The 144,179-nt window shown below is 38.3% G+C and overlaps 3 protein-coding genes, 2 long non-coding RNA genes and 3 other non-coding genes across 11 annotated transcripts; 3 read left to right on the top strand and 5 right to left on the bottom strand.

Annotated features, from left to right (window-relative positions):
• The first annotated feature begins 337 nt into the window (after window positions 1-337).
• Window positions 338-62,113, top strand: fbf1 (Fas binding factor 1). 4 transcript variants are annotated; one of them, XM_028454404.1, is made up of 32 exons: window positions 339-357; window positions 885-1,035; window positions 5,246-5,418; window positions 12,281-12,369; window positions 42,977-43,007; window positions 44,638-44,683; window positions 46,079-46,148; window positions 46,231-46,281; window positions 46,357-46,498; window positions 46,626-46,706; window positions 48,470-48,604; window positions 48,692-48,767; window positions 48,967-49,100; window positions 49,177-49,270; window positions 50,159-50,611; window positions 50,686-50,751; window positions 50,845-50,912; window positions 51,519-51,556; window positions 51,634-51,684; window positions 51,759-51,890; window positions 51,973-52,073; window positions 52,163-52,369; window positions 53,863-53,970; window positions 54,071-54,210; window positions 54,323-54,441; window positions 57,991-58,113; window positions 58,194-58,370; window positions 59,999-60,175; window positions 60,255-60,392; window positions 60,463-60,571; window positions 61,720-61,838; window positions 61,980-62,113. In XM_028454404.1, the coding sequence occupies exons 4-32, from the start codon at window positions 12,325-12,327 to the stop codon at window positions 62,061-62,063; spliced, it is 3,315 nt and encodes a 1,104-aa protein (XP_028310205.1). In that variant the 5' UTR covers window positions 339-357; window positions 885-1,035; window positions 5,246-5,418; window positions 12,281-12,324; the 3' UTR covers window positions 62,064-62,113. The 4 variants fall into 4 exon arrangements, with proteins under 4 accessions (XP_028310208.1, XP_028310205.1, XP_028310206.1 ...); XM_028454405.1 differs by lacking the exons at window positions 339-357; window positions 885-1,035; window positions 5,246-5,418 and adding an exon at window positions 10,002-10,864; XM_028454406.1 differs by lacking the exons at window positions 339-357; window positions 885-1,035; window positions 5,246-5,418; window positions 12,281-12,369 and adding an exon at window positions 40,043-40,455.
• LOC114467895 (uncharacterized) lies at window positions 35,454-37,252 on the top strand. Its single transcript, XR_003674590.1, has 2 exons — window positions 35,454-35,825; window positions 36,767-37,252. It is a non-coding gene; the product is annotated as an uncharacterized LOC114467895 (long non-coding RNA).
• On the bottom strand, window positions 61,916-64,345 carry LOC114467894 (uncharacterized). The gene is made up of 5 exons (XR_003674589.1): window positions 64,225-64,345; window positions 63,969-64,019; window positions 63,704-63,767; window positions 62,376-62,434; window positions 61,916-62,204 (listed from the first exon to the last, which is right to left on the bottom strand). It is a non-coding gene; the product is annotated as an uncharacterized LOC114467894 (long non-coding RNA).
• On the bottom strand, window positions 62,274-62,343 carry LOC114469088 (small nucleolar RNA R38). The gene has a single exon (XR_003674715.1). It is a non-coding gene; the product is annotated as a small nucleolar RNA R38 (small nucleolar RNA).
• Window positions 62,512-62,588, bottom strand: LOC114469090 (small nucleolar RNA SNORD49). Its single transcript, XR_003674717.1, has one exon. It is a non-coding gene; the product is annotated as a small nucleolar RNA SNORD49 (small nucleolar RNA).
• Window positions 63,857-63,929, bottom strand: LOC114469089 (small nucleolar RNA R38). Its single transcript, XR_003674716.1, has one exon. It is a non-coding gene; the product is annotated as a small nucleolar RNA R38 (small nucleolar RNA).
• Window positions 64,346-65,346: 1,001 nt separating the features above from the next.
• Window positions 65,347-91,777, top strand: LOC114468336 (sphingosine kinase 1-like). The gene is made up of 5 exons (XM_028455174.1): window positions 65,347-65,859; window positions 79,227-79,376; window positions 83,638-83,732; window positions 86,450-86,565; window positions 88,783-91,777. The coding sequence occupies exons 1-5, from the start codon at window positions 65,424-65,426 to the stop codon at window positions 89,690-89,692; spliced, it is 1,707 nt and encodes a 568-aa protein (XP_028310975.1). The 5' UTR covers window positions 65,347-65,423; the 3' UTR covers window positions 89,693-91,777.
• Window positions 91,778-110,910: 19,133 nt separating this feature from the next.
• On the bottom strand, window positions 110,911-133,099 carry LOC114468673 (uncharacterized). Its single transcript, XM_028455699.1, has 5 exons — window positions 132,365-133,099; window positions 127,976-128,143; window positions 117,936-118,060; window positions 114,283-117,244; window positions 110,911-113,657 (listed from the first exon to the last, which is right to left on the bottom strand). The coding sequence occupies exons 1-5, from the start codon at window positions 132,815-132,817 to the stop codon at window positions 113,079-113,081; spliced, it is 4,287 nt and encodes a 1,428-aa protein (XP_028311500.1). The 5' UTR covers window positions 132,818-133,099; the 3' UTR covers window positions 110,911-113,078.
• Between the last annotated feature and the right edge of the window lie 11,080 nt (window positions 133,100-144,179).

Below are 144,179 nucleotides of genomic sequence, written 5' to 3' on the forward strand. Positions count from 1 at the left end.
GTCTGCTCTAGCGATTAGATTATGTTATGATTCAGTCCTGAATGTATCGTACATCGCGATTTAGCCTGAAAATATCAAGATATTGGTTGTAAGCTATATCGTGCAGGCCTAGTAGGATATTTCAGTACTCTTTACACCTCTGGTGAAAGGTCTGATCCTGTGTGAATGAGTCAGGAATCCTGCCATTCAGCAAAGGCTCCAATTATAGCCTGTGCTCTGAGGACTTGAGTAAGGAGATGAACAAGTAGAACCTGTTGATCCTTATTTGTGGGTGTGCGAAACACAAGAAAAAGCCAATCTTAATCTATGACTGACACGGACTGTAAACAATGAATACATTATTGGACCTGGTGTGAGGTGATTTCTCATCTCTTTTCTTAATATTGCCAGTATGACCTCGTGTGGAACAAACAGGTTGGAAAATTAATGTTTAAATGTCAGCTCATTCAAACAGCACTGACCACTCACAGGTTATTACCAGTTGCATGTCAGCTTTCAGAAAGTGTGAAGGCTTGGTTAACATTAGTAAAAATATGCTTATTCATCAGGAAGGAAGGTTTGGAAAAACTGACTTTGTTATTTTCTTGGCCAGCTCCGTGCATGCTGCTAATGAGTTAACAGAGAAGACACGGTAACCACTTTTAGGGACATTCATTCTGCTCTTCTGTTAGTTATATAACACAGACACTTGACCCTAAAGGAGACTTATTTTATTCACAGAGACAATGCGTAGCAGCCTAGTTAGCTAGCTAGCACACGCAGTACCAGTCTGCTGCTCGAGCGGTTCTATATTAATTTAATTATCTGAAAAGCTTGGCTCAAACATTGCTACAAAACACAGTGACTTTCTGTGTGCGTCTAATACACCACACAACTCTCTACAGGTGAACCAAAGACTTCCTGTGTGTCTGTGACCCATAGACATAATATAAGTAGACGTCACATCGACTGTGGAGGGATGTACCTACAGCGATGCCATCTTGGAACGGTGCTGGTGGAGGCAGCGGTGCATGGACATATCTACGACGGAGAAAGGTACTCCTCAATCTCTAAGTCGAATTATTGGTTGCATTTTTAACCAATTTCCAAACTGTTTGATTTTTTAAAAACATCACATAGCTACGATACAAGGTGCTTGGACATATTTAAAATGCTGGTTTTTACCACTTAACACTTGATCACACATAGCACTACAGGAGCCCGACTGGGTCCATTTAAGAGGCAGCATCAGCACATGTCACATAACACCACTTTCATAATTAATTGTTTTTTTTTTAACCCATTCCCATAAACTTTAAATACAAAATTCTTGAGTACCGCAAGATGGCCGCATCTACAAACACATCTACAGACGGTGGAGACGCTGCTCCTCACCTGCCGCCAGAGAAAGACATTTTGCTACTAAACGCCAACAAAAAAATTACCCAACTACAAGAAGAGATTTGACGCCTTTCTAACGAGCTAAAAAAGAAAAATGAATTACTCACCAAGTATATGGACATGGTTGTACAGCGTTACTGACTGCTGTCAGTTTATCTTATCTCTATTTATTACAATACTATTCATCTACACTTGTGTATCCATCATCCATCTATCCTTTCTCTCCAGAGACAAGACTAATCATTGTGTCGACATCTCTAAAGTCCCTCTTTGTTGTTGAAATTTGTCATATTTTTGCCATTGAAGTTATAGACCACAACTCTCTCTTCCCACAATAAAGTTACAGTACACAGTATATTGCCTTAAGTATAGTGAAATATCCCTAAATGCTGCACTACCCTGGTTGTCCACTAGATGTCTGCACTCATTTGACCTCCATCAACAACCACAAGCTTGAGTTCCAGTATGTGTGAACGATAATATAACTCACCCACCCTTGACATTTGTGTGTTTGTTTCCTCAAATGCATGGTTTCCTAACACATGACCCATAGAATTTAGGGTGTGGACACCAACAGATAAAAGTAAAAACATTTCAGATCACCACAAGGAATGTGGTGTTTTGATTCTAGTCTTTTAATTTAGGGCCTGACCTGAAATAACCTGAAGTGATCACTCTGCCGTGAACTAAACCACTGTCTGCCTCTACTGATGATAACTAATCATCAAATTAATATAAACCCACCAATCATGCAAAAATAAAAAAAACGGCATAATAAAACATGTAGTAATGGGTGGGGGGGGGGGGGGGGGGGGGTCATTGTCCTTAGTGAAATATTTCAGGACATATGATACACTACATTCCTTTCAGCATGTGAGGGCCTTTAAAGTGTTTTTTTTTTTTTTTGTCAACTTGACCATAAGCAGCGTACTATCATAAACTCTGTCAATGTTTAACATCGGGTTCGTACATTGTACCTGCCTAGGGTGTTATTATATTCCCATTATTCTGAACTTTTGTCATTTCAACTGAGATATTTTCATCTGATTCCATGTTTACTCAGATCTCACACCACAGGCCATGCCTATCCAATCTAGCAACAAAAAAAACATTTATGTTTTTCTTTTCTTTCTTTATACCATTTAGGCTTATCTATGAATCCTGCTTCAACAACTCAATATAAGTGTTGCACGTGGGTGTCTTGTGGGGGCATACGCACATGCACATGTTATGATAAACTAATGGAAAGACTGAAAAAAGGAACATGCACAGGATTTAAATATGAGGATGTTTATTCATCTCAAAATAGAGACTTGCAGATACAAGGCAAGGCAAATTTATTTGTATAGCGCATTTCATACACAAGGCAACTCAATGTGCTTTACATGATAAAACATTCAACAGTTTAAAATCAATAAGAACATTAAAAATCATCAGTAAAATCAGTTAAAATCATCAACAAACACATGACAACAACATGACCAAAAATCTCTCTCTCAATCATATGCAGTACAGAAAAAAAGTGCCTTTAACTTTGATTTCAAAATGTTCACATTAGATGCTGATTTCAGCTCTGCTGGCAGTTTGTTCCACTTCTTTGCAGCATAACGACTAAACGCAGCATCGCCATGTTTACTGTGAGCTCTGGGCTCCACTATCTGACCTGTGTCCATAGATCTGAGAGACCTGCTGGGTTCATACCTGACTAACATGTCACTGATGTATTCTGGACCAAACCCATTCACAGATTTATACACCAGCAGCAGAACTTTAAAGTCTATTCTGAGGCTGACTGGGAGCCAGTGTAAAGACTTTAAAACTGGAGTAATGTGTTCTGACCTCTTTGTTCTGGTTAAGACCCAAGCTGCAGCGTTCTGAACCAGCTGTAGCTGTTTGATGCTCTTTTGGGGAATTCCTGTCAGAAGACCATTACAATAGTCCAGTCTGCTGGAGATAAAAGCATGGACCAGTTTCTCCTGATCTTTCTGAGCCATTAAACCTTTCACTCTGGAGATGTTCTTTAGGTGGTAGAAGCTGTTTTTGTGATAGATTTGATCTGACTGCTGAATGTAAGATCTGAGTCAATCAGAACACCAAAGTTTTTGACTTGGTCTTTAGCTTTTAAAGATCGAGATTCAAGATACTTGCTGATTGCAGTCCTCTTTTCCTTGTTACCAAAGACAATCACCTCCATCTTGTCATGGTTTAGTTGAAGGAAGTTTTCACTCATTCAGCAGTTTACTTTTTCTAAGCAGTCACACAACACCTCAATGGGACCACAGTCATCTGGGTTCAGTGATAGATAAAGTTGTGTGTCATCTGCGTAGCTCTGATAATCAACCTTACAGTTCTGTCAAATTTGTCCCAAAGGAAGCATATAAAGGCTAAACAGAAGGGGTCCAAGAACAGAGCCCTGAGGAACCCCACAGGACATTGGTAATCTGTCAGATTCAAAGTTTCCAATGCTTACAAAATAACTTCGCTCCTCCAAGTAGGACTTAAACCATTGCATTACTTTTTCATTTAGTCCAACCCATGTTTGCAATCTGTGCAACAAAATTGTATGATCTACAGTGTCAAATGCAGCACTTAAATCCAATAGAATGAGAACAGATACTTTTCCTGAATCAGTGTTCAACCTTATGTCATTGATCACTTTGATAAGAGCAGTTTCTGTGCTGTGATGAAAACAAACACCTGGCTGAATTTGATCAAATATTTTGTTGAATGTTAAGAATTGACTCAGTTGGTTGAAGACCACCTTCTCAATGATCTTGGCCATGAATGGAAGGTTGCTGATTGGTCTATAGTTAGCCAGTATAGAGGCATCCAATGTTCTCTTTTTTAGCAGAGGTTTCACAGCAGCTACTTTCAGGGATTTTGGTACGGTGCCTGATTGGAATGAGCAGTTAATTATCTGACACAAATCAGTGACAATTGACTTTACAACAGTTTTAAAGAATTTTGAGGGTATTGTGTCAAGGCAACACGTTGATGGATTCAGCTGCTGAACAGTTTCCTCTATTGTTTTTGGGTTCACTGTAATAAACTCTAACATTATAGTTGACTCATCCCTCAGTGGTTGAAGCTATTCAAGCTTTTTGTTATTTTGCTGGTTTGTTCTGATGTTTGACCTTATTGATTGTATTTTTTCATTGAAATATACAGCAAATTCAATGTATTTTCCAGCTGACAGTAATTCAGGGGCTATCTGATCTGGGGGGGTTGTGAGCTTTTCAATTACCGAAAACAACATGCGACAGTTGTTGACATTTTTGGCAATAATTTCAGAAAAGTATTGCTGCCTTGCTTTGAACAAGGCATCATTGAATTTTAACAGACTTATTTTGTATAGTTCCAGATGAATTTGGAGTTTTGTTGATCTCCATTTACGCTCAGCTCTTCTACACTCAGATTTCAAATTCTGCATTATCTCAGTCCTCCTCCAAGGTGTTTTCTGTTTGTTTGGTTTTCTCTTAGTTTTGATTGGAGCCACCACATCTACGACATTACAGACTTTTGTATTAAACTCATCCAAAAGATTATCAACTGTCTCAGCACTCAATGTTGGTGCCATTGCTATGGCTTCCATAAACTGTGCACGTGTTGTCATTTATGTACCTTTTCTTTAAACACACAGAAGCTGTCAAATTTTGACAGCTCAGTAATCCTATTGATCACATCTTGAAATGACACCAGTTTACGAACTGCATTGATTCGAACAGTTTGCATGAGCATTTTACCAAAGAGCAACAACTTAAAACAAACACTCAAAGGGAAAACACACAGGCATCTCATGTGTGTGTGCAAGTGTTCACTGGTTTCATCAATCTCATATAATTATTTTATCTTTCCTTTCTTGCAGACTGTTTGTGACTGACCCTCTTACTGTAACAAGCAGTACTTCAGCAAATTCAAGGACATTGAGGACCTCAAAGAACTGGAGAAAAATGCCCTTTTGAAGAATGTAGCTCGTAAGGTCATGGATGCCATCAACACAATGGTGGAGAACACAATGTGGATCCTAAGTACTTCAAGGTAAAGTGTGTGTGCAAAAGGGTTTCAAATGACAAAGACACAAAAGGCATAAAAAAAATCAGCCCCAACTTAATGACAGGTCATACACAGATATGTATGTAAACTAGTCGTGTGCCAAAATATCAATAGTACAATATGTCGTGTAGGAGAACAAAGGATGATTAATATTCAAAAATATTAATTATTAATTTTTAATATGTTCGTCGCCAGAGGTGCCATCTAGAATTGAGTTTTAAGTGTCCTAGATCACTTTATTTTAATTAATTGTTACAGTTCCTTGTTTTTGTAGTGGGTTCTTGACGTCAGAATAGAGGTTTAATAAAGGTTTAAATGTCAATAAAAACACAGCGTTTACAATATGTACATGTTTATTTTACAGGCTATTACCACGATGATAAATTAGGCAGTTTCACAATTATTCACAGTTATTTTGACTCATTGGTATCACACAAAATGTACATTTTAACACAGCTGTATGGTATCTACACATTCTGAGTGTTTTAGATGTTTGCGTGAATTTGGGATTTATAGGGATTTCCTAACGCTCTGAGGAAGAGGAAGAAGGAAAATGGAAAGTTAAAGTAATGAAATTAATAAAACTTTACCAAAATGAAAAATATGGACTATGAATCTAGAATTTTCGATTGAGAGAATTTGTTAAGTTATAAGCCACCTTTTTGCCAGAATTGTGTGTGCGTGCAGTTTTACCCTCCTTCGAACAGGCGTGATGATGACAGCTCCTTCTGCGTAACCAGCAGTGTGTGGGGAAAAAGCTTTTCCTGTGTTTTTCCGAAGACGTTTTCCGCTCATTCACTGTACAGGCCCGCGGGATACTGTCGGCCTGGCTGTGGTTCTGGTTCTCCTACACGGCACCACTCCTGGACGTCGATGGGTAGTTTAACTAACATGTTCTCAAATCAAAGATGCTAGAGTTCGTTAAAGCTTACTCATGGGAGGCTATAAAAATTGATTTGCTCCAAAATTAAAAACTGCTTGGTTAATTTCAAAAATGGAGATAAAACTTAAAGTTAGTCATTGTGGAAGTGGCTGGTAGCCACTTCCTGACTGGAGAGAAGTTCAATCAATATCTCAAAAATTCAGCATCACTAAACTGAATAACATCTAACTGTTAAGTCAGATGCAAAGAGGAGGACTAGACAGACGTAAGAGCGAGACGTAAGAGTGAGACGTAAGAGAGAGCGAGGCCTTTTATAAACATGTCAAGAGGTTATCTGATTGGTCAAAACACATCTGCAGTGTGGGAATGAGTGAAACCTGATTGGCTGGCAGAAAGAAGCGGGAGGCTTAACTTTCCTGTAAAGAAGACAAGATGGTGGGGCTATCCCCCATGTGCTTCTTAAACAAAGAGTCATAAAACTAGATAGGGTGTTACCATGTTAGGTCTAAAATGGAGCATGGGTGTGTGCCAATTGCATGAACCCTTGAAACATGACTTTCAATTGATTATCCCTTAAATGACTGATTTGAATTATTTCTAGCTTTAAGCATAACAAAGGAGGACAAATACACTTTTGATCAATGATCATGGAATATGAAGTTATAAACATTTCCCTTGAAATGTGATTGCATTAGTGCTTAAATATGTCAGATGGAGGCACACGATGAGTCTCTTTCCTGTAGACAAATAGTTAAAATTGAGGTCCCATGTCTGAAATTCGTTTAAATCACAGTTCTGCCCTTAAAGAATCAGATGGTGTATAGGTTTTATTTTTATTTCTTCCTTTTTAATCTTCATGTTGAAAAGGATGTCTCTGGTGTAGGGTGTCAGGTTCCATCCCTGTTATCTCTGTGGGGTGTCTGTTCTTTGGGGAGGATGGGTGTCAGCAAAGAGTCTGCAGGAAGAAGGGCTGGGATTTGAAGAAATGTTCCTTGGTCCATTTTTCCATTGTCTGTTTTTGAGTCATAAAAGTGTAATAAAATTCCAAATGTGCGACAGTGTTTTTACCGCCTTTTGACCATCGACCAGGGTTCCTACAGTCGCAAGACATAACTTGTATGTTATCGATACACTGGTGCCAAATATCGATTAAAAAAATGTATATTGCAACATACAAGACATGACTAAAACAATATACAGTGTATATATATATATATATATATATATATATATATATATATACATGATACACAGAGATAATGCAGTACATACACAGTACAATGAGAGAATAGGTGAGGAGTGGATATTTACAATTTTACACTGTGTGTGTGTGTGTGTCAGTATACACTTTGTTTTACTTGGCTGTCATTCATGTGATTGACAGTGTTTTGTAATTCCTGTGAAATGGATTCAGTACAGTCAGTAAATTCTGAATTTCTTCAGTGACACAGATATCGTAATGTATCGTAGATTAAATTTCTTGCAATATATCGATTACCGCAGAATCGCTGTATCTTGATATTATCATTATCGTGGGCAAAAATATTGCGATGGTATTGTATCGTGAGGTACCTGGTGATACCCAGCCCTAATGTAAACTTATATACAGTATACGTATGTCAATGAACATGCATCCTCATTAATTAAAGTTTAATGTTCTAAACCAGTGGTTCTCAAATTTGTTTTGCTCAAGTACCCCCGTTCTCATATTTCTGAATCAAAGTACCCCCTTTATCTGGCTACAACATTTTGCTGTACTCTTCCTCAATTACAATTGAACCTAACCCTGGTAGTTGGTAGTGGGCTGTGACTTATTATGAAGTACCCTTGGTAAAAATGTACACCATTGACCTAAAGATGTGGTATCGTAAATATTTTCCTAATTTGGAGTAGATTTGTGCCAGCGGCATCAACATTGCTAGAAAAGAAAATTATCGTTGTTTTTTTCATGTCAGTAGGTGGCAGTATCTAGCGCAATAATGCATAGATCACTTTAAAAAAGAAAAACGTAAATCAAAACACTTCGAACAATACAGGGAGAAAATATCTGCAATATACAATAAAACAAACCAGAAAGCATGAGGAACATTAATAAGGGAAATCAGGGTTATTCAGTGTCCATTTGATGCAATGATTCCAAACAGCAAACAGAAATAATAGCGAATATTTTTCCCTTTATAGTAACTCGATTATTTAGATACTTAGGTAATACTTTGAATCAGAGGTGAGTGGACACTGTTTCGTGTGTTTTTAGGAGTTTTAGTCCGAATCCACTGAGCCACTTTTTGGTCCCTAGACCACAAGTTACAAAATGAAGCTTTTACAACATCTACAATACAAAAAATTTACCAAAATGTCTCCAAATCAAACTACGCAATGTGTGTTCCACTGTGCTTCTTAAACACGCAATTTGCTTAAGTTGTATCGGATGTAGAACTCTGTTTTCCTTGGAAACCAAATAACAAATGATTCCTCAACCAGTACAAAGCATGTCAGTCAGGATCACTTTAGTCAAATTGTTTTATTTAGCATGATGTTTAGATTTGGTGGTAAGGCTCTGTTCTGGAACCTCTCTGACCTTTCAGCAGCTGCGTGGAAAACCTGAAGCGAAGGGAGCTCCTTTTCGCTTTTCCATCAGCTACATGGGGAAGCATAAGCAGAGAGAGCGGTCAGCAGGGCCTCCTGGAACAGAAGCACAGACGTTTGATGGCAACAGAAGAAACTGTTTAATTATACAGAAGTTGGTTGCGAGGGGTTTGCGGATGACGTGTGCAGAAGTAGGCGTGGTTTGAATACAGCACTGAGACTAATCATTGGGAAGCATGTCACATGATCAGCTGGTTGATTAAATGAATTAGGGAATGAATGCTGTTAGTTGTTAAAAGCTACTGACAGATGAAGGGGCTGGGCTAGCTTGACTTCCGTGCTTGCCTGAACTAACGCAATGCTCAAGTTTTACATCTGAGAATTTTAAACCATTTTAGAGAAAAGTACATGGAACATCATCAAACTTTTAAAGCTGCAATGTGTACTAATGAGATTTTCTTAAAGGTTGGGTCCGTGATTTTCAAAAACTAGCATGATTTTGAATGTAACTTCCCCGACGGCTCTGCCTTTTCTACGTTCCTTTTTCAGAGCACATAAGATCATAATTTCTGTCAGGACATAAAGAAAGTGTATCTAAAGAAAATCACCTACCCTACCTTTAAAGCATAGGGCGTGCCATTACTCACATATGGTTAGAAAATAATTTTTTTAACTAACTTTAGGAGAGAAGCTGTGGGCCTATGTTTCTACGGTCCAGAGTGTAATGTATCTTAAGTTCTGATATAATCCCCACTGCCCTGAACAGGATAAGAGGTATAGAGGGTGAATAAATAGATGATACTGCCTTGTGTTGTTCTCTTGTATGACTGTAAGATGGCCATCTGACAGGTAGAGAGCAAAGAAAAAGAGGTCACATTGCACTCAGATGTGCCTTCTATAGTGAATGTCTATATCCACATACTGAAAATGAAACAGTTAAACAAATAGTAATGATTTTCAGATGTTTACACCAGTCTATATTCATTCATTGTCTATATATACTATAACAGATACCTTCCTGGGACATTTATTTTATATTCTTTTGAAAATTAAATGAGAATTTTTTTTTTTTTTTCATTTGAACTTTGTATCTTAGTATTTTTCCAAGTAAAAAAGAAACACACCTCTGATGTTGGGAATTTGTTCACATTCACAGTTCATCTGCATCGCTGCTCTTTGGCACATGGGTAAAATTACACCTTTCTTTTTTTTCTCTCCCTTGGCCTACTGCTCCCTTATTCTCTGCTTGAGTCAGCAATGCTAAGTATAAGTGGCTTAGCTGCTGACAGTCGCTATTTATGCCCCCATTTATCCCACTATGCTCTCTCTCTTTCCATAATATATTGCTGGAGCACTGCACTTCATGGCCTGCAGGGATGTCATTAGAGGATCTTGGTATATTTAGAACAAGCTCCATGATATCAAACTGAGATTCAACATTTCCTCAAGCAGTTCAGGCACAATAATAGTGAATTGATGTTCTCTGTTTTTGCTCTTAAAAAAAAAAAAAAAAAAAACTTGCAGGAAACTGATGATGCTTTCAATATGTGTCTCTTTCTTTACAAAAAAAATCCCGTTTGGGGTTGGTTTTCCTCGTTCTGCTGACACTATGATGGTGAGGGTTGCTATCAGAATAGCAACACACAGCATGCAATGTTTACTCCCCAGTCCTGCCAGTGAGATCTAACCCCCCTCCTTGATCCTGGCTAATCCTCTGTGCTAATCTCTCAGTCATAAGTAAGAACCAAAGCGGAAAAGACAGGAATAGTCAATTTATTACACATCAAAGTCTGCCTTTCACCATTCAAGCCTTTCAATGGAGGAAGAAGGTTCAAACCTCTGAAGAGACCACAAGTCCCAAAGCGGGGAGACCATTTGGGCCAGAAGCATGTGTACGACAATGATGGTCCTCACCACCATCGCCCTCATCCTGCGGCACAAGTTCTCCAACAAAATATGGCCGTGAGTACATCTGATCACACGGAACTAACCCTGCACTTGGGTTTCATGTGTGGGAGAGAACATGAATAGAATTGTAAACCCATCTGCATCATTGATTTGAAATGCTCCTTATGAATCTTTCAGTTTGTCTTGAGTGAAAGAACATGTCCTATCCAACTGCTCCCCGGGTGCCTGCAATTGGCAGCCCACTGCTACCACTCAAGGAAAAATTGTACAATGCCTAGAAGAATTTCACTCTGGTGATGAATATAGGTTACATTATTATTATATGGAAAGCTTTCAACAACAATCGATTACAGGTTTTTGTTTTTAATGAAAAAAGAAAGAATGTCTCAAATCTATGGCTGCAATTAGAATATTGTGCGATTTTATCAGAACCAAATGGTGTGCTTACCGTAAACCCCTTAACCCTATATAACCAGTGTTGGGAGTAACGCATTACAAAAGTAACGAGTTACAGTAATATACTGTATTCCTGTTTTCAGTAACACAGTAATATAAAGCATTACTGAAACAAAAATCAGCAATATATTACTCATTAAAATAACAGTAAAGCAAGTTATATGGAGACTTTAATGAATTCCACTGATATTCCAATGAAAACAAAAAAAAAGAGTCAAAAAAGTGTTGAAGACACCACCTTAAATTCTACCTCTTTCTCTGGCTTAAAAGAAGAAACACTGCATTGTGATATAATATCAATTTGGCTATGCTCAGGTCCTAAGTTATTCTATTATTTAGACAAAAGGTTTTCTATTCAATTCAATTTAACTTTATTTGTATAGCTCAATTTACAACAAAGTCATCTCAATTCGCTTATACAAACATAAAATTCATAGGGTTACGTCATTTTTTTCCAGGACTCACAATTTTACCATGATTATATCACATGATGACAGTCATTTTAAACTTCAAATTGTTGTCTCAATTTTTCCAAAATCCTACAATTTTCCTCAAATTATTTCTCAAAATTACGCCAAATTAAATAAAAAAAAAATGTCATGAACTCAAGGAAAGAGCCTGTAGGGACTGATAACTGTCACTTATTACTCTGGTTTTGTCGGTGCCTTACAGTACATACTTTAAATAGGTGGATTAAACTGGTCTTTATCTTGCCTCTGAATTAAAATAATGATCCACGTGTGTGTGGGACATGTCTCTCGAAGTTTTCCCATCACCTTCTCGGTCTACCTTCCAACTTCCAGCTGTGACTGTGTGAATTTGACCACCCAAAGTAGGGTCCAGAATACTCCAAATGATGTAAAACATGCTCAAGACCAGTAGGTTCAGAGACCTTAAATTGGGGGGTATGGGGCCTATATAGTGTTTTTCTATTATTCTAAATTATAATTATCCCTCATAGGAGGATGTCAAGAAATCAATGTGTTTATGGGTCAATGTGTTTACTTGATGCAGGCAAAAGGAGGACAGTGAGAAAGATGTGCCATACATGAGGAGCAATGGAGCAACACCAATGCAAAGCTGACAATGCTGAAGATGACAAGGTAAGGTTACGCAAACTAAAAGCAATGATATAATATAGACATTAGAGACGTAAAAAGGGTTCGAGAAATGTGCAAAGGACATTTCATGTTGTGAAATTGATGGATAGATGGATGGAAACAACTTGCCTACATGTGTTTGTTACGGCAGAATTTACGGTTGACCTCATTTAGTGACATGATTCATTGCTCTGGTTGAATGATGGAATCCAGGAGAAGCATTGATGATTTTATATAAAAAATGTTTATTCTAAACTAAGAAAAAAGGTACAAAATGGAACAAAGTGAAACAAAATTAGCGTCCGTCCAGGCGGACGTCCGAAGGAAGTGCCGCGCCCCGCTCCAACAGTTTCAAAGCTTAAGCTTTTTATACAGATAAGAAAAGGTCCCAACAGTGAGAGACAAAAGGGAGGGAGTCAGATGCCCATAGTGGCAATGTTGGAGGATGATGAAGATGTTATGAGAAGGTTTGGCTCCAGTCTTTATCTGTCTTGATAAGTGTGTACGTCAGTGTATGTCTGCAGAGATTCTGGCCTTGGCAGAGACTGTGCTGCACTGAGAATAATACGATCTGTACTGTTTAATCATGATTCAGCTGTTCAAAAGTGTAAAGATTAATGGAGTCGTCATGTATTAAAACATGACAAATTGTACACATGAACATACATTTGAGGATATGATGATGAATATAAAATTTGCCATAACATTCCCCACTTTTGGTCGCCTCAACGACCAAATCAAGAAACAAAATTATTATATTCCACCTTTGCTGTCTGTCAGGGTTAACCATTAGCATCGTTATTGTCATACATTGGATATATTCTTCTTTTGTGAGGCACAGATTGTCACGGTTGGGTGTTGGTGTGGACCCAAATGCAGGGAAAGAAGGAGGCAGGATGCAGGAATAGCGTTCTCGGAACCAGTCCATGTTTAATTCAAAAAATCCAAAATCCAAAATCAAAACTCAAATCCAACTTAGGGGAGTTGGAACAGGGAGCAAGACCAGACACGAGGAAGCAGATAACAACCCTGACATCACACAGACACACAAACAATGATCCAGCAGTCATACTGTGTCCAAACACTCAGCTAAATAGTGGAGGAGGCCTGATTGGGAATGGGCCACACCTGGGTGAAAACACGAGGGAGCTACTCAATCACCCACCAAGCACACAGACATCACTGGGAGGTGGAGCCACAAACAGGAACACCTGAAACACAGACAAGACTCAGAATAAAACAAAGACACAGAATAACTAAACTAAACAGAACATGACAGAACCCCCCCTTTAAGGAGCGGGTTCCAAACGCTCAAAACAAAAATCTATCCACCCAAACACCAAACCAGGGTGGGTGGACGGGGGCCCGGAGGAGGGACGAAACCAAGTTAGGCAGCCTCCCATGAGGCGGAGCCGGCGAAGCAGGGGACCAGGAGTCCGGCGGCCTCCCATGAGGCGGAGCCGGCGCAGCAGGGGACCAAGAGTCCGGCGGCCTCCCATGAGGCGGAGCCGGCGAAGCAGGGGACCAAGAGTCCGGCGGCCTCCCATGAGGCGGAGCCGACGAGGCAGGCGGGGAGACCTCCGGCGGGCCGGGCGAAGAGGGCTCAGACGAGGCAGGCGGGGAGACCTCCGGCGGGCCGGGCGAAGAGGGCTCAGACGAGGCAGGCGGGGAGACCTCCGGCGGGCCGGGCGAAGAGGGCTCAGACGGGACAGGCGGGGAGACCTCCGGCGGGCCGGGCGAAGAGGGCTCAGACGGGACAGGCGGGGAGACCTCCGGCGGGCCGGGCGAAGAGGGCTCAGACGGGACAGGCGGGGAGACCTCCGGCGGGCCGGGCGAAGAGGGCTCAGACGGGACAGGCGGGGAGACCTCCGGCGGGCCGGGCGAAGAGGGCTCAGACGGGACAGGCGGGGAGACCTCCGGCGGGCCGGGCTCAGACGGGAAGACCTCCGGCGGGCCGGGCTCAGACGGGAAGACCTCCGGCGGGCCGGGCTCAGACGGGAAGACCTCCGGCGGGCCGGGCTCAGACGGGAAGACCTCCGGCGGGCCGGGCTCAGACGGGAAGACCTCCGGCGGGCCGGGCTCAGACGGGAAGACCTCCGGCGGGCCGGGCTCAGACGGGAAGACCTCCGGCGGGCCGGGCTCAGACGGGAAGACCTCCGGCGGGCCGGGCTCAGACGGGAAGACCTCCGGCGGGCCGGGCTCAGACGGGACAGGCGGGAAGACCTCCGGCGGGCCGGGCTCAGATGGGACAGGGGTGCGGGGAGCCGGCACTGGCGGCGACGTTGGCGGCCTGGTGCGGGGAGCCGGCACTGGCGGCGACGTTGGCGGCCTGGTGCGGGCAGGCGGCGGCCGGGTGCGTGGAGCCGGGACTGGCGGCAGGGCAGGCGGCGGCCGGGTGCGTGGAGCCGGGACTGGCGGCAGGGCAGGCGGCGGCCGGGTGCGTGGAGCCGGGACTGGCGGCAGGGCAGGCGGCGGCCGGGTGCGTGGAGCCGGGACTGGCGGCAGGGCAGGCGGCGGCCGGGTGCGTGGAGCCGGGACTGGCGGCAGGGCAGGCGGCGGCCGGGTGCGTGGAGCCGGGACTGGCGGCAGGGCGCGGGGAGCCGGCACTGGCGGCCTGGTGCGGGGAGCCGGCACTGGGCCGCTAGCCTGACAGCTAGGGGACACAGGAACGCTAGCCTGACAGCTAGGAGACACAGGAACGCTAGCCTGACAGCTAGGAGACACAGGAACGCTAGCCTGGGAGCTAGGAGACACAGGAACGCTAGCCTGGGAGCTAGGAGACACAGGAACGCTAGCCTGGGAGCTAGGAGAAACAGGAACGCTAGCCTGGGAGCTAGGAGAAACAGGAACGCTAGCCTGGGAGCTAGGAGAAACAGGAACGCTAGCCTGGGAGCTAGGAGAAACAGGAACGCTAGCCTGGGAGCTAGGAGAAACAGGAACGCTAGCCTGGGAGCTAGGTTAAACAGGGACGCTAGCCTGAGAGTTACGAGAAACAGGGACGCTAGCCTGAGAGCTACGAGAAACAGGGACGCTAGCCTGAGAGCTAGGAGAAACAGGGACGCTAGCCTGAGAGCTAGGAGAAACAGGGACGCTAGCCTGAGAGCTAGGAGAAACAGGGACGCTAGCCTGAGAGCTAGGAGAAACAGGGACGCTAACCTGAGAGCTAGGAGAAACAGGGACGCTAGCCTGAGAGCTAGGAGAAACAGGGACGCTAGCATGAGAGCTAGGAGAAACAGGGACGCTAGCATGAGAGCTAGGAGAAACAGGGACGCTAGCATGAGAGCTAGGAGAAACAGGGACGCTAGCCTGAGAGCTAGGAGAAACAGGGACGCTAGCCTGAGAGCTAGGAGAAACAGGGACGCTAGCCTGAGAGCTAGGTGAAACAGGGACGCTAGCCTGAGAGCTAGGTGAAACAGGGACGCTAGCCTGAGAGCTAGGTGAAACAGGGACGCTAGCCTGAGAGCTAGGTAAAACAGGGACGCTAGCCTGGGAGCTAGGTAAGACAGGGACGCTAGCCTGGGAGCTAGGAGACTGGCGGGGCTGACCCTTCCTTCTCGACCGACCTTTACCTCGTTGTAGGCTCCGGGGTCCTCCCAAAGCCAGTCGAGTTCCCCTGTAGGGATCCCTAACAGGCTCGTTCTCCCATCCATACCACAGATCTTCCCTGGCCTCCAGTAGGTAGCTCTGCCAGTAGGCAGTCCTTTCAGCCAGGTCCATCTCTGCCAAATCTATCTCCGCTGGATCCACTTGGGGCTGGATCATTCTGTCACGGTTGGGTGTTGGTGTGGACCCAAATGCAGGGAAAGAAGGAGGCAGGATGCAGGAATAGCGTTCTCGGAACCAGTCCATGTTTAATTCAAAAAATCCAAAATCCAAAATCAAAACTCAAATCCAACTTAGGGGAGTTGGAACAGGGAGCAAGACCAGACACGAGGAAGCAGATAACAACCCTGACATCACACAGACACACAAACAATGATCCAGCAGTCATACTGTGTCCAAACACTCAGCTAAATAGTGGAGGAGGCCTGATTGGGAATGGGCCACACCTGGGTGAAAACACGAGGGAGCTACTCAATCACCCACCAAGCACACAGACATCACTGGGAGGTGGAGCCACAAACAGGAACACCTGAAACACAGACAAGACTCAGAATAAAACAAAGACACAGAATAACTAAACTAAACAGAACATGACACAGATATATCAAGAAAAATGTGGAAATAAACCTTAAAAAAAACTTCATCATTATTATCAATGGCATGAATCATCAAAAATCATCCTTTATTACATCTAGATAAGCAAAAATCATCATTTGCATCAAGGACATCACTCGTCTTCATCGGCTGAGTTCAGTGGTAACTGGGGTAACCAATAGCTCCCTCAACCTAGCTATGAGCATTTGGTGTGGCTTATAAACAAAGCTAGGCCCTTGTTCTAGAGAGTTTTCTTGTGTGTGTGTGTCTCAGTGGCCTTGTCGGTTCCCCCTTCATTGTTCGGTCAGCCTCCGTCTCAGCATCAGCTGGTCTCGGCAATCATCTTGGATCCATGTCGCCCGCTGTGCGACCTTCACTGCCGTGTGGGTCGTTCATTTCGGTCGGCGTTGTAGATGATTGGTTGTTGTCTGAGGAAGGGTAGTCTCCACACACCTGGCAACCTCTCTTGGGATCGGAAGGTACCTGAACAGAAGAGGGGGAAAAACACCGAAACAGAACTCTTGGGATTGGCTGGTACCTGAACACAGGCGCGATCCCACTACTGAGGCTTTAGCTGGTACCTGGTACCTGGTAGGCTTTTAGCTGGTACCTGGACAGAAAAAAAGGGGGGGGGAAAAACAAAACAGAACAAAACAAAACAAAATAAAATAAAACGAAATGAAATAAAATAAAATAAAATAAAATAAAATAAAATAAAATAAAATAGAATAAAATAGAATAGAATAGAATAGAATAGAATAGAAGTTTAGGGGTGTTAGGTTTAGTTAACTAACTAAATGAATAGTTAGTATGGCCAGGAAGGCAGAGACAGGTCAGAGGTCAGGATCTGAGAGCTTTTCAGATCCTAAAAGGTGCTGCTGCACAATCACACAATGGTTAGGTGTGGGTTAGTGAGCTTTTAGCCATGCTAGCTCTGTAGCCCATTCGCACGCGAGTGGGAAAATATGAGGCTTGAAAGAAAAGCAGGAAGTATTAATTCAATTTTCTTTTCCTGGAGTAAGAAGAAGCATAACTGGAGTTGCAGTGATTATCTGTGGTACATCTACTTACCTGGTGAGAAGCAATTTGAGATGTAATTTACTTAATTTTGAAGGTCAATTGGTGGCAAAAGTGTCTCCTATTCTGTGTCTGAACCAGAGTTTAGCAAGATTATTGGCCCTTTAAGGTTAGACAGAATTAAAGTTAAGTTGAGTCGAACAATCATATTGTCTTTTGCTCTCTGTATTTATCCCATTCGTAGGGGTGACGAGCCCCAGCACGGTTTGGAGAGCTTCCTTAAATGCTTGGAAGTTACTCAACTTTAAACTTATTTCAATCAATTATCAAGAATTTCAGGAGGACCCTTTTTTAAATCTCAGGCGACCCAGATTGGGCCACCAACCCAATGTTGAGAACACTTAATTTTTCCCTTAAAAGTGTCTAAACCCAGTGAAGGTGTTTTATGGTCTTGCACGCTAAGTGCTGGTGGAACAAGAAGAAAATAGTTGGAGGGTTTGATGTATATTTTCCTATGATAAAATATAAATAAAAAACCAGAGGGACGTTGGCCCGCTCCCTTCCCTTTTTTACATAAGAATACATTTGGATTCTTAAAACCATATGATAAATATCATTGGAAAATCACTTATCTGATCATTTTGGATGTGTCTCCGTTTTCCTCTCTCTTGTGTCCGCCTGCCTTTGTGCCCTCCAACCTCCTCGACCTCCCTCTCCTCAGCCATAAAGGTCAAAGCCAGGGTCAACTGTACGCTCCTTTTGGAAATTTGAAGATCTGTCCCCAATTTTGCAGTTGGATTGGAAGTCGCTGTAGTCTCTGGAATAGATATTATGTTAGAACATCCACAATATGTCATATTGTCACGTGTCTATTTCAATCTATTTCCCCTTTGCTTCCCAGTTACAGTTATGGACAATACTTCCCTTTAATTCTCATCCTTCATCATAACAAGCAGTGACCAGGCATGGCGGCTGGAGGAAGGATCGGAGTCGAGAAGGCGGTGGCATTCTGTTAGGAAACACTCAGAAACAGAAAGAGAGGAAACTATTAAGACTTAACTGGATAATTTAAAATATCTCTTTTCTTTAGTTGGATCTGATTCGTCTCCTTACAGCGACCTGTATTTTGGAAAAAGCTACATAATAACAACAACTAAGACGAAGACATAGACAAGTGCACACCACAACGAGTATACACATATAACAACAAAAAAACATGGACACTGAACATGTAAGGTCAGTCAAGGTCAAAGCCAGTCATTCCACTGAAAGTGGTATCATATATAAAAAATGTCGTTTGGTGTTTTTAAACACCCAGAAAAAACCTTTAAAACCTGGTAAACTTTTTAGAAGGCCCAAGGCCTAAAACCATAGTTCTTTTAACAAGCAGCAGTGTTTTCTGAACACCCCACTACATAATTGGCAAAAACAGGGAGAAGATCAAGTGCATCAAAACCCAGGAGGAAAGGAAGGTGAAACAGAGGAACATGTGTAGTCAAACAGCCATTCATCGGTCAATCACTCAATGACACGTCCACGGCACATTCGCACTCACAACGCGGTTCTCTCAGGCATACGTAACGTGTCATCATTCAGTCATTCATGCACCGCACACGTTCATGCCTCAATTTTCACGTCCATGCATTCACAAGGTTTTGCTGCAGTGTCTAAGTGGAATATAGGTCTCATCTAACCCACCAATGGCGATAGCCAGTCCACCTCGTCTCTCGGGGTCAATGAGCTCTTATTGCCCCCCCATGCTTGGCAACCTTTTAGTGTTAATTAATTGCTTTTTACTGGTATCGTCTGATTACTAAGAGGTACGCTCCTTTTTACTTCCGCCTTGGCGGAGTCTTAGATTATCGCCCGTGGTACTGACAGTCTGCTCATCTGCTGATCAGGCAGGAATCGCATGGCCATGCCTAACAACAAACTCAACCGCGGTACCAAACCGCGGGAAACTCTCAACAGCTGCAAATTCCAGAAACTTAAAACAAATATCTGAATTAGCCGGAGACCCTCTCAACCTGGCCTTATGAAAATATAAAGTAGGGAGAATTTCCAGGGAACCTTCCAACTTCTGACTTTAAGAAAAATATAAAGTTGGGAGGAGTATGGGGGAAGGGTAACCTCTCGACCTGTGTCTTTATGCAAATATAAAGCTAGGGAGAATTTCCAGGGAACCTTCCAACTTCTGACTTTATGAAAAATATAAAGTTGGGAGGAGTATGGGGGAAGGGTAACCTCTCAACCTGTGACTTTATTTAAAATATAAAGCTAGGGAGAATTTCAAACTCGACCACTCGTTACTCCGGAGATTAAAAAAAAAACCCTCCGAATTAGCAGGAGAATAATAAACCAACGCAGACTGTCAGGACTTTTATTGGGCACTTCTTAAGATTGAACGGAGCACGCAACCTCTAATAACCCTCACTCTAAGGGAACGTAGAAATTTGTTCAGAACGGTCTTCGGTTACCAAGCATGTATCAAATCAGGTGGACCGCTATCCCCCAAAGAGCGCTTTCCCTAGCAAGGTTTATCCTTTTTCTGCACATTAAACCAGGACTTCTTGTTTGAAAAGTAATTGCCTACGTACTCATAGCAACTAATGGGACATTTTTTCTCAGGAAAAATTTGGTACCCCCCCCATGCTGTCGAGTGGCTTTGGGCCGGCCAGACAGTCCGACGCGGTAAGGGGAGGCGCACAAAATGAAAACAATGAATGTTGAACTAGGCTGTCTGTCGCAAGCAGCTTCAAAAAGGGTAAGGTACAGATTGTTTACGAGGGTATCGGTCAAAAAATGTCAAAATTTAAACTTGTTGAGGCTGCAGTCCTCAATCTCTGTCTCAATTTTCCTGAAATTGAGTAAAAACAAAAGAGAAAAAGAAGAATCGTTCAGAAATAACAAAGGAGAAAAACGTATGAGCTCAAAAAAATCATGGCCAATAAAATAATAAAAAATTAAAACTTCAGCTCCAAAAGCTGAGGTAACAGAGGGCTCTGTCTTCAGCGGATGTAACCATATCTTGCATTGTGGGGGGCCTCCCCTCAATCAAGAGAATAAATGAAAGAAAAGCAAACAAAAACAACCTTATCAGTAACACTATTTTCTTCCCCTTTGTTTGTTGTTTTCTCATAAAGGCCAAAGCAGTGTAAATAAATGAGCAACATAATGAATAAAAGCAAAGATAAATGATGGGCACACTTGATCTCATGTGGCAAACAGAAGGGTTCTGTGTGAAGTTCTGTGTTTCTCATAGTTATGAATGTGGGTGTGTGACTGTATGCCTGGTCTGTCTGCGTGTGAGAGAATAAATGAAAACAAAATAATCTAGTGCACAGTCAGAAGATAGAGGGGTTAGTATTGTGCGAAGGAGAAGCTTGTTGGCTATTTGCTAGTTGTCCCCCTCCATGCCAAAGTTCAAGGCTAAAGTGATTTAGCACTACCACCAAAGGCTGTGGTGGACTTCTTGTTGCTTGGTATCCTTGTGGCTTTTGAAACAGTGTCTTTTTGGTGAAGATTTCCAGCAGACGTGTGACCAGTCTGCAGTTGCTGCCCATCATTCAGGCAGTAGTCGTGGCGTTTAACTCGCAACTCATTGGTGGGGGGAGTGTCCACTCCGACGCCCACAGGTTCTCAGTCTTTGATGATGGGGCATTGGCATGCGGCCCATTCATAGACGATGAAGAGTTGACTTGGGACTGAGCGAGTTATTTCAGCATTGCTTTGCTGAATGGGAGTTGAGTCCTTGAGTCCTGAAAGGTCACACACCTTTGATTGTCCATTTCCTTCTGATGCTTGGTCCTTTGAATGATGTTGACATTCCATTAGCGTAAGAGTTGAAGGTGATTTCATTCTTTCATTGAAGATGTCGTTTCTTCAGGGGACAACCACAAAGCCAACAGAAACTAACAATTTAAATAATAAAAAATGATAATGATGGTAACAGTAATATTAAAATAAAATAAAATGAAATACTGTATTCATCTGTGTGTGTGTGTTTGAGTGTGTGTTGCCCATCAAACATGAAATCAAAATAAAATTTAAAATAAAAATAAAAATAGTGTCTGTGTGTAATGGCACTATTCTATCGGCAGGGGGCAAGGTGAGAAATCACAATGTTGTGTCACAAGTGTGTAGTGCACTAAACTGGCCAGTGAGGGGCGCCACCTCTCTCTCTTGGGATGGGTGTGGCTGTGCGTGTGCGTGCGCCCGTGCGCGTGCCTGTGTGTGTGCTCTCTCTCTCTCCCTTTCTCTCTCTGTACGTGTGTGTGTGTGTGGGTGTGTGTGTGTGTGTGTGTGTGTGTGTGTGTGTTCACACGTCTGTTCTGAGAGAAAAAAAAAACAAAAAAAACCCAGAGCCACAGCAGCTCACTGCGAGAGAACAACAAAACAAAAAAACCCAAAGCCGGCTCTCTGTCTCTCTCTCCCTTTCTCAAAAGCTGACACTCGTCCAAATGAAAGCATTAAAGCCAAGCCAAAGGGAGAAATCTGATTCCACGTTTAAAAAAAAATAAAAACAAAGATAAAAAAAAAGTAAAACTCGCCTGAAAGCATGATCTGAGTTCACATCATACCAAGATTGTATATGCGTATGCATATATTATTTGTTTATTGGGTTGTTCATCTGTTTGATTCACAGAAACACAATTTAGGTTAGATTCGGGGTTTTAATCTATTTTGCTTTCGGTACAGAGGTGAACTCAGATCATGGCACCGCTGGGATGTTTTGGAAACTTTGGTTGCCCGTCTATCTATGGTCAGGACCTCACAGGCTGTCTGTGGGTGTCCGAACAAAACCAAAGTAAATAATGACCAGCCGTATTTTATGCCTAAACAAAATATCCGAGCCCGAAGAAAACCAGAGAGAACCTACAGCATTAAAAAGCACAGAACCTCAACCATTTGAGCCCTTCTCATGGCTATTCACTGCGTCAAAACACAGAACAGCTGAGGATCAAAATCAAAGCTCAAAGCTGAAAATCAATACAATGCTTGACTGGTTCCAAAAAAAATCAACACAGAGCGAATATATATATATGTAAATGAAAATTTATACATATATGTTTATAAAGGCAGCTTTACCTTAGTCCGAATTGGTGTTTGAGGTTCAACCGATGGTTAGTGCTCCAGTCTCTGTCCGAGGGCGGACCACCGCGGGCCAGCCCCGGGGCTTCAAATGTGTCGACCCAGTGCTGGTCCACGATCGACGCCCCACAGAGCAGAAGATGGATTCAGTTCGTCGACGCCAATTGTTACGGCAGAATTTACGGTTGACCTCATTTAGTGACATGATTCATTGCTCTGGTTGAATGATGGAATCCAGGAGAAGCATTGATGATTTTATATAAAAAATGTTTATTCTAAACTAAGAAAAAAGGTACAAAATGGAACAAAGTGAAACAAAATTAGCGTCCGTCCAGGCGGACGTCCGAAGGAAGTGCCGCGCCCCGCTCCAACAGTTTCAAAGCTTAAGCTTTTTATACAGATAAGAAAAGGTCCCAACAGTGAGAGACAAAAGGGAGGGAGTCAGATGCCCATAGTGGCAATGTTGGAGGATGATGAAGATGTTATGAGAAGGTTTGGCTCCAGTCTTTATCTGTCTTGATAAGTGTGTACGTCAGTGTATGTCTGCAGAGATTCTGGCCTTGGCAGAGACTGTGCTGCACTGAGAATAATACGATCTGTACTGTTTAATCATGATTCAGCTGTTCAAAAGTGTAAAGATTAATGGAGTCGTCATGTATTAAAACATGACAAATTGTACACATGAACATACATTTGAGGATATGATGATGAATATAAAATTTGCCATAACATGTTCTAAGTATAAAGCTAAGATAAGATTACCAGCTCATGCAAAATGAAGTGAAAAAGAACATGATATAATTCAATTCAATTGAACTTTATTTATATAGCGCAAAATACAACAAAGTCATCTCAAAGCGCTGAACAAAATCCATAGTAAAAAAGAAAGAACCCAACAAGATCCACATGAACAAGCATTTAGCGACAGTGGGAAGAAAAAGCTCCCTCTTTTGTATAGGAAGAAATCTCCAGCGGAACCAGGTTCAGAGGTGGCAGCCATCTGCTTCGACTGGTGAAATGATGAGTTTCATCTGATTTCATTGACAAATAGAGCTGTGTATCATCTGCATAGCAATGGAAATTTATATTATATTTTCTCATAAGGGTGGAAGCATATGTAATGTAAAGAGTATTGGTCCCAAAACTGAACCTTGTGGAACTCCATGATTAACTCTGGCGTGCACTGAGGAGAGATTAACATGAACAAAGTAAGTTCTGTCTGATAGGTAGGATTTAAACCAACCCAGCGGTGTTTCTTTAATCCCAAAAACACTTTCCAGTCTCTGCAGCAGTAGATGATGATCCACTGTATCAAAGGCTGCACTGAGATCTAAGAGCACCAGAACCGAGATCAACCCTCTATCTGAGGCTAAGAGGGGTTAATTTTACTAAGACATTCTCTGTGTTGTGATGGGCTATAAAGCCAGATTGAAAGCTTTGTATAAATTGTTCCTAAGTATGTGATCACATACTTGACCTGCAATGACTGCAATTGACTTTTTCAAGAATTTTGGAAACAAAAGGGAGATTGGATGTTGGCCTATAATTGGCCACTTGAATCGAGGGTAGGTTTTTTAAGGAGAGATTTGATTACTAGAGATGTGTTAATCCAGTTCACCATATTAGTGCTAATTAGTGGAAAAACATCTTCAAATAATGGAGTTGTAATTGGATCTAAAAGACAGGTCGTTGGTTAAGAAGCACTAACTATTGAGGTCAGTTCAGATAGATCAAGTGGAGTGAAACTATGTAAATAAAAGCTGCATGTTGGGGATACCTCAGGAGCTGTTTTGTTTAAGAAATTATTGAGCACTCCTGCAGGGGGGGCGTTAGCTTTTTTTCTAATTGTTAGAATGTTATCTGTAAAGAAGATGAAGTCATCACTGTTCAGGTTAACAGGAATAGAGGGTTCGACAGAGCTGTGGCATTTGGTGAGCCTGGCTACAGTGTTGAATAGAAACCGAGGATTATTTTTGTTTTCCTCTATTAGAGTTGAGTAATAGGAAGTCCTAGCTTTGCGAAGAGCTTTTTTTTATAAGTTAACAAACTCTTTCTCCAGGATATATGAACTTCTACCATGTTTGAAGAGAGCCACTTCGTTTCCAATTTCCGCGATGCCTGTTTTAAAAGACGTCCGGGAGTGACCTTTTTATGACATATCGTCTTTTTTTTAAGTGGAGCAACAGCATTCAGAGCTGTGTGCAGTGACAACATTGCACTGTTGACAAGATCATCTCTTTTCTCTGTCATTAGACATTGATAGCTACTCTCTGTTACGATATCATATGGATCAGAGGTAAGCAATGATGGAACTAAATATTTAAATCGAGCTACAGCTTTTTCAGACAGTAATCTACTATAGTGTACTTTTCTCTCAGAATTTAAGCAGGCTGATATTTTGAATTCAAAGGATAACAGGAAGTGATCTGAAAGAATAGGTTTTTGAGGATATATTGTCAGGTGGCCAATATCTAAACCATATGTTAGAACAAGGTCCAGGGCATGATTAAGATAATGAATTGGTTTGTTTACATTTTGTGCAAAGCTGATATAATCTATTAGTGAGGTAAATAATTTATTTAGGTTGTTGTTTTCATCATCAACATAAATGTAAAAATTACCTACTATGATAGCTTTATCAGTGATCAGCACCAGATCAGTGAGAAAGTCAGAGAATTCAGAGAGAAACCAAATATGGACCACGAGGACGGTAAACTAACCAGTAAAGTGGGTTTTTCTATCTTGTTTTTGGGATTACAAATTTCAAAGGAGAGGCTTTCGAATGAATTTTGGTTAAATTTGGTTTTTGGGGTAACTGATAAGTTTGAGTGAAAAACTGCTGCCACTTCTCCTTCCTCCTCCCCGACCACTCTCACGGGGAATATGGTGATTACCATAATTGGGAGGGCTGGCTTCATTAAGAGCAATAAAATCTTCATTTTTGAGCCAAGTCTCTGTCTGGTCAGTTGTAAGATCACTCACTAAGAGGGATTTAGATGAAAGTGATCTGATATTTAATAGTACACATTTAAAGGTTTTTTTCATTGTTTTGTGTTCTGTTTGTAGTTTTAATTTTGATGAGATTTTTATGATTAACTCCTCTTTTGTGGGTTTTAATTTGTGTTGTTCTGTACTGCTCAGCACAATGTTTATGGGGTTTAATTGCTTAATGTTTTGAGTAAGGGACTTATCTATGGAAGTGTTTATTGTAACTGCCGTTTTATTCTCAGCTAGTCATGCGCTTGTGGAGTTGTGAATCACAGACTGTAGATTTAATTTTAGCATTTGTGCTCCATTTGTCACAACATTTAAAGGAAAGTAAATAAAAAAATGTCAAATTGCAACATTATCTGTGAATGCCATAAAGTGCATATTCTTCTATGCCAGGGGTCTACAACCTGTGGCTCTGGAGCCTCATGTGGCTCTTTGACTCTTTTGCAATGGCTCCCTATAGCTTTAAAAAAATATTGAAATAAATAATTGTTATTTTTTCACAGAGGGTGTTAATGATTAATTACATTGACACCAAATAAAATCACAATCTAACAATTTGTCAACCTAGAAATAAATCACATTGCGCAGTAACTCATGCCTGAAGTTTTAAATCCCTGGTAAGATCACTAAATCAATTAAAAGACTATTCTGGAAGAAAATAGAGAGCATGTGTTGACCAACATGATCATGTGTTATCAAATTCAAGTTACTCATCATTATGTTAAACAGTTTTAACTGTATAGAAATATATACACTATATTGTTTCCATTGAGAAGGTATTTTTTTCAGCTCCGGGAAGACTTTAGTCCAGGTTAGTTGAGGCAAAATGGCTCTTTTGAGAGTAAAGGTTGCAGACCCCTGTGCTAGGCGGTTCTGTGTGAAATACCAACATAATGTATGTGTTTAAGTACTGTTGGAGAGAACCTACAGTTCTTCCGGAGAACATGCAAACTCCTTTGAAAAAGGCCTGCGCTTGAAAAAACTGTATGACTCAAATTTAGAGACAATAATGATCACCAAATTTGTGATACATTTTGAGAATTTCAAGCAATTTTTTTGAGGAACTATGCCAATCTTTTGTCCATCAATACAAATCTCAGCCTTCCCCTCAACAATCCTGTTTCTGTTTCTAACAACAACATAAAAACAGCAATTGAATGTGAACTCATATTACCCCAGAGTGATCCGAATGCCAAATGCTGAAATAGCAAAAGTTGATTGTATATCTGTGAGGGGGCACTAAGTATGGACTGCATGTCCATCCACCTCCTCAACTTCACACATTCAGCAGGAATTCATGCTGAAACTGAGCTTGTGTTAAAACAACACTCCAGCAGCTATTCTAACACTTATCCTAAAGGTTTAGCATCATGTGTATTTGACTGTTTGACTCAGTCTTATTTGATAAAGACTGTGGAGAGCTCATGATTAAGCTACATTGAAATACATTTACAGTGACCAGTGTTACAAGTATAATATATATATATATATATAAGGAAAAAGGCACAGCAGAGGATGTACTTCCTGCGTCAGCTGAGGAAGTTCAACCTGCCCCAGGAGCTGCTGATCATGTTCTGTGCACCTCCATCATTCAGTCTGTTCTGTGCACCTCCATCATTGTCTGGTTTGGATCTACAACCAAACTAGACAGACACAGACTACAACGGATAATCAGGACTGCAGAAAAGATTATTGGTGTTGATCTGCCCTCCATCTAAGACTTATACCTGTCCAGGGTCAGGAAACGGGCAGGTAGCATCACTGCAGACCCCTCACACCCTGCACAGAATCTGTTTAAACTCCTCCCCTCCGGCAGACGCTACAGATCACTGTACGCCAAAACTACCCGCCATAAAAACAGTTTTTTTTCCCCAGGCTGTCACTCTGATCAACACTAAACAGTCAGAGTTTCAGACCTGTTTCTGTTACTGTGAAATAACCATGGAACTAAACATAACAACCCTGGATCAACCTGTCACTGAGAATGTTCATGGACATAATATTTTCATTTAAATGTTCACATGCACTACTCATCTATGCACTACTGCACTATTATCTTATTATTATTATTATTGTATTTTTATTTCATTTCATTATTATTATTATTACTATTATTATTATTATCTTGTTATTTTATTTAGTTTGCACATATTAGTCTAACTACTCTTTATATTTTTTTATACTTCTTTTTTTAATTTATTTTTCTTTTTTCTAGCTGATTGTTATTATTAGTCTAACTACTCTTTTTATTTATGTTATACTTCTTTTTTCTTTATTTTTCTTTATTCTAGTTGATTGTTATTATTTAATGTTTACACTATCAGCGAGAGCACAGTTCACCAAGACAAATTCCTCGTGTGTATTCAATACATTACTTGGTCAATAAAGTTGATTCTGATTCTGATTCTGAGACATTAGGGGTGCAACAATACACAAAAATCACGGTTCGATAAGTACCTCGGTTTTGAGGGCACGGTTTGGTTCATTTTTGGTACAGTATGGAACAAAATGCAAAACATAAATTTGCTTGTCGTTTATTCGAAACTTTAGCAAACCAACAACGTATTTTTTATTATACAGAATATGAAAAAAAAGTTTAAAAAAATGCAATACTTGTAAAGTGCTGCCTGGTAATAATATTCTCAAACAAAAAATACATTAAATATTATAGAAATAAGCTCACAGCTTGTCAACAAACAAAAAGTACAGCACAGTTCCAGCATGTAGCCCTTAGTTTAGACCTTCATATTTTTGGCCAGAAAAATGTACTTGTCCACATTGTCTGCAGAAAGTGCAGATCTGCTGGCAGCTACAAATGCAAAACATAAATGTGCTTGTTCATTCAAAACTTTAGTAAACCAACAATGTATTTAACGTTCTGAAAATAAAGTTTAGAAAAATACTTTACTGTTGTAAAGTGCTGCCTAGTAATAATAATATTCTCAAACAAAAAATACATGAAATATAAAAAAAAAAATAAGATCCTCACAGCTTGTTATCAGTTATTATCCGCTGCTATAAAGACTCCGATGGCAGTTGTTATAGCTTTGGCCAGATCTGAATTGCTAGGCAGAGGCTGCTTGAATGCCGAAGTCAGCTGCGTTTGCACTAAGGACGTTTTCTTTCTTGTCGCAGTGATATTTGCACTCGGGCGGTGCAGTTTCAAGTGAGTTAGCATGTTCGTCGTGTTCCCGGAAACATACCCGATTTCAGCTGAACAATGTTGGCACACTGCCCTCGTTTTTTTCACTTGTCTTTCTCCGTTGCAATATTTCACCCGGACACCAAAGTGTACCCAAGCAGGAGACTTTAGTGCCAGGGGAGGGTCCTCCAGCTCTTCCGTTCTGTTCCGCATTTAACTGTTTGAACTATGATAACTACCCAAAAGTTGAAGCAGGAAGGCCCAGTTCATTAGATAGTGTTGCTAAAAAGAACCTCAAGTAAAATTTTAAGCTACAGTATTCTCGCTCGGTTTCTCCTTTAAGCTGCAGTATGTAGGTTTCTTTTATGGTGTCATTTGGTCAAAAATCCATAATAATCTTTCAGCATATTATAATTCAAAGTGAGAGGACACTGGACCTCAGCGAATTCTCTTGGCTCTGTATTCAACCTTTAGAAATCAAGGATCGAGATGCTCTTCTTCAGCCAATGACAGATTTTTTTACAGACCAAGTGTTCCATGAGCTCTTTCTGCCATTACTAGCTGCTCGACAAAGGTCAATGCACGATCATTTTCTATTGGTTGTAAAGGTGCAATGGCAAGCGTTCTGGCAGGAAAACAAGAATAAGGCACAACGGCTAACACATCAAAGCAAGTGAAAAAAAAGAAGACAAATGTGGAGAAGCGAGAGTCTAACTCTGCAGTCCATCAATCACCACCTTGATGCGTATCTGTTGCAGCAAGGACTTAGGAGATTTAATGTAATCGTGCGATACAGTGAGTTGTAGTCAATACAAAGACAACCACCAAATTATACAATGCAGTTCATCGAGAGGACCAGAAGAAAATCGAATCAGTCCTGCCCTGTAGATTTTCCGCTTTTATGGAGATTATTGTGATTCAACCATGGATAAGATCAATATTTATATATATATATATAGACACCGTATTTTCCATATGTATGTATATATACTGTATATATATATATATATATATATATATATATATATATATACATATGGAAAATACGATCAACTGCCAGCGTAATCTAGGGTGTACCCCTGATAAGCGCATAAGGAACGCTGGAGATAGGCACGCGGGTCAGAAAATGGATGGAAATATGATCCGCCTTGAACATGGACTAATTCATTTTGGGTTTTATTCTTCCATGTGCGTAATTCTCCCCCGGTACTTGAGTTTGTCACTGCACACCTTGATCCCAGTTACTCACTCTGGGTGGAGCGGCCCTGAAATGTGGGCATTCCCATTAAAATCTGGACTTACACGTTTTCTATCATCTGCTTGAGTTCTTTTCCTCTTGCGTGCTTCTGAACCTGGAATAAGTGCTGCGCCCCGAGAAGGTGAAACATTATATTGCACTAGAAGTTTGGACTTAGTTACAATTTACAACAGGGACTCATAGTATTGCAAAAGAATCTATCCAAAGTGACACTGTCACAGGGGCAGAAGAGTAACACAAGCACGCCAAAGGATTGACCATCAGCATTTCTAATAAGTTCATATTTACCAGTTCTAGACGGGACAAAATGTGTTATATTTATATTTTGTCTGGCAGGATCCAGCACAAACTAAGCTCTGGAGTCCGTAAAACATCAGAAAACTCTCTTATAACACAAAAATCTGCTTGATTTGTCACTAGTTGCTTTTGAGAAAAAGTCATTGAGATTAGCTGGAAAGTCGCCATATTTAGCAACCAAGTCTTTAAGTTGCAAACACTGCAAATCCACAGTCGTGTGCGTTCACTAAGATGCTGGTGATTCCAAACAGGGACAGTAGGGGGTGGCATAGTTGTTTCCATTCCAGTCTCACAGATTCTACATACTACAGCTTTACCTGTTGATTTAAATTCCAATCAAGACAAATAAATTCCTATATACAGTAGCAAAAACTAAACTAAGAACAGGTTGGCAGACATCACACTGTGTGCAGGGAACTTATAGACAAGCAGACAATGTAGCAAAGTGGAGCATATGATAGAGGCACAGATGCATAAAGAGTGAAGATGCCTGCTCCACATTTTACTTTTATGTACTCGCCTCAACGGTGCCAATAATAAATGATTCAGCAGCATAACAATCTATCATCTCTTCAAAAGGGTTGACAAATACATTACCTGGTATTTCCCTCTATAGACATGTATAAAATCATGCTTATAACAGTCCCACCATCAGAAATTGGATTTCATAGAAGGCAACAATGTACACAGCAAATTATTTTCTTTAGTAACTATGTAAGTAATTTATTTATAAAGCGCTTTTTGCAGATCACATCACAAAGTGCTGTATAGAGCTGTGTTGAAAATACAAGTGCAACATCAAAATAGAATAATAAAACATGGGTGCATATACTGTACATCATAAAAGCAGCAACATAAATGGATAATAAAAGTTTAAAATCCAGTTAACTAAAAGCGTTCCTGAAAAGTGAAGTCTTAAACAGTTTTTTAAAAGTGTTCACACAGTTAAGCTCCCGGAGAGACTGGTGCAGGTTATTCCAGAGTCTGGGGGCCATAGCCTGGAACGTCAGGTCTCCTCGGGTTTTAAATTTAGTTTTTGGGATCTTTAGGAGACCCTGGCCGAGGGAAGCAGGAATAAAAAGCAGTTCAGGCAATATGTAATATAAAGCACTTTAAACACATGCTTGTGGCAGTCGACATGTTTGAGAAACTGTGACTTAGTGATTACTCAAGGAAGTGCTCCATTCATAGAATTCCATCTGGTTTCATGAGGTTAAAGACATGCAATCATAGCGTAGACTTACCTGTTTTAAGGTGTGTTCCTCATTCAGCTGGAAGGCAATGTGTAGATCTGTAGTAAAATGGCTGATAGTGGTATCCAAACGCTGCAACAACTGCCATTTTCAAAGTCTTATTTATCGTTTTCTGGTAAGTGCAACATCAAAATCCATCCACCGTAATGATCCTGGTCTTTTTTGGAATAACGTCATAACATCCAGAGAATTGGATGACACCTATCTCAGTGCTAAAACATCACAATTAATTGCTTTTTAACTATAGGCTCTCTATGCGAGAGCATAAACAAAAAGCAATCGTGACGTGTCAAGAACTTGGTTTGCGAACGCCGAAATCTCAAAAATGGCATTGCCAACATATAAAGGGATATTTCCTGTGTATGAAGGCTTACAGGTGACATAGATGCCTTATAAATGTAAAAACTACTGGCTTAACATTATAACAACTACAAGAATGCAGAATACCTAATCTGGCAGCATTCTTAATGACCTGAAAGTTGTAAATGATTATATTGAAATCTTTCTTTTTTCCATCATTTCTTTTAGCATTTACATAACAATAGTAGCATCTATTTCTCTCCCAAAATTCTCAGTAATTTAACGTCCAATTTTATGAAGCAGTAATGGCAAATTGGAAATCAAACAGTCCTAATTGCTTTCTCTGAGTTTTGCAGTTGATTCTGTGGATTGGTGGCTGCCTGGTGATTCTTTTCAAATTAAGTTTCCTTATCAAATACAATTTTACTTTTGTCATATTGGATGATTCAAGCAAAAAAAAAACAGAAAAAAGGTTAATAATGGTAATTTACAAGAAACATGACATCCATCCAATTTCTGACACTCCAGCTCTCACTGGGCATTAGACAGGGGTACACCCTGGATAGGGCACCAGTCAATCACAGGGCAACACACAGACAGACAAACAACCACTCACATTCACACCTATGGGCGATTTCTACACTCCAATCAACCCAACAGCATATTTTTGGATTGTGGGAGGAAGCCAGAGTACCGGAGGAAACCCATGCAGCATGCGGAGAACATGCAAACTCCACACAGAAACGACCCAAGTGTCCACCCCAGGGCTTGAACCCAGGACCTTCTTGCTGTGAGGGAGACGTGCTAACCACTAAGCCACTGTGCATCCAACTGGGTGTATCTCAGAATTTAATTGGTGAGAAACTGGCATTAGACAGAGCACAGATGTAAACAGATAGGATGAACAATAAAGTTTGTGTGTCATCAGTTTGAATAATTGGCATGAAACAAGATGCCAATAAATTCTTCTTGTAATAGAGTTGAGACATAATAACTAAACATGTCAACACATGACTGAGCTGATTGTGGGAGCAGAGGTTGTTTTTCTTTTGGATCAAGACGATTACGCTTTGTCACACTTCAGCTATGTTGTATGACATAAACAGGAAACAAATTCATGCTGTATTCATGTCAAAAGCCAAGGTAGAAGCTTAAAGTAGATTTTTTTTCTGTGACAATTTAAAACAGTGAAACATCTAAAAAAGAGTGTAACCTTTTAGACCTGAGACTTTTTAATTGCTTGCACATAGCCCACACACACACACACACACACACACAAGATAAGCACCCCGTACTAAGTAATATTGAATGCTAAATAAATAGTTTTATTTGTACGGATTTATGTGTCTTTGCATGTGCGATTTCCCTGGTTTAATTATATGGGACATGAACATGATAAATTGATACATAAAGTTTGCACCAATGCGCGAAGACATGAATTTGTACAAATAAAACTAACTTTAATCCCATAGAGACTGAACAAGTTTGTGCCAGTCTTGGTTTGTCAGACATTACGTCAAACACTAAACTGTTCCTGCTGTGCCCCCTTTCAAGAATGAAAAACGAACAAAGCTGTTATTAATAACTGTTTCCTTTTTAATGCTCAAGGCAATTCATGTGCAAGGGCATTCTAGGACACACACACACACACACACACACACACACACACTGTAATGACGTCAAGCCCCCTGGGAAACACTGCACTAAACGATTCAGTGACAGGAACAAAAAAAAGCCTCTTTCATTATTTCCCCTCCTGTATTTGCATAAGTAGGTCCAAAGTGAGAATAATTAAAAGCAATGTAAATGTAAAAGGTGGTTGCCTGGTTGTTCATATTAAAAGTAGCTTTACCATTAAATATTATATAATTTTTTTGTCATATTGGATGTTTCAAGTAAATGAAAAGAAGGTTAGAAATGTAAATCTAAAAGAAATGTTTGATCATGACAACAAAATCATCAAGGTTACCAGTTTGAATAATAATATGCTCAAAAGAAGAATATACAAAATGCTTATGATAAAACCTTTTACTTGAGATTTTATTTTTTATTTTATTTATTCAGTTTATTTCCGACATGGTGGCATTCACAGAAGTTTTGTTATTCCTTTTTTTTTTTTTTTTTTTGTTTTGTCCATGCCGAAAAAGGAGACGAGAGAAGCAGTTTGCTAATCCAAGTCCCGTCCCCTGTTTTGAACACAGAAAATTTACATCAAAGATTTAATATCTAAGCATGTCAATACATTACTGAGCTGATTGGGTGGAACAGAGGTTGAATGTGCTGTTGAGGTTTTGTGCAACCCATCAAAACTGTGAAAAAAGCATTGCATGTATCAATGTTCAATATTAGCTTTTTTTGCTAATATGCCAATATTGTCGAACACTAAATTTTACAAAATTTTAGATCTCCAATTCTTACCGATACCAACGTATACAGAGATCCTCTCCCCACTAACCTCATTTTAAGTCACATATCTCTCCATGAACATAACAGGTTAAGGCTACTTTTAATGTGATGCCCCATTGGTTGTAATATACAACTAATAGTAGTTTCGATATGTTGTTTCAAAAAACGACACATTGATTTTTCTATATCGGTGGAAAAGCTAATACCGATGTCAACCAATATTACATTTTATGCCTAATATTAGCTGATAATATCGGTAGGCCGATAATAACGTCCATGACCAATTGTTTGTGAAAATAAAATAAAGCAGCCATTTTCTTAAAATGCTTTTTAATCCCCATGAAGACTGAACAGAACAAAAGCTTGTGCTATAGACTTGGTGTTTCACATGTTATGGTAAACACTAAATAATTCAGTGACTAACTGAAACTAACTAAATTCTAATTTATTGATGGTTATATAGTACATTTATTGCTTTCCTGTGTTCGCACGAGTAGGTCCAAGTTTAGAACAGCTGTTCCAGTTTTGATCAGCCTTAACTCAAGATGTATTCACACCAGTTTAATCCCCAACTCAGTCCAAATGGGCAGAGGACAGGTGGTCGTTTCATCACCTTGGTTTGACTCGGTTTGCGTTTAAGGCTCAGCTTCTGATCTGTTCCAAACTTTACTGGATTAGAGACTTTATAGGCAGAGAAAGAGAAACCTGAAGAAGAGGCTCTCATCTATGGGCCAAAGCGAGCGCTTAAGAGTGCACAGAAACTTTTGTCTCCTCCGTTCAACAATGGAGCAGCAACTAGTTGCAAAAAGTTGCCGTGCTTTAGGTGGTTTTAAACATAAACTGTAAAAAGAATGGACAGGACAATCTCCCCGGTGGAGTGAAGCTTTTATTTTTAGAGCTTCCCCTACTGACTGGCTCCAGTATAGGTCATAAACCCTACCTCCTCAATGATAACAGATGGGATGTGGGTCAAACTGTAAAGTTAAAATACTCGTCACATCATTTTTTTCCAAACCTAAACTCTGCTGTGATCATTAGTTATTATCACCCTACATTGTGTTCAAGTGCTTATTTTGTTTTAGTTTGTTTTTAATAAGTTATTTGAGGTTGAAAAACAGGATTTTATGTCATATATGACGATGATTGACAGTCATGGATCTTGCACAGCTCTCTTTGTGAATAGCAGTTATGTTGTGAAGGAAAGCCAAGACGCCATTCAACTTTTCTGTTCAGTGTTTTTGTCTTTTTTGAGCTGTCAAAATCAGTTGTTCTGCAGTAAACTGTTCTAACCAACCTGTGGAATCTAAGGGATCTTATTTCAGATACTTATGTTCTTGGCTTGACTGGGCTGCATAATGCTGCGTTCACGCCAAATGCGTCTTCTGTGGCACCGGACTCGTCTGCCGCACGAAGCGTTCCACAGGTTTTGCAGGATCAAAAAATGTCCCCATTTGCTTCATATGATTGAAGCAAAGCACCGCTCATCAGCGACACATCCAACTTGGTGAGTTTCACTGCCTGCTGAAGCGAGAAGCTGCGCTCCTTTTTCTCCTCTCATAAACATAAACCACCAGTGAAAAAAGCTGATGTGATTAGCAGCTAATGCTATCCTAGCTCAGTGCCGACTTTCAAAGATGAAAACTACAGAGAGAACTTTTACCTGCTACTACCACCTCCTCGCTGATTCTCCTCCACGTCAAATCCTTCCTAGTCTGGTCCCGGTTATAAAGTCTGTGTCATACAGCTCCAGGTGGTCACACACAGCTTCTACTCCATGGTTGAATGGGTGAACAGACCAGTGTCTGTGTTGACGGTCAACAAAGACTCTGATTGGCTTTCGTCATGCAAAACAGTCGCAGGAGTTCAATATATTCAACTCTTGCTTATTTTGGCTTCAAGATCGTTGAGTGGGAACAGCTACTGGTTTTGAAGTCCTGTCGCCGGCTCTTCCACAATCCCGTGTGCTCTATGTCATTGCCTATATTTCCTTTGTTCTGCTCTGAGAGTGTTCATGGCGCTCCTAATCGCTCTAGGCTGCGATTAGAAATGCTCTGAGACCAACAAACACAATCGCTTTAGAATTTGCCTGTTTGATTTGCTCCAAACTTTGTTTGCATGTTCACACCGACCATTGAGGAGGACTCTCCGAGCAAACGAAGAGCGTTTTTAACGCTTTAGGATCCATCGGTGTGAATGCACCCAAACCTTTACATTATAAATCTTACCCAGATTTGACCAGCAAACACACAGAATCAGTAAAAGCATGATATTTATTTGTTATTGTTCTTTGTTAATGGCGTGTTGCAACCAACTTGAATAGGTGCATATCATCACCTACTATACTGGAGTGTGTAAATTGTTGATGTTGTTGTTCTTGGTTGTTCATTGGATTTTCATGATGATATTTATTTGTTTCATATTTTCTTTTTTCTTTTTTTTTTATAGGACTATGATGTCCCGAACACTTCCAGGAAGGACTTCATGCTTTCAATATCTTGATGTGGATTCCTATTCATTTGAAAGCTCGCGCACAATCATACAAGTAGAAAAACGAACATAACTTACAAAAAGTGGGAAACTTTACTATGCTTTTTTGAAGTTGATGTGCCTCAAGTGGTTTTATTCAAAGACAGCCTTTATGAACACATGCACAAGAGGAAGGAGTGCTGCGACTGATCTTTGTCAACACATTTCTTAGTGGCCTGATTTATTGTAAATAAATGATTCTCTAAGCCATGTTCAAATTCATGATGTGGGTTTCCTGATTTATTGTAAAATAAGGAAATTAACATCATGGATTTGGAGATGGCTGAGAGAATCATTGATGTTACGATCTGTGTTGAATCATGCTCCCTGTCTTTGATGAAGTTTATTGCCTAATCACACACTTGTATTATGTGATTGAATAAACATGTTTTTTGTTGTTCAATATACCAACATTCTATCCGTACGCTAACCCTGACCCTAACCCTCAATCTAACCCAGTCAACATGAACCTCTACCCTAAACCCAGATCCTAACCCTAACCGCTACCGCTCACACTTCATGGCCCTAACCACAACCGCTACCACCTCCACCCAATGGCCCTAACCTTAATCGCTACCTCCTCCACTTAATGACTAAATTTAGGGAATTGTGCAACACTTACCTTCCACGTTTACTTACTACACCCAGACATGAACCCTAACCCTAACCGCTACTGCCTCCTCTCAATGGCCAAATTCAGGGACCTTAACTTACACCAAAACCTAAGATAAATTCAACACCTAAAATCAAACACCCTAAAATGAATCCAGAAGAAACAAGCAGAAATCCACCAAAACAGTTCCACCTCCAACCCATTCCTTATAACAGGTAATGGGGCGGAGGCTGCAAGCTGGGTCCAAACAGGCTTCCACTCCTGTCCCTCGGCTAACAGCTCTGTAAAGCCTCATACCATACCACACAACACATGAATTTACGACAGGGTGTCCAGACAGACACAGAATGGAGAGGGTGCATTCATCCCCCCCGCTTTGTTCTTTGTCCCACATTTACAACACTGCACTCACACCGCACTATACTGATACAACTTCACTAAACCTTTTGATGAGTGACACAAGGAAGGGAGGAACACAAATGAGAAGCATCGGCCCGTGCCTGCCTTTGATTCTCTATCTAACTGGGAGAGTCCCTGAACTCCCCCGGGGGGTCTCATCGAGAAAACACATTCCTTTACCTAACCCTAACCCTTCACCTATCCCTAACCCTAACCCTAAGACACTATGTACTGTATGTGTACTTCGGTAAACGTACCAATAGCACCGGAGGATGTCCGTAAGGCAACCATACGAATAGACACTTTCTTAAATTAAAGTGTGGGAGGATAACCATCTCTTACACAGTCAATCTACCTTATGTCTTGTTACTGTTTTGTGTCTTTACTTGATCCTGTAACATCAAATTGTCATCCATAACTTCAACTTGAAATAAATGTTAAAGTCGTTCAGTTTTGACATATATTTAAAATTGGTGTTGATTCACACCTGTTGGTTTCACTGGTTCATCATGAAATAGATTATAATAGCCTACTGCTACAAAAAATAACTTGAATTTGATAACATGATCATGTGATGTCACATGCTAATTGCTAATTTCTTGCAACATATAAAGCATGCATATTAAACTGGCATGTTGGCAATTAAATCAATCTTTCCCCACACAAATAAAGTCACTATTTTCATCCAGAATAGTGTTTTTGTTAGTTTAGTTATCTTACCTGGGATTTAAAACTTAATATAAGCCACAGGTGCAGGGAAAGTTGATGGTCTGTAGAGGTTGCAGGAGGTGAAGTAGGAAAGTGGCCGAGTTATTGCACAATGTGATTTATTTTCAGGTTTACCAATTGTTTTATCAGAATTTTATTTGAAGTTAATAGCATTAATCATCAATACCCTCTGTAAGAAATAACAATTAATTTAATATATTTTAAGGCTACAGGGAGCCATTGCAAAAGAGTCAAAGAACCACATGAGGCTCCAGAGCCGCATGTTGCGGACCCTGCTCGAGAGGTACGCAATGGCACTACAGGGGTCCTTGAGAGAGAGAGAGAGAGAGAGAGAGAGGAAAATCAACAAATAAATTGTCAGTTTCTTGGTGATATGACCAGTATTTCTATACGTTCACTTAGTGAAATTAGTTCAACTAAAATGCAGTAAATGTGCACTCAAAGATGATCAAAAAATATTTTTTGGAAAAAATTACTTTGGAGTCATTTGGAAAAATTCTTGATATCAAATTTTTGCCATGTCAATATATTGATACGGCAACCGTACGGATAGCCTCAGAAAAATAGAAAAAAATTACTCCAAAAAAAACAGAAAAAAATTACAAAAAAAAAAATCCAGAAAAAAAAAAAATTGTTTGAAAAACGGGGGAAAAAAAATTCTGAAAATCAGATGAATAAAAAATTTGTCCTAAAAACTGAAAACAAAAATTTGCCCAAAAAACAAAACAAAAAAGAATAAATTATTAAGAAAAAAATGTTTTTTATTTATTTATTTTTTTCCAAGTGAATGCAATACACTTCCATAGGACTGTGATTCGATTATTAATCGATGATCTCGATGGGGCCACGATTAAAAAAAAAAAAAAAAGGTGGGAACCATGCAGTACATACTGTTACTTTCCAATTATTGACAAAATGAATGTGTTGTCACTCATTCATTCCATCATTATGCTCTATAGTTGTTATGAAATAGTTTTCTTAGCAAAATCATGTAGCCAGACAAAGGGGTACTTGAGCTAAAAATATTTGAGAACCACTGTTTTACTGCTTAAAACAATAACTTATCATAGTCTTTGTATAGCATACACGTGAAAATGTACTCAACATAATAAAACATCGGTAGGTGAGTACCTAGTGTAGTCTTTCACTGACTTAATTACACGTTACATGAGACATGAGAAACTTTTTTTTTTAATGTTTTATGTCTGATTGTTCAGCACTGACGCCACCTGGTGGTAAACCGGTTCGGTTAATTACATACCTGTTCAGTAAGTTCAAGCGAAAAAAAAAAAATATAATAATAATATATATTGAACACGATTATCTTTAAAACACCTTTAAAAAAACCAAAAAAAAAAAAATCTTTGTTTTTTTAAAGTATTTAATTATATTTTCAAAGTACTTTAAAACAACATTACCCACAATGCACTGCAGTAAACAGGAAGCGTGTTACCGGTAGTGGAGCAGCAGCTGCTGCTTCTTCTTCTTCTGTTTTCATATCTCAGAGAAACTGTTTTTTATTTATTTCATACTTAGCTACGGCTAATGCTACATATTAACGCTTTGTGATTATCTGTTTAAATAACTTCAAATAGAAACTTGGCAAGTGTGGAGATGCGCATTATGTCGAAGTTGTGATTCATTTTATTGTTCAATGATTGCAAGCTAAATATAGATGCTCGGCTATACTAAATCACTAAAGTTTGATCTGTTATTGATTTAAATATGTGGTTAATCATGTGTGCAGTGTGTATTGTAATGGTAAATGCTGAGTGTGTTTAGTTACCATTGGAAACGACAGACGCCCATTCAGATTTAGTTAACTATAAGCTTCCTATGGTTACCTTACCAGCGAGGATTAAACATGGTGAGTACAACTTAAAAATACAACATTTTCAACTAATTATCTTTTTTTTTTTTTTTTTTTTTAAATCGTCCTATAATTTATTATTGTCTATTCTGGAAGCTTGTGGAAATAAATAGAATAAACTGGGATATGTGAAGAATTGTTTACATGGATTAATGTACAACAAGTAGAGGTGGGTATACTATCGTTAGGCACCTCATGATTCGATTCGATTATTATTACTATTTGGGAACTGTATGGAAGCATATTACATTCACTTAAGAAAAAAATCAGGTTTTACCTGAATAATTTATTTTTTTTTGGTTTGTTTTTCGGGCAAATTTTTTTCTTTTTTTCGTGCTACTTTTTCTGTTATTCAGTCTAATTTTTTGTTTTGTTTTTTGGACAGAAATGTTTCTGTTTTTTATGCTAATATTTTCCCTGTTTTCCCGACTATTTTTCTCTGAGCTTGGAGGGCATTTGAAACAACAGATCAATTTATTTCTGTATTGAGAGCAAAGAGCCGGCGAGTTTAATTTGATAAAAAAAATGTACTTTCAACATGGTTTAAGACACTGGGAGATAGTTCTATCTTTAAGCCATTATATTGATGGCATTACAATTAGACATATCGACTTTACGTAGGCACCGAAGGACTTTGCGATTGTTCAGACGGAAAACTCTTTCAGATCTGTGGGACAATGTGATGTTTCTCCAGAATCAGTTGGTCAGATATGGCATGTTCCATGGATACTAAATGAGGAATTTGAAGTGCATTGAGACTGGCTATGTGGTCACTCATGACACGATCATGAGACTGCTGAAAATACTGAATATGCGCGGTGTGCAGTGAAGAAAATTAGCACGAAAAACAATAAAAAAAAGAAAGTGTCTATTTGTACGGTTGCCGTACGGACAACCCCCGGTGCAATTGGTACGGTTACCGAAGTATACGTACGTATCGTCTTAGGTTTAGTCTTAGTCACGTGACTTAAACTGGCCAAATAGGGGCGCTGCGTATGGATAGACTGTCAATATATTGATACGGCAACCGTACGGATAGCCTCAGAAAAATAGAAAAAAATTACTCCAAAAAAAACAGAAAAAAATTACTAAAAAAAAATCCAGAAAAAAAAAATTGTTTGAAAAACGGGGGAAAAAAAATGTCTGAAAATCAGATGAATAAAAAATTTGTCCTAAAAACTGAAAACAAAAATTTTCCCAAAAATCAAAACAAAAAAGAATAAATTATTAAGAAAAAAATGTTTTTTTTTATTTATTTTTTTTCCAAGTGAATGCAATACACTTCCATAGGACTGTGATTCGCTTATTAATCGATGATCTCGATGCACTTTTTTGCAGCATTTCATAGTTTCTTTCTGTGACTATTTATGAATTGCTGTTAAAAAAAGCAAACATAGCAATTGCGTTTCAGACAATAGATACATTTAGATTTCACCTTTTATTAAACCAGCAGAGGACATTTATAAAGTACCAAAGTAGTAACATGCTGGCTTGTAACACGTACAATAAACAAAAAAGGCTGTTCTAAATAGTAGATTATATATATATGTACCGGTACAAAATTATATTTTAAAATGTCACAATATTGATTCTTTAATGTTAGGGTAAAAAAAGTGTCATAATAAAAACACAATTGTTTCATATCATGTCTGGGGGAACAGCTACAGGTAGAAATGTTGTATTGATTTTTTTGAAGCAGAACCTTCTTGCTAAGATTTCTCAAATGTCTTTTTGAATAAAATAGAATTAAACATGAGGTGAGATTAGATGTGGTCTTATGTATTTGTGCTTTTTCAAAATATGTGGAATATGAAAATCTTGTTTATAACTAAGGATGTCCCAATACAACTTTTTCACTCCCGATACAATACTGACATTGCAGCCTTGAGTATTTGCCCACACCGATATCGATCCGATACGATATCAGCACAAATCATCCATACTTTTATTACTGTTTTTGTAGTGTGGAATGTTAGAAAAGGCTTGATCAAGTGATGTTACTCAGAGAACAATAGTAGGGATGAGAAAAACTGACCCATTTATTATTAACCAATTGGTTACATAAAATCTACAGTATTCTACAAGTTAATAAATACAATCTGATATGTATCGGAGATTTTAGATGCAGTCCGATGAAATCCGATATTTGTTTTCTGGCTGATATCAGATATCTGATATCAATATCGGATCGGGACACCTTGATTTATAAAAGCAGGAGGTCAGAGTTCAGGCCGTAGCTTCACTTTTCACAGATTCTATTTACATGTGTATGTCTAAAAATAAGCCTTATTTATTAGTCGGAAGGTTTAAAATATTTAAAATATATAATGTCCTCATGATTTTGCATATTTTTGAAACAAGCACTGGGAGAACTGGGGAGCTTTACGTGCACAATATAATATTTTTAATTCCATTGTTGATTTAAGAGGAAGATTAATAAGTAAATTAGAATCTGGGAAACACGATTTCTTGTAGTTATTTTGAGACTAAAGACATTTTTTTTTGTTCCCTATACTAGGCCTCAAAGCAGAAGACGAGAACTTCTAAAGGTACGTTTCACGGTTCTCTCCTCCACTCTTATTACAGAAATCACTTTCTGAAGATCAAATGTAATAGAAGACATCACAGATCTCGCGCCATGGACAGACGGACAAGTTGAGGATTGAAGATACAGTTAAACTCAGTGCAGCAGATGAAAAATAGAACAAATCAAGAGCTGAACACCAGTAATAATGAGTCACTGCAGGCAAGTGTTCTGAATACTCCAGGTTCCTTTCTTAATTATGTCACACAGGCAGGAGCTTTCTAGCATCATTACCATCCTTCGCTTTCATTATGAAGCAGAATTCTCTAATCAGTGGATTGTTTAGACGCTAACAGGGAACGTGAGTCGTGGAGAAGCAGGAAACTTCTAACGTACTGGCCCCAACTTTGTTTTAAAGTATGAAAACAGTCTCAACTAATGTTTTTAAGAGCATTAGGAAGAACTTACCAAGTAAAAACAAATGTTTGTTTTGTCATGTTTGTTTTTTGAGTATTTATTTATTTACTTAATGACTTTTCAACCAAACAAATACTTCTTTCTCCTCCACGTTGAGAAAAAGAAGGAAAAACATGAAAGAAAAGGAGCAGAAAGGCATGTATTACAAACAAAAAAAGTATGAGATGCGTGAAAGCAGCAACTGTTTTATAAATACATAAATAATAAATGTAATTTAATTTGCTAATTTGTCAAACTGTATCTGATAATCATATTACTTCACTTATGCATTAATACCGTATTTAGGTTGACACTGGGGCCGACCTCTGCATACTCAAAGTACTTGACGTTTTTTTTTTTTTTCTTTGCATCGACCTTGTGACGGCAAAATAAAATGGTAGATAAATAGATTGTTACTGTACATGAGGTTTAGAAATGAATGTCTCTCTTATAACAAAGGCTTAAAAAGACAACTGAAGTTAATCACCGTTATCATGCATTATAACAATCTGTGTTTGACCGATTTCATATAAATTCTCTTAACATTTCTGAATCATTGAAACAATGAGAAACATCTCCTCCCAGAAAAAAAACAAAACTCAAGGCTTACAGAACAGTAAATAATCATTAAATATACAGTTCAATAACATTCTGTCTGTTGTCTTTGGAGACGGGAGGTGATGAGGTGTAGAGCAGATGATGGAAAGAGTATCTCAGTGGCTCCTCTCTGAGCCTCCATGGTGGTTTTATCAACCAGGACAATCTTCCTGCTGATATTTTTATTTTATTAAATCCACCACTATTTGGTTGCTTTCAATCCATCTTGGACTTTAGTCTCTCTTCTCTTTTCCTCGTGTGTGACGATTTTGTCAAAACAAAAGGAACGTCTTTAAGGATTCCGTCACTTGTGAGTAAACTTATCGTAATGATGTGATAACTGGCTGTGAAAAACAACTCCTTAGCTTTAAGCAGTGGCTGAAATGTCTCTGATAGAGCAATTATTAGCAGAGTTAGAGTCATTTAAATTTACGAGTTCCCCTAGATGCTTTCATGGACATTTTGGTGAGTTTGTAAAATCCGGCCGGACGGTACGGCCAAGACGTGAAAAGAGGACATGTCCGGGTATATCTGGACATTTGGTCACCCTATTGTTATAGTGTTAAGTGTATTAAACTTTTGTGGAACAATCTCTCTTCCAGAACACCCGTTACGAGGTAACGGGGGTCGAGGCTCACTATCATATCGGTAAGTCAAGAGAACTCAAGAAACACATTTTAAAGGGGGCATATCATGCTAAATCCACTTTTTTAGCCCTTAAATGCATTTTGTTGTATATTTAGAGTGCTTAGAAGTACAGAAAAAATCAAATTAGTTTCTTCAGGTGCTCCGTTGATATCTTTATATTCTGTTTTGCTCATATTTTTCAATCTGTTTCGATTTTTCTATTCTCTATTACGTTTTTTGAACTATTACATCACAGTATTTGCAGCGGAACTGCCAAATTAGTACATCAACTCCAGGTCCAACACTTTGAGCAATCCGCCATTTTTATTTCTTGCTTTTATTTTGTAGTCCAAGCTCAAGGATGACGAAGTTACGAGAGGATAAGTCAAAATGTTTGGTTGTTGGATGTAGTAACCCACACGCTTCATTACACCATCTCCCAGCATCAGAACCTTTTCAAAGTGCCTGGTTGAGTTTTATTTTTTACAGAAATGTACCCACATCTGTGGGTAAGATCATTTTTGTGTGCGCGAAGCACTTCAAGGATGACTGCTTCAGCAACCTCCGCCAGTATAAAGAAGGATTTGCCGAAAGACTTTGTCTGATTGAGGGTTCAATTCCTTCTATCTTTGGAGACAATTAACAGAGCACTTTGGTAAGCTGTAAATAACGCTAAAAAGTGTGATGATAAGACGTCCCTGTCATTGTTTTGTTAGCATTAGCAGTTGCACCGTCTTCATATGTTAGCGCTTTGTGCTCGTTTTAGATCCTTAATGATATGGCCTACGTGATTTAATTTAAGTCTAAAGTTTTCATTAGTCATTTCATTTTGCCGTTTTTGTCTTTTAAAAGACTGTATTAAAATGCATTTCGTGACGTTAGCTTGGCGCTAGCGTTAGCTCGGTGCTTGTGTTAGCTCACTTGTTAGGGTTCTGCAGGTTCATCATCTTCATTTTCATCTCGCTCTGCCGGGTCAGACTCTGGGTCAAACATGTAAGGCTGGATGGACAAGTCTTCTGTTGTTGACATTTTGTAAATAACCTCTGAATAAAAAGTTTATGCGCCGCTACATAGCCGTATCTCTTCTATCAAACTACAAAAATGGTCGAGCAGGGTGGAGTTGAACCGTGTCACCTGAAGAGGGGGCGGGGTATGGAGTGTCTCATTTGCATTTAAAGAGACCGCACCAAAACGAGTTGCTCTCAGAAGCACATCAGAAAAGGGGTAGAAAAGGGGCCTGTAGAGCTATAATAATGAGGATTTCAGACCCAAGCAGTGCAGTTCCGCTTTATATAGACCACAACTGTATGATTTATATGTAAAAAGGAAGGATTTAAAACCATGATATGTCCCCTTTGAGCAACATCTATCAATTAGTTCTGCAATGTAATGTGAACTATATACATATGTTTTCAGCTCATCTGGTCCAGATAATATATTCAGTAAGATAGCAGAGGAGCTAAAGGAGGATGGCTTTGACTCTGAGGTACGTCAGACAAGAAAATAAGAAGTTCATTGTTTTTGCAAACTGTATCTTTGATTATTTTATTTATTTATTTATTTTTAAGTCGTCGGATGATTCAGCTGCTGATCCCAACGACGTAATCAAGACCATAAAGGTATAGGTGGAACTGGAAACATTAAATTCTCGTTTCTTTTAGTGTGACGTGATGTTTTTTTTGACCTTCCAACAGGACATGGATGATATGGATGCTGACCTCTTTGCATCGGTGAAGTCTGATGCAGCTCCAACACAAATGAAGCCCTTTGGTAATGACGGACCAAAGAAAGACTCCTCTGTGGGAGGAAGTAATGTTGCAAAGCCAGCGGTAGCAGGTAATTTAGTGCAGCGTTGGTGAATACATTACTTTCTCAATCATGGCTTTGCGTGCGTTATTACGAGCTTTTGAAGTTCAGCCTAATAGCAGCAGTCAAAGAACGCTTTGTCCTCTTCTCCTCTCAGATGAAGCCACGAGAGGACGAACAAAGGCAAACTCTGCACCTTTGTCTGCAGCGCGCAGCCAGAAGAAATCCCCCCTTTCTGGTGAGGTGATAGAATACAAACCCACAATTAAGCCTTCAGGAAAATTAGCTTCACAGATTTGAACCATTATTTCTTTCTTTCTTTCTTTCTTTCTTTCTTTCTTTCTTTCTTTCTTTCTTTCTTTCTTTCTTTCTTTCGTCTTTTCATTTGTTTTCTTCAAATTGTCAAGTCTGATTCTGATTATTTTCAGAATATAACTAGTACCACTCCATTGGTTGAAATATAGTTTAGTAAGATAAACACGTTTATTTAATGAGTACAGGGCAGTGACATGCATCATGGCATGTAAAATACTAACTATGATTAGATGAAAAAAAATGATCTCTCCACTGTTTTCTGTATGATATCAACACTTTATGGTCAAATTTGCTGAGTTTTCACATTTCCGGTTCAAATCCATTGAAAAAGAGCGAGACACACACTAATGGAGCAGCCAGTCAGCGCATGCTAATTGTTTTCTCTCTTTATATCGCTAATATACAGTCATGGATGAAAGTATTGGGCACCCCTGGAATGTTTCCAGAAACATTGGATGTCTCCAAGAAATCGTTGCAATTACAAATGTTTTTTTTTTCTGTGTTGATTTCCTTTATGTGAATTGAAAAAACACACAAAAAACCCCAAATTTACAGAATTTTACACAAAACTCAAAAAATGGGCCAGACAAAATTGTTGCAAGTAGGCGCCCTTCAAATCTAAGAAACCTGGAGCAGTTTGCACAAAAAAGCGTGTGCAAAGTTCCAGTTGAGAGGTGTAAGTAATGTGTTGATGGTTATAGGTGTGCAACTAAATATTGAGCTGAGGGTGGCAACAATTTTGTCCGGCCAATTTGAGTTTTATGGAAATTTTTTGGAAATTTTGGCTTTTTTGCGTTTTTTCAATGCACATTAAGGAAATAAACACATGTATACTAAAATAATTTGTAATTGTAATCATTTCTGGGAGAAATTATATATTTTCTAGAAACATTCCAGGGGTGTCGATACGTTTGTCCATGACTGTACATGTTTGATTACTCATGTACTGCATATGTTGACGTTCCACAGTCTGTCTAATGTATTTAATGAATGTGTGGGTGACATATTTAGTCTTTCTGGTCGTCTGCATCGTCTTTAAATGCACAGTGAAATTGTACACTGGGAGGCAGATGGTACCTGGCCTCACAGACAAGGGGGCAGTGTTTAACACTAAGGAATGGTCCGAAGTGAGCTTCAGTACTGGAGGTAGTTCAGTCAGCCTTCCTCACCATTAGTCCCTAAACAAGACCCTTAACCCCCAAACTTTATTTATAGATAAGATCATTCATGGTTTTTATTCTTATTTGATAAAAGAGAGACTAGCCCAGAAGAGAAACAATATACATTTCACCTTATAATAAAAATTCCTTCTTTCTTGCTATTGTATTGTTGAAACTTGTAGAATGGATTAAAGCATAATCAAAATAAAAAAAAAAAACAAATAAATGTTTCAATTGAGGTCAAAATTCTAAATGCAAGAACATACAATACATGCAAGAATATGTTCTGGCAATAGCAGGATAGAATAGAATAAAAGTACAAGTACAAATACAAATAAATACCTGATCCCTGTTTACAAACATAAAATGACATTAAAAATGAAATGTTGCACATTTAGGTTTCTTTTGAGTCAGTGTGTGTCATGCATCTCACCGCACGTCACTGGTACAGGATATTATGTGTAGTTAGGTTTTCAGTGCTTTTGTTTTCACTTTAAATCATGAACTTCTCTCATGTCCTCCGCAGAAATGGACGACCTCCTGAATGATTCGCTGGATGATCTCCCAGATGAAACCAAACCTGAATCAAAACCAAGACCAACCAGCTCTGAAAAATCAGCAGATCGTCTTTCAGCATCTCCTATTTTAAAGAGAGATACATGTAATGGTTTTCCACCTGTTCATTTTTATTTATTTATTCATTTTTGTAGAAATCTTTAAGTGACATAACCTATTGTTTACTTTCAAGTGAAGGAAACAAAGAAAAGTGAGCTTGATGACAATAACGATGACGTAATGGCATCGCTTTGGTCGACTAAAGAACGGTAACAACTCTCTCTCCTGCTCGCTGTCATTGTCGTCCTATTTCTGGAGCTCCAAATAATAAATAATTACTGTGTTTTAGTCGTGGGCTTTTGCGTGCCACTACAACAAAGCCAAACTTTCCCAAACATACATTTTTCATTGGATTTTGTTTGCCTTCAGTGCGTTTGCATCTCACGTGTCGTTTTGTTTTCCTCTCAGGAGTGATCTGCCACCCAGAACTCGCACAAGAATCGACGACATCCTGGAACGTTCCACGCCATCTCGCCTTCTGGAGCGACCAGCCACAGGTGAGAGGAAGGACCAGCCTCAGGAGAAGCAGCAGAATGGGAAAGGTGAGTGTGTGGTGCTCTGTATAATGGAAGCTGGTATATTTGTAAAACAATCTTCACATTCACTATCATTTATCAGAGACGCCTTTAGCCACAGATGTAACGTTTGGGTCCTATCAGCCTACCATTGCTTCCACTCCTGAAGGGCGCCAGTCCCGCCGGCAATCTGTCAGGTATGTCCAAATGATTTATTACATTTTAGGACATCCTCAGGTCTGTCATCATGGGATACTTAGTGCTTGCAGAATCTTCTGGTGATGCTCTGAGAAAATAACCTCCATTCAATGCTGTTTTGGCGCCGCGCATTACGTTTAATCTGATTGGTCGGCTATGATGTGATGCATTTATTTATTTTTTTTATTTTATTTATTCAGTTTATTTCCGACATGGTTGCATTCACAGAAGTTTTGTTATTCTTTTTTTTTTTTGTACATGCCGAAAAAGGAGACGAGAGAAGAAGCAGTTTGCTCATCCAAGTCCCGTCCTCTGTTTTGTACACAGAAAATTTACATCAAAGCTTGTTGATTGTTGTCTGGTTATTTAATTTTTTGTGTTTTTCCCTGTGTCCTTTAATCATTTTAAAAGAAAAAAAAATCCTAATTTACTTAGTTATGGTTGGGTGTAGAAATGTAACAAATTACTTTACTAAAAATCACTGATTTAGAAATACATGTATAAAAAGTTAAAAAGTACATGTACCCATAAAAGCAACTCAATTACAGTAACGTGAGTACTTGTTATCTGTTACTTTCATTCTCTGCAATAAAGGTAGAGAGGCAGAAAACCAATAATCGTCTTGTACAGTAGATAAAATCAAGCCGAATGTGTTTGCGTAAAGGTAGAGCCGACAATCCAGTGCGTGTGTGATTTGACAAGTGAGACCGTTTCATCTGATGGCGTTTGGTTTGATAAATGACAGAGGTTTTCCTGATACCTGATACCTTGCTGTATGACCTGAGGATGTCCTAAAATCTACACGTACTGTTGCGTTTCTGTGTCCGACCTGAAAAAATATTGATACTTTTTTTTTTTTTTATAACCTTTTTTACTTCTTCCTTCAGATTTTCCACAGAAGACATAAAACCCTCCACACCGGAAAATAAATTATCAAACCCCACCACCCCAACCTCTGCTCGGCGCAGCACTTCAGCGGACTGGCTGGGACTCAAACCAAACAAGGATGTTTATCCCCAGGAAGACGAAGCCAAGCAGCCCAAACTACCATTAGAGTTTCCTCCTGAGTTAAAGAGAAAACTGTCTCTCACCGATCTTGCAAAAACAGCAACGAGTGATGTCGCCACTGATCCAACCACAGCGGAGAGCTCCAAAAGTCAGCAGAAAGATGAAGAAGAAGAAGAAGAAGAAGAAGAGGAAGAAGAGGAGGAGGAGGAGGATTGGTTGGCTGGAGCTCTAAGCAGGAAGAAGGCTCTGTTTGGGTCAAACATAGAGGCAAAAATTATTAAGCAGGAGGACTCAACAAATGTGGAAAAGGTGGATCTTAACTCGACAGTTGGGTAAGGTGCAAACAAAACAAATAATTAAAAAAATATGTCACTGAGCGACATTTAATATCTAATTTGTTTTCAAGTACAAAAGTCAGACCGCATGATCGTAGAATCAAGACGGATGCTGTTTCATCTTCCCAGGGAACAAGGTAATATTTTTAATCTTTATTAATTAAACAAAAATGACATTGCACTGATATACTTGTATTTTAAAAAGTACTTTTTAACTTTGTTATACACAGTCATGCTTCTTTTGGACGCTCCAGTTCAGCTGCTCCTTCCACTCCTTTCAGAGAAACAGACAAACAAGGTCGGTGACTCTTTTATTTATGGAAGTTCATGTATTTGAACATAGACAAAATAAATCCCCCCAAGTTTTCCTCCACAGCAGGGGTGTCCAACTCATTTTAGTTCAGGGGCCAAATACGGAGCAGTTTGATCTCAAGAGGGCCACATATTTTATGTGGGAAAATAAGTAATTTCAACATTATTGTGCCCTAGTTTGCACTTGTACGTTTACATAAAATACACAATATGTAAAAAACTAACAATAACCAAGCAATAAGTGACACAGCAGTCCCAGTAGGATTTTCACTTTGAATTTCCTAGATTTGAGACCAATTTCTATTTAATTTAGGAAAATGTTATTTAAAAATTTGAGGAAAATTAAAAGATTTTGTAAGAATTTTTGTTTTTTTCAACAGTTTATCATTAAAAATGACTGCCACCATGTGATAAAAGCACCAGGAAAACTGTGAGCCCCTGCAAATATTGTTAAGGGCCAAATTGGATGCTCCAAAAGGCTGGATTTAGCCCTTGGGCCTTGAGGTTGACACGTGCTCTCCAGGGTGTATGGGTTATTTTTTGAGGCTCAGTGAAATTGTTGAATAATTATTTTGTATTGTTTTCCTTTCAGTTCCACCACAGAGTTCAGCATCTACTGCTCAACAACAGGTATTGGAAACTTCCCGCAACATATTATATAGTAAACTCATAATAAACTCTAACAAAACGTTTTTTGTTGAAAACAGGCACCTTTTTCTGTAGAGAGTATGCAGCAACTGTTGCTACAGCAGCAGCAGGTAAGGATATTGTTCAACAAACATGTTAATTAACAGCCAAATTCATTTTTATTTGGTGTTTTTTCTCTTTGAAGATGATGCAGACACAGTTGCTCGCTCAAGGCGGGGCTTTAGATGTATCCGCTTTGCCGAAATTCAAGAATATCGAAGCACAAAGTGGAGATTATCAAGTTTTACAGGCCAGAATCATCCAACTGGAGGGCCAGGTGTGTCCTGATGCTGACGAGAGAATAATACAGCTGCTGCCTATTACACGACACACTAAAGCAGCTTTGTCTTCAACTGCAGGTGAAGATGCTGCAATTGGAACGAGCCCAAAACCAAATGACGTTGGACAATATCCAGCAGCGCCACAAACAGGACATGGAACTCCTAGAAAACACGCACAAGTAGTGTATTTATTAATATGATCAATAATAGCTCTGTGCTTGCTCACATGACTTGATGTATACCATTATGTCTCCCTGTGCACTACCAGTGCCCGTGTGAAGATGTTGGAAGATTCAGCTTCTCAGAGAGAGACGAGAGCACTGCGCGAGTGTGAAGATCTGAGGGAACGCCTGGACACAGTAACTCGATCAGCTGAGCAGGAACGCACTGAGCTGCAGGCTCAGTACCAGCGCAAACTGGGCCAAGTGCAGCAGGACAGGGACCGGGAGGTGGAGAGACTCCGAGATCTGCAGAGGTAAAAATGGAGTCCGTAGCAAAGTTTGTGCAGTTATGTAGTGTGGTTTGTTTCACAGTAATCTGACTTAATGTTCAAAGACAATCAAATAAAATCCCATCTTTTTTGATCAGTTAGTAAAGTTTACAATAAAGTATAATTTTGCTTATTTAACGCTGCTGGAGATGATGAATATTTATCAGATAAAGACCTCATAGATCAATAAATGGAAGATCATTTGTTCGGGAAAAAAGGTTGAAATTGCCGCTCAATCATTTTTTTTGATCTCCACTGTAAATACTCAGTTTATTGACATTGTCGGAACTGTTTTGTGCATTGCATTGTGGGATGTGGAGTCCTAAACACGGACGCATAGAAGTGTTTTTACTTACTCCAAGACTGTACGATGTAAAGTAATGGGCAGAGTTGGGGTCAGTTATAATTGTAATTGCGTAGTTGGTAATTAATTACAATTGTGGCATAATTATTATTATTATTGTAATTAAATTGAAACTAAGTTCAGATAATTGACTTTTTAATTGTAATTGTCATGAAAATTATTTTAAAAAAACTGTCAATTACAATTTAATTCAACACAAAACTGTGGAACCATGTCACAGTTCCATGGCTTCCACAATTATTAAAACATGTTTCATATCAGGTTTTCCCACCACCTGTCAGTTCTCTTTAGGATCATTGTACCATTAAAAACACTGACGCGAAAAAGGCTCAGACACCCAAATGAAAATGATTTAAACTGATGTTTTCCTGGATAATGAAGCCTAACAAGGTAAGAAACAGATGAAATGATAGATAATATTTTTTAGTGTCAAAACTGCCCCGTTATCATAAGCGATGCTAACAGAAAGCTAACACAAGAGGAAGGTTATGTTTTATGGGGTTATTCATTAACGGCTCAGTAATTGTGGTTAATTAATAAGTAATTAAGCAATTGAGAGCGTAATGTAATTGACTTTCAAGGGGAAATAATAATTGTAATTTTAATTGTAAATAGAAAAAAAATGCCTCGTAATCTTAATTGAGTTGTAAATGAACATGGATATTTGAAGACGGATTTGTAACAGAATTTTTTTATTTTCTCAAAGAAACAATGCAGATATGGTTATGAATATGGTTCACAGCTCAACTAGTCTGGGACACTCTGATGTTCTATCACTCTATCCTATTCTGTTGGTCCTTCTGTCCACTAACCCCAACCAGTCAAAGCAGATGGCTGCCACCTCTGAACCTGGTTCTGCTGGAGATTTCTTCCTATAAAAAAAGAGTTTTTTCTTCCCACTGTCGCTAAATGCTTGTTCCTGTGGATCTTGTTGGGTTTTTTCTTTTTTACTATGGATATATTTTGTTAAGCGCTTTGAACTGACTTTGTTGTAATTTGCGCTATATAAATAAAGTTGAATTGAATATGTTAAAAGTTCTAGTACAGAAAATCTAAGAGTGAATTTAACAGTTCACTTTATTCTATTTAACCTATGCTAGTGTTGTGTGTGCAGGAAATCTGTTTTAGAAATGAAAAAAGACCATGAAGACCAGGTCCAAAGACTGAAGAAACTAAAAGAGGAGGAAATTGATGCTGTCACAAGTGCAACAACTCAGACAAGGCAAGTCGTTATTAATCTTATTCTTATTGTTATTATTATTGAGTATTAAAAGGCAGAGCAGCTCATCCTCTTCTTTTCTGTTCCATCTGTTGTACTCCAGGTCTCTCGTGGGGGTAATTGAGCAGATGGAGCAGTTTTCCTCTCGACTTGGAGAGCTTTCTTCACGGGTGGAGAGCACGCATGAACACACCGCTCAGGGCCTGGAGCAAGGAGCGCGACACAGAGACGAACAGCTCAGAAGTACAACAAACGCACACAAATGTGGTTTTTTTTTTTTTTTTTGAAAATGGGGCCGAGGCTCAAGACCCAGTTCATGCTTACTAATGTGGTTTGTGTACAACGTGTGCTGCAGCCATGCAGAAGCGTCTGGCTGAGCAGCAGAAAGCCATGACGGAGGAGAAGGCGTATCTCAAGGAGATCATTTCCAGGATGGACTCGCAGCTCAACGAGCAGCAGAGACAGCTGGAGAAGGTCAGGCTCTCAACACAAACACATGCACTATTTATAGTGCATGCTAGAAACTGGGATTGTTTGAAAAATAGGAGGAATTTGGAAAGGTCATGTGATTAACAATAAAAAAAAATGTACGCTAGATAAATATATTATGACTGTAAATGGTAAATGGACTTGATTTTATATAGCGCTTTATCACCACACTGAAGCAGTCTCAAAGCGCTTTACATATCAGCTCATTCACCCATTCACTCTCACATTCACACACCAGTGGGACAGGACTGCCATGCAAGGCGCTAGTCAACCACTGGGAGCAACTTAGGGTTCAGTGTCTTGCCCAAGGACATTTCGACACATGGTCAGGTACTGGGATTGAACCCCCAACCTCTCGATCAGAAGACGACCCACTACCACCTGAGCCACGATCGCCCTGTACGGTGCGTTCATGTCAGGATTTTAAGACATTTCTAATAGACAGATCAGTAACTGATGAATATTTTGTTATGCTGACTAAGCCAAACCAATACAGATATGTAAGGAAGGATGGAGAAATTTTTTTTTGTGCAAATCAAGAATAAAAAAAATTTCGAGAACAAAAAGTTGAAATATAATGTCGCGAATAAAGTCGAAATTTTGAGATTGAACTCAAAATACAATATCGTGATAAAAGTCAATGGTTTGCTCATCAAGTCAAATCTACGGAAGCTGAAGAGGGCCAATTCACCAAATGACAACAAACATCAGATTGTGGCCATCTACAAAATGCTGTGTATCGATGAATGCGTTAAACCAGGGGTTCCCAGACTTTTTGTGCCCAAGGTACACCAAAGGACAAGTAAAAATCTGAAGGCACACCTGTTGTGCAAAATAGCCTTTATAACACGTGTTATCACTTTTCTCTGTTTTAATGTTGTCCTACAGTCTTGTAATTCCTGCCTGCGCAACCACGGGAACAGCGAAATATTGCGTTCTCTTTTTTTTTTTTAAGAATTGTTTTTAGGTATAGAGTTTGCCTCTGTATTATGAAATTAGTGCATACAAAGTAGTTAATGAAAATGTAATATTTTTGTGTAGTTATACATTGCAATAATAACGTATGTGTGAAGTGTCTTTTTTAACGTCATGGCTTCCCACACTTGAAAAAGGAAGGACTCGACCAGACTGCAGGATTTCACTCGTTCTTACTTTTATTCTTTCCAGTGACAAGAAAGGTGAAAAACCTTTGAACACAAAATAGGTTAATAATTTTTCATCAAACATTTAATTTGGTAAAAAATATATTTTACACTTTTTTTACTAAATCAATGCAGGTAATCTGTAAAATTAGGCATTAACCAAACAGAAAACTAGGCCTACTTTTATAACCTGAAACCATTTTCCTTAAGTTTATATCAATTATAGATATTACAAATTCAATTTTAATTTAACAATTTCTTAACAGAAATGCTTTTATATTGTACTATTTTCATACATGAATTAAAAATTTTCACTCTGAATTTTGTTAAAGAGAAATGTGCTATATTTTAAATACTAACTTATTTTAGCCCTTAAATACTGTACATTAACAAGGTTTTAAGCTAATTTTAAACAATTTTCGTCTTCTCATATAAGCAACTTAATTAAGTCAGCAAATTCATTGAGCATATTAATTATACAATGATGACTTCACATTTTAACAGTCCAGTCCTTATTAGCTCACCAGTAGCCCTTTTGGTTTCAGTCCTTTTCCCATGCGTGTTGTGCAGTGCACGTTTTTGGTGTTTTCAGCTTCGTTGCGCACAGCCAAAGGCTGGCGCGTTGCTTTTTCCCTCCGTTTATAGGGTGACTTTTTCATCAGTGCGATTGCGCTCACCTGTTGAGGTGCGCCGCGGAGAATCATGCGCACACAGAGCAGTATGAGCATGCACCGGCATGCGCTTGGAGCGGCACATGCACCTAGCGTTACGCGCTCGGAGCACTCGGGCAGATTGCCGCAACAGTATGGTTGTCATAAAATCCCACAGCACTCTGGGACTTGCCTCATGGCACACCGTTTGGGAACCACTGCGTTAAATTATACTTCAAAGTTTGGTTTAATAACAAAGAGATTCTTTCTGTTTTTGCTCATAAACACAGCATTGAAATCTCTTTAATTACTTTGAGTTTTTACACGATCTCTTCAATGTGTTCAGAAGGAAAAACCAATCTGTGGCTATTGAGGAGCTGTACGGAAACAGATTAGGGCCAGTTTTGATGGCGACGTTGTCATATGGTGAATTGGCCATTTACAGGCATATACCGGTAGTCAGCTTCCATAGATTTTATCACGACATTGTATTTTGAGTTTATTTTCTAAACTTTAATCTCTTCTTTTCTACTTAAATCTCTACATTATATTTCAACTTTATTCTTGAAATTTCTACGTCAATCTTCACATTTCAACTTTATTCTTGATTTGCCCAAAACTATTTTCTCCATCAAAATTGGCTCTAATCCGCTTCCGTAGATATGGTTCTAGATAAAAGAACTCAAAAGGATTTGCATAAGGTAAGATACCATAGAGACAATATCATTCACCAATTTCAAATTCGTTTAGAAATAATTTAGGGTGAAAAAGAAATGGGCGGCTTTAGAAACTAAAATCACAAAGGATGGAGGAATGTTAGAATAATGTCTGGCTTGCTTTCATCATCCTAAAAACAGTATTTTGGTTTTTAAAGTGACGTTTTTGCAGACCGTAATTTCAGGATCGTTATGGGAATAGTAGTGAAGTCTTTGTTTGGAGTCGCTAACAGTGTTTTTATCAGTGTGTGGTAGCCTTTTAAAATTAATTTTAATAAAGTTCAAGAAACTATGCAAAATATCACAAGTACGCCACAGAGACGTACATCTTGATCACGTACACCTTGATCACGTATACCTTCTACATTTACAAATGCGCTTCAGTATTTAATCAGTAATGTGATGAATTAGAAACATTTAGTCATTTTAAGGGTATTTTAAGGGTTCATTTTCTTTTAATGTGATATTTATTGCCTAAAGCGTGCAGACGGAGGTCGATATTAATGATACATTTCCCTGTGTCTCTTCTCAGGATCTCTGTTGTGAAGTTGTCGTCAACGCACACAGGGGGGCAGACGTCACCTGTTCAGTAGCTGATCATCTTCTGCAGGGCGTTTAAATGCACTCATTTAAGTCCAGTTCAAAAAGCACATATTTGTTTTGCAACACCTCAGATGTGAGGACGATGATTTTCATCTTGGAAAAGCTTATTTTCTTGTTTGACCTCAGTGGGCGGGGCCCCCGAAACAGCAGGGCGTAACAAGTTATTGACTATCAAATTCAGCCACCGCATTTATCAACACTCGATCATTTGTACGCTGGGATTGGTCAGATATGAACGTTTCATGAATCACAAGCTGGTCCTGTCCTATTGCCAAATATGAACTCAGATTTGCACCCGTTTTCACGCAAAGTTGATAAATGAGGGCCTAGAACTTTACAGAGTTTTGGATGATCTCAAAAACCTAAACAAAACACTGGAAACTAAAACATATTCCTATTAAAAGATGACAATTTATTGTTCAGGAGCGCTGGAAGATGGCAGCAGAGCAGGCCAAGGCAGAGTCTGCCCAAAGAGGGCTGGAAGAAGAGCGACGCACCCTCAGCATGCAGATCAGCATGGAGCGTGAAGAGCTAGAAAGAGCCAAGGTGAGAGGCTGACCGTGCACAGCTTCACACTGGTTCAGCTCACACTCTCACCTTTATCATTGTTTGTTTATCTCTGTCAGAGCATTTTGCTGGAGGAGCAGAAGTCAGTGATGCAGCACTGTGCAGATGAGAGGAGAAAACTAGCAGCCGAGTGGGCCCAGTTCCACGCCCAGGAGAAGCAAAGGCATGAGAGGGTGGAGCGTGAGGTCAGCAGCCTCATTGAGAAGAGAGAGGGCTCCATCATCAGTCTGGCTCAGGTGGGTCTCCATGCCATTGTAGTCTATCTCTGTCTTTTCTTACAGTATGTGAAGACCTTTCTGATGCATGTTTATCTCGGGGTCTCTGTCAGCATTGTTGAGCGTAGGGGCCCCCTACGGTGTCATTTTGATCCCCTACGGCAGGGGTGTAAAACTCATTTTAGTTCAGGGGCCAAATGTGGAGCAGTTTATCTCAAGTGGGCCAAATATTTTAGGTTGGTTTGCACTTCCACATATAAATTATATGTAAAGGCACTGACAATATCCAAGCAGGCAATTACAGATATCAGTACATGCAGGATCTTCACTTCAAAACTGTGATTTTGTGACACATTTATGTACAGGATTTTGGTAGGAAATTTGCAAGATTGCAGGAAAAAGTGTCTATTCTTTCCACAATTTACGATAAAATATGACTCCAGTTGTGTGATATAGGCATGGGAAAAACGTGAGTCCCTGCAAATGTGTGGTTTCATCAAATCTGTGTTTTCAGATGAGTTGAGAAATCTAAAACTGAATTATTTGGTAGTTTTTATTGTTTTCTTTGTTGTTTTTACTTTCTCCAGGAGGGCCACATTTGGCCCCCGGGCTTTGAGTTTGACACATGTCCATTACAGTGTGATGTCACCCCCTACGGTGTGTTTCGACCAGTGTAGGAGGTGCTTTTCTAATGTTTTTTCTTTCCTTTTTTAATAAGTATTGTCGTAATAATTGTTGCACATTTGGACTTCCAGGCTTGCCTGTGTTGTTTAAACTCTCTTTCTAATCTGCATAACCAAGAAACGCATACATCGGATGCTCCCGTCTTCACCGACCCCCAAAGTTACCTGTGTGCATCCTCCTTTTAGTAACCGTATTCACTGTCCAATATAAACGGTGTGCTTGAACCGCTAGCATGTAGCGGCACATGAAACCGCCGGACCCGCCTATAACACTCGCTCCAGGCTCGCTCGCGCACGCACCTCGTGATTTCCCTAAGCTAGGGGTGTCACACTCATTTTAGTTCAGGGGCCAAATGCAAAGTAGTTTTATCTTAAGTGGGCTGGATATTTTAGGGTGGAAAAATGAGCAATTTCAACACTAATGTTAAGGTTTAAGGAAGCAGGCTTGTAATCGGAGGGTCACTGGTTCTAATCCAACCTGCGTCAACACTGTGGGATGTTGAGCCAGTCCCTTAACTCTAGCTGCTCGTGTTGTACGACACTTTAGATATCAGTCCCTGCAGGATTTTCTCTCTTCAATTTTATTGATTTTTGTGACTAATTTTTATTTATTTGTGGAAATTATGTGAAATATTTTTACGAAAATTTAGTTCTTTGAACAATTTCAGATTAAAAGTTACTACACTTGTGATAAAATCATGGAGAAAATTGCGATCCTCCAAATATTGTTGAGTTTCATTGAAATTGTGTATTTAAAAGGGCTGAGATATCTACAACTACAACTAATTTATGTTTTTTCTGTTTTTTTAAATTTCTCCTGCGGGCCTAATTGGATGGTCTAAAGGGCCAGAATTGGCCCTCGGGCCTTGAGTTTAACAAATATGTCCTAAGCTGTGAAAAATTCCTGCTGAGAACCCTTTATCTTATCACCTTAACGCACACAAAGCATGAAATGTACTTTTGAAGGAACAAGCTGACCTGAAGCTCCGCACAGCTGAGCTAAAGCAGCTGGAACGCACAGTAACACAGGAGCGAGACACTTTGGAGAGACTCAGAGAGGAGCTGGACAGAGAGAAGGAGAGAATAGGCAGCACAGCTCTGAAACTGAAAACACGAGCCCAGGAGGTGGAGGCCTTCAGCAAGGTAACTTTATACTAGCTTGAGCCGTACAGGAAGTGAATTCGTGTGTGTGTTTCTAATGTTTTGTCACTGTATTTTCCAGCTTGCTGCAGACAAGTATGAAGAGGGGGAACGAGCGTTACAGGAGGCCAAACGCATTGAAGCGGAACACGAGGCACGACTTAGAAACATTCACACTCAAACAGAACACCTGAGGAAACAAGAACAAAGAGTACTGAAGGTATGAAAAGCATCCGAACATGACAGATACTTTTTATAATCAATGACCCGCTAACAAAACCTCATTTTAGGAGCGAATGCGGTTAAATCATCTGCAAGAGGACACAAACAGACCAACACATAACCCTGTTGTTCCACTATTACCACCACCACTGATCAATAGTCCATCTTTTCCATCAGGTGAGGCAACATTTGTTTACTAAATCTTTGGGAACAGGACATTCATTGTTTTCTTGGAGGACATTTGACAAATTAGATCAAATGTTCTTGCTTTTTAAATATAGTTTGTTATCTCAAAGTGATACATTCACTTGGGCCCAGATGGCATATACATTAGAACTTACCTGGAAGTACTGCATATTAGCGTAGCACTGGTGTCAGCAGGTTGAAAGGTGATCGACAGAGTCACGGCTTTCCACAGTTTAGTCTTAACTTTTCTTGAATTACACCTAGGCCTTTACGTTAGCTTGTTGTGAGGGTTGTTTTTTAGGTGTAGTTAAAAATGTTTTTATTCAAAGCATATAAACAGTAAAATGAACATGAACCCCAGGAGAACGGTGCCACTACAGCCATTATTTTACCAGTGGCTAACTGCACTAAGGGTGTAAGAAAGAAATTGATTCAGCGGTATTTCACCACACAATTATCATATGGATCCAAAAAATGTCTTAATCAATTTTGTTTTTACAAAATTAACATTTAATGACAAACACCTGGTTGCTTGGTGTCAGTGGACCACATCAGACCTTGTTAAACTACCGCTCCTCAATGCACGTTAGCTTGGAAGTTAATACATACCGGCTACTTTTATAGATTTGTGGTTACTTTAAAAGCAAGTTTGACGAACATACAACTTGTTTATGTTGGTATATAAATTAGTCATTTACTTGTTATTGCAAGTTTAATTAAGAAAAAGAAACTAATTGTATTTTATTAAATCTGTAATTATTGATAGCAATTTTCATGGGAATGCACATAGCAGCCAGCTTCTCCCCATGTACATATTCAGGACAATTGTCTTTTTTTTTTTTTTACACTAACAGGCTTAAGTTTTGCTATCACCAAATTGCTCTGTTCAGTAATCAGATTGCTGAATATATTGCCCTTTTTAAAAAAAATATATATATTTATGGTCTTTAGCTTGAGAATAGCATACTTTTCATTGGCAGTTTTTATTTAAATAACTTCATAAAACATGCTTGGCCTTGCTAAATTCTTTATCGTGCTATAACGACCTTTTTTCCTTAAAATTAATTTGTAATGGTCTGTAATAAACAAGAATCTTATCTACTAATATATATATATATATTTTTTTTTATAATTCTCAGATCCAAAACCTAGTGCATCTGTTTATGGGAACATTCTTCCACCTCCTCCTACAGTCTTAAACTCCCAGTCGACGACACTTCAGGCCAGTTTGGCTTTATGGAGGTACACTGCAGAGAAGGTAAGTCATGTTTTTATCATCAAACCCTTATTAGCTTTAATTGCACACTGAGTTGTAATAAGGGTCCACACTACCACTGCTGATATGAGAAATGCTTTTATTGCACAAAACTGAAAATTGCACAATTTCTCTCCCCTACAGGATCGTGAATATCTCCATGAAGAGCAGATGTTCCTTGAAAACTTAAAGAAGAAATCTAACAGATCGTTCTTACACACAGATTAATGTTCTTATTTTACATAACAATATTAATAAATGGTGTATTTTGTAAAATAGTACATGGTTTCTCACTTTTAAGCATGAAAATGCAGAATGTACAACTTAAGTTATCCCTCACTGGGCTGAATTTTCTTCAACAACTCCAACCTGTTAAAAAAACAAAACAAATGCTTTATAAAATGACATCAAATGGAGAACAAGTGATTATGCATTTGTTCAAGCCTCAGGTTACCATGACTCCACACTTTAGTTCAGACAGGGATAACTTGTATCATCACTGGCTTGTCTTCACATTCACGTAAAACTCTAAATAATTACCTGCTGATATTCATCAGAACTTCCACCCTCCAAACAGTCCTCATCTCCTTCATCGCCTCCTATAAAAACACAATTCATCCATTTTACAAAGTGTTTTAAGGAGAAGGAACGAAAAAGCCAAGAACATTTAGGCATTTCTCAGAAGAACAGCTTTTGCCATCGTCAGTTGTCGCATCAGACGGCACTTCCTATATAGCAGTTTTCATCAGTGAAATGAGAAAGGGCTAGGACTGGGCGATGTCACGAAATTCAAAATATATACTTATCCATTTTGACGATATGGAAAACACCGCCTATATAAATATTTTTTATAGTTCATTTTGTATTAAAATACTCATTTTAGTTGTCACTGCTTCTGCTACTTCTCAGAACAGCATGAAAAGCACAGTTTGGATGGATTTCCAAGTGCATTCTAACCCAGATCTTGCCCTATAGAAGCCGCACTACAGAACTCACTCACATGTGCTGTCTCTTAGAATTATGCAAGTGTCTAAGCATTGAATTTGGCATACTTGTAGTTTTTAAACCTGCTGAATTTAAATGTCAAGTGAGCCGGTAGACAGTGGGCATACGCATTCGTCATTTTGAAAAAACAAAGGGAATAATCTTAACTTTAATTTTTAGGGTTCAGGTTCGGGTTTATCTAGTAGGAAAAATTAAGGTAGCAAAATGTTGTATGTATACTTGTAAATATCTATTACGCTATTAGTGCCAATTCAAAATGGCGGCCACCCAAAAGTCACAATTAAAATGTTTCTAAGGTTCTAGACTTCAGGGATTCGAAATATGATGCCTATCTGACAGGCAACCTGTGAATATTTAATATTTATGACCAAAATGGTTTATTTTACAACATCCCAGATTAAAGTATCCTTATTTGAGCAACCAAATAAACTGTTAATAAATGCATCTTTGAGGAACTCTGCGTCAGCAAGTTTAACCCTGAATAGTCTTTCTGCCAAGGCTTTCTTTGAATTAAAATTATTGATTTATATTTTACGTCGCCATTTTGAAAAAAATAAAATAAATAAAAATATCGAGATATGGGTTAATACAGGGGTGTCCAATTCCGGTCCTCGAGGGCCACTATCCAGCATGTTTTAGATGTTTCCCTCTTCCAACACACCTGATTCAAATGATTAGGACCATTATCAGGCTTCTGCAGAGCTGAATGAGGAGTTGATCATTTGAATCAGGTGTGTTGGAGGAGGGAAACATCTTAAACATGCTGGATAGTGGCCCTCGAGGACCGGAATCGGACACCACTGGGTTAATACATATCGCCCAGCCCTAGAAAGAGCAATTAAAAATATTCTGCATGAACAAACCTTGTGTGAAGCAGTCACATTGTGGCACTCAAATGGTGTTATTTGATGATCATGAGTCACATGTCTGCAATTTAAAAAAAAAAAAAAAAAAAAAAAAAAACCTTTTAGTAATGGATCTACCACCAGCAGCAGGAATAAAACAGCTTTGAAATGTAGTAAGTCAGATACCTTTGGTTTCCACACAGATTATATTCAGACAGGGATAACAAACTCATCATTACTACTGCACATTCATTAAAATTAAACACTTTAACAGCATATTTACCTTCGTAAGAAGACCTTTATATTCCATCAAGCCATCTTCTCCAAATGGTACCTGAAAATATATATTAAAAATAAAATGTAACATTCTACATAAAGTGGGATCAATGCACACAGTAATGATTACTTTGTGAGCTAGCAGCTGCACATTTTTCTCACACACGGCGTGTGTAAACACGTGCTGGCCGGCTAAAAGGAAGCTAACAGCTACAAAGGTTAAAACGCCTCCAGATAAAGCTTAATATAACCCAAACATTTACCTTCTTACGGGGGTTCGTTCTTCAAACGCGTTAACTTGGAGTTTATATTCATTTTAGGAGCAAATAGTCACGCCTGAGTTCAGACTTATGTGTTAATCATGAATACCAGAAGGAAAAGGACGCAAGTCTCGCGTGAACTCGTTTATAAGGCAATCATACGTCACATGTCACGTGATTTTGTCGGTGGGCGCGGTTTTAAACTCAAGCTTTTTTTTTGTCGCAAGCAGATGTTGACATATTTATGCAGATGTTTCTAAGCGAAAACTCTTTGTTCAGCTAACATTAGAGGGTACACCATACGGTTAGCAAAACACTATCACAGTTCAAGGGAATCCAGGTGATCTCTCTTCTTATTTATTTATTTATTTATTTATTTACATTAAGTCGTTTAAAAAAGGAAGCAAAGATAAATTCAAAATACATGTTTTCTTAGCTATTTATACTTTTGAGAGATTTTTCAACAGCTTTTAAAATGGAGTCGATACATTAACTTAAACTATTTTAGCAAAAAATAAATAAATAAATAAATAAATAAATAGCCTACCAGTACCATGTAAGAATGTATAATCTAAGAAAGAACGTGTTGGGGAAATTTTAAAGACAAAAATACTGTATATATATATATATATATATATATATATATATATATATATATATATATATATATATATATATATATATATAACAATGCATTTATTTACTTTATCCCAGTAGACCAACACTTGACATTTGTTTTATTTATTTAACAACGATCCAAAATTATGAAGGTAGATTTGTGTTTTTATTATTCAATCAAAAACAATATTTTCAATCAGAAAATAAATCACTTCAATAAAATTATCTTTTCAATAAAAAAAAACCTCTTTTATAAAAAAGTTTACTTTAAAAAAAGAAACCTTTTCATTTATATATATTATTATTTTTAATAAATAATAAAGACACATATCTACCTCCATACAAAATAAGAATGTGAAGTGTCTGTAATGTATGTGTTTCACTAGTCTTTATTATAAGAGCAGGTGGTCCATCACTGCCATTCCTCTTCCAGTCACTAGAGAGAGACTCCGGACTGATGAAGCTCTTCCTCATCCTCATCCTCTCCCTCAAAGTGTCCCACCTCAGCTCGGCAGTGCTCGGTCTGCTCCTCACCACCATCCTCCCACCGGCCTACTGGAACCAGCAGCTCTCCGCTCCCCGGGATGGAGCCCGGAGCCTCGGACCAGGACCAGGACCAGGACCGGGACCCGTCCTGTCAGAGGAGCGGCTATCTGTACGGAGAGTTCAGCGACCCGCTCAACGACAGTGTCCGCTGCTCGGTGAGCCTAACGCAGAGCTCTCTGACCATCCAGAGGATCTGTTCGGTACCCGGTCGGACGAGGACCGTGTTCAACTTGAGCGACTGCATCGGATGCCGCGCGCACCGAGGCTCGGAGCGCGCGGACGTGGGAGCCTACTTCACAGCCTATTTCTACCCGTTCAAGAGGCGGTGGATGAGCGCCGGGCTGACCCGACTGAGGGTGGAGCAGTGCTTTCGGGTGGCGCTGGTTCAGGACCCGCTCACTAACCTCCGGGAGGCGGAGAGGTGGGCTCAAGCCATCAGAGAAGGTTCTCAGCTGCAGGCACCGAGGAGAGAGGGTGAGCTCAACTTTATTATCATCATCATCATCATCATCATCATCATCACTGATAGCAGAGAACCTCTATCATTTATACATGTCTTGATCCTTAGAATGATAACAATCAGTGCAAGGTGGAAACTCATTAGTTTATAGCTGAACTTAAAACTCTTATAATTAATAGGGGTGTCCCGTTCCGATATTGATATCGGATATCGGCCCGATATCAGCCAGAAAGTGAATATCGGATTTTATCAGACCGCATCTAAAATCTCCGGTATAATATATATTGTTTTTTTGGGAATTTTTAAAAAAATTTTATATCTTCTATTTTATTTTTTTTATTTTATTTTATTCAATCATATAGTTTTTTTATTCTAAAAGGTTAAATATATGTAATCCATTGGTTTGTAATGAATGGGCCTGTTTTTTTTTTATTTTTTATAATCAAGCCTTTTCTAACATTCCGCACTACAAAATAAGTAATAAAAGTATGTATGATTAATGCTGATATCACATCAGATCGATATCGGTTATTACTCAAGGCTGCAATATCGGCATCGTTATGGAAGTGAAAAAGTTGTATCAGCAGGACATCCCTAAGAATTAGTCCATCACAGTATTGTTTCACAATAATTGTTTTGAATGAGAAAGATTATTAGGGGTGGGTGGATATATGAAGTTCACCATACAAAAGAAGATACTGGGTTTACGATACAACACAATATTTTTTGGCAAGGGGAAAATAGACCCCACCCAAAAAAATTGCAGTTAAATAAATAGCAATGCCTTTTTTCAGGCTTTAGCATACTTAATATGTAATATTTACATATTTACTCTGGGTATGACCTTTTAAACTCAATAGGAATATAAAAAATGCAAATGGAACACAAAAACAGACTGTGACAATTCATGCCGGTAAATTTAGAAGTTTAAATTATCAATATTATACAATATAAAACAAAACACAATCTCAAACAACTGTATTCTATGCCTTAACTTTTTCAAATAAAAATCCAGTTATTATTATTATTATTATTATTATTATTATTATTATTATTATTATTATTATTATTATTATAAAATGCTTAAAATAAAATATTTGAGCTGGCACAACTTGTCACTAATGCTGACAACTCTGTATTTGTTATACAATATAACAAAGTTGATCAAAAACAAATTCAAGAAAAATAATGTCTTTAGGGTCGCCAGAAATTCTTGATATCAAAATGGGGTCACGATCCCAAAATAGGTTGGGAACCACTGCTTTACATACTGCACTTACATACTTACTCTGGGTATGACATTTTAAACTCAACACAAATATAAAAAATAACAAGAAAATAAAGAAGAAAACAAATAAGACAATTTTTTTTCTATTAAAAGTGCGAAAAGTGCCACTCTGCAAATAGAACGCAAGAACCTAGGGTGACAATTCATGCCAGTCTATTTAGACCAATACATGTCATCATCGTGGCATTCTTCAAAACAATATTCCCTATATGTACATGAACTTTGCATAATTTTAAAAACATCAAACTAGAACATTCTAGACATGCAGCGCTGATTTCAGACAAGTTCTTTTCCAATAATATCAGCATGACAACATTCATGGACTTCCTTCCCCAGTGTATAGTATGTATCTGCCATTGTAATGTTTTAGTATCGCAATATCTTGTTGCACAATATATTGTCCCACCATTAGACAATACCTCAGTCTATAGGCCATCCATTGCAATAGTGGATCATAGTCAAGCTTTGGAAGTATTTGAACAGATCAATGCTTACTTTACCATCAATGAAGCAACACTTATAAGATGGTCAATTAGTGATGTTGTAAATCAGAGGTGAGCAACTTTTATCTCAACAGGGCCTCAAAATCAGAGGTCCACATTATCAACATTCATGTCAGCATTTAGAATATTAACTGATTATTGATACAGGAAAGAAGAAAAGTTTTTGTATATTCTTGTTGTCGTGTTTGTTTTTATCGTAATTTTTGTATATTTTTTATGCACTCTGTGTGTTTTTGGTGTCATTTTGTATATTTTTTCATTTGTTGTTGCTTTATGTATCTGTGGAGTCGTATTTATTGTTGTAGTCATTTTGTGTGTGATAAATTTGTTTTTGTTTTTTTGTTGATGTTTTGTAATTTTTCTGATTTTGGTTTTTTTTGGTTTTTTGTCTTGTCATAGTCATCTTGTGTGTTTTTGGTGCAATTTTGTTAATTTGCATTGACAATTTGTATAATAATCTTTCATTTTCTGTGTTTTTGATGTTGTTTTGTGTATTTTTGGAGTCATATTGTTTTTTTTTTGCTGTCATTTTGTGTGTGATAAATTTGTTTGTGTGTTTTCGTTAAAATTTTGTTATTTTTCTGATATTTTTTTGTCTTGTCATAGTCATCTTGTGTGTTTTTGGTGCAGTTTTGTTAATTTGTGTTGACATTTTGTATATTAATCTTTCATTTTCTGTGTTATTGTTGTCGTTTTGTGTATTTTTGGAGTCATATTGTCTTTTTTTTGCTGTCATTTTGTGTGTGATAAATCTGTTTTTGTGTTTTCGTTAAAGTTTTGTTATTTTTCTGATATTTTTTTTGTCTTGTCATTGTCATCTTGTGTCATTTTGTGTATTTTATTTTTGTTCTGTAACATTGTGTGTTTTGGGAGCAATATATTAAATAAATAGGGTTGCGTTTGGTCCCCTGGCCACAAGTTGCCTGTGTCAGTGATCATTTTCTGTTACATGTATAACAAAAGAGCACCACAAAAAAGCAGACAACTGACAAAACAAGGAGATTTTTTCTCAAAAGTCAAAGGCCTTTGCAGTCCAGATAACAGTTTTAATGAAATAGCAAAATGTCAAGTTGAGTTTTTAACGTCCTTAGCTGAACAAAGGTCAGTGGGTCACCTTACAAAGACCATTATTCAGTGTGTCATGTTTAAAACTGGTTAGACGGTCAGGAAACCCATTCCTCCCCATCTGCTCAGTACAACCTGCTCTACTTGTATGAAAGGTGAGCCACCTGCCAGCAGCACATATCTGCTGCCTCATTCATACACATTCATGCCATTCAGCTGCTGTTTGTGTATCTGGAGCTCACTTTGCACGCACATGAAAAAACGATCACACATACGTGGTTAGGGTTTAAAAAAACGAATCCTCTGTCAACTCAACTGAAGTTGCAGTATATTGTTTCTTGCTGGTAAATTTCCCCCTGGGGAGATTACTGTTAATGGTTGAAAAAGCACGTGTATCAAAACAAGGCGTTTTGGGGTCCATCTTTGCAGCAGCCTCCACTAATTAGCTCCCATCATGCCTCGCTCTGTTCACCACGCAGACAGTCCCCGAATCCCTTTGTCTCCCCATCTTATTCACTTTTCAGTGCTCCAGCTTGGTGTACAATGACAAAGTCATTAACATAAAAAGTATCACTGTTGCTTGGTTTGAGACAAAATGATTACAGAATCTACTGTGAAATCAGCTTCGAACATTTTCTCCCACATGGGGATGGATGGCTAGTTGGATTGAAGTGTAATCTATTGGAATAAACTCTACAAAACCCTCCTACTTGTTTGCTGCCCTGAAGTCAACTTTGTGAGTGAAATGATGACGCCAAGCAGGAACATACATAGGGCTGAACGATTCTAGAAAACAATCAAATTTTAATTTTTTTCCCTCAATATTGAGATTGCGATTTAATTTGCGATTATTTTTTCAAGGTCCTCTTCTCATTTATTTTTCAACAAACATAATCAATAAATCAGTGTCATGTGTTCTAATGAACAATATTAGATGTAGTATACATATATTGATCTTTCTTATAGGCTAGGCTCATGTCAAGATGAATGAAATTGAATAACTAATTAATATTAAAGACAGTTTATTTATCTACTTCAAGTACAGTTGTAAACTTAATACATACTTTGACATGCGGTCTTGTAAGCAATCACCACAACAACGTAACAAAATTCTGCCAAACAGAATTAAAAAATAAAGTGCAGGGTACCCGAGGCGGCGTCGAACAGGGCGACTGCCAGGGCGAGACCGTCGCTGTGTTGGAAATGTCATACTAGCGTACTACTCATACCAAGTCTGACGTCAAAATGAGTATGTAGTGCGTTCACATTAGATAGTATGCAAAGATTGAGTAGGCAAGAAATACCCAGATGTATACTATATCGAGACATTTCTTAAGTATGCACAGTGGGCACACTAGACATACTTATCTGCCCCATGATGCATTGGGAGCAGAATGTTAAATCCTCTTGTGACCGTCTTCAAGCTAAAAATCAAACATCCCCTTTTCAAAATAAAAGCATCTCTTCTTGTCTTCCATTAGTTTTTAACGCTTTTGTAAAGAGGGCTCTTATTTTGAAGTTATCCAGTAGCACAGTGGAGAGTCTCTGAAAATCTGCAAAATGTCGGCATGAAATGTGTTTCCGTGAGTTTAATGGATGAAATGACCACATGTTGATATTCTACTTGGTCACTTTCTCACTTAAAATGTCTTCAGGACTTTCAAAGGTGAAGAATCAACAGATATATTTAGCCTCAGTATGCTTCAAGTGTTTGTCATTGAAGGTATGAAATGCATCTTGGGAAAGTTGAAAGTAATACTTCAGTGGAAACGCTCATCATCCTAATCATCCTAATAGTAAATAGTAGACGGTATATAATCATTGAGTGTGTAGTACGTATATGCGATTTCAAACACAGCCTAAGTCAATTGGGTTCAACTCTGCTATGCTTAGGTTTTGCCAGTAGGTGGCATGTTTCTGAAGGTTGAAGATTGGCTTGATAGTGAAGAACACAACTGAAATCAAATAACACCCAATCATTTTAAGAAAGTGTCTATTTGTACGGTTGGCGTACAAACAACCCCCGGTGCTATTTGTCCAGTTACCGAAGTACACGTACGTAGTGTTTTACGGTTAGGGATAGGATTAGGTTTAGGGTTAGGGTTAGGTTATAACCCTTTATCACTACAATTTTTAGGGTTAGGGTAACGTTATTGTAAGGTTAGAGTAAGGTTTAGTCTTAGTCACGTGACCTAAACTGGGCAAATAGGGGCGCTGCGTACGGATAGAATGACGGTATATTGATACGGCAACCGTGCGGCTAGCCACTGCCTTTATTTTAATGACTCTCTGTACTCAATTAATTTAGGTGAAAGATTTATTTAAAAGGAGAATTCAACTTTACATGTATGTAAGCTTTAACCTCACTCACTTCTCAGATCTACTAATGGTCTGACGCACTGGTTAATTTAAAAAAACAAACGAATACGAGCCAAAATCTTCCCCTTCCGTAACTTAAAATATATATGAATCTCTAGAGTTTCAGTTTAGAGTTTCAGTTGTTTACTTCCTTTCCCTCAGCCCTCATAAGGACTTTCTTCACAAGGTCTGCTTTGTACTCATATTGGTCAACCTCAAAGCCCATTGGACGAATCCGATGCACGGCAAATAATTTGCAAAGTATAAGTATAAGTATGAGTGAGGGAAGACATTCAAGGTTACAAAACACATTATTATTCAGTTTAGGAACGCTATTGGTATCATTTTTCTAACCTTGCCCATTTGAGAGTAGATTCATATATGCAAACCCTGGACTGAAAATAACTTTGACACTCCTGCAGTTTTTCCTTCACGGATATTTAGCTTTTCAACGTAGCAGCATATGTTTGACTGGCAGTGACTCATTAGTTCAGCCAAAGATAGAGGCTAGGTTGAGGACAGGGTGAGGACTGAGGTTGGGCTCCTGGAAGCAGTCCTGTAGGTGTGGCTTACACTGCAGTGTTGATGAACACGCCTCTGTGTACAGTGTGGGAGGCTGGTACGTCTATGCCAGGCTAACAGATGGTAACCGTAGAGGTAACTGGGCAGCCCCCTGTTGCTGTCCTCCAGCTGGGCTCATCAAAGGACTCCAGCATGGGAGCAGTTTAATCACACATTAATGAAGTCATTCATACATCTGAGGACTTTCATATTCCAGATTCTTCTTTTGAAGCCAGCAGTGATGCCATCACATAATTAATTCACACACTTGATTTTACATCTCAGGTTCAGACTCATCGATAAGACACTTGTTAATGGAATATATTATGTGCGTTAAATGAGTAATGCTGTGCTAATAGATGCTGCTGAACTAGAGCTGTAATGCCTAGTCATAGACAGAGGGTGTATGAAAGTCAGTGTGATTCACTAATCCTTCATACTGTTTATCTCCTTTGGTAATTGCGTATCATCTCATTGGATTGCAGATGGAAAGGTTGGATTAAAAGTGCAATGCCTGCGTTAGATTAGGATTGAGAGGAGGTTTTAGCCATGAGGCTTTTTCAACAATTTCGAATTCGAAAGCTGTTAGACCATGTGGCCTTAAGATTTTCTGCAGGTATCTCAAAATCTTCAACGGACTGTAATGAAATGCAAAGTCTAGCTAGGTTCCAGTCTCGATGCTCAGAGGATGCGGAGTTCAGATCCATCGAGATGAGAGTGTGTGATGGTTTCTCCAATTGACTTTTCTTCGCTGTGCTGTCTCTATTTTATTACCTCTGGACTGTTTGCTCTTTGCTCATAAAGTTGCTGACAGCTGAATATGGATTTTTCCAAGACATATTTAACTCACAGAGTTGTGTCTGTACTGTAGAACAGTGTTTACCAACCAGGGATCCTTGAACACACTACAGTGCGTACGTACAACACAGTACGTATGTGGAAAGATTTATCAATTAATTTCATTCATAATAGGACACATTTCCAAATACAATATTTTATTTATTCATTTTTATATTCACAACTCCTTAACAATACATCAAATGGTAAAGTTCAAAATCTCAAAATCAAAACCAAGAACCTCCACCAAGTGCAAAATCTCTTCTTTGCCAGATATTTGTAGTTATCTGGATCAGTGTTGTTGACTGTCACAACATGATAATTTACACTTTAAAGGCTTGTAAAAAAAAAGTTCTATGCCCATTAATAAGGATACAGTAGTCCTAACATATGGTCAACCCGAAAAATTGCGATTCATAATCCGGATCCGATCTAGATGAAACCCGGTGGAATAACTGAAGAACCAACCCAACATAACTGAGCTAAATTTCATGAAGATCAGTCAATTATGAACCGAGATGGATTTCGGAAAATTTACCAATGACGAGAGATGGGGATTTATCAATTTTTGAAACTGATTTAGAATCAGTATATTGATTTTTTTTTTTAAATTTATTTTATATTTTGATAGCGCTTTGAGATGACTATTGTTGTAATTTGTGCTTTTTAAAAAAAGTTGAATTGAATTGAATTCTGGTCCCCTCCAAAATGTAATGGAATCTTCCATAGCGTAAGGTCAATGTTTCCTTAAAATGTTGTCAAAATCTGTACTTTTGACATAATCTGCTCACAGATAAATAAATATAACCGCACCTCCTTGGTAGAGGTTTTTTTTTTTTTAAACTCATACTATTGCACTAGCAGTAGCCCCAGAAAAGTGTTAAAATGAGTCCAGATGAGCTTCCTGACAAAAGAACACAATAAAACTAAGCAGTACTCAATATTACATGTCAAAATATCTCAGGGGCACACGAGACAAATAGGTTGGGAATCACTGTTCTAGAAAATTGACAGCGATGTGTTCTCAAAAAATTATTCATCCATGCACGACTGGTGTAACAACTGAATTTAAGTGCAAAGAAAAGGGGAAAAGTGATGCTTCAGAGACTGTTTCTCACCAGCCTTAGGGTCAGGCGTGTCTGTCGGTGTTGGGTCTCCTGAGGCTGTTGGGGAGGGGCTGGGTCCAACCTGTCCTGTCCTCCTCAGTAAAGCCGTCCAAACCCTAAATGCACCACAGAATGACCTTTCACCTCCCTGTGAGGGACTTGTTCCCCGCGGAGGTTTCGTCTCATGCTTGGTGACGTATGGCCGTGATGGGTTGTCACTGCCACGGTTCGTGCCCTAACCTCTGTCTGCTGTCGCCTCAGTAGACAGTGGTATTTGCTCCTCCCCCTTCTCCTCACCAGCAAACACTCCTTACTGCTTCGGAATGCAGTTTGTTTGCACATTGGGTTTCGCAAGTCTCAATATAGAGCTAGAGCTGCCCCAGAAGCAATAACATCACACATATTTGTTTCTACTCATGAGGGTTCCTTCCATTGTTCAAAAAGGCCTAATCTTTATTCTTTCTTTATTTACAATTCTTCTGCATAGTGACAGTGTTGAGGCACTGAAGCGGTGACTATCCTCTCCGTTCGGTACTTGTTAGCACTGACACTTTGTCACATTCAGTCTGCCTGTTGCCTCACTGAATTTGTGTGCGTTTGCCCACTCATAACTACCAAATACACTCTGCAGCTGCAAGTGTGATAGGGAGAATGAGCCTGCAGGTATCACACTTCACTTCAAGAGCGTTTCTGCAGACCTTGCATACAAATACACTGAACAAAAATGTAAATGCACTCAAAAATCTAACACATTTTCTATAAATTCTAAAGTCCTATATCTCACAAATACTGTTCACAAATGTGTCTAAATCTGTGTTAGTGAGCACTTTTCCTTTGCAGAGATAATCCATCCCACCTCACAGGTGTGGTATATCAAGATGCTGATTAGACTGCATGATTATTGCACAGGTGTCTTTCAGGGTGGCCACAATGGCATAGGGTTGATCAAGTTTGGCCTGTGAAATGTTGGTCCACTCCCCTTCAATGGCTTTGCAAAGTTGCTGGATATTGGCAGGAACTGCAACACGCTGACGATCCAGAGCATCCCACACATGCTCAATGGGTGACATGTCCGGTAAGTATGCTGGCCGTTCAAGAACTGGGATGTTTTCAGCTTCCAGTAATTGTGTAGAGATGATTGCAACATGGAGCTGTGCATTATCATGCTGCAACATGAGGTGATGGCACAACAGTGGGCCTTAGGATCTCGTCACGGTATCTCTGTGCATTCAAAATGCCATCAATTAAAATGCACATGTGTTCATCATCTGCCCATACCATAACCCCACCTCCACAATGGACCACTCCATCCATCAGCAAACTGCTCACCCACACGACGCCACACACACTGTCTACCATCTGTTCTAAACAGTGAAAACTGGAATTCATCTGTGAAAAGAACACCTCTCCAACGTACCAGACACCATCGAATGTGAGCATTTGTCCACTCAACACGGTTACGACAACGAACTGCTGTCAGGTGGAGACCCCTATGAGGACGACGAGTATGCAGATGAGCTTCCCTGAGACGGTTTCTGACAGTTTGCACAGAAATTCTTTGGTTACGCAAAGCAGCAGCTGTCCAGGTGGCTGGTCTCAGACGATCATGGAGGTGACCGTGCTGGATGTGGAGGTCCTGGGCTGATGTCGTTACACGTGGTCTACGGTTGTGAGGCCGGTTGGATGTACTGTCAAATGATCTGAAACGCCTTTGGAGACGGCTTATGGTAGAAAAATGAACATTCAATTCATGGACAACAGCTCTGGTGGACATTCCTGCAGTCCGCATGACAGTTACACACTCCCTCAGAACTTGTGACATCTGTGGCTGTGTGATGAACATTTTTCGAGTGGCCTTTTATTGTGGCCAGCCTAAGGCACACCTGTGCAATAATCATGCTGTCTAATCAGCATCTTGATATGCCACACCTGTGAGGTGGGATGGATCATCTCTGCACAGGAGAAGTGACTAACACAAATTTAGACACATTTCTGAACAACATTTGTGAGATACAGGCCTTTAGTGTTTATAGAAAATGTTTTAGATCTTTGAGGGCAGCTCATGAAAAATGGGAGCAAAAACAAAAGTGGTGCGTTTATATTTTTGTTCAGTGTACATACTGACACTGATATTAGACTCCTAGGGATTTCTAGGGCTGATACAGATAATTGGGTTTTTAAAAAATGCCAATATATGACGTATCTGCCAATAACAGATATATCACTTGTTGGTTGAAATAAGAACATTGATATACAGAGCATATATATTGTGCATGAATCCAAATTGTTATAGATAAATTTAATGTGTGGAAAGTTTTTAATAGTTCCTACTAACGTCAGGCAGACTTCTTTCCGTCAGGGATTCCATTCATGTATGAAATTCCCAGGTAGGCTAGAAGCTATGATTCATCTACTGTTTGTCATCACAGTTGTGTTTGAACTTTTTCACGTGTATGTGAATTTATAATGGGCATGCTATTCAGCTCATCTTACTCGAAATCTCCTTACTTTGTACTCTGATAAAACACAATAAGGTTAACCGCGTTGAGTGTATTTCTGCTTTTTGCACTGTTGTATATTGCCTATAAAAGTTTGGCCTGTCTCTGCTGAGTCTGGATAGTGTGTGAGATGTAATTACAGAACTCTCTTCTGGTCAGACTGCCCTAAGCAGGCTGATACCATCGTACACTGATGGCATTCACCAAGGCCTCTGCCTGAGGAACCTCCGCTATGTTATGACCTTGGAAAAATATGTTGCTGTTGTAATCCTAATGGAATTGTAACTGAGTTCAGATAATTGACTTTGTAATCATAATTGTAATTGGCAAAAATATTCTATAAAAGCTGTTAGTTATAATTTCATTAAATGCAAAACCGGGGAACCATGTTAGAATTCTATGACTTACACATATGTAGTTAACAGCTGTTCAAATATGTTTGATATCAAGTTTAGCTGTCAGTTCTCTTGAGGATCATGATCATCTCGGGTAATTGTGATTAATTGCAATTGAACTTTAGTAATTGAGAACGCAATTGTAAAAAATGCTGGTCAATGTAATTGATTTTGAGTTGTAATTGAATCACCCAGGTTTTGACTACCGCTATCAGCAACATACATTGAACAGCAGCAGATCCACTGAGGAACACACGCTGAATGCTGGTAAACCTCCGAACCCCAGAACGGTCTGTTCCCCAAAACGCTTTGAACCTGTGTCTGCATCTGACCAGCAACCCTAAAGCTTGACCCCGTTTCATTCATCCAAACTGCCACAACAGTTGAGGGTGTGACATTTTGTGTGTATCTGTGTTAGTCACTTTGCTTACGTATACATTTAAGGCATTTCTTTATGAGCAATCCCTCAAGAGTAATAGCAACAGGAGAATTTCCTCATAAGCAAAATGACAGAAGAAATGGCTGTTAAAGAGCAACTAAACCTCTGCTTTCTCCTGACCTGCCACTAGGAGGGCAATTGATAAAATGTCTTGATAATGGGTGTTACTGCAATAGCGTAGTAAGTATGCATTCACGTGGGAGCTTAAGTAGAGTTGTCAATTATGGCTAAATGAGTATGTGTTTGAAGGTTGGATGTACAAAGAGGTGTATATACTCTGTACTCTGTAGTGTTATAAAGAGGTTCATGTGCGGGTGCAAAGTAAAATAATGTGTTCGTTATCCCTGGTTTAATTCTTTGGGACATGTGCATGATAAATGTGTCTGTTTTTTCCTCATTTTTACATATTTTTTGTCTGGTATATTTTTCTGTAATGTACGTTTTTTGGAGTCATTGCGTATTTCTGTATCTTTTTGTGTATTTTTTTTAATTATTGTTTTTTGTTGCCATTGTAGTGTGATTCTGGAGTCATTTTGTGTATTTTGAGTCATTTTCATATTTTTGTTGTTTGGTGTATTTTTCTGTAATTTTTTTTTGTCATTTTGTGTGATTTTGGAGCCTTTCATATATATATATATATATATATATAGCACAATATATATATATATATATATATATATATTGTGCATTTCTGTTGTCATTTTGTGTAAATATTGTTTAGTATTTTGTTTAATTTTATTCATTTAGTATATTTTTAATATGAGCACCTTATGTGTGGTGAGGGCATGTTTTGAGATGTGTGTATTAAAATGAACATTTTGCAACACCAAATATACTCCAAAATAACGGATGCACACATTTAGGGTATGTGGAAACCGTTGACAAAGTTTCAGGTCAAACAGACACTGCGTCAGGGAGATATTAGCTCCACAAACACACACACACAGGAAAATACAGAAAACAACAGAAATACAGAAAATGAGCATAAAAACGCACAAATTGACAACTAAAATGCAGAAAATGACACAAATTTACAACAAGAGCACAAAAATACACATAATTACTCCAAAACCACACACAATGACTAAAAACTGACAAGACAAGAAAACCCCAGACAAAAACAAAGGATAAAACCCTTTTATCCCCCTGTAATAAAGGTCCCATATCATGCTATTTTTCACCATCTCCATTTTTTCTAAGAACCCCAAAAACATAGTATTTGAGGTTTATTTTCCCAAACTCTCCTGTTTTCCAGAGTTTTAGCCTCTGAAAAGTCACTTTCTGACCAACTCTTCACAAACAGGCTGATTTGTGGCCTACTTATGCATATTCATGAGTGGGCGTATCTATAGACGGGACACTGACTTCCTCCTCTCTGCACGGTGACGTAGGGCGGGAGGACGACCCGCCCTCCTCCCACCCACTCCGTAGCCGAGCTCATGCTGCTTTATAAACACGAGACAGAGCGTGGGGGGGCGGGGCATTAGCTGGTACATACATAGACTGTTGAAAATACATACATAGCACTGCACGAAGGAAGCTGAAATGCTCGCCTTTGTGGGTGTGTCTGTTTACATGTCAATCACGGCAGAGAGCTTCCTGGAGGCGTGTCAAAATTGTCATCAAAGTGGGAATGCGTCATCAAATTGGTGTGAGGTGTTTGTGCTCACCCTGCAGTAAGAAAGGAGAAAATCACCCTCTGACTAACGATTGAGGGAATCAATGAAAAAACACTTTGGACGTGTATGAAGCCCTAATAGCACCTTTATCATGTTTAAAGCACAGAAAAGTCCATGTAGCTTAACATGGGCCCTTAATGCTCAGATCAATCATTATTTTAAATCCTGATGTAAATGTTGATAAAGTGGCCCTCGAATCAGATACAATCACATTTTTGTGTCCCCTACTGTGATAGAGTTGCCCATCTCTGCCATAGAGGACAGTCACTCTCATTTTACAACAAAATATGCCAAAATGAAATACTTTGACTAAAATGTTCAGAGTTGGACCAGGATCAATCAACTTCATCCTCAAATACATTTGTATTCAGCAAAAATTAGTTTTGGGGTTTAGTTCCTCTTTAAGTATTGGTAAAAATATCTTAAGTGAGCATTATCAACATGCCTTCCATCTTTGAAGAAAGCAGCATGTCACATTAAAATGAAGTGTTTTCAGTTTGAATGCTTTCACAGCCGATGACTTCACTGTTTCATGCGTTTTTTTTTTTCTTCTTCTTCCGCAGCCACAGAGACCTCGAGAGATGCGTCTCTATTCTCCAAGCCTCATCTCTGTCCTCGCCTTTCTCACTTGCCGCTCTCTTTTGTGCCTCAGGCGTTGCGTATGCGACAGTGCGCAGACCTTGCCGTACCATGATACTGGTGAACCCCCACAGCGGGCGAGGACAGGCTCTTCAGCTCTTCTCTGGCCACATCCAAGCCATGCTCACAGAGGCCTCTGTTCCATACACGCTGGTCATCACAGGTCAGTACATCACAAATGTACTCCTGAATTTATCCGCTACTTTCCTTCAAGGTCATCCTCAAACCAAGAGATTAAACCTCTGACCCCCGTCGTGGGATGATCATGTCGAACAAGATCATCCTGCCAATTGCATGCGCGCACACACACAAGTTGGCATCACTCCAGGCTGAGCCAACTTAAAACCTCCACGAGAATTGTGCATTGTTTTTGTGATTCCAAACTCTCAGACCCACGTGTTCACAGCTAATACTCCTATACGCGTCTACTGGCACATTCATTTAACATTTCAGTTGCTACAGTTGCTCCATATTTTCTGTAAGATGTCGATGCTTCTTTGTGCCTCAACTTTCAAGTGATTTATTGTCATCAGAGTCTTTAAACCAGTGGTTTCCATCCTTTTTCGGGTCGTGACACCATTTTTATGTCACATATTTCTGACTTTTTTCCCTCTAAAATTAGTTTTTTGATCAAAATTGTTATGCTGTGTTACAAATACAGAGTAGTAAGAATTAGTGCACAAAGTAACAAGATGCGCCAGCTTAGATATTTTTATTCAGCATTTTATTTCAACTAGATTTATATAGTATTATATATTTGTTTATATATAAAAAAAAAAACAATGATAAGCACTACAATATGACAATTGTTGTAATTGGAGCTATATACAGTATATATAAGATTGAATTGTTTGAGATTGTGTGTGGTGTTTTAATTTGTAAAAGAATAATCATTATTTCTGTGATATTATATATTGTTTTTTAAATTGCGCAAAATTGATAAATACAAATAATTAAATAAATAAATAAATAAATGCAACACAAATTGACATTCAAAAATAAAAAAAAAATATAATTTTAATCAGTATTGTATTATTACTGAACATTTCAGGCGACCCCATTTTATTTCCAGGCGACCCCATATTGGGTCACAACCCCAAGGTTTAAAACCCTGCTTTAAACTCTACATGACCTATAAAGGAGCAGGTTGGAAAACATTGGAAATAAACCTGAAATTTTATTGCAACTCTTATTTTCTATACAACTCTGAAATAGCTTGTTTTATCCTGTCAAAATCCCCATTACCATTATGAGATGTGGTACAGCTCCAAATAAAATAAACAGTGATGATCACAATGGCTTTAGAAAAAGAAACAACTTGGGTTTTTGAGTGTTGTTAATTCAGTAAAAAAAATATGTGTGCATCATTTCTGTGCAGACTCCCAGCACTTAAAAGCCACTTCAGCAAATGGATGATAATTAAAACGACTAATAATGACATGGCCTGTTGATATGGTTCAATGAGAGCCTTCAGTTTGTCTGATCAGCAGCCTGGCAGGTGTGACTGAGCCTAATGAGGCAGGACGGGGCTCCTCCATGACTCTATCACTGTGGTTTTGCCTGAGGAAGGACAAGTAGCACTTGATGAAGGCCCTTCTGGTGTCAGCGTGTACCTTTTACATACTGTATGAAGCCTCTAATGTGCCCAGTGTGAGGGTTACCTAAGATGACCTCAGGAGAAGGAAATAGGAAGTGACATGAGGAAGTAAGCGCTGCTTAATATTTCACTATATTTTATTATTTATTATATTTTGATTTTAATATAACATTGTTAATGTGATTATAATGTGTCTAAAATGCATAAAAAATGGAAAAGTGTTAATACATTAAACAATAATATTTCACAAACGACAAACATTGTTCCAATGTCTGTTAAAACGCAATGTCATTTAATGTAATAAATCAATATCTGGGTTTCTCAGCTGGAGTTTTGGCTCTCTCATTAATAAATCACAAATAACGTCTGTTAAAAATGTATTTTATTTAATTAGATCTAATAAATCTATTTCTTGAGAGATTTCTACACAATTTTAAAAGAAAAGTAAAGAAACTTAATTATGTATTTTATTTAATTATATATATTTGATTTTATTTATTTATTTTTTACACCTAAAAAAAAAATTCTAAATATCTATATAATTGTAATTTCCAAATTTTCCTGGTGTTATGAAATAATACTGAAGTTTGTGGAAATAGTGGCTGTGAGAATGCTAACTCTCAGCTGGAGTTTTGGCTCTCTCATTAATATTTCACAAACAACAAACATTTTTCCAATGTCTGTTTAAAAAAAAAATATATATATTCATTTAATCTAATGAATCATGATATACAATTGAATTTAATTTGATTAACGTTTTTTTTTTTTTTTTTTTTTAACCTAAAAAAATAAATAGAATAAAAAAAAAATATATATATATATATATATATACAGTATATGGGTCTCTGTACATTGCATTTTCCAGGTGTTGTGAAATAATAATGGAACTAATCATAATGTTGTTATGGAAAATGTTGCTATGCGAATGCTAACTCTCAGCTCAAGTTTTGACTCTCTCGTGGTGACTTTTGTGAAGACCTTGAGCTGTCCTATCTTCAGGTTCACATGCTGTTCATAACCAGCTGAGACATAACATGGCCAGCAGGTTTAGAATGCGGAGTCAGCTGGTTTTGTACTTCCTCCGTCAACAAGACACTGCGTCAAGTCCTTCAGTCTCCTCCATCATCACGTAAAGCTAGATCAACAGTATATAGAGCAACATCAGTGAAAGGAGCTTTGGAGGGTGCTGAAGTTTGTGAAGGTTAAATAAACTCAAAGGTAAATGACGATGATGATTTTGATTCTCCTGTGTGGGACGTTTCTCACAGTGCATTAGTCCTTCTACCATCCTCTTCCTCTCCTTGAAGTGGCCTGTTAGCCTTTTCCACACACACTAGTGCACTGGGGACTTTCTGCTGGCTGGCCTGTCACAATGTAATGCAGGTAGGGTGAGTCCACAGAGACCCCCCCCCCCCACAGACCCGGACCCTCTCAAGGACGAGGACAATAAAACTAGGCTAAACAAACTCTCATCCACCAGCACATTAACCACACACAAGGGTGGACTGGGACTAAACTTCAGCCATGGCCTTTTCTGTCCAGACCAGTCCACTATATTATCAGCCACACCACGTAGAAGCTGTTATTAAAGCAGAACTAAGTAACTTTTTCACCTTAATAAATCATTCTCATTGTCCCTGTGAGGGTAATACAAGTGCTTATGGGGTGATTTGGGGGTCCCCCCCTGCTGTCTCTGACCAGAAAACAGCACTTGCAACTTTCCTGCCTCCGACGCGGTGGCAACACGTACTGCTTTACGGCAGCCCAATACAAACTAATGCTAGATTATGACCAGCCCAGTGGCTGCACACGGTTGTCTACAAATTCACTTTTCTCAAACTTACAGTATATCATGGCGGAATCAGCAAAAAAAAGGCAGAGAAGACCTTTGTCCGAGGAACGTAGCAACTCTATGCAGTGACAGCTCAGCAGCAACACACACACACACTGTCGTCACAGCAACAGACACGCACACACACTCGCAACCCAGCACTCCATCCTATGTCTCTGAAATGTTTCCGGATGGTTCCGGTTTTTAGTATCTCTCTGTTTTTTGTTCATTTTTGGAAGTTCATTTGACACTTTTATCCAATTTTTGTCCTTTCTCAAATTTTTTTTGGCCACTTATCATCCAAATAGACCAACTTTTGCCAAATAAATACCACTTTTTTCCTTTGTTCACCACATTTTGCCTCTTTTTGTTCCACATTTTGCCCTTTTTCATGATTGTTTGCCACATTTTGCCCTTTTTTTTTTTTTACTATTGTTTGCCTCAATTAAAGCTACTCTTTTCCATTACATACCAGTTGGTTCCTCTTTATTTGACTGTTTTTGGTCACTTTTCACTTTTTTTCTTGCCATGTTTTTGCCACTTCTGGACCATTTTTGGCCTCCTGTTACCATGTCTGCCTTCAGTCACTCTTCCAAAAAAAAAAAAAAAAAAACACAGCAGACCGAATTGGCCCTCTTTAGTTCAAAGGCCCCACCGGGACAATTTCTGGTATGCCAGATGGCCAGTTCACTCCTGACCCCCCCCCCCCCCCCACACACACACACACACACACGCACGTCCTCGACAGTGAATCCACAGATGCAGATATGTGTGTGTCACAGATGTTTGCAGCTTGGCTAAGATGCCTTGGAGCTGTTGAGTAGCCAGTGAATGGGTTAATGTTGTCTTTCCTGATAAGAGGAAATTGAATCTCTGTTCTTCCTAATCTCCAATAATCCGAGGCTGGTGACGAAGGGATCTCATCACCTTCACTGTCCTTGTCCTTTTGCACTGATATTTTTATTCTTTTCTCTGGCTTCTCTCTCGTTGTTTCAGAGCACCAGAACCATGCACGCGAGTTGGTGAGGAAGGCAGACCTGTCAAAGTGGGATGCTCTGGTTATTATGTCTGGAGATGGACTTCTGTTTGAGGTAACTCTACTTTATAATGAAAAATGCATTATTGCATATGTTTATATTGTGTTTCTATATGGCACTGCTGTTAAAAGCTTAGTTAAAAGTGCATATGTATGGGGTGACGAATGTAAAAACTCGGTCACTCTTTCATATTTTGAACATTTTGCTCATTTTACTTTCATTTGAGACCAATTCATGTAAAACAGCATGTGTTTTTCAACCTAGGGGTTGTGACCCCATGTGGGATCACAACCCCTGGAATTCAAATGGACTCACCTAAAAGGTCTAAATTGATAATAATAAAAAATACTGATTTAAAGTACATTTTTGATTTTAATTATTTATCACATTAAAACACTTTACACACAATCTTAAACAACTGTATTCTATACTTTCACAACTAAAAATCTAGTTCACATAAAATTCACTGTAAAAATATCTGCGCTCATTTTGTGTTCTAGTCCTGGCTACTCTGTGTTTGTAATGCAGTATAAATAACATAATAAAAAAGTTATTTTAGAAGAAGAAAAAAGTGTTTCTGGGGTTGGCAAAAGTTTGTGACATCAAAATGGGGTCACGACCCAAAAAAGGTTGGGAACCACTGTTCTTTATCATTGTTAAAAATTTGTAAACTTAAAAAATAAATGTAAATGTTAAATCTAAATGTAGAAGTTAAATCGAAATGTTTAAAATCAAAATATTACATTTAAATCTAAATGTTAACCGTAAATCTAAATGTTAGCCGTAAATCTAAATGTTAATCTAAATCTAAATGTTAAATATAAATATAGATGTTAAATTGGTCGGCAGGTGTAATGCTAAATGTTACAAAGTGGGCTAGTCAGCGCCTGTCGATCACCTGGTCCTGCCCACACCCCCCACCCTCCAAGGTCTTCTGCATCTTTGTTGTTTTCATCACTGGTAAAATTAAGTTGACATACAGCATTCCGGTACTATCAGCAAATCTGTTAAACTGTCTAAGGGCAGTTGTCAACACATTCCCTTGGCTGATATGCAGCCTGTACACTGGTCATTAACGCTTATTCAAGTTCGTCAGATTGGAGCGATCTACCATGTCTGCTTCTTCCCCTCTTCTCACTCACTGAGCCACAGTCGGTGGTGTGGGCGGGACCTCGTGATCAACAGGTGCTGACCTGCCCACTTTGCATAATTTCTAAACATTTAACTTTACACTTGGTGACCGATTTAACATTTATATTTAGATTCATCATTTTCATTTAGATTTAACATTTAGATTTAGATTTAACATTTATTTTTAGATGTAAATTGAACAATTAGGTTGATATTTAACATTTATATTCAACATTTATATTTATTTTCATGTGTACACATTTGAAACAATGATGTAAAGCATGCTGTTTTATATGCTGAAAGAAAAATGAGCTAAATGTTTAAAATATGTTGGCTATGAAAAAGTGCCATACATATGCTACAGTATAGTAAATTCATGACAAGCATTTTCTGTCAACAGGAGTCACCAGGTTTTGTTGATCATTTGTACAAAAAAAAAAGATAAGTTTATAACACTGGCAGATAAAGTGATCAACCCTTTGTTTATCTTTATATGGCATCAGTTCATTTGTTGGAGCTTTGACAGTAAGTGGATATTTTCATCTCAAAGTACAGTAAATGTGATACAAGCAGAAAAATCTAAGCGCTTTGAAGTGTTTTCATGAGATCTCTGAAATGTGATGACTGCAACTCTCCCATAGTGCAGAGATCACATCTACTAAAAGTAAAGCAAAGAAGGTAAATGCGGAGAACAGGCAACACAATCATAGGCAGCCACGGATAAGTGAAGAATAGTTTTAATGTGGCTCAAACTGTGAAGCAGACATGTGGCCCCCCCGGCCTAATTTTGTGCGGCCCCCGAAACAAATCCCCAAAAATTGTATTTCAAGAACTTGGAAGGACCTTACAACCCGACATAATACACAAAATAACTCACAAAACACACAAATCGACAGCAAGATGCACAAATTACACAAAAACACACACAAAAAAATAGAAAAATACACAAAAAAACTCATTAAACAGAAAATGACAACAAAGACAGACACAACAACCACTTAAGCAAACAAAATGGCTCCAAAAACACAAAAAGCACATTAGAGAATAGCTCCAAAGACACACAAACTGTCAACAAAATTGTACAAATACAGAAGGTGACCTGAAAAAGGCCCAAATCGACAACAAAAATGACAGAAATACACATAATTACAACACATCAAATACCACAAACACACATAATGACTCCAATAACACACAAAATGACGAAAAACGAACAAAACAACAAAAACAAAAAAGACAAAATCCTTTCCCCCCTTTACTATAGCTAAGATTGGTCATTAATCTAAATGCTGAAATGAATGTTGATAATGTGGCCCTCGTAACAGATATAATCATATTTTTGTGGCCCCTGCTGTGATAGAGTCCCCATCCCTGCTGTAAAGAGTCAGAATGGGCAAGCATTGGTAGACAAATTAACTTCAGACTATGGAGCAATAGAATAAGTAGTACTCTTTCATAAACATTTCATTCCTCCACCTTGGTGCCACCAGGTTCTTTGGCTGTGCAGTAGTAAACAGAATAGTTGTAGATATCTAAACAATATTATCACAGTCTGAAATCATTAACCTGGCTTTTTATCTCTTTTCTTTTTGGGGGATGTGATCAGATTCCGTTTTTTATGTGTGATCTTGGACACTTAGGTGATAAATGGTTTGATGGAGCGGGAGGACTGGCAGGAGGCCATGCAGACCCCTCTGGGTATTCTACCAGGTGGCTCCGGTAATGCCCTGTCTGCCTCCGTCCACCACTACTCACAGTGAGTTTGTCCATTAATGGGTTTTTTTTAAATGCAAAGGTAATAAGAAACTTCCTCAGCCCAAATAAGACAAATTATCTTATTTCTATGTAATTATGCCAAAGGCTGACGAGGCTTATCAGTTCTCTGGAGAGACACGAGAGTGGATCTGGTTTACTCATACAGTGAAAGGTCATTTCGGGAAGCTAAACTCCCAAAGGAATGATGTAACGGGTTTAGAAACACAGGCATAATAAATGATTTGATCCCATATTGCAACTTTCTAACACATTACCCAACACACATCTAAAGTATCATCTCTATCTGCTGGTTCCTTGTTGGCACAACATAAAAAGCGCATTCCTTAATATGCACTACTCATCCAAAACACTATTAACCATTCCTCCCCAAAAGGCATTTGAGTCTCGGCGTGCAGCTAAAAAACTCTTCACTGAAAGTTCAACTCAGTTTCAAAGCTGCGTAGAGTTCATTAGCACAAACTGATGATCAGGTTTTTGGTCTATTTTTACATCATTGACCTACAGCGATTGGTGCTAAATGGCTTTCTAAGGAGGTGCAGTGTATCTATTTGGCATATAGGCTACAGCAGCTGCACTGCATTTTAATTGCAGATTTAACAAGAGAGACTTGCAGAAGAAATAAAGGTTGAAGGGACGAAAAGAGATGCAACAGATTACGTCAACTCAAACCCCAACACAATGGATCTGAAACCAGTAGGAGAAAGATAAATTTGATGATATAGATATGCAAACTTTAAAGTATGTGATCGATAGAATCAGTGCACCATTAGTATATCTATTTAACTTGTGTTAACTGATGAAAATTGCAAAAGTCGTCCCGAATCACAAAGCTGGAGACGGACATTTGATACAGTTGACCACAGTATACTTGTAAGAAAAATAGAAAAGAATGGGTTTTAGGGATATTGTTTTGGACTGGATAAAAAGTTATGTATGCAACAGAAAACAGTTTGTACAGATATCCCAAAACAAATCATGTTGTTTGAATATTAAATGTGGGGTACCACAGGGATCAGTTTTGGGGCCAAAAATGTTCAGAATCTATATCAATGATATTTGTAAAGTAACTGAAAAACTTTAATATGTGTTATTTGCAGATGATACCAATATGCTATGTACTAATGTGGACTTGGAGGATAATCACTATGGAGATGTGTAAATATTTAAAAAAAAAAAAAGGTTTCTTCTTAATAAATTATCATTAAACCTAAATAAAAATATTTTTTACGTTATTTGGAAATCAGAGAAAAAATATAGATGTAAAAATAATTATAGTCAATGTTAACATAAAACGAGTGAACAAAGTCAAATTTTCGGGTGTGATCTTGGACCACGGGATCTGCTGGAAGTCACACATTAAATACATCAAAGGGAAGTTGGCGTGAAGTATTGCTGTCCTGGGCAAAACGAGGCACATTCGTATTCAAAAAGCAGTGCACACTCTTTATTGTACACTTGTTTTACCATATTTGATTTAGTGTCTAGAAGTATGGGGAAATACATCCATGACGAACATCCAACCGTTATTCATAATGCAAAAAAGAGCTATCAGACTGAAACACAACACAGGATACAGAGAACACACAAATGGATTATTGTTCAAAACACCTGATTTAAAACTCCCAGATCTCATCCAACTCAAAACTGTCCAAAGTATTTATAAAGCAAGTAAAGATGCACTTCCATAAGGGTTGCAGAAAAGATTTCTAGAGAGAAAAGGGGAATATAATTTAAGACGAAAACTTATACGCTAGAACAACACTGAAAAGAATGAGTATAACAATAGGGGTTCAATTATGGAACTGCCTAAATGATGAAATAAAACAAAGCATATTGTTAGTAAGTATAAGAAAGAAGAGCACCAATTTTACCTAGGACAGCAATAATATATAATATGTATCTAATGGTATAAAATACGTAATAAACATAATAAAATGTTTTTATTCATTTATATATTGCCACTCTAAATTAAATTCATGACATTTGTGTCGTAAATATGAAATACTTTAAAATTCAAATTCTATTGAAATTCAAAGTATTTCTATGGTAAATTAAACCTACTGAACGGAATGATTATCACTTAATAATTAGTTTAGAACAACTCAAAATAGATACACAACCATGTACCGGTAGTTTTTGCTCTAATTCTTCAACATTCTGTAACACTGAGTTTTAAAAGTCTGTCTTGTTTTTTCAGGGCCCCTCCAGCTTGGAATGAGGAGCTGCTACTGAGCTGTGGCTTCCTGCTGTGCAAAGGTCTGGTTGGATCTCTGGACCTTGTGTCGATTCACTTGACATCGAGGCAGCGTCTTTTCTCCTTCCTCTCTCTGGCCTGGGGCTTCGTGGCAGATGTTGATATTGAGAGTGAGAAGTATCGCCACGTCGGTGCTATCCGCTTCCTGATGGGCACGCTTGTGCGCCTGGCCACTCTCAGAGTGTATCAGGGCAGGTTGGCATATCTTCCTGTTACAGAAGCTTCTAAACTTCCCAAAGGAAGCGTCAAATCAAACCACCCTCCATCTCCACCTCAGCACCCCTCCCTCTGCTCCTCTCTTCCTTGCAGACTTATGTCTAACTCATCTCCAAACCAGACCATGCACGTTACTTGCCAAAGCTTAAACTCCAATTGTAACACTATCACCAACTCTTGCAACAATGCTCTGACCACAAAAAGACCCGAAAGCCAAAGTGACCAAAAGATCCGAGGCCCTGTAGACTCTCTGCTTCCTGGCCTGGATCAGCCAGTTCCAGAGACATGGACGGTGGTTAAGGATGAGGACTTTGTCTTGGTTCTGGCTATCTATCAGTCCCACCTGGCTGAGGACCTGTGGACTGTTCCCGGTGCACAGGCAGACGACGGTGTAATTCATCTCTTCTATGTGACTGCAGGAATCTCTCGGCCCGCTCTCCTCCGTCTCTTCCTCGCCATGGAAAAGGGGGCCCACCTAGCGTGTGGCTGCCCTTACCTGGTGTATGAGAAGGTGAGAGCTTTGCGGCTGGAGCCCATCTCTCCACAGGGTGTGATCACTGTGGATGGAGAGATGGTGGAATACGGTCCTGTTCAGGCTCAAATTCATCCAGGATTGGCCAGGCTTATATGTGGGTGATTTTTCATCAGCTTTGTGAATAAGCTTCTTTATACTCTCCTTTTGTATGTTGTGTTGACATAAGTGCCAAAGACATTTGATCTTCTCTGGAAATTTGTTCTATTTTTCTAAAGTGCAAAGTTTCGGGTTGTTTTTTTTTGTTTTTTTTTTTTACATTTTTACATTTTTACAAGCCCCCCCCCCAATGAAATGCTTTCCTCAGTGCTTGAAACAGGGTTAAAATCATAGAAGTGGCTCTTGCTGCTGGCTGGTAAGAGCTTAGCAATGTGTGCATAAGAGCAAAATACATCTTTATGTATGTTTCTGTGCACTTAAGCGTGTGCATGTGTGAGATTGTGTGTGAGGAGCTTTGGTGTTGCGGTGGCAGAGGAGTGCATTGTGCATTCGGCTGTCTGAACTCATAAACTCGGCACACGTGAAGAGAAGCACATTTTTCTGTCCTGGAGGGCTCCTGGAGAAGCCCCGCCCAGTGTGTCCCACTGTATTAGATCAGGTTGACAATCTCCCTCCCAGTCATGAGCCAAGCTTCCCCTTCAGTCTGGTAAAGAGGAGGTTTCTTACTCAGATATAAATCCCCAAGGGATTTAACACTGACAGATCTTTAATCTTTGTGTACTTTGTATGAAAATCTCAAACAATACTGGAGGTTTTCATACTGACTGTTACCACCCAGCAAATGCCTCCTTCTTGCAATGTGGGAAAAACTTACCCAGCTGTCAATGTGCTGCTGAGGGAAATTAGAGACTGTGGGACAGACGCCTGGCCAGCTTGGAGTTGCATCTTCGGCATGACTGGCCGATCTGTTTCCTTTATTGTTTATGATCAAACTAAATCCCACGCTAAAACACAGTCTCACTTTCGTTTCCCCACCCCCATCCTGTTCTGCACAGATCCACATGTATACACATCCCTTGCATCTCTGCACTTAGCGAGGGGGAGGGGCATGATCTGCTACTGTGCATATGATCCCCCCAACACACACACACACCCCCTATGCTTTTACCATCTTAATATTGTACTCTTTCCCTCCCTTAGTTACCAACCCATCAGCACCTAATGTGTCCTTAATATTAAGCTTTACATATGTAAAAAAAAAAACATGCAAAAGAGTCTTTTTAATCAGATGAAAGCTTTTAAGTAGGGTTTAATACCTAAGAGACTGGTTGGAGCACACCAAAGTAGAAGCAGGTCTTCTTACTGGTTCAGTCAACATTGCATATTGAGAGTCGTGCGATCAATGAGAGCTCGAGGGAGTCAAGTGCTTTGCTTCACTGTGTGGCCTTTTCACAGCCAGTCCCTACTGTACTGATGAGCATTAGTGCACTGGAGCAAGGGAGAGTGCAAATGTTAGCATTATCAGCAACCTCTTCTCACACACACACACACACACACACACACACACACACACACACACACACACACACACACACACCAGTTTATTTTAGGTTGCAGTGGCTGCACAAGAGCTGTTCAACTGCAGGTAGATAACAATGACCTTATCAAGTCAAATTCAGTAGGTAAATATGGAAACATTTCACAAGTTAAAAGAGAAAACCCTAGAGACAGAAACTCCCATTCCCAATATTTAAACTAGATTAGTGATGATTCGTATGGTAGTGTGTTTTCAGGTAATTTTTGAATGCAAATGAAAGTCCCTTTAAATACCAAAAAACAACATAGTACAAAACAAAGATCGAAGACTGAGATGAAAAAGAAAAATACGGATCAAAACTGACCAGCCAAACGAGGGAACTCACAGCACACACATACTGATGAGACAGCAGGAATCTTTCGACAGAGACAGGGCAAACAGAACATAACAGATTAGTAACATAAAGCAAACCTGATCTAAAACATTCATTTCAATTCAACTTTATTTGTATAGCGCAATTTACAACAAAGTCATCTCAATGTGCTTATCAAAATATAAAATTCATAAGAAAGAAAAAACCCAACAAGAGCCACACGAGCAAGCATTTAACGACAGTGGGAAGAAACAACTCCCTTTTAACAGGAAGAAATCTCCAGCAGAACCAGGTTCAGAGGTGGCAGCCATCTGCGTCAATGGTTGGGGTTAGTGGACAGAAGGACCAACAGAACAGGATAGAGAGATAGAACCAGACTAGTTGAGCCGTGAACCACAGATCAGGAACTGCCATCATCAGCTTCATGACACCTTAAACAGAGAGAGAAGGGCGAGGAGAAGGCACTGACTGCAGAAAAACATGATACATTATTATCAAGTCAGCCTGTCTTGGCCTTGGGCCTCACTCCCAGTGGCCTAGTCAACACTTATTATAAAGGTGACGAATCTCTTCTCGTTTATTGGTAAGCTAACAGCGACTCCAAGGTCTGTAAATGCGAACGTTCACAGACGAGCCCATGTCCGCTCTAGCGATTAGATTATGTTATGAACTGAAATGAAACAAACCTAAACTGAAAAGAAAATGAAAATAACAGATCCCAAAGACATTAAAATCAAATGCATAACCCACTACGTGAGTGACCTAAGATGCTCTAGGACAGGGGTGTCGAACTCCAGTCCTCGAGGGCCGGATTCCTCAGACTTTTAGATGTGTCCTCGCTCCAGCACACCTGAATCAAGTGAATGGCTCATTATCATGCTTCTGCAGAGCTTGATCACAACACATTGGTCTCCACCAGGAGTGTTTGAGTAGGGACACATCTAAAAGTCTCAGGAATCCGGCCCTCGAGGACTGGAGTTTGACACCCCTGCTCTAGGAGCAGGAGATGTAGCATGGGGACATTATCGACTTTAATTACTTAAGGAGTCTGTCCCTTCCACTGAAAAGAAAACAGGGTTAATTTTGAGGCAAACACAAATAGGACATGCTCACTCACTCATTCTGGAAACGGAGACAGAAGGTCTTCACTGGTCCTTCAGGCCAGTAGCAAGGGTGAAGCAGGAGAAAAACTCATCATCATCTTATCCTCCCAGCCTCTTAGCCTCCCACTCTGAGTGCTGATTGCACACAGGTGTGGAGGGTGCAGATTGAAGCTTGCAAGAGAAAGGAAAAACTCTTCACCCCAAATTATTGAACAAGGGGATGAAGTTTGGAGAACTTTTTTACTAAAGCCGTCTCTTGCCCAAGGGGTTAAAGGTACTTGCCAGTACCCTTTTAGTAGATCTAGCTTTGTCCCATATTGTGCACGACTATTACTAACACTATCAAGATAACAGTCAAGCTTTTTGACCCTGTTTACCTTACAGAAGTCTGTGGTAAATCAGTTTTAAATGATGATATTGCATTGGATTTTATACAGTGATTTTTCATTGACACTCAAAGTGCTTTACATTGCATTGCATTATTATTTTACTCCCCACGCAGTGGTGGTAAGCTATTATTGTAGCCACAGCTGCCCTGGGTCAGACTAACAAAAGTGAGGCTGCCATAGTGCGCCATCGGCCCCTCCGACGGGCGCCAAGGCTCACGTACACACCACATCCATACGAGACAATGTGGGTGAAGTGTCTTGCCTAAGGACACAATGACAAATACAGTAACACTAAAGCAACTCCCCCCCACCCCTTGTGGCACCTGGAATTCTCAGTGTTTTTCCAACCAAGTACTAATCAGGTCCAGCATTGCTTAACTTCTGATCGAGCAATGACAGGCAGGTGGGGCCACAGTTTATACCCGTTAGCCTTGTTAGCCAGGAGACACGTCGAGCTCCAAGAACTTGTGCTGGCCCCTGCAATGCCACTTTTCCATTTTACTCAACCTGCTTCTGTAACCAGAGACGTTTATCTCTGTTAAATTGGTATTGGTTTTTGATTGGCCGAGAATTCCAAGCGTCACTATCATTGCAGAACATGAGTATGAGACGGCACATCTGACAACAGAGAAATATGAGAATTTATTGGACCAATCACCCCTAAACGTTTAAACGTTGGCGCTTGGACAAATGAGTGAATGTGTCATCATGCTCTGACAACAGTTCAGTGTTTTTAACCAATCTTACCACTGCACTAGAAGGACCAACATCCTCATCATTTGGTGACAAAACTCCTGGCACTTCTAAGGGACCAACATCACCCAGCACAGTGGGTCTCAGGTTTAATCTATATGTCCAATAAAGGATTTGCACAACCAACAAAAACACCTGATCCATTACCCTAACAGCTCCGGTTCTATTCCTGGACAATCCTCGGACAAGCCCCCACCCCAATATGTGACAGCCTCCATATAAGATAGCCTATCAGCACAAGGTGGTTACATTTAAAAAAAAAAAAAAAGTTCAAGTTAGGTCTTATTAACTTAAAGCTATCGTGGAGGTTGTTATTTTGGCTTCCATGTCAGGGTGGATCATCAAGACTATTGGTCCTCCTAATTGTCAATCATTCTGACATAAGGCCGTCATACGTATGCATGCTCTCTCGCACTTGTTTAATAGGCGTTCCCTCTTGGGAGCAGATAATGTTGCGCATGTGCATTTTTTCAAAAAGTGGAGAGGGTGTTTCTTTTCTGGAGTTTTAGCCCTCTGAAAAGCCAATTTCATGATGCTTTTATAAACTTGCTGTTTTGGGGCCTTCATGCATATGTATGAGTGGGTGTGTCTGTAGATGTTGACTTCATGCCTCACTGAGTGTTCAGTGATCACCAAAGCGATTTTTTTTTTTTGCTATCCACACAGTTGTTGTTTTCAGCCAAAAAACTGCGCAGTTCAGTAAAACACATGGCTATTTAAGTGGCTATTGTGATTGTGAGTCCGTCTCAGCGCTGCTTCAGGGTGTGTGTTTATCACAGCAGCAGCGGCGGAGTCTGTCAGCTGTTTCAAACACTCCCTGGAGTGTTGCTAAGTCACTTTCTTCTCCTTCTTTCCTCTTCTAACCACAGGAATAGTGCATCTAAGGTGGTATTCATTTGTTTTGTCCAACCGCTGCGTCGCAGTGTATCACAAACACGTCAGATCGTGTCAAAGGTGATAAGAGACAATATAACGGTTACTAAAAATGGAACGGCTCCAGTTGCACTGCCCACTGTTACTCAGGAAGGGGTTTAATGCAGAGAACACATTTTGTGTATGTAGCTTTACATGTATGACAATAAAGTATAATATATACTCTATATGAAACTGCAGTGTTTGTTGTAGCTGTGAGGTAGTTTGAGAGGGAGGAGCTCACATTCTTATGTGAGGAGGAGTCAGGATTGTCAGGAGGAGTAGTTTTTGTGATGCAACAAAAATCCAACTCACCCGTTTGGAGCTGACTTTTTACAAAATGTGGAATAACAAGGAAAGGAGGAAACAGAACCTTTTCAACTTTGGCCCTCTGGTGTATATCACTGTAGCAAAACCATTAGAAAGTGATTTTTTTTCATCATACTGCCCCTTTAAGCAGTGTGCCTATTCCTAACTGTCAGTAAAAACAAAACCATCAACTTAAACTCAGAAACCACCAGAGGCAGAAGCTCCCCATCAAGTTGGCTATTGATTACTGATTGCAATCAGGTGTGCAGTGAACAGAGTGAATCTGATGGAGTGCGTAATACACCAGATCATGGCAAAATCATAGATTGTGTATTGGGCAAGTGATTATACAACTTCCTGTTAGTCATCTTATATGTGTTTTATTTTGTTGTTGTTGATGGTAATAGGTAACACTTTACTCAAAGGTGTCGTGAAGGCTGTCATTAAGTGTTGTTGGCTAAATTATGACACCTTTTGCTACTGTCAGTTGTCCCAAACCGCTGGTCTGTGGACTGGTGTTGTTTGACTATTTGGTACTGGTCTATGAGTTTTCTGGGTATTTTTATTCAATAAATCCACACTTTCGTTTACATGCATCACTCCAGCACCTTGAGTCAAAGCAGAAGTGACACCTACCACCGCCAACATTCTACAACGATGTGACTTCTCAGTAAAATTGCACTGCTAATGATTTGCCAAGAATTTTTTTTATCTCAAAATAGAGCATTTTTCTTTCCATCAGGTGCAACCAAAACCTTGTATTGCTGTAGCATGCTTGCATTTAATGCTACTTGCCACCTTCCTATTTTCCACACCTCTCTTTTACAAGTTTGCAGACCTATAATACACTTGAAGTGAACTGATTTCTCTGCTCATCTTTTTCTGCAGTGCAGATATGCCTCAGTTGAAATTTTATTTTTAAAACAATTCATTCTCAGTGAGGTTCTCCAGGTGCTTTGAATGCGGTGTCATGCTCTGCAGTGCTTGCTCTGCTCTACTGAGGCTGCTCGCTTCTCATATTAACTCTTCATTTCTGTATTTCCCATTAGAATAAGGAATAAGAGGAACGCTATGCAAATTCCTTGTCGTGGCTGCAGATATTTAGAGTAAGAGCTCCATCTGCTGCCAGAACTTTGATCTATAGGGCGGTTTTATCCCAGAAACCCACAGTACTATGATCTATGATACCCAAAGCAGTGTCTTCCTAGTGCCACATGCTGTTTACTGTATATTTAACCCTCCTGATATCCTTAAAAATGATGTTATTATATTACCAACACATTTTATCCTTGGGGTCAATCTGACCCCAGGGATATTTGCCCCTAGAAAATGCTTTTTTTTTTTTTTAGAAAATTGTGACCAACTTTTTGTTGAATGCATAAATAAGCCCTTGATAATGAAACATTGGCCCATTCTCTAGCGCCACCATCAGACCAAACTTTCAAATTAGAATGAATTTATTTTGAATCATTTTCATTCAAATCTTCTCAAATGTATGACCACAAGAGTATGAACCTTATTGGTTGTGGTGATGATATGACCTTTGCTGCAGCGCCTCCATCAGGTCAATGGAGATGTAAGATCATATACACAGAGACAGATGTGTTCTACACAGTTAAAACAGCTTGGGGTCAAATTGACCCCAGAGGAACACCAATATGTGTTTAGCAGATTAAAAAGGTCATCATGAAGATTTTATGCTCAATCAATTGTGTAAAATAAAGTCAACTATTATTTTCAATGATAAACATTAAATGGGGTCAAATTGACCCCAAGGAAAATAGGAGGGTTAGTCAATAGTACCAGTCAAATTAGAAAAAGTCATGAAATATGAAGCAAAATTTAGAGTCAACTATTATTTTTTTTTAATGATAAATATTGAATGGGGTCAAACTGACCCTAATGAAAATAAGATGGTTAGTCAATAGTACAATAGTCAAATTAGAAAAAGTCACGAAACATGAAGCAAAAATGTTTTAAGTTAACTTTTTTTTTTTCAAAGATAAATATTGAATGGGGTCAAATGGACCCCAAGGATAATCGGAGGGTTAAAGTATAAACGATGAACAGATTATGGAAAAATGTTAAGCTATGCTGTGGAGCAACATCATATTATTTGCTCTAAATATACTCCAACATCCTGCTTATTGTAATTCGTAGAGCCAAAAACAAATATGCTTGGAATTCCAGCTGTACATGACAATTGTTAGCTTAGTGTTGGGTGTTGCTACTGTTAATGCTGCTATACTGTTACACTGTTGTCTTCCCACACATTGATGTCATGTTTTTGCCTTTTTTTGTTGTTGCAAACAGCCATGTTAATACTGGTCTATCATGGACTACTTCTTAAATAAATATTTAATATTATGATGGGGCCTGTTAACTAGATTTAAATCAGGTTTTGAAAGAAAAAAAAAATGTTTTCCAGTTTGTATTTGTGATATGCTTAGAAGCTGGTGAATAGACTTTTCTGTACAAGATGCTTGTTTCTGAATTTCTTGCAATGTATGTGATGCTTTAAATGCTCATTTATGACATGCCTAAAGTAAAATGACGTACATATACAGTAGATTGGGTGGTAGATAGATAGATTTTTGGTTTAAGCTACTGGGTATGTTGTCTTTCTTATTGTTTTTAGACTATTATTAGTGCTGGAATGTTTTATACTTTTTGTTTAGTGCAAGTTGTCGGGTACCTTTTCGTGTGCCAAATAGTAGCAACTTTTCTCTCAACAAAAAAATGGAAAGACATGTTCTAGAAAGTGCCTTTGCAACTACTTAAGATGACAGTTAAGTGGTTAAAATTCATACGGAAGAACTTTTATTCGCATTGAATCACAGCTTTTATCAGGTTCACGTTGGTGCTGGTTCAGACTGACCTGCACAAAGTGAAATACAAGTACCAAACGTGTGCTCAAGTGAATTTATTCTCAATGCAGACGCGATAGTGGTTGTATTATTTTGCAGACTGTTTTCAACTAGCATTCATCGATTCCTTTTTTATTTTGTTGTAATTGTTTTCAAATGTTTTAAGTCAAATAAAGGTGATTATACAACTCATTTTGTTCTTTACGATTTTTTAATACAGTGCATTCAACGGGATAAGTAATTACTGGATTAGAATGATACAGTTTTAAAGTAGGACTGCTCACAATTGCAAGAAAATTGGTTGATACTACTGTACGTTTTGAAATATACCACAGTACAAAGATGTGCAACTTTTATTACAGTGAGGTCCTCAGGAATGTGATTGTCCACTCCTAGGGCCAAAGATTAGAATAATGACATGTTGGAACATAAAGAACAAAGGTTTTTTAATGTAATTATTTAGTTTTTTTGTTTTGTTTTGTGTATTTGAGGTCATTTGTATTGTTTCTGTCATTTTGTGCATATTCTCAGTCATTTTTTATCTTTTTGTGCTAATTTTATATGTATTTTGCATATTTTGGTTTCTGGTCAGTTTATGTTTGGAGGCCACACAAAATTGTCCTGAGGGCCTCGTGTGGACCACGGGCCACCAGTTGCCCATGGCTGCCATGTAGGAGCTGGAATGCAGCTTAATGAATAGAACAGGATCATACTAAAGATAATTAAATGGACCAATGACTGATAAAAGAAGAAGAAAACGGGGACTTATCTAACATGTCGGATAACATTCTATAGAGGGTTTGTAGTACATCCTCTTAAAAAACAGATAGAAATCAATTTCAAATGGCCTTTTAAAAAAATAATAAAATAAAAAGTACAATATATTCTCCTGGGTGCTTCTTGTCTTTTTGTTGAAACTTTTCAAAAATAGAAATTATATTAAAAACCTCATTTTGATGCAGGTGACAAGAGATTAACACTGTTTTAAAAAAGTAATATGAACCAACGATTAAGTAAGAAAACATGTAGATTTAATTTATTATTTAATATTATTTCTTGGTTGGAAGGTGTAAAGAGTATTGATACCGTACTCAAGCAGAAGTACTGTTATTTGATTGAAATTGTATTCAAGTACAAGTACAATAAGTCATAGATGAAATATTCAAGCACAAGTAACTAGTATCTCAAAGTAAAAGTTCCGAGTTACTTTCACCCCCACGTTTATTTTTGATCATTAATCATGCCACGGGTCCCTTGCATACACTAAACATCTCATGTATGAACTTAAAAAGGAAGAGACCAAATTGGAGCTTAATTTATTTTCAACATTTGTATAAAATAAATTTTTTTTTTTTAAATAAAATAACACCAATTAATTGAATTAAAAAAAAAAAAAAAAGGTTCTCAGGCCCTAAGTATAGCTACATTTATGAACTCTGAAACTGAGGAAAAATAACCTCCATTCAATGCTCTTTTGACGCTCTACATTACGTTTAATGTATTTTGTCTGGTCGTTTCACAATGTCCATTAAAACTAATAAAAATAATAATTCACTCAGTAACAGTTCAGCGTTGAAATGTAACAAATTACTTCTTTTAAAACATACTTTATGTCCAAGTCAAATTGCTGATTTAGAAATATACTCAAATAAGTGCCTATAAAAGCAACTCAATTACAATAACGTGAGTACTTGTAATCTGTTAATTTGACCTCTGCAAGTCCAGGTCATACATGACCACATTAGTCCACTTCTGCCCCATAAAGATACTGTCCTTAATGTACATTGTCCTGTAAACTGTTTCTGTATTATTATGCATAGTAAGGCTCTCCTGTGTGTCAGTGGGTGGCAGTAGATGATGTAATAACACATGTTGGCTCACATAAATACACTGGAATAGAGAAATACACTACTTCACAGTGTACCTTAACCTTATCTCCACCAGAGGAGGACAGAGGATTTGCATTAGTAGATCTCTGGTAGCCTATTGGCTAAATACTGTACTTAATGATCTTTATTTTTCCGGATACTTTTTATTTTTGTAACTCTAATCAACCAAAGTGTTGAGAATAAATCATTCAACAGTTAATCAATGTTGCTGATACATTGATACAGTTGTTCTCTTCAACGTGTTTGTTGTCTTCAACCTCTATTTGAATTCATTTGAACGTGTCCTCATCTTACATTCAGCTTCTTCTGTTTTAAGTTTGTTAGTATTGATATTTTTACGGTAAATGTCTGTTCTCGTTCAGGAGGCCTGGAGGATCTGATAGTGAAAAAAACAAAAAGACATACTATTTACTACAAAACGGATTTATTAAGACTATCAGACACATTTGAAGAGTCATAAACAAACCCCAACAGATAACTTCATCTGTTAAATCTGTTCATATCTTGTTTTTCACTCCAGCAGCAGCTGCTCAGCCTCGGGGCTCGATGCACAGCATCAGTTTTTGGTGTTTGTCAAAAATCTGGTAATTAGAAGAACTACATCTTATAGTATGGTGCACACATACACACACACACGCACGATTCGTTTTTTTTTTACTCATCTTCTTTTGTAGGGAGAACATTTAAGCGCTAAACTCCATTTTTTTATTATTAATAAAGTCTCACAGTTTTAGCATAAGTGGTTTTGAAGCTTCTGCAAACATTTAAAGTATTAAATGCTACATCTATGAGGTCATGTTATTTGTACAACCAGGGATAGAGCAGTGATTTTAAAAGTGAGGGTGTTCTAAAGGTAGGGCGACAGTCGACTCCCGATTTAGTTTATTAAATTAATTTACTAAAAACGTAGTAATGTTGTTCAGTCAGTGATTCTCAACATATGGCTACATTTATGTCCTAAATTGAATCATTATTTCCCCAGAAAACCTTAAAAGGACGAAACTTTTTGAACTCCTTTTCACCTTTTTATTTTTGCAACTTCCTTTGTCCCATTTTTCCCTCTTTTCCCCAAAAATTGACTTTTTTTTTTTGTTGTTTTTTCAGATTTTACCTTCCTTTTGCCAATAAACATGCCTTTTTCCTAATTTATGTCAATTTTTACAGGTTTTTTCTTGACACCTTTGTCCAATTTTTGTCAATTTTTTTCAAACTATTTTTTTTTTGCCACTTTTTTTAAGAAAAAAAAAAAAAAAAACCTAAATAAGCTACCTTTTGCCCAATGAAAAACACTTGTTTCCTTATTTTTTACTCACCAAAGTGAACTCTTTATTTACCTTCTCAGAACGGCTGTGATTGGCTTGATCACCATTCAATCAATGTAACTGAACCAATACGTTTTCAACAATGAATCCCTCTGTAAAAACTGAGGGGGGTGAATTTTTGTTTTTCTGAAAGTGCGGGTGTCGCTTTTTTCTATCTGCCTGTGAAATTTTAATGAGATAGCAACATGCACTCACAGTAGAATGGAGGATCACACTAGGCCTGGGCAATATATCAAGATTCAAGATATATCGATAGTTCTATCTTGGCGATATAGAAAATTATCCTCGAAACAACTTAGTATTGGTTTCTTTCCACAGCACAAAAACACATCATTTCATTTTGTTAAAGCCCACAAACGACAGACGCATGTTTGTCCAGGCTGTAGCTAGCCTTAAATCCTTAGTAAATTATCAATAATAACACTAATTATTGATTAACAATCAATATTTTTTATTTTTTTTTTTAAAATGAGTTTATCTATTTTTAAAAGTTTTAGTCAATCAATAACGATAAATAATTAAGGACAAATAGGACATCTACCTTAAATTGTTCTGCTATGTCCTCCATGTGCAAATGACTGTTGTTGTAGTGAACAAACACAAACTCATTGAACTGCAGACAGAGCCAATAGTCACTTCTATAATGTTTCGTAAATAAACACACTTCCCTCCCCTTGTGAAACTTTTTTTCTAGAAAAAAGAAAATATTATCTCTTCGATCAGCCCTATTCATAGCAGACGTCTTCGCTTGCACGCAATAGCAGGCACCAACAAATATCTTTATCCTTTTTCTGTAGATCATGTTGTGATTCACCTCATGGGCCGACGCACAAGTCCACTCTTGAATGTTTCGCTTAAGGTCTTCATACCAGCTGTAAAGAGCTGGTATTTACGATGGCTTTCTAAACCTATACCAGGTATTTGCTATTATCCACACATTAACTTTTGGCCTGTAGGCACATGAGGGAGTCTTTCCCCAGGATCTTAGCTGGGGATTATTTGCTCACTGTTCCTCACGTCAAAACTATGGCCCAAGATATTTATTCGCATCTTAAGATGTCAATCTTTGAAGCCTCACTCCCATTCAGCCGTTCCCATTCCTTAATACTGATTTCTTAAATGGAGCGATAGCCAGATTCAAGTTAAATCGTTAAAACATTATCTGACAAAGGAGCAGGTAAACAGAAGAGAGGATATGGCTTCATATCTAAGCCGGCGATTCTCAACTGGTGGGTCGGAACCCAAAAGTGGGTCGCAGACAGCAGGTCAAAAATAAATAAATACGTAAAGCTGATATCCAGAGTTCCTGAGAAGCAACTCGATGTCCCGCCCTAAACAGCTTCACTTCCTCCCCCTGGCTCTGTAATCTACCAGAAGCCACGCCTCTACTTTTTTGCACGAGCATCGCAGAACATAACAAGGTGGCATCGGGTCACATTGATATAGGTCTATGGGTCAGGTAAGAACCAAAATCATATTTACCTGTTTACTGTTGTGACGCGCCGCCTTGTTTCCATGCACAGTTCTGTATTCACTTTGATTGACAGTCTCAAAAACAGGAAGTCAAAGCCTATTGGCTGGGCGATCACGGCGCTCGTTTCTATTTGTATAGGGGTCTATAGGACGAAGGAGGGACTTATATACATTAATGTATATGAATGACCACCGGCAGTAGACCATAGTAAAAGACTAGTTAGGTAATTTTTCGCATTTCAAAAGAATCAAACATAAACATAGATTTCTCAGAAACTCTGGATATCAGCTTTAATGTCTCTCGTGTTGGACTTATCTTTTATTTTGAAAGAAACTTTTCTTTTGACAGGCATGCTGTGAGATATTGCACAATGAAATACTGTATATAGATTTATGTTTTTAAAAAGATTGTATACTGTATGTGTGTTTAACAGCTATTTTTAGAAAACTAAATTTGGTTTATTGAATTATAAAAAAAAAGGAAAAAAAGTGAATAATAATAATAATAATAATAATAATAATAACAATAACAATAACAATAATAATAATAATAATAATACATTTTATTTAAAAGCGCCTTTCAAAACACCCAAGGACACTGTACAGGTCAGTCATTAAAATAAACACAATAAAAACAGCAGAATAAAAAGCAGATAAAAAAATAAATAAAAAATTAATGACCGTGGCAAAATGTGGTTCTCAGGGTGAGAACAGTTGAGAACCCCTGGTCTAGGCCCATATACTGTTACTGTACCTGTGTTCTGGAAATATATTGGACAAATGTTTAAGCCGAGCAGCTTGATCTCAAAAGGGCCACAGATTTTAAGCGTACGTGTAATTGTAACATTATTCTGCCCTAGTTTGTACTTCTATGTATGCATAAAATACAAACTATGTAAGACACCAAAAATATCCAAGCAATAAATGACAGATATCAGGCCCAACAGGGTCTTCACTTTGAATTTCCTACATTTTTTTGACCAATTTCTATTTAATTAAGGGAAATATTGTGTCATAATTTGAATAAAATTGAAGGATTTTGTAAGAATTGGGAGTTTTTTCAACTGTTTAACATTAAAAATGACTGCAATGTGATATAAGCACCGGGGAAATTGTGGACCCCTGCAAAAAATGTTGAGTTTCATTTACACAATGATTCTTGTTTTCTCTGTCATTCTTACTTTTTCCTGCGGGCCAAATTCGATGCCCCAAACGGCCAGATTTGGCCCCCGGGCCTTGAGTTTGACACATATGCTTTAAGAGGTTATGACTCAAATACATGGACATTATATACCTCCTAACCAGAAGGAGTTTTTTTCCATTTGTGTTTCTGACTCCAATGTTTGGCTTGGTTTGATTGTTTGAGCCCACATCACATGACCAACATCTATCTCTTCACACCTAATAAATTCACTGGTGTCTTACAGTAATTAAAAAATAAAGTGAACACATTGATACATATGGCAGCACTTATTTGTTAAACCCGGAAACCAACAGCCTCACTTGAAGCTTGAAGATATTTTGGCAAAAACGAAATCATTGGGGTTTTTTTTACCAGGTTGATTTGATTCGATTTCATTTTATTTCGAACATGAACACAATAGCAGTGTATCTCACAATGAGGACAAAAAAAAAAAAAAATGAAAATAAATCAAACAAGACAAAAAGAACAAATGTAACAGAAAATTCTGCTCATGAAGCCTTTACATGTTTGAAAATGAGTGGGAGGAAGTAAACTGTATACTTATATGATCTACCCTTTATCATATTTAGTACTATACATATAATATTCTTATAATATACACCTATTTACACTATAAATATACATATATATACATAATTCATATATGGTACAAGGTTCACACATTGTATTTTGAAAAACATTGGGAGGTATTCAAATGCAGAAGAGTGAAAATTAACATTATAAGTATTTGATAATAAAAATAAACTTGCCTCCAAACGTGACTCTGACGAGAACTTTAAACTGGCAGACACGCCCATGTTTGGCTTTCAAAGTCACCTTGAAGTCTTTGGATCTTTCTATATTTGGTGAAAACGTAGAAAAGAAATAGATTAAACTCTACTGTTACATAAATATGCCTACGAACTTTGACATTTGAAGATCTGGCATAAAAACAGTCAAAATTCTATACTCTTTGGTCTGGCCTTTACACCAGGATTATGCTTGTAGTTCAGATTATTATGTAATCCTTTTATTTGATTTATGGTAATATAATGTGTATCAAAGCAGAAATCACCTCTTAAAAACCCAAGAGCTCCAAGGTCACAGTCATCGAGTGTGTATTGTAACTGATATTCTAGTTGAAATAAAATCTCCCTTTTGCAGATTTTTATCTTTTAAATTGTTGTGGAAACAGATTTTATTGACAACTATTGTCAGAATGTTCATTTCATTGTAACCTGCTAATTATGAAGTTGCTTAGTGAATGTTTACACACACACACACACACACACACACACACACACAGCTTCACCGATGGAGATAACGACAAGACCTTTGATGCAAACGACTGTAGAGAAAACAAAGTTATACAAAGACCATATAGGCAAATGGAGAAGCTACTGTGTTCGCAGGCCACTCCCTATAAACTATTGATGAAATACTTTAAAAATGACGACTCATTGCGCCTGAAGCAGACTGCTGCGAAAGGAAACACAGAACCATGATGGTGCTTGTAGCTTTACATGTATCAGCTTTATTAGTTGATAAATGTACTGTAATCATCTGTTTGAGCTGATGAAAGAAACCAACTGAGTGGTCCAGGCCATTGGCAACGTCAGCATTAAAAAGTTCTACGCCGACACTCTATAGACAACGTTTTATAGAATCAGACAACCTCCAAAATAATCATCACGATACGATAGGAAACGCGATGCAAAGCTCACGATAGCGATTATCTCACAATATGACGATACTGCGATTATTGATATATTGGTCAGAAATCAATCTACGATAATCTCTGACATAACAAGAAAAAAAAGATCAAGTGACAAAATTTCAATTTTTATTTTATATCTCTGAAAGACAATAAATTGAAAATGTGTCCTATGAACAGTGACACTATTTTAGTGCAACATTTCTGTAAATAAGCATCAACATACCAATGTAAATGAATAAGTATCTCCAATAGTGCTTTGTGTAAACAAAAAGTAGGGTTTTTCTTACCAGTGACAACATTACAGTGCAATATTCTAGTAAACAATATATTGGTTCCTTCAACAAACAGTGACAACATTTCTGTGAAGACGTACCTGCACATTTTAGTGAAAAAGCAGAAAAGGTTTTGAAAATAATAAAAAAAAAAGTATCATTATTTTTTCGATACTGAATGCAAGCATATCGATAATCGATGCAAAAAAATGTCGCCGTATTGAGATATTGTCACACCCCTAGTCTAGATGCAGTATACTGTATGTGTCGTCTGATTTTTTTCCTAACTGAATTTTTGAGAGCGGTTTTTAAATCTGCCTTTACATACAGCGGTTGTCTTGCTTTCTCTAAAATTGCCTGGCCCAGATCATTACTGCGCAGCAGCTATAATAATAATAATAATAATAATTATCATTATTTAAATCGATACTTAACGCAAGCATATCGATTATCAATCGTGCGAAAAAATATCGTGATATATCAGGATATTGTCACACTCCTACTGAATAGTCGTTCCTAATAAAACTAAAAGTCTTCATTTCATTGCTTGAGTCATTTTTGCAGTTTGCACTAATTGTTTTGAGAAAGGCACTAACTGCTGTGCAAATGTTAAAGGTGCAGTCCGCAACTCTCAGATCCCTCACTCTTCCACCCTCACCGCTGCTCTCTTGCCCTGCCTCCAAACTTTCCAAAGTCCCTCCCTCAGAGGAGCTAACAAGCTAACGTTAGCCAGACAGCAACATCACAGTAATATAACATGCTCTGTTAAAAGCATATTACTGCAGCGCTTCTCTTTCTCTATGTGCACACACCTCAGCAGCAGCAGCAGCAACAACACGTGTAACTTACAGCAGCTCACACTGAAGTTGCTGCGCACACATGAATAACACATGCACGACAGAGTTCTAGTGTAACAACTCCTCCAGACCATACACTGTAAAAAAGACGGCACGCTAGCTGCGGGAAAGGGGCGGGGACTGTGAGCAACAGCTGTCAGACAGCCCATCAAACACAATACTGGCTCCGATTGGTTCTTTTTGCTCGGTCGCGGGGCATTCTGGCAATCTGCCAAAGGCAGCAGCAGCGTAGGGGGGGCTCAATGAGCCTGTTTTTTTCACACAAACTACTAGTTTGATGTAAAGCTGTCCTTACATAGTGACAGCTTTAGTAAATATGACAAAAAGTCACTTTTATAAGAGTTGCAGACTGCACCTTTAATAGTAATGTGAGAAAAGCACCAAAGCGAGCTACTTAGCGATGATAAAAAAAATAAATAATAAAGTCATGGAGACACCTGTTGTTTTGGTCAGAACTGGTGCTAACCACTGGATACGAAGCTAAGGTGTAGCATTAGAGAGCAGTGTTCTTTCCAGTCTAGTGACTCCATGCTTAGAGCAACAGAGTGAAGAATAAATGTCAAACAATTCTGTCAAGACGCATCTATTACAAGTAATTAGGTTGCACTAGACTGTGAGTAAGCACATAAAGATTCTCTTTTTTTTAATCCTGAGTCGGATGTGAAATGGAAATTTTCCTCTGCGTAAAAAAAAAAAAAAAACAAACACAAAAGAAAATTACCCAACAACATGAGCGGTGACTTTTATGGCAGCGACTGAAGCTGTCGCCGTTCACTGATGTTTAGCGTTCTCTTAACAAGCCCATACATCTGATCACCCTGTGAAATATGCAACACACCCTTCCTCCTGCGGATTCAGACACATAGTTCACTAAGGTGAGCTGGAGCTCAGTCATGCTGCTCAAAAACGTCTTTTTTTTAATCCATTGGAGAAACATTGTCTTTGTTAGTAAGAATAGAACGGTCCTGTTTTCTTTGTCAGCTGAATATAGAAGGTTACCCTTTGCCAATCATGTCCACAGAGTCCATTGCACTCAGTGTCATATGGTATTATCTGCTAAAAAGCCTCCAGAGAACATAGAAGTGTTGAATTGCACAAAGGCGGCTTCACCCTTTATCTCACTTAGGATTTAGTCCAGCAATAGGAGGTTGGAACTGGAAATTTACCAGCAAATCAAAACCATAGTTGAGTGTTTTTAATGGTCCTGCTGCAAAGCTCTCGCTTATCAGTAGGGCTGGGCAACAAAAATAAATTTAATCTATTTATCGAATTTGTAGATAAAAACGATTTTTTATTTTGCATATTCATGTTAAAAAAACCCCAACATAAATATATATATATATATATATATTTTTTTTTTTTTTCCACCACAGTTTTTTCACACTTTTTTGCGTTCCATCCTTGTGGGTTACTGTAGCACGATGTGAGCCAGTCCCCTCTTTGTTTCCATATGTTTACCCTTTGAGTAGGCTATATGTGTGCTTCAGGCATGTTTAATGTTTTATTTGCACTATGCTGAGACACTAAGATGCTAAGGGAAGAGTTTATTATTTTTTTAATTGTCATGTTATGTTATAAAACATGGAGCTACTGTGAAGTTGCTGTTGCACTTTTGCTTAAACCTGGTTTAAAGCTTGAAATTGTTGAATGACAGAGCCTCATTTACTTTTTATTTTGGGATTGTTCTATGCGTTTTAACTCTTGAGGACAATCACAGCAATAAAGTTGCACTTTTGACTTTCAAGTGCATTAAAAAAAAAAAAAGAGAAAGAAAATCGAATCGAAAGTTAATTTTTTTAAGGAAAAATCGCCAAGATGAGGTTTTGTTTATTCGTTTGTTTGTTTCAAAAAATCAGGACAGTCAAAAAACATATACGTCTTCATTACACCAACAAATACATTTTAAAATACACAATATTTACATTAAGATTGGCGAAAATATGATTTTAAAGCATTTTTAAATATGCGTAAAATTGACATGTCCTCAGGTCCCCAGGAAATTTGTTCCATCAGTGAAAAGCTCTAAGATATTTGCAAATAGTTGGTGCAAGTTGATATAATGGGAGTATTTGATCTTTTTCTTAAAATAATCTCAGTTGGCCAGTTAAAATAATATTAGTAATTCATAATGTATTTTAGTTTCAATGAGGGGGGGGGGGGGGGGGGGGGGGGGCATGATAAGATGGTGTCAGGGAAACCTCAAAGCACGGTGAGCAGCCATGGACAACTTAAAAACCTGTAAACTACTTAAATAACATTTAGAGGTTTTGTCAGTGAAGTTGCACAAAGAAAAACACATTTTAGGAAGACATTTTTTTTGTGCTCCCACCAAATTGTTTTAAACTATACATTTCAACTTAAATTGTATATTTGTAATCAAATGCTGCAAATAAATACAGTCATCCTTTTCAATTTCATAATAATGTTCACGTACTCTAAGCAGGGTTGAGGTGATTTATAATTGTAATTGATAATCAATTGCAATTATGGCATAACTATAATTGTAATTGTAATTTTAAAAATATGTTGCTGTCGTAATTATAATTCAAATGTAATTGAATTTAGATCATTTACTTTGTAATTGTAATTGTCATGAAAATTTGATTAAAAAAAATAAATTGTCAATTATGATTATCGCAAAACTGAGGAACCATGTTACAGTTTATGGACAGTTCTGCACATCTGTAGCTTTGCAGTTAATTATTACAATATTTCATATCAAGTCTTGCCACATTTTACCATTTAAAAAATAAAAAATAAACCTAGGAGTATAATGACACAAAAAAAGTCTCAGACGCCCACACCAATAATATTAAAACCTATATTTTCATTGATTATGAAGCCTAACAAGGTAATCAATAGATATAAAAAAAAATTAGATGACATATATTTATTATTAGTGTATTCTACATAAATGCTAACAGAAAGCTTTTATTAAGTTATTTATGTCACGCTCAGTACTTGTGATTGATTATAAATGAACTTTAGAAATTAAGAACATAATTAATTGTAATTGGAAAAAAATGCTGGTCACTGTAATTGTAATTGAGCATGGGTAATTGAAAACGCAATTGTAACTGAAAAATGGAATTGACCCCAACCCTGACTCTAAGTCAGGGGTTCTCAACTGGTCTCACCGCGACCCACTTTTTTTTTTTAGAATTCAACCAATCAAATGTAGTTTTTCAAAAATAGCTGTTAAAAACACACATATAAATATATATATATATATATATTTTCCTGTGCAACATGTATTTCACAACATGCCTGTCAAAATAAAAGACAAGTCCAACATGAGAGACACGAGTATATGTTTGTTTTTGCAACTGCTGTTCGCGAACCACCCAGCACAGGTCCGCGACCTATTTTTGGGTCCCGTCCCACCAGTTGAGAATCGCTGCTCTAGTGGTGTGGTTGCAGTGGCCTTTTTGGAATTAAATATTTATAATCAGTCTTTTTTTATTGAATGTGAACAGTGTTTAAGCAGAAATGCTTTTATTCAGGTCACAAACAGGCTGTAACAAGATCCCTCATCATTACCCAGAAGTCATGCTAATTAATGAATGACTCACATCAAGGATCTGAAACTGTCGACATAACATGATGTCCTGAAACCCTCCCACTCACACACAAATAAATAACTCAACGTTTGTGATTACTGTGTCAGCAAGGTAACCAATGCTTGAACAGTGTGTGTGTAAATGCACATCTGTCAGAGTAAATAATCCAAGGGCCTAAACGTCTTTCCACAAACGGCTGAGTACGTACTGTATGCATGTGTGCACATTAGTTTTGTTATCATAATTCACTAAAATTTTATTTCTCTCACCCTGTTGGAGCTTCTTATTATCTCCAATATCTGAATACCAAAATATCATTGACAGCAGGTAATATTTTATCCTCAAAATGTAGAAAAGTGTCTATGGTAGACTACTGTAAAGTCTCATTTCAGCAGGTTTACTTATAAACAAGCATGACAGCTCAAACATTTCAACCTGTCAACAGCTTTTCAAGGAGAAAAAGCAATAACACTGACGCATGATAGCTTCAATATGTACATGACAAACCTGTTTGGAAAAAGCTTTTTCAACAACGTCATGAAGGACAAATGTGGTGCAATTCAACAAGAAGTTCAAATATTTCAATCCAAGCCATTATTATCCAATCATCACTTTGTATCACTTATTATTTTATGTGACCAATGAATAAAAACTGAGCCAATACTGTAAAAAAATGTCCAGTGTGTAAAAATTGTTTATTATTGTCACCATTTGCATGATTCGATCACCTGATTATTATATTTATGGTAATTTACAAGAAGATTTTTTGTGGTATCGAATACTTTATACGGCGCAAATGTCAATTCTCACAGCAGGTTAATAATGGATTTCTTCATTAAAAATAACAACAACAGGGGAACGTAAAGGTGTTTTTTTCTTTTTTATTCATTAACTCTTCTTTTATAGAAGAGAAAAACTGACCCTATTATACAAATATAAGACAAAGATTCCCATTCATGTCAAAAAAATAAAATAAAAAATAATCATGTTAGCATGTTTTTTAAATTTGGCTCTACATGATGGTCACCGCAGATATTGTGGCTCTGTCACTTGCTGCCAGAACAGCTCTGAAGTGACAGGCTCCAATATACTTCTGAACATGTGCTGTGGTATCTGGCACCAAGACATTAGCATCAGATACCTAAAGTTATGAGAGTTGTACGCTGGTCTTCAATGAATCCAACATGTTTGTCCAGCATTGACTGGATTGCATTAGGATGGCAGAAATTTGAAAGGCCTCAAACTCGCTGTATTTCTCAAACCATTTCCAACCCTTTTGTGGCTCATTGTTCTGTTGAAACAGACACTTATATGAGATATTTAAAAAAAAAATAAACACTGTTAATGAAAAAATGTACATTGTTTGCAACAGTTTTCTGGTAGATGTGCACATACAGTAGATAAAGGTCCAAAGAAAGCACCACAACCTCAGCCTGCCTTCTTCTCAAAAAATAATTCATAAAAAGTTAAGCCTGAGTATTAGGAATATGGAATCTGTTTAAGTCGTGACAGGTTCATGTTGATCACTGCATTTTGTTTGGAGTCAGAAGTCCTATGAAGTTATTGATTACATATAGCCAGGGTTGGGGTCAAGTACATTTTTCAGTTACAATTCAATTATGATTACAGCGACCAGCATTTTTTATCCTCAGAAAGTCAATTACAATTACTGAATCTGAAATAAATAACCAAATAAAACGTAACCTTCCTCCTTTCTCAATTGTAAAATGTGGGAAAGCTTGATATGAAACATATTTTAATAATTAACTACATATGTGTAGAACTGTACATATAGAACTGTAACATGGTTATTGGGGATTTATAATTCCACAATTCAATTATAAATGACTATATTTTATAGAATTTTAAAGGCAATTACAATTACAAAGTGAACTATCTATTCTAAATTACAATTTAATTATGTTTCACGACAGCAACAGATTTTTAAAATTACAATTACAACTATGCCATATTTGTAATTCATTATCAATTATGCGATTACAATTGTAGTTGAGCCCAACCCTGGATGTAGCTTATTAAATACTTTTCCCTACCTCCTCCACTTTGATTAGAGTAGACCGGAGACATCCAAAAATACTGAAGTCCTTACAATGATCTGAACATGACGTTTAACCCTTACAATCTTGCTCTTGTCAAACTCAGACCAAATTTTTGAGTAAATTGTCCTTTTGCCTCATTTATCCGAGGCATTAAACGCTAAGTGCTATGCAAATGAAACAATCCCTTGACCTGTCAGTGTCTCTGGCCTATCAGCGTTAAGTAACTTCAGTGAGTTCCTTGTCATTGGCAAACATAAAACAGACAGTTTGAGTTCATATCTTTTTACATTTTATAACATTTGTGTACCGGCTTCAAGCTCTATTAAAGTAAAAATAATTTTCTGAGGTCCTCTCACTTAAAAATATGATCATAGATGAATAATCATAGACATTGCACCATCCTCAGGTGAGAAAACAGAACAAGACAAAGAAGAAAAAAAAAACTTTGTAACAGTAAAACACTGAAGTCATTTTGACCACAAAATACAACTGGTCTCGGTGTAGCATCAGTCCATTTTCTATATCTGAATTATTCAGATAAGGATTACGGAGAAGTCCCTCTTAGCACTATGACACAGATAGAGAATAATTCATTTGTTTGCACTTCGACATCTGCAGCCGATCTAGAGCTACAGATTACCTGAAAAGACGTTTTTTTTCTTTGTTTTTACCAACCTGTGGGAGAAAATCCCCCAAAGGTGCAAAAAGAACATGCAAATTGTCCCAAAGAGGCTTGGATAAAAGTCCTATCTGGTCTTTCTTGCTGTAATACAACATTTCAAAGAGGGGATTCACCACACAGCTATCAGCACAAAGTGAAATGAATTCCCTACAGGTGCTCTAGGCAGTTGATGCACTGGAGATCCAGACCTCCAAAAATTGACAAAAGCTCAAAAAATTAAAGTTACAAGTAATTGAATTTTCAGAGAGTTTCATTGGTCTGATCTGGGACAGTAAGACACATCCTGAGCAACACTAGCTGGTGCTTATTTGTCCTTCTCCTGGAGAACTAGGGGTGCTTCCTTTGCTCTGCTGTGGCCTTTTGTTCAGTTTGTCTTTCAGGCCCTTAAGGTTGTACAGTTTGCTAAATGTGAAGTTAAAGGGAATCTTGGTGTCATCTTGTCCCAAAGCTTCCTGCGATTCTGTCAATTGGCTCTTGGAGTGAGACTCAGCCAGAGGATTTATGCTAGCATTTCTTGGGCCTGAGTAGGGAGGGATCTTTGCCAAAGAAGTCTGGTTTGAAGTTTGTCCAGCTCTTGTCCTGCTTTGCGCTGTCGGTGGTTGTCGATAAGGGCTGTGCTGGCTTTGTGAGACCTGCCTCTGGCCAGCTGCAGCCACAGCTGGACCCTGTGCAGCAGCGAGAGGAGATGGTCGGACCGGTGACTTAGGAGAAGAAAGCGGTCCTTCTAAGACCTCAAGCACCTTGCTCTCCGTCTGGTTGAGCTGACGGCCTACCCATGGACGAGCCCCCAAATACTGGCTGACTGAGATGGATCGAGGAGATTTGAGAGGTCGGGAGGGGGATTGGGACCCACTGCCATGCTGCTGAACTCGCTTAAAAACAAGAATATTAGACACAGTCAGTGCAGTTTAACAGACTTTTAGTGTGCATGGAAAATCAAATTAACCTTCTTACAAAAGCACTAGAAAAGGACAAAGAAAGTGTCATGAATCCGCAAATGATGCGTGTGTGTTTTGTTTTTACTTCCTTTAATTATGGATGACTGAGCAGAGATAAAACGTGCCAACAACACCTGATTAACTTGAACCAATTGTCCTTAGATAAAAAGCTACATGACAAAATGAGCAAAAAAAGTTCAACAGCGATAAAAGTGGCATTATTAATCTTTAACATCTTCATTAATAATACATTGGTGTAAGCACGAGTGGTCCTTAATTAAAACTTGCACTGCAATCCACAATAAAGTCTCCTCGTTCAATTATGAACGAATGTGTTTCACACAGAAGACAGACCTGCACGTGCACCACATACTCAGAGACAAGCAGAGACAGAAATAAAGATATTTGGGCATGTTATTAACTGCTTGGTTAATTTAAAGAGGTCTCAAACATGCTTGGATCAAATATGATAGACATAGCTGTACAAAGTTAATACGCAAAGCATTTTTTATGTGACTCTTAAAAAGGGATGGATTATTTAAAGTTTGTACTGTTGTACCTTTTGTTCCTCGGCTCCTCGGCTGGCCAGGAACTTTTCTCGTCGCTCTGCAACACTAGCTCTTTGAGCCATCAGGTTTGATGCCTTTTCCCTTGCCGGAGACACTTTACTTGCTTTTTCTCTCTGATGAACTGTTTCTAGTTTAAGGTCCCTACTGGTGAACCGCTTTGACTCTGTCCCGTCATTGGTTGGTTCTCTCAAACTGACTCCTTCACCAAGCAGCCTATTTGCTGTTGATTTATTTAGCACTCTCTGCTTTCTTGAAGGCAATAACTCTTCCACCTCTGCTCTTGTTTCTGTCATACTTCTATCTTGTTTAGTTTCTTCATTGTCTTTCCTCTCAGTCTCGAGGGAATCTCCTGCCACCCTCTGAGTCACATCAGGTTCAGAGCCCTTTTTATCCTCCTGTCTTTCTTTTTCTTCTTCTTCTTTGTTGACCTCATGTGCCTTGATTGTTTTTGCTTTTTTCTCTAAAACAGAAGAGGGGGAGTCTCCAGCAAGCTCAGACAAAGCCTTAGTGTCACTAATTAAAGCGTCCCAGTCTGCAGCACCAGAGATATAATCTATATTTGTCGAAATTGTGTCAGTAGTGTTAAAATTTGAAGTGGTTGTGTGTGTGAAGCTAGTATGATCCTCAACCCTGTACAACCTGAGGTTAAAAACAGGCTCATTACATGGAGAGTCACTACATTCGAAATACTCGTCTGAAGTGGTTGATAGATTGGAGTCTTCTCTTGATGAAACATACCCGTCGCTAATTTCAGGCGTAGGTGTTCGAAAGTCTGGCGTGTATGATTGCAAGTCTGGCGTTGGTGGGCCCGAATCTGGAGTGGGCAAGTGGGTGGGAAATTTATCTGGAGTAGGACTTCTGGGCTTCAGGGATGTGATCGATTCCCCTTCAGATATTGGTGTGCGCCACTCCCGCACATATGTAGTTGGTGACAGGCTTTTCCCAAAAGTGTGTATGTTGCTTTCTACTTTATCCCTTTTCTCTGGTAAGTTGTTGTGTGTGTTATTTTTTAGAGTACTTGACACACTGTCTTTAGAAATTAGATCAGTACCAGATGTAAGTTTAGTAACACAAGCATTGTCTTTAGTTGTGTGAGGGTTGTTTGTGGCAGAACCATCAGGAGGTGTTCCAGGTTCTAAAGAGTGGACTGGCTCAGGCACATCAGGGCCATTAAAACTCAATGTATAATAGGATTTCTTTGGCGATTCAATGGATGCATTAGATTGTGTTTTTGGAATTATTTTGGAGTTTGATGCAAAAGTATTTGGGTTAGTTTCATCTAGCCTCATAGTTTCACTTTTACCTTCTGTAGCATTTGTAAAGGGTTTGTATAAAGGAGTTTGTAACACGTTTTCAGTGACTGAGTTCATCTTAACATGTCGTCCAACTGCTTCTTTACTCTTTGTCTCTTGGGAAATCATGCATTCATCTTGTTGTGGAGTTTCTTTGTTACCTAAATTCTGCAGTTTTGAGTTATTGTCAGGATTATTTGGCAAAACAGTTCGCTTTGCAGTTTCCTCAGGGGGCTCACTGGTGTCAGCTTCTGGATCTGCACTGGTGCTGGGTTTCTTTGCCAGATGAATCTGGCTGTTGCTGTTTGAACTGTCTTTGATAACCAGTCGGACAGTTCTTGGCTTGGGAACAGGAGGATCTAAGTTTGAAGAAGAGTTCCCGGAGGATGGAATGGGGGAAGGAATTTGGTTTGAGGAAGAGAGGTTTAAAGGAGATGAAGAAATGGCAGGAACAGCTGCAGTGGCACTTGAGGTTGAGTTTGGTGTTGTAAAAGAATTGGGGTTGTTTAGAGAAATGGAGGCTTCGAAGGGAGAGGTGGAGGAAAGGTTTTTTGCTTGTATGTTGGCAATTCTTTCTTGAAAATCTGTTGGCGACATCCTTGTCTTTACTTGCGTGTCTTGTTTTAAAGGCACTTGAAAGGACTGTACACCTTTGGAGGTCTGGGGATGTGGCTTATACACATCCTTACTTTCTGTGTTGAGATTATTTAACTTTTGAATCAAGTCTGACTTGGAACTGTTCATGGCAAGAGTTTGTGTTGCAAAGAGGGATGTGCCCTCATTAGGAAGAACTTTCTTGCTGCTTGTTTGTGGACTTGTGTACGCATTTAGGTTGGTTATTTTACATCCTGGATTTTGATTGGTGTCCATTTTAACAGAATTTTTGTTAGAGTTGTCAGGTTGAGACAGTGCAGGAGTCTGTTCGGGTGTCTTTTCTCTGCTTTGAACTTCTCTTTTTGTCACACTGAGCTGTTCGGGTTTAGCTTTTTCTACTGCCACATCATTAACTTTAGTTTCATTTTGTGTTGGTTGAAATTTATATATTTCCTGAACTTTATTACTGAGGTTTCTTGGCTTGGCCTCCTTGGGTAGGGTTTCTTCTGCTTTCATAAAAGGACTGCTGAATCTGATGGCCTGACTGGTTTCAAACATCTCAGACCGTTGCAGATGAACCTGAGTTGGTTTTCTAGTATCTCGTATGTTAATAAATCCAATTACATCACTTGCTGGGTCAGGTTCTGGCCAGATGGGTAGGTATGAGATCAAATGTGCTTTTTCTAGATCCACCAAACCAGGATGAAGGGGAGGCGCCTCCTCTTCGATTGCCTTTTTTCTCCTCTTAATCTTTGGATCCTCTGATGCTTCAGGCTCTTTTGGAGGTTCTCGAGCAACAGAGGCAGTGGGGCTAGGATTGTTTGCTAAGACAAGGGCATACTTTGGGTTGTACAGTTTTCTGGCAACTTCAGCAGAAGGGGCTGCAACAGCTATTGGCTGGGGTAAGGGCTCCAGCTTAGGCTCAGATTCTTTGGTGACTTGCCGAAGATCAACATGTGTGGAGTTTGCAAAAAGGAATCGGAAAAGTTGGTCAAAGCTATTTACAGCCTGACCCGTTGTGACAGTGATGAGATTTCTATCTAAACGAGAGGACATCCAAGTGAAGCTGCACAAAGAAAGTAAACGAAAATTAAACAAGTGAAGCTTGATCACAAAGCAAATATTAAAAATATGCTGAACACAATAAGACAAATACATATGACATGGAAATGGTTTCTGGTAGGAGTGACAAAATGCTGCAAGTACAGAACTGTCTGACATTCTTTGGCAAGTCACAATATTAAAATATTATTAAATATGTATTTGCTGTTTTTTTTTTAAACATGCACTTCATTAGAAAGTTCAAGCAATATATTGGATATTTTAAAACTGACTGAGATTTGGTGACAAAATCCAAATAAAATCTGCTCAGTTTTATGAAAACTGTTTTGAAAGCAAAGTTATGTTACTGAAGCAAATGTTAATGTGTTTGTCTCCTTGCCCAGGAGCAAGTCTATTCATGTTTTCCTTGTACTTGCACACTGCTGACATTGACAAGCTGTTTGTCTACAATGCAAAGAATGCATCTGATAATTACAAATCAAAAGGTTGCTCATTAATCCTTCAACCTGCCGAGGAACAGAACTGACAGTTATGCTACATCTAGAGAGCTAAAGTGATCATTGACTAGTGACTAGTGTCCTAACTGTGGCTAAACTACCTAATTGGCCAGTGATCGAAATTGTTAAAAAGGGCCTGACCAAGTCATAGTAGTAACACAAGGGGTTTGTAGTAAAACACAAATGATGCACACTAACTTGTATGAACCGGACACAGCCTTGTCTCCATCAACAAACATGAATCTGTGGCCCATTTGCCCTCTGACTTTAGTGCAAGTTCGCGTGTAGAACTCTGCCCCTTGTGTACATCGAACTCGGAGTTGCTGAAACACACAAAGTAATGAAAAACAATTATAATTACTGCTGCCCAGTAAAGGTCTGGGCCAGGCACTTTTAAAGAAAGCAAGACAACAGCTGTTAACATGTAAAGGCAGATTTAAAAACCACTGTCAAAAATGCAGTTATTAAAAAAAAAAAAAAATCAGAGGACATACAGTATACTGCATCTAGACACCATGGGGATGTTGGTAATTCATTTTTAACAATGATTTATTGCTTAATAAATACAAAACTGAATTCAAAAATGTCATTTTTGCATTGACTTCATTGGTTAACATGAAAACAAAATTGAAAATGCTGTGAAAAATGTTTTTGTTTTTGAGCTAAAATTCTGATCCAAACATCATCAAAAAAGACTCCAAAATTGGACTGATATATAAACAAACATTTCTGGCCACCCAAGGACACTTTATAATATAAACAGAATAATAAAAACAGTGCAATAGATTGTAAAACAGAATAATTAAATAAAAAACAAACAATGTAGAATAAATTATGGAAAGAGAATATGCAGATTGGTAGAAATGGGTTTTGAGTTTTAACAAGTTTTACAATACTGTTTAACATTGTGATACACTGTCGGCTCAGTGTTTGGTGAATCAAAAATCTGTGTGGATTGTTTGTGTAGGATAGTCTGAAGATGTGCTGTAGCAAGTTTAGTTTCAAATTGTGGGAGGAGATAGGTAAGTTTTACAGTTTTTGAAAGAAAAAAATGGATTGACTTTAAAATTTGCAATAGATTAAAATGTAAAAAAAAAAAAAAAGGAAAAGTTTGTTCAGTATTGGCGCTACATTCTAGATGATTTGTTGTACATTTTTCAACATTTTTAAATTCAGAGGCTGGCTGTAGAACCACCTTTAGGACTAATGTGCTATATTTGCAGTTGAGTCAATCTGGATATTTGTGCAAAATGTGGTGATTGTTCATGTCTGGGAAGTATGATTTCCTCAGAAGAAGAAAAAGAAGAACATGCAGGATAAAAATACACTCTGACTATTATAGAGAATCGGTGTCTGAATATGTTCCACCTTTAATGTTAACTGTGAAGGAACAGCTTCATCTGATCTCAAAACCTCCCGAAGACAACAACATTTGGGCACTGATTACTACTTTACATTATTTAGCTGTTTTATAATCATTACCAGACAGTATCTAAGATTAATTTTGGGTTTGTCTTCTGAATCACATCCACAGGCAATAAAAGGTGGATGTGCACACCTGCACAATCACATTATTTCTATTAAGCCTCTAAAGAAACAAATTAAGAAAAGCTGCTATTTTACTCAGGGTGTGTAGGCGTCATTTATTCTCTGCACTAAACACTTCACAATTGACCTGACAAGAGTAAATGAGCGTCATCCCAAATTGTGCATAAATAAAGATCATTGGAAAGCACTTTGGCACCTTTGACTAATTGCGCACATGCGCCCACATGCACACACACACACTCCGTGCAGTGTAAATATAGTTATTGACTCTTACATAGCAGACATCTAGTAAATCGCTCTCATCTTTGCTTGAGTTGTCAATGCAAACTTTCTCCTTCTCAAACCATCCTGAACAGATTTGTGCGTAATTGTTGGAACAGTTTAAAACACACAGTTGTGTTTACTCTCTTGTGTTTCTTTAACCTTACAAATAGAATATAGCCATAATGATGACTTTTTTTATATGGTGCATGTGGCAGAAAACCCTACTCTCCTAAATCAGGGTTTCTCAAATGGAGGTACGTGTACCCCGAGGGGTACGCAATCGCACTACAGGAGGTACTTAAGAGAGAGAGCAAAAGAGTGGAAAATGAACAAATAAAGTGTCAGTCTTGGTCCCACCCCAGGCGTGAGATGAACGGAAATGATTAATAAAAACTATAGAAATAAATCAAATCAGGACTCAGGAGCCACTAAATCTGTGTTTTTCAAACTTGGGGTAGGCACCCCATGTGGGGTCGCTGAAATTTCTGAAAAATGTAAATAGATTTTTTAAGTTTTTTAATAATTCTTCTTTTTTTTCTTTATATTAACAAACAATCTTAAATAACTGCATTTCTAAACTTTCACTTTGTGAAAGATAAATCTAGTTCAGCTAAAATGCAGTAAAAAAACTAAAAATATGAGCTCAAACATGATCAAAAACTAATTCTAGAAAAAAGTCTTTGGATTGTGACCCCCATTTTGATATGAATAATTTCTAGCAACTCCAAAGATTGTTGGGAACCACTGTTTCTTTCCACTTATTTAAAAATTTGCTTTTGTTTCAGGGATACGATACCGATACACATATGCATAGTATTGGCCGGTTTTTCGTCGCTAATAGCGATAGCTTGCCTCGGCATGCACTGAACACGTAACCATACGTGTTTTTGTGATCAGGAGTCAGGCCAGCAGTGAAAGTCGCAGAGAGAAAAACACAAAATGCTGAGTTTGAAAAAAAGTTTGATGCTGTAAATGGCATCGCCGTGTTTATAGCTAGCACTTGCCTATTACGATGCCAGCCTTTTAGTGCTGTATCAGTACCCTCCCGATACTAGCATCGTATCGGCACAACAGTAATTCTCACTAACTCGTGTCATTCCACAGAAACACTGGACTTCTTTTATTTACTTCCTTCTACAGCTTTATTCCAACCTTCAGGGCATTTATTTGTTCAGCTGATCAGATCTTAAATAGGCCAACTGTTTTTTCAACTCTGAATGAAAAGCAGTTAAACTGCTAACGACAGTACAAACAACCACTAACAAGGCTTAATGCTGTGTTTAGTTGTTATGCTGCAAAGAAGTGGAACAAACTGCCAGCAGAGCTGATGTCAGCATCCAATGTGAACATTTTTAAATCAAAGTCAAAGGCTCTATTTTTCTCTACTGCATTTGTACTCATACTCATTCTGTTTGTTGATGATTTGAATTGATTTTACTGATGATTTTAAATGTTATTATTGATTTTAAGGTGTTGAATATTTTATCATGTAAAGCAAATTGAGTTGGCTTGTGTATGAAATGCACTATACAAAGAAATTTGCCTTGTCTTGCCTTACTCAGTATGATTGAGAGGGAGATTTTTGGTCATGTTGTTGTTGATGTAAAGTGTTTGTTGATGATTTTAAATGATTTTACTGATGATTTTAAGCTGTTGAATGTTTTCTGTTGCACTTTTTGATCTTCTAAAGCAGTGGTTCTCAAAAGTGGGTCGTGGATCTGTACTGGGTGGGTCGCGGACAGCTGGTCAAAAATAAATAAATGCTTAATGTCTCTCATGTTGGACTTGTATTTTATTTTGAAAGAAACTTTTCCTTTGACAGACATGCTGTGAAATGCATGTTGCACAGGAAAATATATAGATTTATGTTTAAAAAAAAAAAAAAAGATTATATATGTGTGTTTTCAACAGCTATTTTTGAAAAACAACATTTTTTCGATTGAATTCTAAAAAAAAAAAAAAGTGGGTCGCGATTTAATGTCCGTGGCAAAATGTGGGTCCCGGGGTGAGACCAGTTGAGAACCTCTGTTCTTAAGCACTATGAGTTGCCTTGTGTCAAATGTCAAAATAAAAACCTACTGTTCTGTCAACACACCTAAAGATATCCAAAACAAGTTTTGCACACCTGTAAGTCCAATTATTAAATCTTAACTCGATCAAAAAAAACTGTCTTCAACCACAAAACAGTCAAAGGAATGTGGCGGTGCTTTCCCTGCAGAGGTGCCAGATTTTCTCACTCCCACACATGACAACCTATCTCCTTCTCCTCCCATTAGCTGTATCAACCTCTCCACCTCCTGCGTCAGATCACCTCAGAGTGATGTGGAAAACCAAACTGTCAACCCTGCCCTCTCCTACTTCTATCCGTCAGGTTTCCTTTCAGATCTTGGCTTCTCACCAGACTTTTGGAAAAGTTTGCAGCTCATGTTATAGATAAGTGGTTCCAAGGCTAATAAAAAAAAGGTTTTAAGTACAACTGCTTCTGTCAGGGACACGTGTCAGATCACTCAGGATAAAAAAAAAAGATAAACACAGTGCAATATTGTTCTTTAGTAAGCGATACTTTGAACCAAAGGCAGCGGATCAAAGTGGCAGCATGGGATGTGTAAGGAAACCTAAAAAGAAACTCCAGGGCATAACAAACACTGACAGGAGGAGAACATGAAACATGCACACGCACAAAAAAAAAAGAAAAAAGCCAGTTTTTCGAAACACGATGTCACTTCTCAAACAAATAATTTCTTCCCTGAAGCAAAGTGTGACTAAAAATGTATCCAACAGTTTAGAGAAATGAAACCATTTTTAAATAAGTATTTGTGATTCAAAATGTATTTCCTCCATTAAGTTGTCCATTTAGATTCAGATATTAGTAAAAATCAATTCAGCTTTTTACAGTTTCACTTTGGCATCTCTAAAAAATAAATGACAGACAGGCTGTGTTTATACAGTAAGGATGACAGTCATAAAATATGCCCCTGAATAAAAGTTTTACATTTTTTTTTTAAATTTAAAGCTGATATCCGTTGTTTCTGAGAAATCTATGTTTATTTATGATTCTTTTGAAATGCGAAAAAATACCTAACGAGTCTTTTACTATGGTCTACTGCCTGTGGTCATTCATATACATTTATGTTAGGGCTGGGCGATATATCGAATATACTCGATATATCGCAGCTTGTAGTCTGTGCGGTGTTGAAAATGACCATACCGTTAAACTCGCGGACTTTTTTTTTTTTTTTTTTTTTTTTGAAATGTCATCTTAATGACAACATGCACAAAAGGGCACTATTTGTTTTAAAATATTGTAGTGGCATTATGTACAAAAAGTGCACTTTAATTTTGTGTTTTGAAATGCCATGTGAGTTGCATCCTGCACTAATGTCTTGTTTTGAAATGTCTCTGTGACAATTTTGCACAGAACGTGCACTTTCTGTTGACAATTTTATGTTTGAGCCACTCACTGTTTAATAAATACAGTTATGTCAACTTTGACTTAGTTGTGATATCCCCTTTTTTGCATGAAAGTTTAAAATTGGCATATATTAATGCAGTATGATCAAGAATGTTTTAATGTAGACATATAGAATCATCATACTGGTGTGATTTTGTGCATCAAAGTGTTAATTCAAGGGTAATGCAAAATATCGAGATATATATGGTGTATCGTGACATGGCCTAAAAATATCGCGGTATTTATAAAAGGCCATATCGCCCAGCTCTAATTTATGTACGTATATAAGTCCCGCCTTCGTCCTATAGACTGCAAGAAACGGACCAAGATTTGGCGACATTTCTCATGGACAGGTAATAAACATGTTTTAATCAAAAGTTATGGCACTCTAACAATAAATGTGTAGTTTTTGTAGTTATGCGATTTTGTTATGTTTTGCAATGCGCATGCACAAACGTAGAGGCGTGGCTTCTGGTAGATTGGCAGAGGCAGTGGGAGGAAGTAGAGCTGTTGGGGGCGGGACATCAAGACGTTCTCTCAGAAACTCTGGATAGCAGCTTTAAAATAAATGTTTTTTATACCCAACTACAGTATCTATAAGAAATCATCCATCGAGCCACTGTCTACCCACATACTGTATGCATCTATATTGGAGAGGATGTTGCTCACACACAGCATGTGGTACTTCAAGTAAGATTTGTCAAAAACCAGTTTGGATCTTTTTCATGTGTGGCACTGGGCAAACTCATAGAAATTTTATAATAAAACATCACATGGTGAACTCTTCAAGTATGTACTATCTGTCATTACAAACAAGCAAAAATCTGAGCACTGCCTTTCCCAGAATTAACATACTTCATAATTTTAATTCTATTGGCCAACATTAATTGAGGAATTCATAAAGAAATTCTCAATTATGGCTGTGTTCAAAATGTCATACTAATGTATTACTCATACTAAGTCTCATGTGAAAAATTAGTTAGTAATGCGTTCACATTCGATAGTAGGAAAGATTAAGTACGCAAGAAATACCTGGATGTATACTATATGGGGACATTTTTTAAGTGTGCACGGTGGGCACACGAGTCGTACTCAACCGCCTCATGATCCATTATGAACAGAATGTAAAATCAACCTGGGACCGTCTTCAAGCTAAAACTAAGTCAAACATTCTCTTTTCAAAACAAAAGCATCTATTCTTGTCTTGCATTAGTTTTTTAACCTTTTTGTAAATAGGGCTCTTGTTTTGAAGCTAACCAGACATTTTGTCAGTAGCACAATGGTGGGTCTCCGAAAATCTCCGAAATGTCGGATGAAATGTGTTTCCGTGAGTTTTATGGATCTAATGACCACATGTTGATATTCTACTTGGTCACTTTCTCGCTTAAAACGTTTTCAGAATTTTCAAAGGTGAAGAATCAACAAAGACATTCCCGACACAACCAATGACTCACATTTTTTACACGTTATGCACCTTCTCTTAGACACATTGGTCACTTCTGTATGTATGTACCATTGGGAATAGATGCATCATGATGCCACTATATCCTCAACAAGCACAATATCAGTTGGAAAAGTTCTTTGGTTAGTGTGTGTATGATAGGATGCACATGTGTGTATTTTGTGTGTGAGTGGTGTTTTTCTCTAATGCTGGGAGCACATGGGCTGATAGTGCCTGATGTTTTCTATAAACGGTTTATTCAATTGCAATGAACTATTATTGTTAAAGTGAGGCCTATCAATAATTACTACTGTTGGCATGTCAGTGTTTCAGTTTATTTTCAACAATTCCAAAGTGAGAACAGGCCTGGACAAAAGCCCAAAATGCCTCTTAACTGCTTGGAAATGGCTTTATAGCACATTTAACAAACTTGAGTCATATTAGCCAACAGGAGAAAGTAAAATGACATTTAAAAAAAAAAAAAAAAACATGAATCATTGAGTTAATCACCAACTAATTCAGTTGTAAATATCTCAGTCAATGAATCTCCACAAAATGTGCAAGTCTCACAGTTTTCCCATGCTTATATCACATGAAGGCAGACATTATTAAATACAAATCAAATTGTTGAAAGAACTCCTAAATTTTACATAATATTGCAATTTTTCTAAATTAATCCACAACTTCTCCCTAAATTAAAAAGAAATTGGTCACAAAATGAAGGAAAATAAAAAAAGAAGATCTTGCAGTTATTGCCTGTGCCTTTACGTGTCATTTATACATGGAAGTGCAAACTTGGGCACATTCATGCTGAAAATTGCTCATTTTACGGGAGAAAAGGTGGAAAAACGCCTTTTCCCTTCTAGTTTAGTTGAGGCCCCTGAACTAAAATGAGTTTAATGCTCCTTTATAGGAACTGTGATGTGTTCACAACAAACTGAGGATTATCTCTGTTTTGAAATAAAAAATGAAATCATAAACAGTCAAATTACAAGTAGCAACACAGTGCAATATCTATACATACATCACTTCCAAAAAGATCATTGCTGTTCTGTGCAGGATTTGGTTGTTCCAGTCTATCAACATCTCAATGATTCCTTTTTAGATTCTAGTGAGGCAGCGTACTCGGCAGGGTTATCATTTTTGTTTTTTCCTACAGCAAAATGGGAACATAACTTTAGTGGCTTGTTTTGGGTCATTTTCAGGCTTCTCTTCTACAATCTGGGAGTCATCTTGGCAGCTTGTATTCAAAACTAACTATAAGTTCCCTTAGCTCGACACCATTTAAGGTGATGCAGCTCCATGGCAACACACCGCCATCGGCATGATTAGCTAAAAAAAAACCCATAGGCTTCCTTTGAGGCTAAAGCCCAGCATGCAGGAATTTATCCGTGCAAATTATAAAAATAAGCAAAGACTTTCTCCAGAGACTGATGAGTCATTAATTGTTTTAATTAAGATAAACAAATCACATTATTTAAGAACCAATAAAGAATGGACTGCTCTGTGAAGTGTTTTGTTGGCTTCGTTATTAGCATTTTTTAATGTAAAAGGTTGGATGTAATCTAAAAAATAACACTTTTTAAAACATAATGCAATCTAAGTAAAATAATAAGTGTTTTTCATTGAGAAATAGAAACCAACAAAAACATCCAAATATCATCAAATATCCTCTTTGCCAGATATTGGCAGTTATCTGGATCAGTAATGCTGATCATGGTGCCATATTCATTCACACTTAGGTTTGGAAGAAATTTCTAGGCAGTGGCTATCCGTACGGTTGCCATATTAATACACCAACATTCTATCCATACGCAGCGCCTCTATTTGGCCAGTTTAGGTCATGTGATAGGTCAGTTATTGGTCAGTTTAGGTCACGCGATAGGTCAGTCATTGGCCAGTTTAGGTCATGTGATAGGTCAGTCATTGGCCAGTTTAGGTCATGTGATAGGTCAGTCATTGGTCAGTTTAGGTCACGCGATAGGTCAGTCATTGACCTGTTTAGGTCACATGATAGGTCAGTCATTGGCCAGTTTAGGTCACGTGATAGGTAAGTCATTGGTCAGTTTAAGTCAGGTGATAGGTCAGTCATTGGTCAGTTTAAGTCACATGATAGGTCAGTCATTGGCCAGTTTAGGTCACGTGATAGGTAAGTCATTGGTCAGTTTAAGTCACGTGACAGGTCAGTCATCGGACAGTTTAGGTTGCGTGACTAAGACTAAACCAAACCCGGGTTGGGGTCAATTCCATTTTTCAGTTAATATGATGGGATTAACCCACCTTTAGGAGGTAGAGCAGACAAGGATTCTAGTTGAACATTTGCAGCCCAAGCCGGGCCAGGTCATGCATGTGTGAAATTATTGGGGGCCCATTGTGAGACTTGTGTAAGTGTTAAGTCCTTCTTGGCCTTTTGAAGAGACCTTGTCTGTTGCACATGTATTTTGTAGACAGGGACAAGGCTGGCCTAGAGCAGTGAGTGCTATGTATTATGTGTAAGCCATAGAATTTTTATTGAATTTTCATGCCAATTACAATTACAAAGTCAATTATCTAAACTCAATTACAATTACAACAGCAGCAATTTTTTTCAAGTACAATTACGCCATAATTGTAATTAATTATTAATTACTCGATTACAATTATAATTGACCCCAACCCTGACCCAGACCCAAAATGTGTTGCAATACTGGGTTATAACCTAACCCTAACTCTAAGATGCTACATACGTGTATTTCAGTACCCGTAAATTGCGACGACATACACAATCTGGATCTGATTCTAATTAAACTTGGTGGGGTCATTGAGGAACCAACCTAACATGAGTGGGTCAAATTTCATAAAGATCGGTCAATTACAAACCGAGATATACATTTTTGAAATTTCACCAATGATAACATAGGGATTTTTTCTTCAAACTAATCCAGAATCAGTAAATTGATATGAATTCCCTCCAAAATGTGTTGCAATCTTCCATTCTTCCATGACGTATCTTTGGTCACAATTTTTGTCAAAATCCATTAAGTAATTTTGCCGTAATCCTGACAAACATACAATCATTACCTCTTTGGAAGAGATAATGATTGTAATTTAATGACCTTTATTGTTTCCTGGAAATGTGTTTGCATGAGATCATCCAGACATGATGACATAGAGAATGGATACAACCCAACACTTCCAAAGCGTCCGGATTTACTGTACAGGACACTAAAAAAAACACCTGTGGTTAATCGTGAGAAAACAGCTTACAGGAAACACAATGGTATCCCTGTTGATTCAGGGCAAGATGTTTGGATAAAGCCTTTAACAAGTCACCTCAGGCCTCACAGAGCCATACAGAAACATTTACACCCATAATAGGCTGCAAATTCCTAAAAGTAGCTCTGCGGTATACTGCAGGGCCAGTACAAAAAACACACACAAACTCCAATAAAATACTATAAATAACTGAATACTCTTACAGGAAACTGAGCTGAAGTTTAGCTTCACTTAATAAAGCAGGATTTTGAATGCTGTGCAAGAACAATGTGCTCTTACTTTAAGATGTCCCGTGTGCATGTTGGCCCTCTGACACATGGCCATGAAATGAGGTAGATTTGTCCTCTCCAGTAAGATGTAGATGGACACTTTCCTTTTAAATCCAGCATCTATCAAATCTCTGAAAATGTCCACATCTGTGAAGACATCCATCACCACAGCTATTACCTGGAAACACACAAAACACATGAGAGCTTTAATTCAGATTAAAAATTAAATCATCTTTAAAAAGATTAAAAAAATGACTATGTAAACACCTAATTCTGAATGAAAATAGCCATTCTGAAATAAACTTCAATTCAAAGTAGGAGGCTTGTTTATTCTGATTTTATTTTCCAAACTGAATAATTCCTCTATATCGTTTATGTTTATTTCCGCGATTTTGATTGTTACACTAACCGATTACAAAAAAAATCACATGATCAAGAAAAAAACGATTATTTAAAAAATAAAGAAATACATTTCTTTATTCTTTCTTTTAACATATGTTTTATTTGCTAAATAAAACAAACTTCCACAATTTAGGATATCTAAAAAGAATAAAGCTTGACACACACGAAAAGAAAAAAAAAATATTATTAATACTAACTCTGTGTTGTTTAATGCACACACATGCCACCTCCTCCGCCCCGCCCCTCTCAAAGCCAAAGCTAAAGCTAGCCTGCAGGCTAACATGAGGAAAGTGTTTTGTTTTGTGCAAAAGTGTACATACTTGATTTTAGTGTTTGAAGGATTTTATTCATGTTTAAAGAATATATTTTACATTGTTTTGTGCAAAAAAAAAAAAAAAAAAAAAAAAAAAAAAACTTTTGCTTGACAAATAATCGTGATTTTAATTATGACTAAAATAATCATGATTATTGTGTTTTCCTATAATCAAGCAGCTTCTAAAATAAGTTCTCCTTCCACTCACCATCCTGTATAGTGGAGCTAGAGCAGCTGTTACATTAACCGTACAGGTGTTCTGCCTCCTTCCTCAGCTGCTCTGACTAAAGTGAAACCGCACGTTATTGTCAAGCTGCTGCTTTAAAACTACAATGAAAATCAAAAATTAAATACTTCTTATTATGTGGTCTTCTATATTGTAAGCAAAAAGAAAAGGTTTGTTTTGTGTTTTTTACTGGTAGACATGAATACGTCACGTTCGCCCCGGTCCAATCAGAACCCTTCCCAACCCTCAGACCTAAAGCATAATTGAATAAAGGCGAATAAACCTGTTTCCATGTAAACCTCAATTCGGAATGACTATTTCCATGTAAACACAAAGCAGAATACTTGAATTCCGAATTATTTAATTCTGAATAATTAATTCTGAATTAAAAAATATAATTTAACCGTGGTCATTGTCATTTAGTCCCAAATGCATCCAAGAAATGCAAGTAGAGAGCTATTGAGAACATTGTGTGTGTGTATAGAAAAGAGTTTCAGGCCTCAGGCTTGACACTACTGTGAGTATATGTAAAATATGTACAGTCTTCAGCTTCTTTCTGACTAAACAACAAAAAAGTTGTTCATCAGGTTTTATTAAATGGGTTTAATCAGAAAATGTTTGGCAAATTAAAAAATGGTCGAGTGTTGAAACAAGTCTTTCAGTTATTTGTCTCCAACGTGTTTATTTCTTTTAAAGCCCTATCGCCAATAGTGCTTCTTTCATCCAATGAGTATTCAGCATAAAAAGCTACTCAAATCTAAAATCAACATAAAACACATATGCAGTGTGCAGTATAGCTCTTCGTCTACTCCTCTTTGTCTCGTTTGGCCACGTCTGTAAAGTGACTCATCCATGACTAATCTCTGTCGCTACACTTTCACCAGCTGTTCAGGTGAATAAAGTTGGGAAACAAATGTCACCTGTGTGAGAGGAAAAAATATTGTCAATACTTTACGAAGATAGATTATGACCATAGGCGCTGATTTTGAATGAGCAACTCAATTCAACCAATGTACTGCATATAAGTGAAATATTCTGTTTAGTTTTTCTGTGTTTTGTTTATTCTGTTTTTGAGTCAGGCCTCCTGTGTTAACTCTCGTCTCTGTGTTCCAGGTATTCCTGCTCATGGCTCCACCCCCCCAGTGATGTCAGTGTGTTTGAGTTGTGACTGATTATCTGTCTCATGTGTTGCACCCAGGTGTGGCCCATTCCCGATCAAGCCTCCCACACTATTTAGCTGAGTGTCTGGTCACTGTGTTTGCTGGATCATTGTGTATTGTCGACCCTCCTTGTGTCCTGCTGCGTTTGTTCCCTGGTTTTCCTTCTGCTCGGACTCTTTTGAACTTTACACCTGCCTGATTCTGCCTCTGCACTTGGGCCCTCCTCATCCACACCACCAAGTTGTGACAGTAAGCTTTCAATGAAAGAGCTGGTTTTGTTGATACCCTCACATTTTTTTTATTATTCATTTAAAGTCCTTGGTAAAAACAAGACACATTTAAAAAAAAAAAATCAGTGAAGGTAGTCACAAGGATTTATGCTGCATTTATGCAGTCTTCAGCAGCACTGGACGCATCTGCCGCACAACAAGTTTTGCAGAATCAAAAACTGTCCCCATTCGCTTAATATGTGCGTTTGAAGTGAAGCACCGCCCACCAGCGACACATCCCACTGGGTGAGTTTCACTGCCTGCTGAAGCGAGGAGCTGTGCTCCTTTTTCTCCTCTCGTAAACATAAACCACCAGTGAAAAAAGCTGGTGTGATAAGCGGCTAATGCTATCCTAGCTCAGTGCTACAGAGAGAACATTTACCTGCTACTACTACCTCCTCGCTGATTCTCCTCCATGCAAAATCCTTCCTAGTCCCAGTTATAAAGGTCATGTCATACAGCTCCATCTGGTCACACACAGCTTCTACTCCATGGTTGAATAGGTGAACAGACCAGTGTCCGTGTTGACGGCCTGACGTCATCGTCAACAAAGACTTTGATTGGCTTTTGTCATACGAAACAGTCACAGGAGTTCAATATTTTAAACTTACGAATGTGCAAATATGACGAAAAATCGGGAGCACGCTCATACGGCCAACGCTATTGACGCGCGGATCGGACCGCACCGCATCTATCCATTGACTTTGTATGTAATCTGATCGCACGAACATTCCGAGACGCATCCGGCGTGAATGCAGCATTACACGATCAGGATTATTGAACTGATCGCCGATCAGTGAGTTTAAAAAAACAATCACCGATCTTATGAAATCAGGTTGTTTTTTTTTTTTTTAGGTAACGACCACATCTCTTCACATTTCTACCTGATACAGGTTCACGTTTTGTGTAAATGAGATAACAAAACGAGGCAGCGGCTATCCGTACGGTTGCCGTATCAATATACTGATATTCTATCCGTGTGCAGCGCCCCTATTTGGCCAGTTTAGGTCACGTGACTAAGATTAAACCTAACCCTAAAAATTGTCACGATATTGGGTTATAACCTAAACCTAACTCTATGTACGTGTACTTCGGTAACCGTACCAATAGCACCGAGGGTTATCCATACGGCAAATGTACAAATAAACACTTTCATAAAACAATTCAATGGAAGCATCTACAGAAAGTTTCATCACGACAATGATATCATTGATCGGATTGGCCGATCCAATATAGCTGATCAGATCGGTGTAAAGCCTAGTAGTCACTCATCCAAGTTTCACCTTAACATTCCTGTTTTTATTCTTTTCACTCGTCTGATTTGTTTAAAAGAGATTTATCAACAAAGCATTAGGAAATTATACACTATAATCATCACACAATAATAATAGTTATAGATAAGGGAGAAATCCTTCACCTCAACTTTATGGGCATCAGTGTTCATATGTTAATGCAACATATCCATATTTGAAAGCCGACAAATTGTAATTTTCAAAATACATTTATAAATATACCAAACCCTGAACAACAAATGTATTAAACCGGCAGCTGATTACTTCTTACTTGCATTCGTTAATAGGAAAAAAATAATCAATAATTTTTTTTTTCGATAACTACAATTTGCTCTTAGCAATTTCCCTCTTTTTCAACATTTTTCTTTCTTTTTTTTAAAGACTCCTGACATATTTAAAAAGGAGTTATTCAATGCGTTAAACATTATTATTATTTATGTATTTGTTCCTTTCGTAAAAATAGAAACCCAACATAAATTCCTTATGTATATCAAACAAACAAAGGTTAAATAGATAGATTTAAAAGGATAAATTAGACTAAATCACCTTTTAAAATATGTAATTCAGTTAGGAATACATGTTTATAATTTAATATAGATATGTATTTTTCACTCTTTTAGGGTTTCTTTCTTACTTCAAAACTGAGCAGCTTGTTTCTGCAGAAAATAAAATAGTGTCAAACTGTTCCAGTAGCCTATGAACTGTAAATAAATAAAGTGTTTATTGTTGTCTCCTACCTTGGAAGCCTGTATAATGATCTTCCTGACCACCTCCTTGATGTGGACCTGACCCTCCAATGGGGGCTGTGTGTAAACAGTGGTTCGCGTCACCCCGCGGTACGCCTCGCTGTCCGGCCAGCCCAGGTCCATCTGCGGAATGGAGATATCCGACATGTCGGGCCAGTAGTGCAGCGACAGCGGCTCCGGTTGGTCGACGACATTCTCCGGGAACAGTTCTGAACCCGGGTCGTAGGGCTCGATGCTCCTGGTGAGCGTCTCGAGCTCTGGGTCCGACAGGAAGCCACGTATGTCTCGCGCCTCCAGGTACTTGGTGAAGCCCTCGCGACCATCTCGCAGCAGCGCCTCGAGCGCGAGCCGCTGGTCCTCGCAGTAGAAGAACTCCGCCTTGGACTCGTGCGTCCGCGGGTTCACGTTGTTGTCGTCCAGACACTGTAGCTGGGATAGCGCCATTAGTCATCAATAAAACTAACTACAAACTATAACTGTACACCTGTCCCTTGAACTACTCCAGGTGTGGGAAAAAAAAGAGATCAAATGTTCTGAACTCGTCCTGGTTCCTCCTCCTTTGCTAAAACACACGAATAATAATAATGAAATTATTCCTTCTACGTGTAGCTCCTTCTCCTGCCGTGTTGTTCATTAGGCCGAACATCATGGTGTATTAACTCCATTGTCTTTCTCTCTTTCAGACTGAGGTCCACACCCGAGAGGAGAGAAGAGAGAGTGAGAGACAGGACGCCGTTGGCACCGCCCGACAGGTGTGACCTGACAGGTAAAACACACCTACCTGCACAAACAGACTCGCGCAGGTTTTTTCTAACGTGGCCTGCGAGGCTTTGTTGGGGTGAGATATTTTCATCATATGTAGACTTTTGAAGTGTTGCCAGCTTGGGCAGGTTCCCGGGTTCCACCCAGTTTGGTCTGTGAACAAATCCATCTTGAGAAAAAAGAGAGAAAATGTTTTTTTTTTTTTATGTTGGCCTTAATTGTATGGAAGCTATGGAAGCCCGTTTCCGCCACTTAAAAAAAAAAAAAAAAATCATCAAGGAAAGTCATAACTATGAGTTAGAAAGTCATAACTATGAGTTAGAAAGTCATAATTATGAGATAAGAAAGTCATTATTATGAGTTAAGAAAGTCATAATTATGAGTTAAAAGTCATAATTATGAGATAGAAAGTCATAATTATGAGAAAGAAAGTCATAATTATGAGTTAGAAAGTCATAATTATGAGATAGAAAGTCATAATTATGAGATACTTTAACACATTTACAGCAGCTTGTTCATGTGGTGAGTAGCTGACACTGAGAGATGGCTGATAAGACTATCAAAGACTACTTTAGACGGGGATTTTCAAATGATGAAATACTTTGTTTGCTTGCAAATGTCACATGGAATTGTGCTGAGTAAACACACCCTTGAAAGGATACTAAGCAAAAAGAGGCTCTGGCGTCGAAAGAATAAAACTGATGTGGCTGAAGTAGCTCAGTTTATTGAACATCAAATGGAGACTTCTGGTCAGTGCCATGGGTACAGATGGATGTACCAAAAATGTTGGCTAAACGGAATTGTGACTGACAGAGAAACTGTTTGAATATTGCTACAATTATTGGACAGTGAAGGTGTAGATCTGCGTTCAAGGAACAGGCTGCAAAGGCGTGTATACCACAGCCGTGGTCCAAACTATGTCTGGCATATTGATGGCTATGACAAACTTAAGCCATTTGGAATCGCAATCAGTGGATGCATTGATGGATTTTCCAGAAAAGTGCTATGGCTTGAAGCTTACAAGACAAACAATTGCAGGCTACTTCATAGATGCCGTGATAACTGCTGGAGGGTGCCCTGCCCGTCTGAGGCTTGACTTAGGAACAGAAAATGGACACATGGCACAAATGCAGCGCTTTTTGCATTTTTCTGAGAATCAAGATGAGAATGAATCAGTAACCTTTGGTCCAAGCACTGGAAACCAGCGGATTGAAAGATGGTGGCTGATCCTGCGAAGTGAGTGTGCTCAGTTTTGGATGGACCTGTTTGACAAACTGAGAGAAGATGGCTACTTCTCAGACACATTTTTGGACAAATCTTTGATCCAGTTTTGTTTTCTTCAAAAAATACAGGTAAGAATAACATACATTACATGGGCCTAGCTTAGGTGCACTATTACATTTGTTAATGTGATAATGAAAACACACATTATCCTAACTATTTGTGTACACTAATACTACTACTGTTTATTTCAGGATGAAATAAATGAGGTTGTAATGACTTGGAACAACCACAGAGTTCGTCAAGTCCATAACTCCAGATCCAGAAAAGTGGTTGCATGCTTATCTGTATGAATCAAACTAAAGAGTACCCTATTTCTTTTAACTTTCAGAGAAGCTGTAAACGCGACAAAATCCTGATAATCAATTTCACAGTATGTTGTCTTTAAAACCCATTCAGATTTAAAATAACTAAAAAGGAAAAAAGGATTTAATTATTTTTTTAATATGGTTCGTCTTTCACTCACTTTACAATTTTATTGGTCATCATTATACTGCACTGGTGTCAGTTGCCTGTTTTTAACTCTCCTTACTTTAAACAATGTCCATTACCCACACATTGCTCTCTAAGACTTTGTTCATTTCGTGTCGAAAATCTGGGTAGCTGTCATAGTTTACAGGCAACTCCAAGAAACAGCCACACGTATGAGCAACAGGCCTTCTTTGAAAGGCCTCTAGTTGCGTGAAAGTGACACTGATGGTCTTTTCAGTGAACAAATTTGACCCTGTGCAAAATCGCAGGAAATAAGAGAGATGTTGGGTGTCGGACTCTCGAAGATACGCATTCATATACTTGATAATCTGTTTCTCCTGTGCATTCTGGGCACTTGGGTAAGTAAAGGATTTTATGATCTTGCGTGATGTTGGCTGTAGTGCATCATAGGCAGCTCTAATCCCTTTCAACTCTGATCGTACTGGTGCAAGCATTTTACTCCACTGTTCAATTACAAAAGATGGCTCCTGAATAAGTTTTTGATGAGCCAATTCCCTTAAAATTTGCTCAAAGTTACCAGCTGTTGGAAGCTTGTGGCAGCTGTGAATATCCAATATTTCCAACAATTCTTCTTGGTCAACACCATCAAAATTTGTATGGCAAGTTTCAAAAATGATTCGTTCAGACTCAGACACATACTTGAGAAAGCTATCCACAACATCACTCTCCACAACTCCAAGAACAACTTGCTCAAGTAGTACTGGTGCAAGCTTTATTGGTAGATGCTTCTCTTTTTGCCAGCCGAATGAAATTATCCGGCCAATGCTTTCCCATTCAGCTTTACCAAAGTCGTGACGTAGGTAGGGGATCTTGAACTCGTTTCCCATCGTACACTGCTCATAGAAATCAATTCAGAACTCTGATAACACATCCCTCAAAACACCTCCATCATCAACAGCCTTTTCAAGCTTTCCATCAGGAAGAACAACTTTGAAGCAGATGTCACTTTCAATAATGTTTTCCTCAGTAAAGACTTGAATAAGTTCTTTAAGTATCTGCCCACGGTGAAGCACAACAAGTTTCTTCACTTCTTCTCTCTGACTGAATGGTTCATGTTGCAGTTCATCAGTGAGTGGAAGGGTATCATCAAGAATACCTGCATAATCCATCCCAGAGAGATTTTCTGACCGAATAGTTACAATGCCACTATCATCTAAAACATCCACATGAATAAATGAACCAGTTAGGTTGACATTGGCATAAGCATGGGAATTACTCTCATATGTATCTCCCAAAAATGTGCTGCTTTCAACAAACACAACATCCAATGCGTCTGGAGAATGGTGATGGACATCAGGTTCATAGTGTGACTTTTCTTGCTCTTCCACAGTTGCCTCACTTGTCTCATTTAGAATTATGTTTACAACTGCCTCTCTCTTCTTGGTGGTTAAGTAGAAACGTAACAAAGGTAACTTAACCTTTTCGTATAATTCCCCAACTGAGATATTGTCATCGAGAGGATGCTGCTGAAAGTCAGTTATATCAATGTCAAAATCAGAGAGGCTCCCCTCTGCATTTTTACCTCCTGGAAAAAACAATAAAACAGCTTTTTCTATCAGGTCCTTTTTGTTACAGTGCTTTGAGACACTTTCCTTTCGTGTTCCACCGCCTTTTTTAGTGCGCATCTGGACAAATGTACCAGTACCTTCTCGGAAATGCATCCATCCAAACTCAATTTTTCTTTCATTCTTCTGAGCATTCTTTAAGTTCACAGGAGCTTGATGGCTTTTCTCAGGCCCATTATCCATTTGGTTTTTTGTGAGCTTTCCCTTAAGCTTTTCAAAAATCTTTGACCGGCAGCTGCTTTGCTGTGGTTCCTTCCGTCGGCAGAATCCAAAAACTGCTACACGGTCACCATAGGATGGTAAATATTCTTTCAGTTGTTCATCCGTTATGTAAATTATGACTTTGGCATCAATCTAAAATGACAAAATATTCCATCATTGTATAATCATCATTGGTCTTGGTTTTAATACCTGCTAAGATTTTAAGATCAAACAATGCACAAAAAAACATAATAATTATGAATAAGTTATTCTAATTTACTCAAAGAAATACATTAAAATTGTTCAACATTAACATGTTAAACAACAGCTTATTACATCATTATTATAATTACCTCTGATTAGATTGATGAATAAAAATTACCTTGTCCTTTTCCATTCGCTCAATGGATTCTTCAGACACACGCTGTGACCTTAGATAGTCACTGAGCTCATCCATCCTGTCTGATTGAAAAAGCTGTTAAAAAAGAGAACACTGGATGCCTCTATACTGGCTAACTATAGACCAATCATCAACCTTCCATTCATGGCCAAGATCATTGAGAAGGTGGTCTTCAACCAACTGAGTCAATTTTTAACATTCAACAAAATATTTGATAAATTTCAGTCAGGTTTTCGTTCTCATCACAGCACTGAAACTGCTCTTATCAAAGTGATCAATGACATAAGGTTGAACACTGATTCAGGAAAGGTATCTGTTCTCATTCTGTTGGATCTAAGTGCTGCATTTGACACTGTAGATCATACAATTTTGTTGCACAGATTGCAAACATGGGTTGGACTAAATGGAAAAGTAATGCAATGGTTTAAGTCATACTTGGAGGAGCGAAGCTATTTTGTAAGCATTGGAAACTTTGAATCTGACAGATTACCAATGTCCTGTGGGGTTCCTCAGGGATCTGTTCTTGGACCCCTTTTGTTTAACCTTTACATGCTTCCTTTAGGACAAATTTTACAGAACTGTAAGGTTGATTATCAGAGCTATGCAGATGACACACAACTATATCTATCACTGAACCCAGATGACTGTGGTCCCATTGAGGTGTTGTGTGACTGTTTAGAAAAAATAAACTGCTGGATGAGTGAAAACTTCCTTCAACTAAACCATGACAAGATGGAGGTGATTGTCTTTGGTAACAAGGAAAAGAGGACTGCTGTCAGCAATTATCTTGAGTCTCGATCTTTAAAAGCTAAAGACCAAGTCAAAAACCTTGGTGTTCTGATTGACTCAGATCTTACATTCAGCAGTCAGATCAAATCTATCACAAAAACAGCCTTCTACCACCTAAAGAACATCTCCAGAGTGAAAGGTTTAATGGCTCAGAAAGATCAGGAGAAACTGGTCCATGCTTTTATCTCCAGCAGACTGGACTATTGTAATGGTCTTCTGACAGGAATCCCCCAAAAGAGCATCAAACAGCTACAGCTGGTTCAGAACGCTGCAGCTCGGGTCTTAACCAGAACAAAGAGGTCAGAGCACATTACTCCAGTTTTAAAGTCTTTACACTGGCTCCCAGTCAGCCTCAGAATAGACTTTAAAGTTCTGCTGCTGGTGTATAAATCTGTGAATGGGTTTGGTCCAGAATACATCAGTGACATGTTAGTCAGGTATGAACCCAGCAGGTCTCTCAGATCTATGGACACAGATCAGATAGTGGAGCCCAGAGTTCACAGTAAACATGGCGATGCTGCTTTTAGTTGTTATGCTGCAAAGAAGTGGAACAAACTGCCAGCAGAGCTGAAGTCAGCATCCAATGTGAACATTTTTAAATCAAAGTTAAAGGCACTTTTTTTCTCTACTGCATATGATTGAGAGAGAGATTTTTTGTCATGTTGTTGATGTAATGATGATTTTACTGATGATTTTAATTGATTTTACTGATGATTTTAAATGTTCTTATTGATTTTACTGATGATTTTAAATGTTCTTATTGATTTTAAACAATTGAATGTTTTATCATGTAAAGCACATTGAGTTGCCTTGAGTATGAAATGCGCTATATAAATAAATTTGCCTTGCCTTGCCTTGATTGTGAGAAAGCATAAAAGTGTATGGGAAAAAAAACATTTTATTTTTCTTCAAGTTTTGTTTCTTTCTTTTTTGTAAATATAAATATCAGTGATTTTAAAACATTTTTTTTTAATTATTATTCAAATTTATCCTTAAATGAGCATTAATATCGCACTCAAAATTAAGGACCGTTTAAAGCAGTGGTTCTCTAACTTTTTTTTGGCTCAAGTTCCCCCTTTTTCTTGTTTCTGAATCCAAGTACCCCTTTGTATGACATTTTACTCAGAATACTATGAAAAAAACAACTATTTATCTCAATGATGGAATGAACGAGTGATAATACACATTTTAAAGAATCTTATTTTGTAAATAAGTTTAATGAAACAGTATTTAGTGCCTCCTGAACAGAACTAATTATATAGTTGTTATAACTTCCAGTCATCTCTCACCTAATGTGGGACCGAGACTGACCTTTGTATTTTCCGTTGTTGCTCTAATCAAGATCATTATTATGATTATATTTTTTTAAATCTACAAATAAATATTATAAACCATAATTCTCTCTCTCTCTCTCGTACTGCAACACTGTTTTATCCTACGGTTAGTGTGCCAATGGCACCTTTGTTAACATAACTTCTCTGCTGTTGACAATTACGCACACGTTTTTGTTGTGAAATGCTGCACGCTGCGGGGACACAATCTGACGGGGTCACCAATTTCGGCACAACACCCGTTGAGGCACAGTCAGCAGCAGCTCCCCACAAAGGAAAGGAGCGACTGTTTACTTTAAACACATTTATTTACATCCGCATCCCACCACACTAAAATTACTTGTACTCACGCCACCTAAACTAGTGAGGATAAGCTATAAACGCAAACGCTGGAGAGAGAATCACTGTCACTTTAGCATCCCATATCATCAATATTATAAATAACTTTAGTGCACTTTGTTAGTGACACGACATACGCTGGTGCCTGGCTTTTTTTAGGCCTGCATCCACTTTGTACAGTTTAACGATTCTCTGAACATAATCACATCGTCAAGATACATGGAAGAGTAAAGTCAAGGATCTTTAATTTCCAGTACCACTGAAAAATCCAGTATAAGATAAAAGATCCTACCTCCTTTATAGTAGTCCATGTGCCCAGGCCAGTGTTGTGCCTCAAAAGCCGTACATTGGTAGACTGCTGCAAATGCGCAGTTTGTATCTCATAATTATGACTTTCTTTCTCATAATTATGACTTTATTAACTCATAATTATGACTTTCTATCTCATAATTATGACTTTCTATCTCATAATTATGACTTTCTTTCTCACAATTTTGACTTTCCTTGGTTTTAATTTTTTTGTGGCGGAAACGGGCTTCCATAGATGTTGCTTTCTTACTTGAGTATAAGTTAAAAAGTAGATGCTACTAAATGTACTTAAGTAAAAAAATAAATAAATAAGACAAATGTTCCTTCTATATGATGACAGGGCTTTTAAACCTAACCCTTCTATGACCCTAGAACTTATAGAATGCTGGTACATGGAAACAAGTTAAATCTGTTACCTTTGAACACCTGGATAATTTAGCACTCATAATAGATACACATTTTAAATAAAGTGTTTTTTTGTTGTCGGGAAATGCTCAATTAAACCCAGAGCAGCTTCGAGTTTAACATTTTTAAAAACTTGAAAATGTTAACCATAAAAGTAAGGGACCTGCCTAATAGAAAAAATCTCAAACTACATAATCATGTCATTTAGTCTAAAGACCGTGTAAAGCAAATTCAGCCATTTTCTTCTAAACACATTAAATAGATCATAAATCTATTCCTTAAAACATGTAAAAAGCCATTCAACCATTTATAATGTAATTTTGGAGCTTGGCTTCAAAAACTGTGTTTGCAATTTCTGTGTTTAGGATTTAATTGGTGGGTCAGAAATCAGGGCCACGTCATGTAACGGAGCCCTCATTAGCATAAACCCAACCCTGCTGCTGAAGCACACCAAACTTCCGTGGCCTCCAGCGGGCGGCCCCTAGCCAAAAACAAACCACATATTCAGACTCAGGGGAATAAAACGTGTCTGCTGGTGCCACATTTTCCTTGAAATAAGCATTTTTATACACCACAATTAATTTTTTCGCCTCTACCTGGCGCAGTTTTGACTACCTGTGAGGGATGCACATATTCGGACTTACGTCGTGACGTCACATTCAAAGGTCTTAAAAGTAACGAGCTAATTTTTAAAATGTAGAGAGTAGAAAGTACAGATATTGGTTTTAAAAAGTAAGGTGTAAAAGTAAAAATGTATACTGAAGTGAAGCTCAGATACCAAAAAAAACTACTTAAGTACAATAACAAAGTATTTGTACTTTGTTACTTGTCACCTCTGCTTATACCATGATAGCCTAAGCATTAACATTAACTCAGTAACAGCTGACATTTTAAAAAGCTAAAACGACTGTGTGCAATAAATGTCTAACCTTATTCACTGATAGAAAATTTCGGCTGGAATTTTACTCGAAACCAAAGCTGAATGTTAGTTGTTATTCCTCAACTATAACTCAATGTTTTGTTTTGTTTGTCAGTAGCCTGACAGGAGTCTATGAGAATACTTAAAATTCTTTTTACATCACAGTTTATGCTATTATGCAACTGGCAGCAGCTTTGTCTAATGCTATGGTGGCCTTAGACCAACAAAGTGGGTACAGAATAATGAATGAATGAATAAATGAATGTATAGTGGATGTATTTAATGATGAAGGTGGTGTTAAGTGTGTTGCTTGATGGTGTAAGCCTCCGATTAACAAAAGCCGGCCTTACTGTCAGTGCCCGATCCTTTCAGATCCTTTCAACACATGCGCGAAACGCGTCTACATCTGGTCGGCCTATTTTACGGAAGTTTGTGTACTATTTTAAAGGTTAAAACCCTGCTGAAAATGTATTTGTGCATTCTAAACCTGCTGCCAAGATTTCCCAAATTATTGGAAATCTATGTTTTGAGTGAATCTCGATTGATTTTTATTTTTATTTTCTGCTTGATTGTCAATGTTGTGTGTTGTGTTTTGATCCGTTTTTATGTATATCGTCTTGCAGTGGTTTTAGCTTTTCGTTCTTAAAAGCGCCACAAAAACAGTCACATATATTTACAGGTGTACTATTACAATATTTAACAAACGTCACATGGTCAGTTTACATTCAAATATCACGTCCCAGGAGCTTTTTCGTAAAGATTGCGAGTGAAGGAAGTGACGTAGTCTACGCGCATGTGGATCAGGCCTGTGAAAAGAACGGGCACTGATGCTTACTAAGGTTTGAAAAATAAACTACAAAAAAACAGATGAGGTTTTGCACTAGTTTGATGGTGGTTTTATTAGAATTCAATTGGTTTTCTACTATTTATAGGGCAGTACCAGTAATCATCACCTCTGACTAGCAATTGAAAAGCCTATGGACAATGGCAATAAATGAATTACTGTGATCGGGGTCTCCCTCCTTTCTGTAAACCCTATGTAATGCTTATCTGCCGGCACCTAAAGGCAGATGAAACACCACATAAAAATCATCAGCTCTGTGCAGTGCCGTTTTACCTGTTCTGTCATGTTTTTCAAGTACCTCGGAGCATAGGTGAGCCCTCTGCTTAGATAAAATCAAAATGAAACCTGTAATTACTTTAACCGAGCTGAATGATTGAGATTGAAGCATTATTTATGGTCTACATATGTTAAGTAAACGCCTCTCTCTCTATGAAAGATGTAGAACTTTGATGATTTGCATTAAAACCCAAAATGCTACAGCTCTTCACTCCGAAAGAACTCTTTGTTCTTCGTTTTAAAATCCTTTGTTCTCTCCAGAACTGATGTCAGTACTTTTTTTTTTTTTTTCCAAGTGTGTTAATGTTCATGTGTTTCGTAACTCATTGGGAATTCTGACATGATTCTTCGAAGTTAATGACAACTACATTTGTGCAACAGTTGCATCAAATCAAACAAGTCTAGACATAAACGGCATGTCAAACAAGTTCTCTGCAGAATAATACATCTTTTTTTTTGACCTTATTCACACTTGAAATAACATTAGAAATAATACTTCTGAACTTCACTACTCCCTCTTTGATAATCCCACTGGGATTATAGTGCAGCTCTGGTTTTATCAGAGAAGTTGTGCGTGTGTACAGTAATAACCTGTGTTAAATATAATTGGCCAAAACAAAAGGCATCAGTCAAGGCTGAAGTGGGTAACGTGACATGGGCTTTACTTCTCAGCAGCAAACGTGTGATTGCCAGGAACTCATTCTAAGAAGCAAATTACTGTCAGTCGTTGCATAAAATGTTAAGATATAAACACATGTTGCTAAATTTTAAACTGTGATCATAGTTGTTGTGGGAGAGACTCTGGTTCAGTTTTCGACCGTGGCTCAGGTGGTAGAGGGCTCATCTTCTGATCCAGAGGTTGGGCATTCGATTTCAGTCTTTGTGTCGAAGTGTCCTTGGGCAAGACCCTGAACCCTAAGTTGCTCCCAGTGGTTGACTAGCACCTTGCATGGCAGCTCAGTCACACCATTTGTGTGTGAATGAGCTGATACTATAAAGTGCTTTAGACTACCTTGGTGATTATAAAACGCTATATAAATCATGTCCATTTACCATACATTTACAAGGTTTTTCCTCCTGTATAAGAAGGAATGTAAAATACCGGTATGTGACTATTCACATTATATTAAAGTTAGGATTACATAGAGTCTGAAAGATTATTTCTGTATTTTTGTCTGTCTTGTAGGCCCTGACACTCTGTTGCTTTGGTCACTCACACTGTTTTCACATGACCTCAAGGTCAGCAGCAGACCTGAGCTTAGACTGCCTTGAAATATATGTAGGGCCCTACGATTTCCATGTTCACGGAATCGCGGAGGGAATCGACGAATGGAAATGGAATCTACTGTTGAACATCAAAATTCACAGAATGGGGGTGAAACCCCGTCATCGTGAGGCAAAGAACTTTTTTTTAAATGGGAAAATGATTCCGGGGACCACTTATTAGGTGCACCGTGTGCCCCCCTCCCGTCCTGGTCGCTTCAAACACTGTCTAAACCACCCAAAACACTGTCTAAACTGCCAAAAACTATCCAACTCATCACTGACTCCAAAATACAGAGCCCACCAGTTTCTGCTTACCTTTTATGTGTCTGTGAAGCTCCGCTCGTTTCTCGTGAAGTGCTGCAGCGCTCCATGATACTGGAGAAGCCTTTGTCCGCTTTACCTGCTCAGAGTGTTTGAACAACATCTCATCAGTGCCTGGCATTGGCTAATGATAGCTGTCAAATATTCTGGCCCCAAGTGGTGAAATAACTGATACATACTTGCATACATTTGTTTTTGTTTAATCATTAAATTATGACATCAGGATAATTTAGATTAGGTTCATTTAAATGAAGTTGATAAAAACTTAATCACCTGTTCAGATTCAGTAATCCATTGATCCTGAGG

The sequence above is a fragment of the Gouania willdenowi genome, chromosome 8 (genome assembly GCF_900634775.1).
Source record: "Gouania willdenowi chromosome 8, fGouWil2.1, whole genome shotgun sequence".
NCBI classification, from domain to species: Eukaryota; Metazoa; Chordata; class Actinopteri; order Blenniiformes; family Gobiesocidae; genus Gouania; species Gouania willdenowi.

Coding starts and splice junctions, on each gene's coding strand:
- LOC114468336 (XM_028455174.1), top strand. CDS start 65,424: ATGGAGCCCGGAGCCTCGGACCAGGACCAGGACCAGGACCGGGACCCG. Junction 65,860..79,226: donor GCAGGCACCGAGGAGAGAGG/GTGAGCTCAACT, acceptor TTTGTGCCTCAG/GCGTTGCGTATGCGACAGTG. Junction 86,566..88,782: donor TCCGTCCACCACTACTCACA/GTGAGTTTGTCC, acceptor TTGTTTTTTCAG/GGCCCCTCCAGCTTGGAATG.
- fbf1 (XM_028454404.1), top strand. CDS start 12,325: ATGGAGCAACACCAATGCAAAGCTGACAATGCTGAAGATGACAAG. Junction 52,074..52,162: donor CTCCTAGAAAACACGCACAA/GTAGTGTATTTA, acceptor GTGCACTACCAG/TGCCCGTGTGAAGATGTTGG. Junction 58,114..58,193: donor AAGAGCTAGAAAGAGCCAAG/GTGAGAGGCTGA, acceptor TATCTCTGTCAG/AGCATTTTGCTGGAGGAGCA.
- LOC114468673 (XM_028455699.1), bottom strand. CDS start 132,817: ATGGCGCTATCCCAGCTACAGTGTCTGGACGACAACAACGTGAACCCG. Junction 128,144..132,364: donor TCATTATACAGGCTTCCAAG/GTAGGAGACAAC, acceptor GTGTGTTTCCAG/GTAATAGCTGTGGTGATGGA. Junction 118,061..127,975: donor TGCACACGGGACATCTTAAA/GTAAGAGCACAT, acceptor TGTGTGTTTCAG/CAACTCCGAGTTCGATGTAC.